This window comes from Gorilla gorilla, chromosome 10, assembly GCF_029281585.2.
Source record: "Gorilla gorilla gorilla isolate KB3781 chromosome 10, NHGRI_mGorGor1-v2.1_pri, whole genome shotgun sequence".
NCBI lineage: Eukaryota > Metazoa > Chordata > Mammalia > Primates > Hominidae > Gorilla > Gorilla gorilla.
Window position 1 is genome coordinate 22,988,367 of NC_073234.2, and position 127,398 is coordinate 23,115,764.

At 36.8% G+C, this 127,398-nt stretch overlaps 2 protein-coding genes across 9 annotated transcripts; both read right to left on the reverse strand.

The window, feature by feature from the left end:
• Positions 1–13,199: 13,199 nt before the first annotated feature.
• On the reverse strand, positions 13,200–105,013 carry CD163L1 (CD163 molecule like 1). Of its 8 annotated transcripts, none has more exons than XR_008670506.1 (20): positions 104,910–105,013; positions 99,593–99,943; positions 98,679–98,999; positions 73,070–73,390; positions 70,075–70,395; positions 64,816–65,136; positions 62,637–62,957; positions 45,412–45,732; positions 42,147–42,461; positions 41,728–42,042; positions 41,278–41,370; positions 40,889–41,203; positions 39,767–40,087; positions 35,755–36,063; positions 35,323–35,355; positions 34,468–34,578; positions 33,617–33,712; positions 27,625–27,716; positions 23,763–23,869; positions 21,343–21,513 (listed from the first exon to the last, which is right to left on the reverse strand). XR_008670506.1 is itself a non-coding variant. In XM_055358589.2 (19 exons), exons 1-18 carry the CDS (start codon positions 104,956–104,958, stop codon positions 23,787–23,789), a joined length of 4,317 nt encoding a protein of 1,438 aa, XP_055214564.1. In that variant the 5' UTR covers positions 104,959–105,013; the 3' UTR covers positions 13,200–13,514; positions 23,763–23,786. The 8 variants fall into 8 exon arrangements, 6 of the variants coding, with proteins under 6 accessions (XP_055214564.1, XP_055214565.1, XP_055214563.1 ...); XR_008670505.1 differs by having other exon boundaries at positions 27,618–27,716; XM_055358589.2 differs by lacking the exons at positions 21,343–21,513; positions 27,625–27,716 and adding an exon at positions 13,200–13,514.
• LOC109029260 (M-phase phosphoprotein 8-like) lies at positions 104,166–106,641 on the reverse strand. Its single transcript, XM_055358594.2, has one exon. It carries the CDS (start codon positions 106,284–106,286, stop codon positions 105,585–105,587), a length of 702 nt encoding a protein of 233 aa, XP_055214569.1. The 5' UTR covers positions 106,287–106,641; the 3' UTR covers positions 104,166–105,584.
• Positions 106,642–127,398: the final 20,757 nt, after the last annotated feature.

Sequence of the window (127,398 nt, forward strand, 5' to 3'; positions counted from 1 at the left end):
AAGGCAAGAAATAACTAAGATCAGAGCAGAACTGAAGGAGATAGAGACTCAAAAAACCCTTAAAAAATCAGTGAATCCAGGAGCTGGTTTTTTGAAAAGATCAACAAAATTGATAGACCACTAGCAAGACTAATAAAGAAGAAAACAGAGAAGTATCAAATAGACGCCATAAAAAATGACAAAGGGGATATCACCACCAATCCCACAGAAATACAAACTACCATCAGAGAATACTATAAACACCTCTATGCAAATAAACTAGAAAATCTAGAAGAAATGGATAAATTCCTGGACACATACACCCTCCCAAGACTAAACCAGGAAGAAGTTGAATCTCTGAATAGACCAATAACAGGCTCTGAAATTGAGGCAATAATTAATAGCTTACCATCCAAAAAAAGTCCAGGACCAGATGGATTCACAGCTGAATTCTACCAGAGGTACAAGGACGAACTGGTACCATTCCTTCCAAAACTATTCCAATCAATAGAAAAAGAGGGAATCCTCCCTAACTCATTTTATGAGGCCAGCATCATCCTGATACCAAAGCCTGGCAGAGACACAACAAAAAAAGAGAATTTTAGACCAATATCCTTGATGAACATTGATGCAAAAATCCTCAATAAAATACTGGAAAACTGAATCCAGCAGCACATCAAAAAGCTTATCCACCATGATCAAGTGGGCTTCATCCCTGGGATGCAAAGCTGGTCCAACATACGAAAATCAATAAACATAATCCAGCATATAAACAGAACCAAAGACAAAAACCACATGATCATCTCAATAGATGCAGAAAAGGCCCTTGACAAAATTCAACAACCCTTCATGCTAAAAACTCTCAGTAAATTAGGTACTGATGGGACGTATCTCAAAATAATAAGAGCTATCTATGACAAACCCACAGCCAATATCATACTGAATGGGCAAAAACCGGAAACATTCCCTTTGAAAACTGGCACAAGACAGGGATGCCCTCTCTCACCACTCCTATTCAACATAGTGTTGGAAGTTCCAGCCAGGGATATCAGGCAGGAGAAGGAAATAAAGGGCATTCAATTAGGAAAAGAGGAAGTCAAATTGTCCCTGTTTGCAGATGACATGATTGTGTATCTAGAAAACCCCATTGTCTCAGCCCAAAATCTCCTTAAGCTGATAAGCAACTTCAGCAAAGTCTCAGGATACAAAATCAATATGCAAAAATCACAAGCATTCTTATACACCAATAACAGACAAACAGAGAGCCAAATCATGAGTGAACTCCCATTCACAATTGCTTCAAAGAGAATAAAATACCTAGGAATCCAACTTACAAGGTATGTGAAGGACCTCTTCAAGGAGAACTACAAACCACTGCTCAATGAAATAAAAGAGGACACAAAGAAATGGAAGAACATTCCATGCTCATGGGTAGGAAGAATCAATATCATGAAAATGGCCATACTGCCCAAGGTAATTTATAGATTCAATGCCATCCCCATCAAGCTACCAATGACTTTCTTCACAGAATTGGAAAAAACTACTTTAAAGTTCATATGGAACCAAAAAAGAGCCTGCATCACCAAGTCAATCCTAAGCCAAAAGAACAAAGCTGGAGGCATCACGCTACCTGACTTCAAACTATACTACAAAGCTGCAGTAACCAAAACAGCATGGTACTGGTACCAAAACAGATATATAGACCAATGGAACAGAACAGAGCCCTCAGAAATAATGCCGCATATCTACAACTATCTGATCTTTGACAAACCTGAGAAAAACAAGCAATGGGGAAAGGATTCCCTATTTAATAAATGGTGCTGGGAAAACTGGCTAGCCATATGTAGAAAGTTGAAACTGGATCCCTTCCTTACAGCTTATACAAAAATTAATTCAAGATGGATTAAATACTTACATGTTAGACTTAAAACCATAAAAACCATAAAAACCTAAACCCTAGAAGAGAACCTAGGCAATACCATTCAGGACATAGGCATGGGCAAGGACTTCATGTTTAAAACACCAAAAGCAATGGCAACAAAAGGCAAAATTGACAAATGGGATCTAATTAAACTAAACAGCTTCTGCACAGCAAAAGAAACCACCATCAGAGTGAACAGGCAACCTACAGAATGGGAGAAAATTTTTGCAACCTACTCATCTGACAAAGGGTTAATATCCAGAATCAACAATTAACTCAAACAAATTTACAAGAAAAAAACAAACAACCCCATCAAAAAGTGGGCAAAGGATATGAACAGACACTTCTCAAAAGAAGACATTTATGCAGCCAAAAAACACATGAAAAAATGCTCATCATCACTGGCCATCAGAGAAATGCAAATCAAAACCACAATGAGATACCATCTCACACCAGTTAGAATGGCAATCATTAAAAAGTCAGGAAACAACAGGTGCTGGACAGGATGTGGAGAAATAGGCACGCTTTTACACTGTTGGTGGGACTGTAAACTAGTTCAACCATTGTGGAAGACAGTGTGGCGATTCCTCAGGGATCTAGAACTAGAAATACCATTTGACCCAGCCATCCCATTACTGGGTATATACCCAAAGGATTATAAATCATGCTGCTATAAAGACACATGCACACGTATGTTTATTGCGGCACTATTCACAATAGCAAAGACTTGGAACCAACCCAAATGTCCAACAATGATAGACTGGATTAAGAAAATGTGGCACATATACACCATGGAATACTATGCAGCCATAAAAAAGGACGAGTTCATGTCCTTTGTAGGGACATGGATGAAGCTGGAAACCATCATTCTCAGCAAACTATTGCAAGGACAAAAAACCAAACACCACATGTTCTCACTCATAGGTGGGAATTGAACAATGAGAACACATGGACACAGGAAGGGGAACATCACACACTGGGGACTGTTGTGGGGTGGGGGGAGCGGGGAGGGATAGCATTAGGAGATATACCTAATGCTAAATGATGAGTTAATGGGTGCAGCACACCAATGTGGCACATGTATACACATGTAACTAACCTGCACATTGTGCACATGTACCCTAAACCTTAAAGTATAATAATAATAATAATTAAAAAAGGAAAAGAGGACACAAACAAATGGAAAAACATTCCATGCTCATGCATAGGAAGAATCAATATCGTGAAAATGGCCAGACCTTCTAAAGTAATGCTATTCCCATCAAGCTACTATTGACTTTCTTCACAGAATTAGAAAAAAACTACTTTAAAGTTCATATGGAACCAAAAGAGGGCCCGTATAGCCAAGACAACCCTAAGCAAAAAGAGCAAAGCTGGAGGCATCATGCTACCTGACTTCAAACTATGCTACAAGGCTACAGTAACCAAAATAGCATGGTACTGGTACCAAAACAGATATATAGACCAATGGAACAGGAGAGAGGCCTCAGAAATAATACCACACATCTAGAACCATCTGATCTTCCACAAACCTGACAAAAACAAGTAATGGGGAAAGGATTCACTATTTAATAATGATGTTGGGAAAACTGGCTAGCCATATGCAGAAACAAAAACTGGACCCCTTCCTTACACCTTAAACAAAAATTATCTCAGGATGGATTAAAGACTTAAATGTAAGACCTAAAACCATAAAAACCCTAGAAGGAAACCTAGGCAATACCATTCAGGACATAAGCACGGGCAAAGACTTCATGACTAAAACACCAGAAGCAATGGCAACAAAAGCCAAAATTGACAAATGGGATCTAATTAAACTAAAGAGCTTTTGCACAGCAAAAGAAACTACCATCAGAGTGAACAGGCAACCTACAGAATGGGAGAAAATTTTTGCAATCTATCCATCTGACAAAGGGCCAATATCCAGAATCTACGAGGAACTTAAACAAGTTTATGAGAGAAACACAAACAATCCCATCAAAAAGTGGGCAAAGGATATTAGCAGACACTTCTCAAAACAAGACATTTATGCAGCCAACAAACATACCAAAAAAAGATCATCACTGGTCATTAGAGAAATGCAAATCAAAACCACAATGAGATACCATCCCACGCCAGTTAGAATGGTGATCATTAAAAAGTCAAGAAACAAGAGATGCTGGAGTGGATGTGGAGAAATAGGAACGCTTTTACACTGTTATTAGGAGTGTAAATTAGTTCAACCACTGTAGAAGACAGTGTGGCAATTCCTCAAGGATCTAGAACCAGAAATACCATTTGACCCAGCAATCCCATTATTGGGTGTATACCCAAAGGATTATAAATCATTCTACTATAAAGTCACATACACACATATGTTTATTGCAGCACTATTCACAATAGCAAAGACTTCGAGCCAACCCAAATGTCCATCAATGATAGACTGGATAAAGAAAACGTGGCACATATACACCACGGAATAGTATGCAGCCATAAAAAAGAATGAGTTCATGTGCTTTGCAGGGACATGGATGAAGCTGGAAACCCTCATTCTCAGCGAACTAACACAGGAACAGAAAACTGAACACCGCATGTTCTCACTCACAACTGGGAGTTGAACAATGAGAACACATGGACACAGGGAGGGGAATGTCACACACTGGGGCTTGTCAGAGGAAGAAGGGCAAGGGGAGGAATAGCACTAGAAGAAACACTGAATGTAGATGATGGATGATGGGTGTAGCAAACCACCATGGCACATGTATAACTATGTAACAAACCTGCACATTCTGCACATGTATCCCAGAACTTAAAGTATCATTTTTAAAAATAAATAAATAAAAAGAAAAATAAACTGTTCCCTTCATGTTGACACATGTTTTGGGGAGATAGTTTCATGATACACAGGAGATATTCCTGACATGAATAAGCAGGTTAAGACAGGGAATGCCAGGAATTTTAGAGAAAAAAACTTGAAGTCTTTATTCAGGAAAATATGCTTTCCTTGGTGCTTCAACTTAGATAACACTTTGCTGAGTAAGATTGGCTCTAGGGCTGAGAAGTCTAGGGAAACAGGCCCTTCCCTTTGTACACAGATGTGGTTCTTTTGCAGTGAGATGCTTACTCTGAATATCTGTCTAGTAACCTACCTTCCTCCTGGTCTACCCTGCTGATCTAGTGTTTTAGGCTCAATAGACCTGTGGTGGAAGGGAAACTGCCTGAGATTTATCATTCCTATATGGCACATATGGGATGAGGCTTAGCCAATTTCCACCCAGATCTTCAGCACTCCCATTGTGTCTGAAGTTGTGATTTCATCACTTTAATCACCTAGGAGATGGCAGAGCTGGGCAGAGAATTCCATGTCCTCTCTCACATCCCAATGGCGGTGGTTGAACCAGGAGCCAGTTTATTCCCAAATGGTGTTCCTTGGCTCTATGCTGTGTTTGCTGTGCTTTTTGTATTTTTTCTTTTTGCCATGTTATCTCCCTTTTTACTTGAGATAGACCAGCACATAAAGAAATGTAAGTGTCATGGTGGGCCTGAGGGCACAGGGAAATATAGTGAGATAATAAACGTATGAAGAGAGGGCAAGATACCTATTATAATGTGAGAAACAAGAAAATAATGCTTGCTCTTCTCTGGTCTCCAAGGCTCAATGACCCAGGACTTAGAGTTCTTAGAAATTATAATCTTATATACAATTTAAATACTTGGAGGACACAGAACAAAACTAGACTAAGAAGTCCATTCCTAGTATCCCTGTGGAGCATAAGAAAGTATCTTGGGCCCTGACTGAACCAATAGTAATACCCACTATAAAGATATGGGACACTGTTTGGAATCTGGGGATATTTGAGAGAGTTTTCAGATGATAGTCTCTGATGCAGTATGCTTTGTCTTAGTCTTGATCAGATGCAGGTATTCTCTGCATAACACTGTGCATAAGGACAAAAAAAACAGTGAGATAAAGATGGACCATCTAGAAAGGCCAGGTAAGTATCCTTTGCCCTTCACCTCTGGGTTATTTTGGCCATAAGCTGGCAACTCTAGTCAGTTCCATAGTCTATGTGCCAGATAGCTAACCCCATGCTCAATTCTGGTCTCAGTGAAACAGTCTCTTCAAAGTGTGTGCATGACCTCTCTTCCTCTAAGCTTAGCCTAAGACCACTGAGACTTCTCTCTAGAGAGAATATTTTTCAGGCAAAGGTTTGATTCTGAGCCCCCTTAACTCTTGCTGGTTGAAAAGTTTCTTTTGCCATTTATACTTGTGATATTTCTCTTCCTACTAGGGAGGTTGCCTCTTATGTGACTCAGTGACTTAGATATCATTTTTTCATGCTAGACAATGAAAAGAAAGGTGGCTTGTCTCCAGGAAGTGGTTATAAATTTGCTTTTGTGATAGGATAAGGGCAGAGGGACTTTGTAGGTATGAGATCATCATACAAACAGCCTGAGGAGACTGAAAGTCCACTTTTTTGGGTGACATTACGACCATGTGTTAATCATAATTCCTGCAGGTTGTGTATATTATGGAACCTGCCTCTCCAGTCAAGGTCAGCTCTAATTTCCTTTTTTGCTGTCTTTTTGGCTCCCTCATAAGATCACAGAGAGGGAACACGCTAAATTCCAGGGTTCTTTGTGCCCGCTGCTGCACAACTTTTTATGGATATGTCCTATAGATACCCTGAACAGGTTTCCCTCATACAAAATGAAAATGCCTAGTCTGTAAAAGGTTCTTGTGTTGCTTTGAGATAAGTAAAACAGGGTGAAAATACATTTCTGTCTGAGTACATATTTGGATTTGGGAACATTTTTGCTTATTAACTCAAGGGAAGAATGGTACCACATTTTTGGGTTGTCGCCTCCCCACCATAATAAAAGTATATGATGATTTCAATTGTAGACCATCAGAATGTCTCTCCAAACACTGCAATTACATAAATTAGAATATACAATTTATAGTGAGAATATATAATTTAATACTTATAGTTGGAAAAGTGTATTACCGCAAAGTTCACATGAAGTCACTGTAACTCCCAGTTGTTTGTACAAATGTCTTTAATTCCTCACTTCAATTCATGTACCACTTCCTCACCTGCTATTGTTCCTGAGACTGTTGTTTGCCCTTAGAACCCATAGGCAGAAGAACAATACTCCAAGAGATGATTTCAAAGGGGTCAAATGGGTGGCTTTGTCTGAAGCTTCCAGCAATGGGTGAGAGGAGTATCTCCCCCATGGAAGGGTAGAGAGACCCAGGCTTATTATCAAGGGCTTCTTGTAAATGACCAAGAGCATTTCAGAGAGTTCAGAATCTGAACCGGCTCATATCTCTCTTATACGTCAACTTCCACTTTTCTGCAAGTTGGTGTATGAGACAGAAGCCTACTCAGAATCTGAATATGCCTCCCACAACCCCATTCCCATTCACTGACGCATACAAGTTATGCTATTATGACCACATTTTCCAAATTCAAATGTTAGTTCTTTGGACCATCAAATGACTTTTGTGCTAATTCAGTATGTGTCCAAAGTGTGGGAAGTTGCTAAAATATGGACATATTTTTGACATTTTCCTACCTTATGGTGACCATTGCTCCTAGTATAATAGATTAATTTTCTTTACTTAAGTTTCTTGGGTTGGATGAGAAGAACATTAGTCCAGATTTTAAAAATAAAGTCACAGAACATTAGCTCTAGAAGCAGTAGAGCTGATGTAGAAAATATCCATTTATTTTCTGTTTGTTATGTAAGATAAAAGTTGTGGGACATTTGACGACTTTCAGAGTTCAGGTAACATTCATTTATGGACAATCTATACAGGTTGGGATTATCTGCATAGATATGGGAATCAGGACATAATTGCAAAGAAAGAGTTGACCTGTCATTGAGGAACAAATGTTCTGGAACTGTGGTTTCCTCTTTTCCATTTTTTTGTGTATTCAGCTTGAGAAATAATAATCTCTTGTAACAAATATTTTCCAGACTATGGGTCAAGAGTTACATAGTCCTGTCCTAACATGATAGCTCTAAGTGTTTTATGATGTACAGAAATTTTTACAATCTGTATCTCTTGCATTGTTTCTGCTGTCTAAAATGTGTGCAGCCATTCTGCTAGGTCACAGATATAACCAAGCAATTTTCTTGTTGTTTCAGGCTGTCCTCTGGAGTCACCAAGGAGAGGAGTTCTGGGAGGGAAGAAAAATGGGATGGGAAACGACCCATTACTATTTGTGAAAGTGACAAAAGAACCCAGGGATTCTGAGGCTGAAATCTATACCCCTGGGCCTTCAGTTTGAGAGTCATTTAGCCTATATGGAATTACCTGTAACATTACATTCCAGAGAGACGAGAAATTCTGAGACCCTTATTATCGATGTTTATATTGAAAAAATGGTAATAAATATTTTGAGACTCTCAGAAAAGTTCAGTGTTACCAAGAAATTTGTTGAACTTCTAACTTCTTCCACACAACTGATTTTAGTCAGTTCAAATCTCACACTATATGACTCAGCAAACTCTGAATCCCAGGCCACAGCTGAGTCCTTCCTCTCTCCCCACTCAAGATGGTCACACAGAAATATCACCCAGACATTCTAAAATGTGTAGGGAACAGGCCCCCCAAAATCTGGCCATAAACTGGCCCCACAACTGGCCATAAACAAAATCTCTGCAGCACTGTGACATGTTCATGATGGCCATGACACCCACACTGGAAGGTTGTGGGTTTACTGGAATGAGGGCAGGGAACACCTGACCCACCCAGGGTGGAAAACCACTTAAAGGCATTCTTAAACCACAAACAATAGCATGAACATCTGTGCCTTAAGGACATGCTCCTGCTGCAGATAACTAGCCAAACCCATCCCTTTATTTTGGCCCATCCCTTTGTTTCCCATAAGGAATACTTTTAGTTAATCTATAATCTATAGAAACAATGCTTATCACAGGCTTGCTGTTAATAAATACGTGGGCAAATCTCTGTTCGAGGCTCTCAGCTCTGAAGGCTGTGAGACCCCTGATTTCCCACTCCACACCTCTATATTTCTTGTGTGTGTCTTTAATTCCTCTAGCACCACTGGGTTAGGGTCTCCCCAACTGAGCTGGTCTCAGCAAAAATGTTCTATACAGGTTGCATTTTCCTCCAGCCTTGGAGAGGAGCATGACACTTACCCAAGGAAACAGTGGTGCAGTGGCACAATCACGGCTCACTGCAGCCTGGACCTCCCCAGCTCAAGCAATCCCCCTGTCTCTGCCTTTCAAGTAGCTGGGACTACAGGCAAGTGGAGAAAGATGCATGGGGAAGAAATTGCTACAGTTTTTATTTTCTACCCAAAGCTTCATGGACTCCAAAATATTATTTATTTAGTGTCAAATGAAAGTACTTCTTCTCTTTCCTCTCCCACATCAGGTTTTCTTTTCACGTAAATCTCATCCCATCTCTCTTATCTTCACCAATTTATACCTGTTTACCTGCTCTTCCTCTTTGTTCACCTCTCTCAACCACATGCAATATCTTTTGTCATTATGGGTCAATAAGACAGCCAAGTGGAAACCTCTAGTTAGATACATTAGAGGATATTAGGGATGGGGAAAGAGAGAGGTGGAGGAAGAGAGAGAGAGAGAAGGAGACAGAAAGAAAGAGGAGGAGAGAGATATCTGAACTGGAGTTATGGAATAGGTTGTTTTGAGATGAAAGGAACTCTTGTCAGTAGAAATGTTAAAGTCTGGTGCTACCTGTCAGAACAGTTATGGGAGGAATTTCAGGATGGAATGGGAAGTTAAAACGATTTGCGAAAGTCTCTTCACTGTCTCATAATTATAACAATTTGTGACAAAGAATGGTTGAAATCTCAATCTCAATGCCATTCTTACATTGCTACAAAGAAATACCTGAGGTTGGGTAATTTATAAAGAAAAGAGATTTAATTACCTCATGGTTCTGCAGGATGTACAGGAAGCATAGTGCTGGGCATCTTATTGGCTTCTGATGAGGCCTCAGGAAGCTTATAATCATGGTGGAAGGCAAAGGGAGAGCCAGCATATCATACAGAGAAAGCAAAAGCAAAAGAGAGAGCAGGGAGGTGCCACAAACTTTTAAACAACCAGATCTTGTGAGAACTCACTATCCCGAGGATAGCAGCAAGCCATGAGGGATATATCCCCATGACCCAAACACCTCCCACCAGGCCCCAACTTCAATATTGGGGATTACATTCCAACATGATACTTGGGTGGGACAAATATCCAAACCATATCATTTCACCTCTTGCCCCCCAAATCTTATGTCCTCACATTGCCAGATTTGCTCATGCCCTCCCAATAGTCCTCTAGAGTCTTAACTCATTCCAATATTAACTCAAAAGTCCCAAGTCCAACTTCAAAGTCTCATCTGGAGATAAGTTACTTCTACATATGAACCTATGAAATCAAACCCACTTTATTGACTTCCAAGATGCAATGGGGTACACATTGGGTAAACATTCCCATTCCAAAGGGAGAAATGGTCCAAAAGAAAGGAGCAACAGGCCCCTAGCAAGTCTGAAACCCCAGCAGAGCAATCATTAAGCCTTTTTTTTTGTTTTTTTTTTTTGAGACAGGGTCTTGTTCTGTCACTTGGGCTGTAGTGCAGTGGGTTATCGTGGCTCACTGCAGCCTTGACCTCCTGGAGTCAAGTGATCCTCTCACCTCAGCCTCCCTAGGAGCTGGGACTACAGACATGTGTCACCTCACTTGGCTAATTTTTTATTTTTTTGCACAGATGTTGCCCAGGCTGGTCTCTAACTCCTCCTCTTTGTTCACCTCTCTCAACTACATGCAATCTGCCTGCTTCAGCCTCCCAAAGTGCAGGAATTACAGGCATGAGCCACCATACCTAGCTCAGTCATTAAACCTTAAATGTCCAAAATAATCTGCTTTAACTTCATGTACCACATCCTGGGCACACTGGTACAAGGGGTAGGCTTCCAAGGCCTTGGGCAGCTCTGCCCCTTTGGCTTTTTCATGCTGAGATTGAAAACTGCTGGTGGATCTACCATTCTTGGGTCTGGAAGGTGATAGCCCCCTTCCCACAACTGCACTCAGCAGTGCCCCAGTGGGGAGTCTGTGTGGGACATCCAACCCCACATTTCCCCTTGGTATTGCCCTAGAGTTCTCTGTGAGTGTTCCACCCTTGCAGCAGGTTTCTGCCTGGGCACCCAGGCTTTCTCATAAATACTCTGAAATCTAGGCTGAGGCTGCCAATCCTTCTTCACTCTTGGATTCTGTGTACTCACACGCTTAAAACCACATGGAAGGCACCAAGGCAAATGGCTTGTGCTCTCTGAAGTTGCTGCTACAACTGTATCTGGGTCCCTTTGAACTGAGGCTGCAGCTGGAGCAGATGTGAGGAGCAGTGTCCCCAGGCTGCACAGGGCAGTAGGCCCTGGGCCTGGCCCCTGAAACCATTCTTTCCTCTTAGGTTTCTGGGCTTGTGATGGGAGGGGCTGCTTCTTAGATCTCTGAAATGCCTTCAGGGCCTCTTTTTCACTGTCTTGGCTATCAGCACTTGACTCCCTTCTTGTTATGCAAGTATCTCTAGAAAGTGGTTGCTCCACAGCCCATTTGAATTTCTCTACTGATAATGCTTTTTTTTTTGCTCTACCACATGGCTAGGCTACAAATTATCTGAACTTTTATGCTTTGCTTCTCTTTTAAATATAAATTACAACATTAAGTCATTTCTTTGCTCCTGTAGCTGAATATAGGCTGGTAGAAGCAGCCAGGTCACATCTTGAATGCTTCACTGCTTAGAAATTTCTTCCACCAGATGCCTTAAGTCATCACTTAAGTTGAAACTTCCATAGATCCCTAGGGCATGAACAGAAAGCAGCCAAGCTCTTTGCTAAGGTATAATGTGAGTCACCTTTACTCCAGTTTCCATTAAGTTCCTCAGTTTCATTTGAGACTTCCCCAGCCTGGACTTCTCTGTTCATATCACTATCAGCACTTTGGTCACAACCATTTAACCAGTCTCTAAGAAGTTGCAAACTTTCCCACATCTTCCTATCTTCTTCTGAGTCCTCGCAACTCTTCCAGCCTCTGCCTATTACCAAGTTCTAAAGTTGTTTCCATAATTTCAAGCACCTTTATAGCAATGCCCCACTCCACAGCACCAGTTTTCTGTGTTAGGCTGTTCTTGTGTTGCTACAATGAAATACAGAGGCTGGGTAATTTATAAAGAAAAGAAGTTTAATTGACTCACAGTTTTGCAGACTGTACAGGCAGCATGGTGCTGGCATCTGTTTGGATGCCTTCTGATGACGCCTCAGGAAGCTTACAACCATGGTGGAAGGCAAAGGGGGTAGAGTGGCTTATCACATGGCAAGGGCAGGAGTGAAAGAGAGAGCAGGGACGTGCCACACTTTTAAAGAACCATATATTGGGAGAACTCGTTCACTATTACAAGGACGGCACCAAGACATGAAGGATCTGTGCCTATGACCCAAATACCTCCCACTAGGCCCAATCTCCAACTTCGGGGCCTACATTTTAACATAAGATTTGGGTGGAACAAATATCCAAACCATATGACCAATTTACTCTGATATTTGTAAAACTGTATGTATATTAAGAAGATATTCAATACAGCCATGGGATGTTAGTCTCTTGTGTCTGCATGGGTTTCCTTGGGGTGTGTATTACTTTGTGTGATTTTAGATCATCATCATCTTTTATTTTTGTAGATGCCCCCAAAATTGCTGGGGGCCACATTTATTCTTTTTTATTCCATTTTATTTTTTATTTCTCCCCTTTTCTATGATTTTATTAATTTGTATTGATTCTTTTTATTACTCTGATTCTCTAAAACATTTTAAAATCATTTTTCCTACTTTCTTTATCTTTTGGCTTGTGTGTGTCTTTCCTATTACTGCTTGTTTCTTAAGTCTTGGGTTACTTCTTACTGAGTATAATTTCTTTTACTCTTTTTTTTCTCTGTCTGCCCAATACATTTCCTGCCAATGTTGTTTCATTCTTTGTGTTTCACTATTTGGAATGAGAGACTGCAACTCTTAAGGCTCTATTGTTCGATTCACCAAAATGTAATTCTTTCCAGTGTTAAACAAATTCAAGGAGACCAAGAGCTCTAAAATCAGACAACAAACAAAGAGACACCTAGGTATTTTAAGCAGGAAGTGGTTTACTACAGGGAATAATTATGCTTACAAAACCCTCATCAGGAAGTTTTAAAACCCCCAGGAAACCACTGCTAAAGGGCAACATGCTGTAATATCTAGGCTAGCAGTTTTCAGGACAAGTGCAAAGATCCTTGCGAAACCGTATCTTCCATGAACAAGTCTCCCTGGTGGAAGCGAGCCCAGATTCTTCCTGCTAGGGACTGTGGGAAATAAAGTTCTTGGCCCCGCAAACCTAGTCATTTAGGGAGAACATAAAAGGAGGCAGGAATGATGAGGAATTAATAAGCAGTAATGTGGCTCAGTGGCCTATTCAGTGCAAAGGGATGCTCTCTGCTTACCTGCAGCAGAAAAACTGATCACACTGTAGGATTTCCCTAGTTCCTTTGACCGCTGCTCTTCATGGTGAGTTTTCAACTTGCTGGGTCAGGAGGGCTTAACATCACCCACATATCAAGATTCTATTTTTAAAGAAATTAATTGTAAGTGCAGAAATTTTTCTCTCTGTTGTCTACAATTGCAATAGCTTTCAGTTCATTTCTCTAAAATTGTGTTTACTTAAGTTTACATATCTTTGTTTGTGGGGCACCAACATTTTAATTTCCTTACCAGGAAATCATTGCTCTTCAAAGATCCTCTTGGGCTAATGAATACCTGATGTATTTATTTAAAAATATTCTTTGTAACCCAATCTCTGGGATGTTAAAAGTCAGCCTAATAGTTTTCTTCATTGACAATGGGTGGTTACTTTCCTTATATCTTTATAACCAGTTTATCTTTGTTAATTTCTAAGGTAAAAAGGAATGGTCTTGGCCGGGCGCGGTGGCTCACGCTTGTAATCCCAGCACTTTGGGAGGCCGAGGCAGGCGGATCACGAGGTCAGGAGATCGAGACCATGTTGAAACCCCGTCTCTACTAAAAATACAAAAAAATTAGCCTGGTGTGGTGGCGGGCGCCTGTAGTCCTGGCTACTCGGAGAGGCTGAGGCAGGAGAATGGCGTGAACCTGGGAGGCGGAGCTTGCAGTGAACCAAGTTCATGCGCCACTGCACTCCAGCCTGGGTGACAGAGCGAGACTCCGTCTCAAAAAAAAAAAAAAAAAAAGAAATGGTCTCTTATGCTAAGGATGCCATGGAATAAAACAACCAGAAACTTCTCAATTGCCATTCCCTTGATAAAATAATAACAAATATAAAATTAAAAACTGGTTGCATTGAACTATTATTGAGTTTCCACATGAGCTTCACATGTCATTCAAATGTCCACAAACCCACATTTTTCTTCTTTAAATATTTACTACTTTGCATCATTAAATTAACATATTTTCAAACCTCATTGTTAAAGAAAAGGCAAATATTTGTAGTTTTTAAAGTATCCCCTTCACTCATGACTATTAGAAATGTGTTTTTTTCTTATATTTGTCTGTAATACCAGGAGGTGTAAATAGGCTATACTAAAATTAATAAAAATATTGAGCAGAGTTCCACATAAGCAGGCTCTACCATTCATTAGGGAGTGTCAATCATCTGCAACCACTCTGTGCAAGGGGAAAGAGCATGGATTGTTCAGGGAAGTGGCACACATCACAACTGTTCATTGGTGAGACCCAGTCACATGATCATAACTAGTTGTAATGAATGTTGAGAAATATAGCTAATGCACAGACCTAGCTAAAAATCTTATTGATTGTAAGAAGAGAATGGAATATGGTTTACCACTTATGACCCTATTAATAAGGAAGAGGAGAATGGGTGACAGTAGATTTCTTAGTCCATGTGTCTATTCCAGCCCATCCATTAGTGGATGATCCTATGGTTAGAACATAGCATGCCATTTAGTATATAGCTATTGAGTCAAACTGCCTGGGTTTGAATCCAGGCTCTTCATTTATAAGCTTTGTTACCTTCCGCAAGTTACCTTTCTGAGCCTCAGTTTTTACTTTATTAACTGAAAAAAAAATGAGAATCTTAATAGTACTTACTTCACAGAGTTATTGGGCTTTCATGTGAAGTAAAATACATTAAGCACTTAAAACAAGGCTTTACATATAGTACATAGTTAATAAATATTCATTACTTAGGTTAGAGGAAAGCTGGAAGGCCCTCACAAAGCAGTAATAAGTCCTTGTTATGTTTTTATTTTTTCAAAATAAATGTTTTTCAAAAACTGAGGACTTTGGAATACTTTTAGATTTACAAAAGAGTTGAAAAATAGTATGGCCAGGTGCGATGGCTTACCTCTATAATCTCAGCACTTTGGGAGGTCAAGCTCAAGGTTGTGAGCTCCCTCCTCTGAGACTTAAGGGGAAAAATTACAATGAGGTAGACGGTGAATCTGGATTTCTGTCCAAACCACACTGGTTAGCTAAACTGGGATGGACTTGATTCTGAGTTGAGAAATTGTGGAGAATTCAAGCATGAATGTCTCTACGGAAATATGTTTAGAGACTGATAAGCTTGTGGAAATCCAGAAATGGCAGGTAGAGCACATCAGAAATTACTTTCTTATCTTTAATCAAATGACATTTACTAAATCCTTAATTATATATTGATTTTTAAATTATATCCTAGGTTGTCTGTTAAATATTGCAGAAGTAGTTCAGATGTGATTGACACTGACTCTTTTGAAATTACTCACATTTCAAATTCTCAAATTGAGTTATACTTTCCTCAACTAGGAAATATAAATAACTAACGGAAACCTTCTTGGATGCTTGCTGGGAGATTTGGATGACTTAATGCATAGTAGTTAGTAATTTCTCAATAAAAAGATTGTTTTTGAAAGATGAAGTTAAATTATTCTAGTAATGGTCAATGGTTAAGCAAAAAATTATTTCTTTCAGGAATTGCAAGTAATAAAACATGACTGGAATAACAAACCAGAGGGAAAGGTGGGAGAATGAAAAGATGTATAAGGGTCATATCCTACAAGTGTCGTGGCCACACCAAACGATCTGACTCATGTGGAGCGAGCGGGCAGATACATTTCTTTGTAAGTGTATCCTCAGCCACTTGTACTATGCTTTGGGCATTTTAATTACTCTACAAATGTTGACTGAATAAATTATTTTTCAGAAATGTTTTTCTGGAGTAATGGGAACAATACACTAAGCTGGGGGAAGACAGGATGTTTTCAAAGTAGTTAGGATGTCCTAGACTTTCTCACAGAAAGTATCTCATTGATCTCATTGAGGAGTGATAGTATATCTTATACTCTTCAAAATATCTTATACATGAAACTGACATAGCTTGGGAACAATTACCCATACCCCCTCTTCCCTTTGCCTTTATTGCTAACATTCTCTCCTGATGCAAAAAATGCAGGACCCGGGAATAAACTAAATATTTCCCTTCTCTCCTCTGAGCTCCCAGAAGCAGAGTTTATGCCAAAATATGAGGAGCTACGGAGAAAGTCACTAGAGAGGTGTGCAAACTCATTTCTTGAGCAAATAAATGTATGGTCCTAAATTTAGCTATCTTCATTTGCTAAAACATGCTCCTTTGTTGCAGAAGCAGTTCCAGAAGCTGGGTTGTAGTCAGAGAATATTAGCAGCTCCAGGTGCCAAGTTGGAGTCACAGAGATTTCCTAGACCTAAGATGTGAATCTTAAATCACCCCTCACATCTAAAGCTACTTTTCATGAACTGGAGCTCTGTGAATCCCAGGAAACAATGTAACTTTAGAGAGCATCTTTAGTGTGTGACTTTTCTAGTCCCAAACGCAATGTGCAAATAGCTAAGGAATTCTGGGGTTGCCAGTTCTTACAGTTACGTGGTTGGTTATTTCCTTTAACTTACTTGTGATATTCATCTATCCATCCATTTACCACATCTTCGTGTCTCTGCTTTTCTGTTCCTGTCTCTTTCTGTCCTCTTTCCTCAACTTATAAATGTCAATTCATATTTATATCATAGTACAGTTACTCTATTAGTAATACATACTTAGGTGTGAAAACTACTTCCTGGGAGATAACAATCAGATGTTGTGAAGTTACTATTATAAGCTTTTCAGCTGTTTTTATTTCCAGTCAATTCTAGATGTTTTGATAATTACCCAAACAGATGTTAGAAATGATGTTTGTTCATTTTAATTTTGACATAATTTTAAAGGTACCAAAAATTGCCAAAATATCAAAAGAACTACTCTTCCTCTTTATCCATTTAGCATTTACTCCATTCCCTTTACCCCTTTCTCCTGAGCTGCAGATTATCATACCCTTTACCTGAAATTCATCAATATGTATTTTATAAGAACAAAAAGATCATTTTATGTAACCTAGTACAATTATCAAACAAAAATATAATATTATATTATGCAAAGTTCACATTCAAATATTGCCAATTGTTTCAATAATATTATTTGTAATTTTTCTTCTTATCCAGGATTCAGTCAAGGATCATGCATTGAACTTAATTGTCATGTCTCTTTATAAAGTCTTCTTTGATCTAATGAATTTAGAATATTATAGATAAATGGATATATAGATGGATAGATATACATCAATACATATAGATATATATAGATAATACATATAAATGTGTGTAATATGTGTGTGTGCATGCATGTGTATGTATGTCTATTTTTCCATCTTTCTGCTGAGATGAGTATGTCTTAGCTTGAGCATCCATAACAAAATACCACAGACTGGTAGCTTAAACCACAGGAATTTATTTCTCACAGTTCTAGAGGTTGGAAAGTCCAAGATCAAGGTGCCAGCTGATTTGGTTTCTGGTAAGGGCTTTCTTTCTGGCTTGCAGACAGCCATCTTTTCACTGTGGTCTCACATGGTGAAGAGAGAGCACTCTGATGTCTCTTCCTCTTCTTATTAGGCAGCAGCCCTGTCAGATTAGGGATTCCCACCCTATGATCCCATTTAACCTACATTACCTCCTTAAGGCCCTATCTCCAAATATAGCCACAGCAGAGGTTAGGGATTCAACATATGAATTTTGGAGGGACAAATTTAATATATATCAGACTACAAACAACACTTCAGAAACAATTAGATCACTTAGAATTCAGATATTGCTTTCTAAATTTTATTTCTCTCTAAAATAAACCAGGGCTCCTTGGAAAGGTGCCTGATTCTAGGGCTGGGGAAGAGAAAGTACAAGGTAAGCCTGAAAACTGTAATTGTCCCATAAGTTAAGGAAGTCAAGAATGATGTAAATGGGTCTAAAGGACATAGGAACTAATGTGAGGAACTAATATGCTGGCCAAATATGAGATGGCTTATGCATCAACATAAATAATGTTAGCAATAGGCTATAATCATTCAATGAAATAAGAATTTGTTAATTTATATTGAATAAAGGAAATAAAGTAAATGGGGAAGAAGAAAAAGCTCTTACTGACAGTAGAATTTCAACAAATAAAGTAAAAATCATGAATGGATTTAAAAATAACTTTTGGCAATCATCATATTAACAATTGATGGTATATGAATGTTAACTCTGGTAAGTGAGAGATGACAGAATGAACAGATTGACAAATCCTGTCTCCCAAAAGGAACTATAAAACTAAACAAAACAGTCAAAACTGACCATTTTAGAACTCTGGAAACTGACCAAAGGCAAAAAATAGTTTGAGAACTATTTATTCATGAAAAATGACCCAACTTAGAGTAAGAACAGTGGAAATCTTTGGCTTTAGTGCTGGGGTTGCTCTCATCTCCCCACATCTCCAAAAATAGAAACAACCAGTGGACTAGGAAGATATTAACAGGGAGATCTGGTAAATGAGACAGCAATAGATGAGCCAGATAGGATTCCACACAGCCCTGACTGACTGAAGACCACACACACATGCAGAAGAAGAGACAAAAGAGACTCTATAGAGAAATTTGAAACAAGGGCAGACTTCAAAAGTACTTGAACTTAGAATATGTTCCCTGACACACAGAGATCTATTGGCAGAGGATGAAGCTTTACTGGTTCTGTGTGTTCGGGTGCAATATTTAACCAATTATTGGCTGATCACTAAGCTAGACAGATAGAGGGATGACCTGTTTTAAAACCAGGTTTGAAAATAAAAACAAGAATAAAAAACTCAGCAGAGACATCAGAGGCTGCATAGTATGGAGGACTTAAGAGTCCATAGATGTAGTCCAGGCAAGTTAACAGACAAGTAGATCAAAAAACAAACAGCAACAACAACTGCCCTGGGGAAGAGAGATTAGAAACCAGAATTACTGCAGTATATTATCTAAAATGTACAGCTCTAAACAAACAAAAAAGAGATAAGAAAGAAACAGGGAAGTGATCTATACATACCAAAAAAACCCAAAAGCAATCAATGAAATCTAGCTCGGAGGAGGTCCCGGTACTGGACTGAATAGAGAAAGACTTCAAAGCAGCTATTTAAATAAGTTTGAAAAACTAAAGAAAATCATATTTAAAGAATTAAAGAAAAATCTAACGACAATGGCTTAACAAAGAAGAAGAAATAAAATCTGTAAAAAGAAATCAATAGGAATTCTTGAGTCGTAACATGAAATAAATGAAATGATAAGTTTATAAAAAGGCTAAATAGTAACTTTAAAATTCCAGAAGAGAAAAAAATCGGTAAATTTGTAGTTTAATATAAATGATCCATCTTAAGAACTTGGAAAAAAATACTGCAGAAAAATTAACAGAGCTTGTATATCAGCACGAGGCATAGAAGAATAGAGAAAGAGGTAGAAAAATATTTGAAAAAAATAACAGTTGAAAATGTCTCAGATTTGCATATTAATTTGAAAATCCAAATAATCCAATGAAACTTAAGGAAGACAAACACAAAGAAATCCTTATCTAGATACCATCAAGCTGTTGAAAGACAGGGACGAGGAGAAAATCTTGGAAGCAGTAAGGGAAAAATGATTCATCACGTACAAGAAAACAACAATATGATTAATGTTGCATTTAATGGAAGTTTAAAAAATAATGTAATAAGAATGAATAATCTTTATTTTATGTAGGTGAATAATTTCATGCATGTATACACAAGAGAGAGGACAGACAAAAGAGTGACAGAAACATTCCAAAATGTTAACAGTGCTTATTTCAGAATGATAGACTTTTTCATATTTATTATTGTTCTTTCAATATTTTTTAACATGTATTTATGTTATAATAAAAACTTAAACTTTCTAAACATAGAAATAGGGATAGCTCTTTATTCTAGTGTAGGTATCTGTAATAATTTTACTGCAGTACAGCAATATTAATGAAATATATATTAATTGGCTAGGATTAAATTGTAATCGTTAAACTCTCTACTACATTTCCTCATAATATATACTGCAAACATATTGCAAACAGAGGCCGCAGTATTTGAAGTACAATCTAAAATCTTGCTAACTCTTGAGAAGAAGCCTTCAAAACAAGCTTTTCTTGGCATGGGACTAATTATCCTTTCTTACCAGATTTGTGAACTAAAGTCTCCTGATTTTTAGGATTTCCAACTCTTTGAGAGCAGAGACCCTAAATGAATAAAGCTTATTTAGGGTCTTAAAGATTTAAAAATGTCTTTTCTAATAACCTAGGCTTCTTTTTTTTGTTTGTTTTACATCTCTTGTAACAGCTCCATGAAGCCTACTGATTTTTAAAAAATTATTTTACTATTGTGGTAGATACTTGTTACTATAATATATGTGTTATAATTCCTATAGGAACAACAATATGTTCAAAATCTGAGGAAGCCAAGTTAGAAGCAAGGGCAAGTGAGCAAAGCTGTCATGAATAAATCTATCAGGGATAAAAATAAAGACAACTATTCTGACATTCAATTTTGAAAATGCTTTCTACATTCAAATATCTATGGAATTACATTAATTTGAACTACAAGAACAGCCATAAGTCAGCCTCAAATAATGTTTTTCATTGTTCAGCAGAAGTAGGAGTAGGATACGTATGGAGTGGTTTTTCAGTTAGTGATTGTCTGAGTTTGGGCTGCTGTAAGAGAATACTATAAACTGGGTGGCATATAAACAACAGAATTTTTTTCCCTCACAGTTTTGGAAGTTATAAGCCTGAGATCAGGGTGCCAGCATGATTCAGATCTGATGAGGGCTCCCTGCCAAGTTGTAGACTGCTGACTTCCCACTGTACACTCACATAAGGGAAGGACAGTGACAGAGCCTCTGAGGTTCCATTATTACGGGCACTAATCCCATTCATGAGGGCTTCACCCTCACGACATGATTACCTCCCCAAAGCTCCACTTCCTAATACCATTACGTTGGCAGTTAGGATTTCAACATACAAATTTTTTTTTGTGGGGGGCAAAGGAAAACACAAACATTCAGTCCATTTAACAGTGATATACATAATTCAATTTTTATTATCACCAGTCTTTATCAATTTAGCTGTTCTCCTATTGTTCAAGAAATGTTATTTGGACAAGTTTTCCATAGGGCAACTTGACTTCCTCTTTATTCATTTAAAAGTTGTTGTCTCCTTCAAAGATATTTAGAGGTTGATCTGAAATTATAAAACAAGAGGCAGCAAGTTACTATTCTTCTAAATAAGAATGCTAGCCTACATGAGGTTAAAGTTAAGACACGTGTGTGTGTGCACACACAAACACACACACAACCCACAAAGAATTGATCGATTAGGACAGATTTAGTAGGTGCTGTGTATTAATATTTCTTTTTTGTGCATATGCAGATATTATGCAATTTTCTTTCTGCTCCCACAGTCTAGAATTCTGAGTCTCAGAATGTAATAATTTACTTATCAAAGAAAAAGAGTGTTAAATAACACCAAAATTAAAAAGGAAGGTATGATTACATATGGTTTTGGTTTTTGGAACACCTCTGGAAATTAATCTTTCAAAAGTTTTTAGTATGGATTCTGCTAAGTCAGAATTGATGATTAATGAGGTTTAGACAGAACAAAAGTAGGTTTTTTTGTATCATAGAATAATAGACTTGCTCAGTGTTATGAGCTGAATTGGGTCCCCCCAAATTCATATGTTCAAGTCTTAACCCCTAGTTCCTCAGGATGTGATTGTATTTGAAGATTGGACCTTCAAAGAGGTAATTAAGGTAAAATGAGGTCACATGGGTGAGCCCTAATCCAGTATGACTGGTGTCCTTACAAGAAGAAATTAGATCACAGACAACACAGACCAAGGGATGACCATCTGAGGGCATAACAAGAAGATGACTGCCTGCAAGGGAAGGAAGGAGGCCTCAGAAGAAATCAAACCTCCCAATATCTTGATCATGGACTTCTGGCATCCAGAACTGTGAGAAAACAAATTTCCATTGTTTAAGCTGCCCAGTCTGTGGTATTTTCTTTTGGCAGCCCTAGAAAACTAATACACTAAGCACAATAATAACTGCTGAGGGAAAATCTTTTCTAATATAGAACCCTAATTTCAAGTACTTTAAAAACAACACATAGTATTCATTGGCAAACAAAAATTGTGCTAATATAAATTAGTATTTATTAAAATTGGTTTAGAATAATACAGACTCAATCATTTGTTCCTTATATCATGCAGATGAAAACACATAAGATACACTTTAGGATACATTTTAATTTAAGTTTTTCAATGAATTTTTCCAAATAGAGAAATTATCAATAGCATATAAAGAGGAAAAAGGCTTCAATCATAAATATAAGTCTTGGTATTAGAAGAGTTGCCATTAAATTATGTTGGAGCTAGTTATTATCTAAATGGTTTTTGTGTACTTTGCCTCTGGTTTTTCTAACTTTTTTTGTTATTATGGTAATAATATATTTTTGAGAAAAAACGGAGAAACTCAAGCCCATTCACTTGGATCACTGGGTCAAATTTGAAATAGTTTTGTGTTGGTGATGTCTAGATATTCCATAATAAAAATCAGCAGATGTGACTTATCTTTGCTCCCTGGCATTTATTCCCATAACAAATTTAGAATTATCTTTGGGCTACACAGAAATGCTGTTTTCGGAATTGCTAGCTCATTCATGCTGGGAATTAAAAAGTGTTTTCAACATTATTTAGAAAGCACAGTGCTTTCTAGTCCTTTGACTTCATTGAGTTCAATTTTTCTCTCCATCATATTTGGACCATCCACTCTAACTGAGAGAAAGCACTGTTCTTTTTGTGCTGGATTTTCTAGTTGACTTTGATTTTAGTTATTTGTCCTGGCACCAGTAAGTGTTTTAGAACTGCCTCAATGCAACATTATTATATAACGAGTGCTTGTTTTTCTAAACCTTTAGAGAATGATTTCACTGCTATTATGTTAATGTTTTCTCATCAGACAAAGCCACCTACATTTAATAAATATAAAGCATGTATCATCTGTCAGGCACTGGCGATTAAAGCAATAAGGAGTGATATTAATGCACGGAATCTAGTCTGTACTTAAGAGAATAAATGTGAACATCCTACTCTGTGTAACAAAAATGAACAGAAATCCTAGGAATGGAGGTTATCAATGAGCAGTATGTGAAGCTGAGATCTAATCAACCTCTTCCTTAGTGACAGACTATCTGCAGCATCAGCCAATGCTCAAAACCAATTCTGATAAACTCTGTAAATTTTCTATAGGAACAACTTTCTCATCAACCTCTCTCTTTTCCAGAGGTTAACATAGAATATTTGAAATACTGGGGATATGAACCAGTGACATAATATATGGTAATATAAATATTGGAAAAAATGTGTTTAATTCTGCAACAGTGGGAGATTAAATTACTAGTTTTAGTAGGAACAATACTTCTCAACTTACCTGGTGAGCCCTGGAAGTCTAAAGTCATTTTGTGGCTTCAGAGGCAGGAAGAACTCCCAACAGCGATGTGTCGCTAGCATCTTCACAACCATGGTTGGGGGTGTCATCTGAAAGAAAGGCAAAATCTGTATTATTGAATAGTAGAAAACCTCTCTGCAGAGGGAAGAGCTGTTAAGTGCAGTGTTTGATCAGCTGGGAAAGTATAATAGAGCAAGAGGTGACTATTACATAAATTAAGAGCACGCTTAGTTACCGTTTTGAAGTAAAACAATGATCATATTTAAAAGGATAAACCATTAAGTGTTACCAAAACAAATAATACAACTTTTTATCAGATTATCAGATTTGCTTCCAGTGTTTTAAAAGCCTAGAATTGTGATATTTATATTTTGATTTTAAAAATGGGACAAGTAAAACTCAATGGTAAGCATCATTGTCTGAAGATAGGAGAGTACTAAAAATTATATTTAGGGAATTGTTCCATTTTTGGCAGGATTGAGAGAAATAAAGAATTGTTGTCTGTGGATAGAGAAATGTAGATAACTAAATTTCAAGAAGGTTGAATATGACTGCATCTTTTAAGAGTAATTATTTGAACTTTTAGTTTCCCATGAAGCCTGTAAGAAGCTTGGGAGTCATTACTCCCAATCGCATAACAAGAAAAAAGGTGAACAAACTGAAAATCAACAACTCTTCTTAGGTCCATCAAAGAACTGATGTCATAGGGCAAACCACTACCACCAAAATTGGAGAGACAGACAGGCAGAGACAGAGAATTGCAACTTATAGAGCAGAAACCCCTGTGGAAATCAGTAATGGGGTAGGGAAATCTAAACTGTAATTGACAAATTGCTGTAGGCTCAGAGTGGAAAAGTTTCAGTGTTAAAAACTCCAGTGGAACTACATTTTTGTTTTACCTTTAGAAGCCCTACCAAGTTATCACAGTGAAGACTGGAGCAAAATCATTCTGTGCTTTCTATCAGGAGGAGGGGAAAGTAGTCATTTTGAAGTACATATAAAATATTGTGTTCTTCTTAATGAAGAACACTTCAGTAGGGTTCCTATAAAATACCAGGGAATACAATGGTTAAAATTGCACATCAAAGATCTTATTTAAGAACTCACTAGGGAGCCCCAAAGACAACAGGGGAGACTAAAACAAGGGCACCAGAAGAAATATTAGCCTCTGACACCTACAGCTACAGCAAACAATAAATGCAGCTTAATCCCTCGCCAGATAAATATAAAACCTTACACCAACACTCTCTTTACCTCAATTCTTTGTGTCCACTATATATCATGTCTGACTTTCTACAAAATAATTACAAGGCACACTGAAAGACAAAAAACAGAGTCTGAAGAGACAGCAAGCATCAGACCAGACTCAGATGTGAGAGAGATGTTGAAATGATCACACCAGAACTTTAAAACAACTAGGATTAATGTGTTATGGGATCTAAAGGAAAAAGAGGACAACCTGCAAGAACATATGAGCAATGTAGGCACAGAGATGGAAGTTCAAAGAAAGAATTAAAAATGCGAGACATCAACAACACTGTAATAGAAATGAAGCATGTCTTTTAAGGGCTCATCAATGGACTGGACACAGCTGAGGAAAAAAAAAATCAGTGAGCTTGAAGAAACATTAATGGAAACTTCAAAAACTTAAATGCAAAGAGAAAAGAATAAAAAAGACAGAACAGAATATCCAAAAATTGTGAAAGAACTACAAAAGATGTAACAGACATACAATAGGAATGCTAGAAGGAGAAAAAGGTGAGAAACAAGCAGAAAAATATTTGAAGCAATAATGACAGGATTTCTCACAACTAATGACAGAAACCAAAGCACTTATCCAGGCAGCACAAAGAACACCAAGCAGAATAAATGCCAAAAAAAACCAAAACAAACAAACAAAAAACCCCGGAATTTAGGCATTCATATTCCAACTGCAGAAAATCAAAGACAAATAAAAAATATTAAAAGAAGCCAGAGGAAAAAAATTGTCTATAGAGGAGCAAGATAAGAATTACATTGAACTTCTCTTCAAAAACTATGCTAGCAAAAAGAGTGAGTATAACATTTAGCGTGAAAAAAAGAACCATCAACTTAGAATTCTGTATTCAGGGGAAAGTATCCTTCAAAAGTGAATGAGAAATAAAAGATTTTCTCAGACAAATAAAAATTGAGGTTATTTGTTGCCATTACAGTCACCTTGCAAAAAATTATACAAGAAATTCTTCAGAAAGAAAGAAAATGATATAGTTCGGAAGCTCTGATCTACGAAAAGAAAAGGGAAGCATTAGAGAAGAAATAAATACAGGTAAAATAAAACTCTTTAAAAAATTTTTACTCTTATTTGATCTAACAGATAAATTTGCTCATCTTCATTCCTGAAAGTTATTTTTTCTGGATATAGAATTCTGGATTGACAGTTCTTTTCATTTAGCACTTTAAAGACTTTGTTTAATTGTTTCCTGACCCCTTTAGAAATCTGTATTCATTTTAATTGTTGTTCCTCTAAACACAATGTGTCATTTTTGTCTCCTTGCTTTTGATATTTTTCCTTTGTGTTTGATTTTCAGTAATTTGAGCATGATGTGTCTGGGAATGTATATATTTAGTTTGGTGTTTGCTAAGCTTCTTAAATCTATGAATTCATGTCTTTCAACAAATTTGTGAAGTTTTCAGCCAATATTTCTTTAAAAAAAATTCCTGCACCATGTCTAACTTCTCTTCTTTCCTAACACTCCAATGATATGTACATCTTTTTTTTTTTTTTTCAGATGGAGTTTCGCTCTTGTCACCCAGGCTGGAGTGCAATGGTGCGATTTCGGCTCACTGCAAACTCTGCCTTCCAAGTTCAAGCAATTCTCCTGCCTCAGCCTCCCAAGTAAGTGGGATTACAGGTGCCCACTAACACACCCATCTAATTTTTGTATTTTTAGTAGAGATGAGGTTTCACCATGTTAGCCAGGCTGGTCTCAAACACCTGACCTCAGGTGATCCACCCACCTCGGCTTCCCAAAGTGCTGGGATTACAGGCATGAGCCACCACACACCACCAGTATGTATATCTTTTGATATATTCCCATGGATTCCTCTCTTCCCATTTTTAAGGTATCTTTTTCCTCTCTATTTTATTGAATAATTTCCATTGGTCTATCTTGAAGTTCACTGATTTTTTTCTGTTATCTCCTTTCTGTTGTTGAGGCAATGCAGTGATTTTTTGAAAAATTTTCAGATACTGATATTTTTAATTTTTGAATTTCCATGGGATTGCTTCTTTCCTGAAAAGATTTCTCCATTAGTTTCTGGAAAGTTTGGCTTTGCCTCATAGAATATGGCTATAATAGCTTTCATGCTGTTACAGTCTTTGTATGATAATCCAACCTCTGTTTAATGTAGATTGGCAACTGCTGGTTGTCTATTCCATGAGAATTGATTAGATACTCCTGGTTGTTTGTATGTTGGATAATTTTGGTTCGTATGTTGGATATTTTGAATATTTTGTTGTAAGACTTCTGAGTCTTACAAAAGTTTTGTTAAAACACTTTGGAGAAAGTGGGTTTTTGGTTATGGTTTTGCTTTGTTTTGTTTTGTTTTGTCTTGATTTAGCAAGTGATCAACCCAGTTAGGTTCAGATTGCAAGTTCTGTCTTACCATCTCTGGTGGTTTATTTAGTGTCAATTCAGTTCTCAAAGACTTTGCTATTCTGTTTGGGTATGCTTTTTGTATGTACCAATATGAGTTGTTCTGGGATTTGAGTAGTATATATATATTTTCATTCATTTCTCAAAGACTTTGCTGTGCTTCATTGTGTATGTTCTGCATAATTGCAGCTAAAAGGTAAACCTGGTACTTGTATTGCTTCAAGACCTCTTCTCCAGATCCTCCCTCTATGCGATTTCCTCTATGTTCTCTAGCTTCCAGTGGCTTCTTTTTCTATTTTCTCTGGCAAGAAAATAAATGGGTTATCTCACAGTTTTATTTTCTCATACTGCAGTAAAGGTTCACATGACTAGGAAGTAATAAGAGAAAAGAGAATGAGGATTTTCCCCAAACTATTTGCATAACAGGGGTCATTCTTTTATGCTCTGCTATTCAGAGAAATAAGTCTTCTCTCAAACTTAGTTGCCTGTGCCACATTGGCTGTAGCAGGGCAGATATGCTTTTGAAACTGGACTAGGGCTAGGGTGAAGACAGCAAACTAAAAAATAGGAAGATTCCCCGTATTCCCTGGATTTCCCTTCCCCTGTCCTCTGGCCAGAAAGATGGGCTTTTTTAGGAGTCCAGGAAGAAAAAAACACAAACAGAAAATTTACCATCACGATCACAATAGTCTTTCCTCAGTTTGACATTTCTTTTCAATGTGTTATTTACTTTTCAGAGTCCCAAGATTTTTTTTAAGTGTACGATTTGGTGAAATGAAATACATTCAGTTTTTTGTGCAACCGTTACCACCATCTATCTCCAAAATTCTTTTTATCTTGCAAAATGAAACTCTATACTAATTAAAGAATAACTCCCCATTCTCCCTCCTCCAGCCCCTGGAAACTACCATTCTACTTTCTGTTTATATGAATTTGATTGCTCTATGTACCTCTTATAAAGTGAATCATGTAGTATTTATCTTTTTCCGGCTGACTTGTTTCACTTAGCATAATATCCCTAAAGTTCATCTACATTCCATTGTATATATACACATACATGTAAAATGGAATATTTATATATATAAGGTACATTTGTATATTATATATACTATATATTATTTTTATATATTATATATTACTTATATAAATTATACATATATAACATATATAATATATCATATGTATTATTTTTATATTATATATTACTTATATGTTATAGATTATATATTTAATATATTACTTATATATTATAGATTATATAGTAATTATACTATATAATTATATTAAATTATATAAAATAAAATATGAAATCTAATATAATATAAATATATTAAATATATATTATATAACATAATTACAATTATAGATAATTATATAGTATGTTATTTATATTATATATCATATATAATTATGTGTTATTACATTATTCTAATAATTTATTCTGTAAGATAGTATATATTAATTAATATATTAAATTAATAGTTATTGCATAACTATGTATTAATATATAATATATTATATTAATATAATGTAATTTATATCATATCATATTAATATAATATAAATTTATATCTTATTATAATATAGTATAAATATAAATATATAATATATAAAATTATATAATTCTAATATAATATATGATTTATATTAATATAATTATACTATAACATATAATATTAATATATAATAATATATAACATAATGGTAAAAGTAGATCTACCATTTGATCCAGCAATCCTCCTACTGGGTGTCTACCCAGAGGAAAAGAAGTCATTTTATGAAAAAGACATTTGCACATGCATTTTTATAACCGCACAATTTGCAATTGCAAAACCAGCCCAATCAACAAGTGGATAAAGAAAATGTGGTATATATATGCCATGGAATACTACTCAGCCGTGAACAGGAAATAAATAAAGAAATTAAGAAAATTAAGAGATTTTTTTAAAAAATGGAAATGAAAACACAACATACTGAAATATATGGGATACAGCAAAAAACAAAAATATACACGAAATAACAGTACTAAGAGGGACGTTTATAGCAGTAAACACCCACATCAAAGAGTAGATAGAGACCAGCCCGACCAACATAGTGAAACCCCATGTCTACTAAAAATACAAAAAAAATTAGCCAGGCATGGTGTCATGTGCCTGTAATCCTAGCTGCTCTGGAGTTTGAGGCAGGAGATTTGCTTGAACCCAGGAGGCGGAGGTCGCAGTTAGCCGAGATTGTACCCCTGCACTCTAGCATGGGTGGCAGAGTGAGACTCCATCTTAAAAAGGAAAAAAAACAAGTAGAAAGACTACAAATAAAGAGGCTAATGGTGCACCTCAAGGAACAAAAAAAGAAAGAACAAACCAAACCCCAAATTAGTAGATAAAAAGAAATAATAATAATAATCAGAGAAATAAATTAAATTGAGACTTAAAATCTACAAAGGAGCAACAAGATTAAAAAGGTGATTTTTTGGAAAGATAAACCAAATTGATAAACCTTTAGCTGGACTAAGTAAAAAGAGAGAAAACTCAAATAAATAAAATCAGAAATGAAAAGGTAGACATAACAATTAAGACCACAGAAATACAAAGAATCATTTAAAAATATTATGAACAACTATAGACCAACAATTTGGAAAACTTAGAAGAAACTGATATATTTCTAGTCATATACAAACCTACCAACACCGTGCCATGAAAAAATAGAAAAGTTCAACAAATCAATAACAAGTCATGAGATCAAAGCCATAATAATAATAAGAAAAAAAAAAAACCTCTCACTAAAGAAAACCCCAGGACCTGATGCTTCACTGCTGAATTCTACCAACCATTTAAAGAAGAACTAATGCTAATTTTATTCAAACTCTTAATGAAATTGAAGAGGAGAGAACACTTCTAAACTCATTTTATAGGGCCAGCATTACCCTGATACCAAAACCAGAAAATGAAACAACAAAGAAAGAAGACTCCAGGCCAATGTCACTGATGAACAAAAATGTAAAAATCCTCACCAAAATACTAGCAGACTAAATTCAACAACAGATTAAAAGATTTTTCACCACAATCAAGTGAAATTCATTCCAGGGATGCAAAGATTGTTCAACATGAGCAAATCAATAAAAAAGTGATATATCACATTAACAGAATCAAGAACAAAACCCATATGATCATGCCAATAGATGCTAAAAAATCATTCATAAAATTCAACATCGTTTTATAATGAAAAGCCTCAACATACTGGGTATAGAAGGATCATACTTCAACATAATAAAGGCTATGTATGACAAATCCACAGCTAATATGATACTCAATGGGGAAAAATAGAAAACATTTCCTCCAAAATGTGCAACAAGGCAAAGATGTCCATTTTCTTCACATTTGTTCAACATAATACTGGAAGTCCCAGCCAGAGCAATTAGGCAAGAGAAAGACATATGGGGCATCCTAGTTGGAAAGAAAGAGGTCAAGTTAGCCTTCTTTGCAGACAATATGGTTTCATAGTTAGAAAAATCTAAAGACTCCACCAGAAAACTGTGAGAACTAATAAATACATTCAGTAAAGTTACAGAATACAAAATCAACATATAAAAATCAGTAGCATTTATATAACCCAATAGCAAATAACCTGAAAAAGAAATCAAAAAGCAATCCAATTTGCAATAGCTATAAAGAATATAAAATACTTAGGAATCAATTTAACCAAGAAGTGAAAGATGTATACAAAGAAAACTATAAAACACTGATGAAAGAAATAGAAGAGGACAAAAAAAAAGAAGTATATTTCATGCTCATAGATGGAAAGAATTAATATTGTTAAATACCCAAAGCAATTTACAGATTCAACGCAATCTCTTTGAAAACACTAATGACATTTTTCACAGAAATAGAGATAACAATCATAAATTTTAGATGGAACAACAGAAGGCCCCCAATAGCCAAAGCTATTCTGAGCAAAAGAACATAGTTGGAGGCATCGCATTACCTGACTTCAAAATATACTACAAAATTATAGTAACCAAATCAGCATGGTACTAAAACAGACACATAAACCAGTGGAACAGAATAGAGAACCCAGATATAAATCCATGCATTTATAGCCAAGCCACTCTCTGCAAATACACCAAGGACACACATTGGGAAAAGACAGTCTCTTCAATAAATGGCACTGGGAAAACTGGATAACCACATGCACAAGAATGAAACTAGACTCTATCTCATACCATATAAAACACCAAATAAAAACAGATTGAATAACTAAATGTAAGACCTGAAACTATGAAACAACTAGAAGAAAACACTGGGAAACACTCCAGGATATTGGTCTGGGCAAAGATTTTTGGGTAAGACCTCAAAAGCACAGGCCACCAAAGCAAAAATATAGACAAACGGGATTATATCAATCAAAAATCTTCTGCACAGCAAAGGAAACAATCAACAAAGGGAAGAGACAACCCACAGAGTGGGAGAAATATTTTTAAACTATCCAACTAATAACGGGTTAATAATCTAAATATATAGAGCTCAGACAACTCAATAGAAAAAAACCAACTAATCTGATTTTAAAAAATGGGTGAAAGAACTGAATAGACATTTCTCAAAAGAAGACATACAAATGGCCAATATGTAAATAAATGCTCAACAACACTAATAATCAGAGAAACATAACTCAAAAAGAAAATAAGATATCATCATACCTCAGGCAGAATGGCTTTTATCAAAAAGACAGGAAATAATGGATGCTGGCAAGGATATGAAGAAAGGAGAACCCTCATACACCATTGACAGGAATATAAATTAGTATAGTCATTATGGAAAACTGTATGGATTTGCCTCAAAAAACTAAAGATAGTATTACTATACGATTCAGCAATTCCACTTCTGGGTATATATCCAAAAGAAAGAAAATTATATATCAAAGTGATAGCTGCACCATGTTTATTGCAGCACTATTTATAATAGCCAAAATATGGAAGCAGCCTAAGTGTCCCTCGATGAATGAATGGGTAAGAATATGTGGTATATATACGCACACATTTTTAGCCATAAAAAATGAAATCATGTTATATGTAGTAACATGGTGGAACTAGAGGTCATTATGTTAAGTGAAATAAGCCAAGCACAGAAAGACAAGTATCCATGTTCTCATTCATATGTGGGAGCTAAAAATGTTGATACCATTAAGATAGAGTGTAGATTGGTGGTTATCAGAGGCCAGAAAGGGTAGGGGAAAGGAAGGATAAAGAGAGGTTGATTGAGTACAAATATACAATTGTAAGAAATAAAACCTAGTGTTTGATAAATCAATAAGGTGACTATAATTTACAATAATCTATACATATTTCAAAATAGCTAGAAGAGAATAATTCAGATGTTTCTGGTATAATAAAAAGACAAATATGTGAAGTGACAGATATCCCAATTTTACTAATTTGATCTTTACAAATTATATGAATGTACTAAATTATCACATGTACCTAGAAACTATGTACATCAATACAAAAATAAAGTTTAAAAACAATGTTAATTAAAATAACAATGAGATGCCACTTATCAAATACTAAATTAGCAACATTATAAAAGATGAAACTATTTAGTGATTATTCAGTAAAATACATTCTCATTTATAACTCAGAGGAGTAAAATTTGTTATAGCTATTAGAAAGTCACTTTGCCAGATGGTGTTCATTGTATTGTCACAGTAATTCCATTATAAGTTATTTCCAAAACAGATTTAGTTTTATGCACTGTTTTGTCCACACTGTATATCATAATAAAATTACTTTAAAAATAATTATAAATGTACAAATATAGATAAGATTCAAGGAACTTAGCCACCATATTAAAATAGAATGTAATGAAATTGGAAAACAATTATTGTTTATTGGGTTTGTAATGAAACTGTGGACAAGGTATTTGACTGATTATTAGAAGAAACAATACTTTTTATTTTAGTCTTCTCTGCTTGGTGCCTCTGCCATGAACTAAATATGACACTGACGATGAAATAAGTGAGAATGTATATTCCAGTTTTCTTAACTTTGAGTCATATTTTATTTTATCTATTCCCCGTTTGTTTCCCTTTCGCGTATTTTGTATAAGAGGCTGAGACACATCTCCATCGAGTGGGAGTTCCTAAATATCAGCGGTATTTCCTCATATTCCCACCCTCTCCATGGAGTGCGGCCCCTGGAGTTGCACAGACCTGAGGTTCTTGTCCCATGTGGGTCCTCTCTCTTGAGGCAGGTCTCCATCTCATGGAATAAATTCTCCTCGAGAGAACCCCTCCTTCTGGTTGAAACTGAGAATGGATGCTTCATGGTTAGGATTCAAATTCAAATGGCCTATCCCTTATATTAGGACACTTAATGCTAAGGTTTGACACATATTAATCCCTCTGAGCTAAAATCCAATGGCTCTTTCAGCACCTACCCCTGCTAGTGAATTTTTTACATTTTTAAAATGTATCCTCCTTTTTCTCCCTTGATATTCTTCCACTTTTATTACCAAGTTCTTTACATAGTATTTACTATGTGCTGGCCATTTTTCATACAGATGATTAATTTATTTAACTATCTTAACCTGACGAGGTAAGACTATTATTATCTTTACAAATTAGGAAATTGGAGTTTGGAAAGGTAGTTTCTAGCCAAAGGCCACACAGCTAGTAAATTATATAAGTGGTGTTCAAACCCAGGAAACTCTTGTGCTTAATCCTCCACCATGCTTCTACATTTTCTATTGGCTATTTCTGCAGTCTAGATTCTGAACCAAAACATACAATTACCTTCCTTCTATCAGCTAAGATATTTGCCTATCTGACTCATCGTCTGTATGGCAAGCTACAGCTTCTAAAAGATTACATTTGTGTAAATGGAAATTGTGGATTGGCTGATTCTTGATCATTCCACATGTTTCTGCATTTGGCCTGGCACTTTCCAATCCATCTCACTCAAAGTGGCAAGTGCATTTCTTCCATTCTGCAAGAATCCCCCATCCTGTGTGCCCTTGGTGGCAGGTAACTCACATTTTATGCAGTCCTAGTGGGGATCTCACCTCTGAGGGGCAGATGTTTTTGTTTCTGAACTCGGCACCACGTGAGAAATAGAATAAACAGAACCAGGAGAAGGAGCCCAAAGATACTAGATAAAATAAGTGCTAAATGACCTGTATAGAAATTAAGCATTGATAAGTATTAAACTAGTAGATATCAATTGTGGGTTTATACATTGTAAAAAAAACTGGTTCCCTAGTTGCTGAGAAGAATAATGGCTATGCATTTCAACATATTCATGAACAGTACGTAATCTTTGAGAGCTATTTTAGATGAAAACTATCTTGGAACAACTGAATCCAAATCTTTCCATAATTCTATTGCCCTAAATTACTTCCAATTTTATGCAAAAGATTTGATAACTAAACCTTTCCTCTTGCATTGCATTCACTACTAAAACACCAGAATCAGAAAATACTAGGGCTTGAGCTGAGCTGTTTCTTTCTTTCTTTTTTTTTTTTTTTTGAGATGGAGTCTCATTCTGTCACCCAGGCTGAGTGTACTGGCACGATCTCGGCTCACTGCAATCTCTGCCTCCTGGGTTTAAGTGATTCTCCTGAAGCTTGAGCTGTTTCTGCCAGTCTCATAAAGAGTATTTGAGAATCTAGAAAGATAACTCTATCTATGAGGGTACCATGAGAGTCTTATCCTTCTCTGCATGTAAAAAGGATTTTTCTAGAGAGAAGGACTGCATAGCAAAGCAGTCACAGAGCTATTGATACCACTGGCTGCGACCCACAGACTCATATTTCTGCAGTCCCCAGTCTTCTTCGATTATCATAGCAGTTTCTGCCCTCCCTTGACCTTCCATGTAGCCTTAGGTATTTGTGTCAGCACTGATAGGCAGAAGACTATACCTGAGGAGGCATTCAGTGATTTCAGCGACTGTCCTGAGAGAGAGAGAGAGAGAGAGAGAGAGAGACGTAAAAATGAATGCAAAGGAACTGGGTATTTCTTTTTATATCTCCTGTGATTATCGGATGTCATTTAAATATCCTTTTAACATCTCCTGTGAATATTGGATGTCATTTAAAATATCAGTCAGAATCCTCTTGCTTCAAAGTCTAAGGCCAAATCCAGCTTTCTTCCCTCAAAATTATGGGGGCTATTTTAGATAACGGTGGAACATTATCTTATTTAGTTGTGGAAAAACGTTAGTTTAACATAGCCTTTCATTCTTCAACAAGAAATCCTAGTATCTTCAGCTCATCTCTCTGAGTGAGCCTGTTTCCCAGTGTTCTCTACCATTAGTGGGAGGCTCAGTTTGAGTGCAGCCTTTTCACACTTACCAGAGCACCTCACGCCAGCATCTTCCTTGTGTCCACAGTCACTCTGTCCCCAGGGTTTGGCATGACAGTCCCATAGAAATGACTCATTTCCTTTGCACCTCATGTCATCCAACCAGATGGTTCCAGTTCCCTGGCCAAACGAAGCGTCCCTCAGGGCAGCCAGAGCAGAGCCACAGCCCAGCTGCTGACACACCACTTCCGCCTCGGCCAGGTCCCAGGAGTCATCACACACTGTGCCCCAGGAGCCTGCGTGCCAGATCTCCACTCTCCCAGAGCACTCGGTGTCTCCTCCACGCACTCTTATTCTATCTACAAAGGCACAAAACATGGCTGTCTTTACTCCTGAAGGAGGTTGTGGGAGAATGCTGAGGTAGAAAAACTTGAAAGTAGCAAATGTGCTTGATGAATATGGGTGTGGTAAGGAAGGCAGAATTTCAATGTTACATAGATTAGACAAGAACCTGTGAAGTGAATAAGCCCCTATACATGACTGTGGTTTGTCCTAGTCACACTCAAGGGGTGAAACATCTCCAGCGAGGCCAAACCAGATATTCATTTTCTACTCTAGATGTTTGAAAACAAAACATATTGATTTCATTTTCCAAACTTCAGTGTCCTATCTGACCCAAACATCCTATCTTGCCCCTCTCATTTTCACAATTTCTCCAAATATAACTAATGTTCATTTGGCTCAAGTTTGATCTATATAAGACCATTGCTGCTTCTGTGCCCTCCAATTATCAGTCCTTTCTTGCCTTCACTTTACTCCCTGTAAGTATGTATACTAAAATCATGACTACAAACACTCTCTTTCCCAAATGAACAATGCTTTGGCACTAGTGACCTCTCGTCACATGGCTGTGTACAAATGCAGGATAAGCCCAACTCTCTACCTCCTTTAAGCCGGTTCCTGAAATACTGAGTTTCACTGCAGATAATTATAACTGGGGTCATTTTAAACTTGCTGCCAAAAAAGTCTGCAGGATCCTCAATATTTTAGAATGATCTTATCATTTTTATGTTTCATTCTTTATTATTTTGTTAAATGTTTTTTCATATTCTAAGCCTCTGCCTTACCTCTGCCCACCAACCACATGAAGACCAAAAGAGAATCTCGGGATTTCTCTATTGGATTTTAGTTCCCGTAATAGTATAGGAAAAGTTACAGTTTCAGTAGATAATTAACTTTTAGGTAATTTGGCTTCTATTCAAAAGGGTTTTTTTGATCTAAACGTCTCATCCCCCGGTCTGATAAGTCATCCCCAAGTCCTCAAACCTGATAACTTTCACATGCACCCTTTAAAAAATTTCCTTTCTCCTTGTCATAAGAGCCCCTCTCCAGTTACCATGTTAACTCTTTTCTCTCTCTCATAGCCAAACATCTTGAGTTTATTTTTTCTCGTCATTTTTGTAAATCTCCTGCTCATTAATAAATACTTTTAGACTAGCTTCTACCTCCTACCAAAACAGAGTGCATCATTGAATGGCCTATATAATAACAAATTCAGAGTATGGTTTTTAATCCTACTTCTTTGCTATGGTTTGGCTGTATCCCCACCCAAATCTCAAACTGTAGCTCCCATAATTCCCACATGTTGTGGGGGGGACCTGGTGGGAGGTAATTGAATCATAGGGGTGGGTCTTTCCTGTGCTGTTCTTGTGATAGTGAATAAGTCTCACAAGATCTGATGGTTTTATACATGGGAGTTCCCCTGCACATGCTCTTTTGCCTGCCACCATGTAAGACGTGACTTTGCTCCTCCTTTGCCTTCAGCCATGATTGTGAGGCCTCATTAGCCATATGGAACTGTGAGTCCATTAAGCCTCTTTCCTTTATAAATTACCCAGTCTCTGGAATTTCTTTATTAGCAGCATGAGAACTGACTAATACATTCTTTCATCCTTTCACAAAATTGACTCAAGAAAATGAGAATAAGCCAATAGTCCTGGACATTCTTTTTAAGTATTAACAAATTACTACCCAAAATAGCTATAGTTATTCTCTTTCAAATATTGAAACACAATGATTTTATTCCATATACTATTAAAGATCATAAAAGCTGGCAGAATTCATCCTAGTTTATATTTCAACAAATCTCCAATGCTAATATCAACAAATATAAAAAGAGCGCTAAATAAGATATACTGCATAGTATCATTCATATACATATAGATGCAAATTTTTAATATAAAATATTGATAAATTAAAACTTAAGATAGTTGAAATCCAAAATTTCAGGTAATATAATTGATCAAATAGGAAAATAGATTTTGGGAAGAAAATATTGAGAAATATGCTTAAAATAATTTTCTATATATTTAAGGATATTTAATGTGATGTTACTTAAAATGGAAAAATAACTTGAATTTTCTACATGTCCAATGACAGGGATTTGGTGCATCAGATTATTGTATATCATATGGTAAAAAATATATATGCTTTAGCTTGAGAAAATATTGCTAAATCAAAAGAGCAGGCAGCACAAATATGCAAGTATAACATTTTGCAATAAATATATATGAATATATAATATATATTATATATATATTATTATATATACGATTTATATATATATGAATATATATAAATATATAAAATATATACACACATATGATACTCAAGAGTGTAATATCAGCTAATATATCATCAACTGATCATGGTATTATAGGTGATATCTGTGTTTTTTTCCAAGATTTCTGGGTTTTTTTCAAATTTTTTGTTTGGGGAATGATATTATTCTGTGATAAAATTACAATAGTAAAAAGAAGCAAAATGCTTAAAAATATGAACCACAAATAGACAATATTCATAAATAATGTCCATATCCACTACTAACCAAACCCATGCAAATTATGTTGATTTAGGTGAAATTTTAATTTGGGAAGGTATGTGTATGTCTGTGTATATGTTTCTCTCTGTGTGTAACATTGGTGGGAAGGGTGAAATAAAATCAATGCTCTCATACTGGGGATAAGAATGAAAACTAATACATAGGCTTTCTGCTGGAGCAATTAACTAGTACATATAAAGAATCATAAAAATGTTCACTCATTTTACCCACTCATTTTGGGACTAGAAATATAACCTTCAGATATAATCAGAGATTCACCGAAAATGAATAAGGATGCTTATAATGGCATTATTTATACTAGTTTGACATTGAGAAATAGCCTTAATACCAATAATCACATGGTTATTTATGTTCACATGATAAAATATTGCATGCCATTTGAAGGCTATTCATTGAAATTAGAATATATTTACAGTATACGTTTACATATAAAAGTAGGATACAGATATCCTAAATATAGTGTAACACTACATTACATGCATATATATCATACTATATATACATATACATATATAGTATCTATATTTCATATACACAATCATAACTTTAAGTTTTTGTACAAAAGGAAGACTAATAGTTAATGTTTCTGAATATTAGTAATGGTTATTTTTGATAATCAGATTAAACGTGGAATGCATTTTATTATTTATAATTGTACAATTTCTAAAATCTCTACAATAAACATATTAAATTTTAATCAAATAAGACAATTTACAAGTGTCTTATAAATAATCAACTAACTTCCCATAGTAAAATGTTCTGCAGGAAAAAATAGAGCTGTTTAATCTCCATAATTAATTCATATTTCCTCAAAAGTTCTGAGCTTTCTAGAATTTCTAAGACAGTATACATATTATATTTTTCATTTTTTAAAACACTGTAATTTTTTATGTGTTGTTATCCTTTTATGTGCTTTCATCCAGCTTCTCACAAGGAGCTTAAAGGAATCAAAAGAGACAATATACATTTTTAAATACCCTGTAAAATACTAAACCAAAATAATAAAATTTCAATATAGAACAGATGCGATAAATCAGCATTTATTGTCATGCACTTTTCAGTGAGTCTGCCATGTGCTCCTGAATGGAAAGATTTGCTATTTATGGTAAGTTATATTTCACAGGGCTTCAGTGACAGCTGGTGTTTAGAAAGATACCCACCTTCACATGTGATCCAGGTCTCTTCTGCTGGGCTGGAGATTCTTCGCTCCCATGGGGCAGACAGGCACTGCCATATGGAGATATGTGTTTTAGGACACTGAATGTCATCCACCCACATGAAACCAGAGCCTGTCTTAGATAAAGGGGCGAGGCTGACAACTCCATTCTCCCCACAGCCCAGCTGCCTGCACACAATGCCTGCTATGGCTGTGGTGATGTTCCTCCTGCCGATGCTGCCCCAGGTCCCATTATAGAAGACTTCCAATCTCCCAGCACAGCTCTCTGTTTCAGTTTCACTATAGAGCCTCAAGGCTGTGAATTCTACAGAGAAATACAAAACTTAGTATTAAATATTTCCTTTGGAGTTGGAAAATCCCTCCCCAAGGAATCCATTTTTCCCATGGAAATAATACATTAGGGCTCACAATACAATTTCATAAATCACTCTAACATATTAACAGCATAAATCTGATGGAAACTAAGGGTCTTGTAAGATTTCAGGATGAGTGTGGGTTTCCCAAGAATAGTATTTGAGCTTTAAATTTGCATCAACTTAAGTTAAAATGCAACCTTCTACATTCTACTCTCGAACATAAATTCAATTCAGAAAATAATCAGGAGGTTAACCCCATTTGCAGGGGTGTCCAAGGGAGAGGATACAGTTATGGGTTCTTAGTTTCTGCTTCTGGTCAGGCTAGTAAAGCCCCTTCCTCATCCCTCTTTCCTCCTGCCACTAGAGACAGAAACTAATAACCATGGCTTCAGGCTACTAAAAGCCTAAAATAAAACAAAACAGAACAACAAAATAAGGCAGATTGGACACGGTTGACAGTGTGTTCTCAGAGCCAGAGTGGATGTCATGTAAGGTCCCTTTCTTGGGGTCTAACCTTCTCTGACAGTAAGACCAATCTTTTATTCTTCTCAGTTATGAATGATACCCAGACAAATGTAATATGACAAGGGTATTAAGAAATCAGTATAAGAGAATAGGATTAAAACCAAGTGGATTTTTTGTTTGTATTCCTAGGCCATACACTTTTCACTACACTTTACAATTGTGTTGTGTGTGTGCAAGTGTGTGCACGTGTGTGTAGAGGAGGGTGAAAAGGTAGCAGCACAGACCTGAGCAGATGACCCCTGCGTCCTCCTTGTGCCTGCAGTCGTGCTGCCCCCAGCCGCGGGAAGGGCACTGCCACAAGTGGGACTCCGTTCCTGTGCAGTTCAGGTCATCCAGCCAGATGGGCCCTGACCCCTCCCCAAAGGGAGCAGAGACCGTGGCATTGAGGGCCACTCCACAGCCCAGCTTTCGACACACCACATGGGCATCGCTCAGGTCCCAGCCATCATCACAGATGGTGCCCCAGAAGCCGTTGTGATAGATCTCTACTCTCCCGGCACAGCGGCTGTCCCCATCCACTAGGCGGAGCCGTTTGTCCTCTTAGAGGAGAAAGTCCAGTTAATAGGTCACATTCTTTAGAGTTGCAGTGTTTCCTAAAACTGATTCTGCTTACCTGAGCAGATCAAAGCACTGCCCTCTGGAACTGCAGACAAATATGGGTCAGATACATTTGCGAGGCATGGAAACAGTGGCTGGGTCAGGCTTCCTGGTGGAGGGTGCAGGAAGTGGGGCAAAAATAAGACCAAAATACGTGGAAAAGGTTGAAGAGTTCTGTAACAACATGGAATCTGCAATTGTGGTAAGGACTTTTCAAACCCTGCCGTCTATTGAAATCATTTTTATTAATGATGTCTACTCGTAAATCCCAAACACAGAGGTGTTAACTTCCCCTTAGGAATGGTCCTAGTTATCATTATTTCTTACATGTTACTCTTTGACTGTCATGCCTATCCTCCCTCCACCTGCACCCCCATTTTCTTACTCATCTTTCCTTTAATCCCAACTCCCTCTACCATGTCTGGGCTATACTGACAGTAGTTAACCATAAGCACTATTCTCTTACCTGTGCAGATCACAGAGACAGTATTTCCATGGATACAGGGAGGTGCTCCAAGAACTGTCATTTGACAGTTATCCAGAAGTGACTCATTCCCTAAGCAATGAAACCTGTGTCCCCACACACGAACACTTCTTTCTCCAATATATTTTCCTCCTGTGGTTGAGAGAGCAGTCCCACAGCTGAGCTGTCTGCATACAACACGGGCATCCTCTGGGTCCCAGTGGGTGTCACACAGTGAGCCCCAGTGTCCAAGCACGTTGATCTCCACTTGCCCGTCACACTGGGATTTGCCATTCACAAGTCGGACATCTGTATATCCTAGGAGGAGACAAGGCCATAGAAGAGACATCATGACTTACCAGCTCCAGCCCCATACTCCCCATCTCTAGCCCCAGCCAATTAAGATTATTTAAAAATCTCACGGGAACAGACAACTCCAACTTCTCTGCTGTGGATACAAGTGTCTTCCGGATGTTGAACAATGGGGCATAATGCAAGGTGAGTTTCACTCCCTTCACACTGGAACTTTTCGGCCCAAGTTAGACCATTCCCTTTTCCAAAGTGATCTCCCACAGAAAGAGATATGGCATCTCCACAATTTAATTCTCTGCACAGCACATTGGCAGCATGAAGAGAGAAATCAGAATCACAGACAGAGCGCCATGTGTCTGCATGTTTCACTTCAACACGTCCAGAGCAGGGCATATCAGCTCCAACCAGCCTGGGCTGCCTGTGGGCTATAAAATAATATTTCAAAGGTTAGTTTTTAGGGTTTTCCAATATCTATCCATGTCTCCAGTCTCCATATCTAACCCCAGAGCAATTTTTCTCCATTCATCATTAGAACATCCCATTCGTAGGGGCTCAGAGGATGAGATTAGCAGTACAGACTTAAATTCATAGATCTGGATTACATACCTATTTTCTATGTCTTGGTGACCCACCAATCCTAGATTTAGAACTCATCAGAAGGAAATGAATTGCACAATTTGTTTACATTAAAAAAATACTAAGTAACCTCAGCATTAAACAACACATGTGAAGATTTGTAGGGTGTAATATAAGAATAGAAAGACTTCTACTTACTGGTTAGATCCCAGCAATCCATCTAAATGAGTAATTTATAAACAACAAAAAAATACTGCCCATTATTATGACTCTATTCTTTGCAGCAAAACTACTTATATTAGTAATGTACGTTATCTGTCTCCAACCCAGGCATTTTTCCAAACTCCTGACTCATTTATCCAATTTCTACTTAGCATTTCCATTTGGATTTCTTATAGATATCTCAATGTGAATTCTTTGGAGTCCTTTCAAACATCTATCTAAGGCTGCAGACTTCCATATTTCTATTGATGGAACTCCACCATTCCAGACATTCAAATATTTTGAAATAATTCTTGACTTCCATCACATAGTATATCTCGCCTTTCAGAAAGTTTTGTTTTCTGTATTTTCAAAGTATGCCCATAATCCCAAAACTCACCCCTTCAACCCTAGCGCCTTGATTGAGCCACCATCATTACTTGCCTGAGTTACTATAATAGATTCCTACAGATTCCCTGTTTCTATAATTATTCCTCTATAGTTCATCTTTTAAAAAAAATAAAAATCCAGAGAGGTTATTTAAAATGATGTATCAGGTTAAATCAGTATTCTGCCCCGAATCCTCCCATGACTCCATATTTCACTCAGAGTAAAAACCTAAACTCCTACAAAGACCTGCTTGTCCCTGAGTGACCTTCCCCTGCTCATTTACCCCTTTTGGTGCCAGGTCCTGATGTTTTACTTATTGCTCTTCAGCTGCATTGGATTCCTTTCTCTTCTTCAAACATATCAGGCATAATCTTGCCCCAAGGCTTTTGAACTGGCTGTATCTCTATTTGTATTTTCCTTCTGCGTATATGCATATAACTGACTCTCCCGTGACCTTCGAGTCTTTGTCTACGTTTCACCTTTTCAGTAAGGCCTACCCCAATCATTTTATTTGGAATTTCATTGTGTCACATAAACACTCTGGATTCTATTTTCTAGTTCTATTTTTTCCTATAGCCTCTAACATCAGCTAATAGCATATATTTTACTTCATCACAGAAAGTGATGTTCTTTTGAACAGCACTACTCTAGAATCTCCTATCAATAAAAAAAATTGAGTAACTCCCCTGAAGATTATATTCCTTTTTAGTCATCACCTTATTTATTTCTTCCCCTTAAAATACAGCTTTTTAGAAATAGTCTATGCCTATTATCCCAACATCTTTACCTCCCATTTCCTTCTCAACTTGAAATGATCTCCTTTTTCTAATGTGACATAACTACTTTTATTAAATTTATTCATGACTTCTCTGTTGCTAAGCTTAGTGGAAATTGTTCAGTTTCATCTATATTGGCCTCTTAGGGCTTTTTTGGAATCGATGTCCCCATCTTTTTGAAACTTCTTCCCTTGGCTTTAGCGATGTGACATTCTGCAACCACTGTTCCTCAGTATGCTTTTCCAACTTCTTTTATGTCAATAAACTATTAAATATTATTGTTCCTCAGGGCTAAGAGCTCCTCTTTCTTGAATCTAGGCTTTAAAAATTCTCAATTTACATTTTATTCCTAGATTTAGTTTCCATCTACATATGTAGCACTCTAATAGTTATATCTCCATTCAATACAAGTCTTCTGATCATCTAAATCTCATATCCAGTTTCCTCCAACCCTCTTCATTTGATGACTGCTTTACTATTACCTCATATTTCACACATACAAAATTGGACTCATCATCCCACCCTCTCTAAACTGCTCCTCTTCCAAGATTATCTTTCCAGATGATGACACTGCAGTGCACCCATCTGCTTAGTCTAGAAACCTTTACCTTTATTTCCACATTCAGTGTATTCAGTTCTGCTGGTTTCAGCTACTAAATATTTCTGAAATTTGGAAGCTTTTCACCAGCTCCACAGTGAGCATCCTAATCAAAATTCCATATCTTCCCTAGAATTATTCAACAACATGACTCCCGGCATCCAATAGCCTCCTCTCTCCAATGCACACACAGACACACACACAAACACACACACACACACCCCACACTGCAGCCACAGTGCTGTCTTTGAAATGCAAGTTGTATCATGCTTACAACCTTCAATGATTTATCATTCACTTTAGAATAAAGTTCAGAATTCCTATTCCATAAATAACCTTTCCCTTGCCTACATATCAAGACTTTATTATAAGTTTTCCCCCTTGTTCACTTGGATCTAATACCTCTTCTTTCAACCATCTTTTAGTTCCTGGAATAACACAAGCTTATTCCCAGGTGTGTTACTCGAATAAAATACTACTGTTTAAATTAATCTTCCCAACACTTCTTCATATGATTAAATCTTACCTGTCCTTCACATCTTTCCTTAACTATCACTTCACAGAAATATTCTCCAAATCTGCAAGTAAGTAATATCTTCTAATTATGCCTTCTCATTTCATCTTGTGCTTCTACTTCACACAATTTTAAATAAACAGTTACTTAATTATATATTTTTATTATATACCTGTCTTCTAGATAGAGGGTAGGATTACTTTTATCTAGTTCATTTACTTTTGACCTAATACTGTTAAATAGCCACTTCATAAACACGTATTAAATAAGTGCAAAAATAAATAATTAAATACATATGTTTATCTTTGTCCAGAAATTACCTGAGCAGATCAAACTTGCTTCCATATTTAAATGACACGCAGTCTGTTTCCACTCCCATCGTATACAATCCCAGAGAGAGGCTTCCCCTCCAGTGCAGCCAGAATTCGACATTAAGATGTGTAATGTTCTTTCTGTGAAATGAGGCTCTCTGGAGACCCTGATTGCAGACCCACATTCAAGTTGCCTGCAAACAACTTCAGCAATGTTCATTCCCCAGCCATTAGCACACAGAATTCCCACGGCACCCTGGACTTTCACCTCAACTTTTCCAGCACACCTGCTGCTTCCACCCACAAGCCTCAGCTCCATATCCGATGCATCTGAAACCGAATACCACAATGATTTTAGAGAAGCACTCTATGTGAGACATTAAAGATTCTTATCCATTCATGTACACTAACATAGACCAGTGGCCAAAAGTTGAGAGACTGTTTAGGTCCCGGCTTCACCAGTGTTTAATTTTATTTTTTACTTTCCTTCAAACTTAATTTTCCTTTTTATTGGATAAAAAATAAAATAACAAAAGTACACCAAGGTATGTTTCAATCCATGAACATTTCTGGCTTATAAAGCAAGGATATAGTTTTACTCACAAAATCTTATCAGAGACTTAGGATAAAAAATAGTGTTACTTAATGGCCCTAATTCTTGCCTGAATATTTGAAGAATTACATATTACATGTTAGATACTAAAGAGAATGTTAGGAAGAGGTGATATAATTTAATGAAAAGTCAAGGAAAAACTGCATAGGGCTGTGATATTACCAAATCCAGAAAAATGGAGAAACTTGCCTATTAGTGATGCCAAATGAAGTAATTCTAAAAAGAAATTGGAGCTCGGGAAAAGAAAACACAAAATTCACTGTATGTGAGAAGAGGAGTAGGTAAGTTTTTTTTTTTTTAATGAAAAATGTTCATCATCACTAATGATCAGGAAAATGCAAATCAAAACCACAATGCAATACCACCTTACTCCTGCAAGAATGGCCATAACCAAAAAATCAAAAAAGAATAGATGTTTTCATGGATGCAGTGGAAAGGGAACACTTCTACACTGCTGGTGGGAATGTAACTAGTACAACCGCTATGAAAAACAGTGGAGATTCTTTAAAGAACTAAAAGCAGAGCTACCATTTGATCCAGCAATCCCACTACTAGGTATCTACCCAGAGGAAAATAAGTCATTATCTGAAAAAGATACTTGCACACGCATGTTTATAGCAGCATAAATCGCAATTGCAAAAATATGGAACCAGCCCAAATGCCCATCAATCAACAAGTGGATAAAGAAACTGTGGTGTGTGTGTGTGTGTGTGTGTGTATACACATATACATACATATATGTGTGTATATATATACACATGAATGAATACTACTCAGCCATAAAGAGGAATGAATTAATGGCATTCACAGCAACATGGATGGAATTGAAGACTATTATTCTAAGTGAAGTAACTCAGGAATGGAAAACCAAATATTGTATGTTCTCACGCATAAGTGGGGGGCTAAGCTATGATGATGCAAAGACATAAGAGGTCTCAGGGGAAAGGGTACGAGGGGTCTGAGGAAGAAAAGACTACAAATTGGGTTCAGTGTATACTGCTTGGGTGATGAGTGCATCAAAATCTCACAAATCAAAACTAAAGAACTTACTCATGTAACTATTACCATCTGTTCCCTAAAAACCTATGGAAATAAAAAACTTTTTAAAAAAGAGGAAACGAAGAATTAAATCAGAAATTAATTCTGAGCCTAATTGAAAGAGTCAGCTTTTGAAGGAAATTTTGACGTAAAATGAAATGAATCTCATTCTAGAAAGGTTACTTTATCTTTTTAGGGCAGTTTGGTAGCTTTGAGTGTGCTGTGGCACACTCTGTGAAACACAAATAATATTGCCTACTAATTTGAGAATATATCTAATTATATAACAATGTAATACTTCTTTATCTAATTAAAAACTATAAATGGTATCAGCTTCTTTTCTATTGTTTTAGTTAAAAATAAAAATTCACATTATTAAATGTCTGTGTGATATCATACTATTTTTCTACTTTATATACTAAATTATATTAATAGGTTTATTAACTGCCTAATGTTGACAGATCTGACATGTCAGAAAATCAACTCTGACTTTGTCTGACCAGATCAAACCTGACCAAGTTACTTCCTATTGGCCTTGAGAAGAAGAAAAATATAATTAACGTGGTCTAGAGGACCTGGAATGTCTGTCCTTTCCTATCACTTCAGTCCCACTTCCTGCCACTTATAAAACAGCTGAATGAAATTTTACTACATTGGTTATTTTGATATAATCTTGTGTAGATATGAGATGATTCTCTAAATAAAACTCCCATTCAGCAGAAAAATAGAGTTGCAATGTATTTCCATTTTAAGCCTATTTGTTACTCTGTGTCTTTGGAGCTCAGTGACAGGGTTTGTGAAACATGAATCAAGATCTGTTTGTAATTGGCAGGAGTTTCAAAACAATAATCATGTGAGGGTGGTAGATCAGTCTTAGCAACTTTACCATAAAAGTAAAAAGAAATTTTTTTAAATGGGGCTTATTTTAGATACTGACGTTTAGAGAGCTATAATTTTGTGTGTGGTGGTGGGGAGGGTGGGGAGAATAAAAATGTATATCTTGTAGGAATCTCTATCAAAATTGAGATTCCCTGAAAAGGTGTCTAGAAACAGATGAACTTTCTTCATTAAATGAACTACTTTAAATATAAGGGAAAAACATATTTCACTGCTTTGTAGCAACATATTCCACTCTGAGAGAGAGTCTTAGGTGGAAAAACAGTTGATGTAGGTGATTCAGCATAAAAAGGTGACATCATATTGACTTTTAGGCTTTTCTGAATTAAAAAAATATATATTTATATGTAATTGTTTTATATACATAATTATATATTTATATATAATGGTTTTATATAGAATTGCTTATACATAATTGTTTTATATATAATTATTTTAAATATATATATACACACACATATATATATATAATTCTCAATATGTAAAACAATTATTACCAATAAGAAAGTCTGTAGTTTACAAGACAGATACAAGCACAGAGAAGAAAGGTGTAGGTAGTTTCTATGGATTGGAGTTGGGTCCCGTGTTCAGGAACCCTCAACTCTCTTATTGAAAGACACACTGATATTCATGATTATGGAGAGAAGAACTTTCCCTTAAAAGAGAATAGCTCAAGGGGGAGGCTTCAAGATGGCTACTAGAGGCACCCAACACTCACCACCAAAAACGATCAAAACAGCAAGTAGATAATTTCACAATGAATAGTGTCTAAGATAGAACACTGGAATCCAGCAGGGAAGTGATAGGGAACAGATCCTTCTGAGGCACAGAGAGAGAAAGAAGTGAAGCAACTGTCTGGCTAGGATTGACTGGAAGCCTGGTATGGATCCCCACTGTAGAAAAAGAATAAATGAGAGATTCCTAGCAGTCCACATTCCCACTGTGGGCCCTTGCAATCCTAGCCATGGGAGAGCCCCTCAGCTTCTGAGGGCTCTGAGACTAGTACAGGGAGCTGCCTAGAGTTTGCACAATAGCGTTGTTCCAGAGGGGGAGTTTGTGCTGGGTCCTACATCCCAATCCCCAACCCCAAGACCCAAGTAACTCCAGCATGGCACCATTTTGAGAGTCCAGCTCCCACAAGATTGCATCCTGTCCTGGGCCCCAGTAAGCCCTACATCTCTACATGTCTAGAGCCCCACTGATAACCTCCCTTATCCATCTGGAGGGCTGCAGTGGTGCCATGCTGGCTGGACTGGCAGTGTGTCTAGGTCCCCAGCCATCTATTCCACACAGTGTCTGATGTACTGAGAAATGGATAGTTCACAGAGGAGTGTTCCCCCATGATAAAGAGAGCTGAAGCATCTCCCCAGAGCCTGAGAGCCACCTGTCTGGGGTCACTATCACTGATAGCAACCCCACTTCCTCGCAGCAGCAGGGACACTGTGCACTTTCATGAGCCTTCAGTGAGCCTGAAAATGGCTTGCCAGGATGCCATACAAGGACCTACATGGAGGTTTGCCCCACCTGCTACCACCTAAGCATGCCACCCAAGGGCCTAGAAATTGCCCTATTCCACTCACCATAGTCTGTCCCTGTGTGCAACATCAGTAGCCTTGAGGACAGACCTGCACTGCTGGGTGCCACCACTACCTCCAGCACCCACCTACACGTGCCACCTGGGGGCCTGGAGAATTGCCTGCCCAGCACTGCTAGCACCAGTGTATACCGGCTGGGAACCTGACAGTTGGCCTGACACCACTACTGCCATTGGTGACACCATGCATGTTACCTAGGGGCCTGAGAACTTTCCCACCTGCCTAACCCAATGCTGCCACTGCTGGTAGATAAGCAAGCCACCTGGAAGCCCAAGAATTGACCCACCTAGATCAACTCACATTGGTGCTTGCATATGCCACCTAGGGTCCCATGGACAGGCATGGTCAGCCTGCTGCTACCACCACCACTGAGGCTCAAGGACTGGCTTGTCTGGTGTCCTTATTCCTAGCAAAGCTTCACAACAGCCTTAACTAATAGCCACAGTCTAAGCCAAAGAGGAAATCCCAGACACTCTTCACACTGATTATCACTGAAGAAGTCATGGAGATTACACTATAGCATGCACCCAGGATCAAAGATAAACTGCCCTACCCAACCAACACTATAGCTATATCTACAACAAAAAGTTTTCCTCTATGAAAGCCAACCCCAAAATATGAAAGCAACGATTTTATACCAGATGCACAGATATCAATGTAAGGACACAAGAAACATAAAAAGGCAAGGAAACACGACACCTTCAAAGGAACACAATAATTTCTCCAGCAACACATTTCAGCAAAAAGAAAATGGATGAACTGCCTGAAAATAATTTTAAATAATGTTATTAAAGAATTTCAGTGAAACACACAAAAAAATTCAGATAAATAATACAAATAAATTAGAAAAACAATTTAGGATATTAATGAGAAATTCAACAAAGAGAAATCATAAAAAAGAAACAAACAGAAATCATGGAACTAAATAATTCAATGAAAAACATAAAAAAATACAATCAAATAAAGCAGAAGAAAGAATTGCAGAACTTGAAGATAAATCTTTGAAATAACCTAGTAAAAAAAAAAGAAAGAAATTTTTTTCAATTAAAAATCCTTTGCAACACATGGGACACCATAAGGTGACCAAATACTTGGATTCTGGGTGTTCCAGAAGGAGAAGAGATGGATAATGGCATAGAAAACTTATTTAATAAAATAATAGCGGAAACTTTCCAGGTTTTAAAAGATACTTAGATATCCAGATACAAGAAGCTGAAAGATCTCCAAATTGATACACCTCCTCCCACAAAATGTATTCTCCAAGGCACATTATACTCAAACTGTGAAAAGCCCAAGATAAAAAAATAATTTTAAATACAAGAAAAAGATGGCCACTCATGTGTGCAAGGAAACCCAGATCAGATGAATGGGGATTTCCCAGCAGAAATCTTACAGGCCAGGAAAGAAAGGTATGGTGTATTCAAAGTGCTAAAAGAAAAAAATGCCAGCCTAAAATATAATACCCAGCAAAGTTACCCTTCAAAAATGAAGGAGATATAAGGTCTTTCCCAGATAAGCAAAAAATGAGGAAATTCATCACCACTAGATTGGTCATACAAGAAACACTTAAGGAAATCTATATCTGGAAGTGTATATCATCATGAAAGCACATGAAAGTATAAAGCTCACTAAGCAGACAAATGAGAAAAAAAGGACCCAAATGTTACCACCATAGAAAACCACTAAACAGCAATAATAAATAATGAGAGAAGAAAATAAAGGATATATAAAACAACAAAAAACAGTGAATATAATGACAGAAATAAGTCCGTACCTATCAACAATAACCTTGAATGTAAATGAATTAAATTGTCCACTTAAAAGATATAGATTGGCTGAATGGATTAAAAAAAACAATGACTCAAATATATGCTTCCTAGAAGAAACTGAGTTCAACTGTGAAAATAGACATAGACTGAAAGTGAAGGGATGGAAAAAGATATTCCATGTAAGTGAAAACCAACAGCAAGTAGAAAAGTAGAAACAGCTATATTTATATCAGATAAAGTGAACTTTAAGTTAAAAACTGTAAAAAAAAAAAAAAAGACAATCATCATATAAAGATAAATTGATCAATTTATTAAGAGGCTATAACAATTCTAAATACATATACACCCAACAATGAAGCACTCAGACATATAAAGCAAATATTATTAGACCTGAAGGGAGAGAGTGACTCAATTACAATAATAGTTGGCACTTCAACTATTCATCTCAATATTGAACATATCATCTAGACAGAAAACCAATAAAGAAACATCAGATAGAAACTAGACTTTAGACCAAATATACCTAATGGACATTTACAGACTATTTCACTCAACAGCTGTAGAATATACATTCTTTAAATCAGCACATAAAACGTTTTCCAGAATAGACCATATTCAAGGCCACAAAACGAATCTCAACAAATTTTTAAAAATTAAAATTATATAAAGTATCTTATCAGACCACAGTGGAATAAAATTGGAAATCAACGACAAGATAAATTTTGGAAACTGTAAAAATACATGGAAATTAAATATGTTCCTGAATGATCATTGAGTTAATTAAGAAATTAAGAAGGAAATGAAAATATTTCTTGAAACAAATGAAAATAGAAACACAACATACCAAAGCCTATGGGATACACCAATAGCACAGTTAAGAAGGCATTTATAATAAAAAAAGCAAAAAAGTAGAAAGATTTCAAATAAACAATCTAATGATGTATCACAACACACTAGAAAAGCAAGACCAAACCAAACCCAAAATGTGTAGGAGGAAAGAAGTAATATAGATCAGAGCAGAATTAAACAAAATAGAGCCTAAAAACCAGTACAATCAATGAAACAAAAAGCTGACTTTTTGAAAAGATCAAACTTTTGCTAAAAGAAGAGCGAAGATTCAAATAAAAATCACAAACAAAAAGAGAAACATTACAACTGATACCACAGAAATACAAAAGATTATAAGAGACAAATATGAACAACGATACATTCACAAACTGGTAAATCTAGAAGAAAGGATAAATTCCTGTACACATACGATCTGCCCAAGATTAATCAAGGAAGAAATAGGAATCCTGAACAGATCAATCATGAGTAATGAGATTAAATCAATAATGAAAAGTCTCCAGACAAAGGAAACCCCAGGACTAGATGGCTTTACTGCTGACTTCTATCAAACTAATAAAGAAAATCTAACATCAATTCTTTTCAAACTATTCCAAAAAAATCAAAGAGGAGGGCATTCTTCCTAACTCATCCTATGAGGCCAGTATTACCCTGATACCAAAACCAGAAAAGGAAGCAACAGAAAGAGAAAAATACAGGCCAATATCCTTGATGAACATAGATATAAAAACCCTCAACAAAATACCAGCAAGCCAAATCCGTCAACATATCAAAAAAAAAAAAAAAAAAAGTATAGTCAAGTGGGATTTAGTCCAGGCATGCAAGGATGATTGAACATATGCAAATCAATAAAAGTGATACATTATATCAACAGAATGAATGACAAAAACCATATGATCCCCTCAATAAATGTAGCAAAAGCATTTGATAAAATTCAACACCCCTTCATAATAAAAACTCTCAACAAACTAGGCATAGAAGGAACATACCTCAACATGAGAAAGGCCATATAGGACAAGCCTACAACTAACAATATAATGAATGGGGAAAAGTTTAAAGCCTTACCTATAAGAACTGGAAAAAGACAAGGATGCCCACTTTCACCACTGTTATTTAACATAGTACTGGAAGTCCTAGCCAGAGCAATCAGACAAGACAAAGAAATAAAAGCCATCCAAATCAGAAAAGAGAAAGTCAAACTGTCCATCTTTGCAAATGACATAATTGAATATTTAGAAAAACCTTAAGACTCCATAAAAATCTCTTAGAACTAATAAACAAATTCAGCAAAGTTACAGCATACAAAATCAACATACAAAAGTGAGTAGCATTTCTATACACCAATAACAAACTACTGAGAAAGACACCAAGAAGGCAATCTCATTTGCAAGAGCCACAAGAAAGAATAAAATAAAATATCTAGGAATACATTTAACCAAGGAGGTGAAAGACTTCTATGATGAAAATTACAAAACATTGATGAATGCAATTAAGGAAGACACAAACAAATGAAATGAAGAGACGTCTCATGCTTTTTGATTGGAAGAATTAATATTATTAAAATGATCATACTACATGATATAGTTTGGATGTTTGCCCCTCCAAATCTCATGTTGAAATTTGATTCTCAGTGTCAGAGGTGAGGTCTAACGGGCAGTGTTTGCCTCCTGGTGGTGGATTGCTCATAATTGACTTGGGGCCATCTTTTTGATAATGAGTGAGTTGTTGCTCTATTAGTTCTCTTGATATCTGGCTGTTAAAAAGAGCCTGGTACCTCCTCTTCTCTCATCATGTGATGCTGGCTCCCCTTCCCCTTTTGCCATGCTACCTGAGGACCTCACCAGAGGCAGATGCTGATGCCATGCTTGTTCAGTATTCAGACTGTGAGCCAAATAAACCTCTTTTCTTTATAAATTACCCAGCCTCGAGTATTCCTTTATAGCAATGCAAATGTACTAAGACACTACCCAGAACCTGAATAACCATAGCAACCCCAAGCAAGAAGAATAAATCTTGAGGCACATCATACTATCTACCTTCAAAATACACTACAAAGCTACAGTAACCAAAACAGCCTGCTATTGGTATGAAACAGACACATGGACAAATTAAACAGAATAGAGAACCTAGAAATAAGTCCATGTATTTGTAGCTGACTGATTTTTGACAAAGGCACCAAGAACATACATTGAGAGAAGGATCCCTCTTCAACAAATGATGCTGGGAAGACTGGATATCCACATGAAGAACGAAACCATACCCCTCTCTCACCATACATAAAAATCAAAGGAAAATGGATTAAATACTTAAATGTAACACATCAACCTATAAAACTACTAGAAGAAAACATTGGGAAAATACTCCAAGACATTGGTGGGCAAATATTTTATAGCTAACATTTCAAAAACACAGGCATCAAAACGAAAAGGAGACAAACTTTTAGACAAACTAAAAAGCTTCTACACAGCAAAGGAAACAATTAACAGAGTGAAAAGACATCCTGTTGAATAGGAGAAAGTATGTGCAAACAAACTCTTCATCTAACAGAGTGCTAATATCCAGAATATTTTAAAACTTGAATAACTCGACAGGAAAACAAAACAAATAACCCCATTACAAAGTGGGCAGGCTGGACATGGTGGCTCAAGCCTATAATCCCAGCATTTTGGGAGGCCAAGGAGGGCAGATCACTTGAGCCCGGGAGATTGAGACCAGCCTGGGCAACACGGTGAAACCCCATCTCTACAAAAAACTACAAAAATTGGCAGGGTGTGATGGTGCATGCCAGTGGTCCTAGCTACTTGGGGGACTGAGGTGGGAGGATTGCTTGAGCCCTGGAGGTCGAGGCTGCAGTGAGCTGAGATTGTGCCACTCCACCCCAGCCTAGACAACAGAGTGAGATCCAGTCTCAAAAAAAAAAAAAAAAAAACAAAAGGTGGGGGAGGTGGGGGCAAAGGATAGGAATAGACATTTCTCAAAATAAGATAACAATATGGAGATTTCTCAAAAAACTAAAAATAGAACTTAATCATATGACCCAGAAATCCTATTTATCCAAAGGAAAGGAAATCAGTACACCAAAGGAATACCTCCATGTTGTTGCAAATCATTGAATCTCATTCTTTTTTGTCTGAATAGTACTCCTTTGTGTATATGTACCACATTTTCCTTAACCATTCATCTGTTGATGGACACTTAGATTGCTTCCAAATCTTAGCAATTGTAAACAGTGCTGCAACAAACATAGGAGTGCAGATATCTCTTTGATACGTTGATTTCCTTTTTGGGGGTATATACCCAGCAATGGGATTGCTGAATCACATGGTAGCCCAATTTTTAGTTTTGTGAGGAACCTCCAAACTGTTCCCCACAGTGGTTGTACTAATTTACATTCTCACCAACAGTGTTCAAGGGTTCCCTTTTCTCCACATCCTCACCAACATTTGTTATTGCCTGTCTTTTGGACATAAACCATTTAACTGGGGTAATATGATATCTCATTGTATTTTTGATTTGCACTTCTCTGATGATCAATGATGTTAAGCACTTTTTCATATGCCTATTATGTTAAGTGAAACAAGCCAGGTACAGGAAGGCAAACATCGCATGCTCTCACTTATTTCTGGGATCTAAAAATCAAAACAATTGAACTCATGGACATAGAGAGTAGAAGGATGTTTATCAGAGGCTGGGAAGGGTAATGGGGGGCTGGAGAGAAGATGGCAATGGTGAATGTTTAAAAAAAAACAGAAAAAATGAATAACACCTACTATTGATAGCACAATAGGGTGACTATAGTCAATAATAACTTAATTGTATATTTTTAAATAAGTTAAAGAATGTAATTGGATTGCTTGTAACACAAAGGATAAATGCTTGAGGGGATGGAAACCCCATTCTCCTCAGTGTGCTTATTTCACATTGCACACCTGTATCAGAATGTCTCGTGTACTCCATAAATATATATACCTAGCATGTACCCACAGACATTTTTAAAAATAATTTTAAAAATTAAAAAACAAAGGAATAAATGTACCCCCATGTTTGTTGCAGCACTATTCACAATAGCCATGATATGAAATCAACTTAAGTGTCCATCAAAGGATGAATGAATAATTAAACATTTTATATATATATATATACACACACACACAATGGAATACTATTCAGTCCTAAAAAAGAATGAAATCTTACTATTTGCAGCAACAGGGATGGCTTGGATGACATTATGTTATGCAGAATAAGCCAGGCACAGAAAGACAAATATCACAAGTTCTCACTCATATATGGGAGCTAAAAAAGTCATCTCATGGAGACAGAGAGTAAATGATAGTTACCAGAGGCTGGGAAGGGTGTGCGTGTGGTGGGCGGGCAGGATGAAGACAGGTAGGTTAATAGGTACAAACATACAGTTAAACAGAAGGAATAAATTCTAGTGTTCAGTAGCACAGTAGGGTGACTATAGTTAAAAAACAATATATTGTATATTTTTAAATAGCTAGAAGAGAAGATTTGAAATGTTATCAACACAAAGAAATGATAAATATTTGAGGAGAAGGATATCCTAAATACCCTGAGTTGATCATTTACACTCATGCAGCATTCCATGCTTGAGTTAAAATGTCACATGTACCCCATAAATAGGTATACACATTATAGATCAGTAAAAATAATAAGAGAATAGTGCATTGGAAGAACAAGCTTCCAGAAAACAACAGGTAAAATTCAAATTGGAAGATCTTCTCTGAAGAAAGATTGTGATAATTTGTAAATCATAACTCTATGTCTACCTACATTAAAAGGGGAATAGAATTCATTCCATGCTTGAGTTAAAATGTCACATGTACCCCATAAATACGTACACACATTATAGATCAGTAAAAATAATAAGAGAATAGTGAATTGGAAGAACAAGCTTCCAGAAAACAACAGGTAAAATTCAAATTGGAAGATCTTCTCTGAAGAAAGATTGTGATAATTTGTAAATGATAACTCTATGTCTACCTACATTAAAAGGGAGAATAGAATTATGAAAATTTAAAAGGAAAATTTCAAGTCTATATCAGAGCTTAATGATTCTTTAAAATATAATTTAATATCTTATTCATTCATCTTAGAAAAGAATGTATAGACTAAGGAATAAATATGTTGAAAACAAGGAAGCCCAAAGACCAATGATGTATCTGAGTCAGGGAGTCCAACTCTTTTAAAATTGTACTACATGGGTGGTTGTACATCAAATTTTTCTTTGCACCATTTTAAAGTTGTCTAATAAAAACTTTGGTCTTAGAGAAGGAATCTACAAGGCAGTTCTTGACATCTTTAAAATTATATAAAGGATGGCCAAATAGAAACAACTCCGGTCTTCAGCTCCCAGTGTGATCAACACAGAAGACAGGTAATTTCTGCATTTCCAACTGAGCCTCCGCTGTTGATACCCAGGTAAACGGGGTCTGGAGTGGACCTCCAGCAAACTCCAACAGGCTTGCAGCTGAGGGGCCTGACTGTTAGAAGGAAAACTAACAAACAGAAAGGAATAGTATCAACATCAACAAAAAGGATAACCACACCAAAACCTCATCTGTAGGTCACTAACATCGAAGACCAAAGGTAGATAAAACTGCAAAGATGGGGAGAAACCAGAGCAGCAAAGTAGAAAATTCTAAAAACCAGAGTGCCTCTTCTCCTCCAAAGGATCGCACCTCCCCACCAGCAACAGAACAAAGCTGGACAGAGAATGACTTTGATGAGCTGACAGAAGTAGGCTTCAGAAGGTCTGTAAAAACAAACTTCTCCGAGCTAAAGGGGCATGTTCTAACCCATGGCAAGAAAGCTTAAAAACCTTGAAAAAAGGTTAGACGAATGGCTAACTAGAATAAACAGGGCAGAGAAGACCTTAAATAACCTGACGGAGCTGAAAACCATGGCACGAGAACTTTGTGATACACGCACAAGCTTCAGTAGCCAATTCAATCAAGTGGAAGAAAGGATATCAGTGATTGAAGACTTGGATAAAGACTCAAGACCCGTCAGTGTGCTGTATTCAGGAGACCCATCACCTTCAGGGACACACATAGGCTGAAAATAAAGGGATGGAGGAAGATCTACCAAACAATTGGAATGCAAAAAAGAGCAGGGGTTGTAATCCTAGTCTCTGATAAAACAGACTTTAAACCAATGAAGATCAAAAGAGACAAAGAAGGCCATTACATAATGGTAAAGGGATCAATTCAACAAGAAGAGCTAACTATCCTAAATATATATGCACGCAATACAGGAGCACTCAGATTTAAAAAGCAAGTCCTTAGAGACCTACAAAGAGACTTACACTCCCACACAATATTAATGGGAGACTTTAACACCCCACTGTGAATATTAGACAGATCAATGAGACAGAAAGTTAACAAGGATATCCAGGACTTGAACTCAACTCTGCACCAAGAGGACCTAATAGACATCTACAGAACTCTCCACAGCAAATCAACAGAATATATATTCTTCTCAGCATTAGATCACACTTATTCTAAAATTGACCACATAATTGGAAGTAAAGCACTCCTCAGCAAATGTAAAAGAACAGAAATCACAACAAACAGTCTCTCAGACCACAGCGCAATCAAATTAGAACTCAGAATTAAGAAACTCACACAAAACCACACAACTACATGGAAACTGAACAACCTGCTCCTGAATGATTACTGGATAAATAACGAAATGAAGGCAGAAATAAAGATGTTCTTTGAAACCAACGAGAACAAAGACACAATATGCCAGAATCTCTGGGACACATTTAAAGCAGTGTGTAGAGGGAAATTTATAGCACTAAATGCCCACAAGAGAAAGCAGGAAAGATCTAAAATCAACACCCTAATATCACAGTTAAAAGAACTAGAGAAGCAAGAGCAAACAAATTCAAAAGCTAGCAGAAGGCAAGAAATAACCAAGATCAGAGCAGAACTGAAGGAGATAGAGACACAAAAAAACCTTCAAAGAATCAACGAATCCAGAAGCTGGTTTTTCAAAACGATCAACAAAATTGATAGACCACTAGCAAAACTAATAAAGAAGTAGAGAAGAATCAAATAGATGCAATAGAAAATGACAAAGGGGATATCACCACCAATCCCACAGAAATACAAACTACCATCAGAGAACACTATAAACACCTCTACGCAAATAAACTATAAAATCTAGAAGAAGTGGATAAATTCCTGGACACATACACCCTCCCAAGACATAAACCAGGAAGAAGTTGAATCTCTGAATAGACCAATAACTGGCTCTGAAATTGAGCCAATAATTAATAGCCTAACAACCAAAAAAAGTCCAGGACCAGATGGATTCAGAGCCAAATTCTACCAGAGGTAAAAAGAGGGGCTGGTACCATTCCTTCCGAAACTAATCTAATCAACAGAAAAAAAAGGAATCCTCCCTAACTCATTTTATGAGGCCAACATCATCCTGATACCAAAGCTTGGCAGAGGCAAAACAAAAAGAGGGAATTTTAAACCAATAACCCTAATGAACATCGATGCAAAAATCCTCAATAAAATACTGGCAAACCGAATCCAGCAGCACATCAAAAAGCCTATCCACCACGGTCAAGTTGGCTTCATCCCTGGGATGCCAGGCTGGTTCAACATATGCAAATCAACAAACATAATCCATTACATAAACAGAACCAATGACAAAAACCACATGATTATCTCAATAGATGCAGAAAAGGCCTCAGACAAAATTTAACACTGCTTCATGCTAAAAACTCTCAATAAACTAGGTATTGATGGAACGTATCTCAAAATAATAAGAGCTATTTATGACAAACCCACAGCCAATATCATACTGAATGGGCAAAAGCTGGAAGAATTCCCTTTGAAAACTGGCACAAGACAAGAATGCCCTCTCTTACCACTCCTATTCAACATAGTGTTGGAAGTTCTGGCCAGGGCACTCAGGCAAGAGAAGGAAATAAAGGGTATTCAGTTAGGAAAAGAGAAGTCAAATTGTCCCTGTTTGCAGATGACATGATTGTATATTTAGAAAACCCCATCGTCTCAGCCCAAAATCTCCTTAAACTGATAAGGAACTTCAGCAAAGTCTCAGGATACAAAATCAATGTTCAAAAACCACAAGCATTCCTATACACAAATAACAGACAAACAGAGCCAAATCATGAGCGAACTCCCATTCACATTTGCTACAAAGAGAATAAAATACCTAGGAATCCAACTTACAAGGGATGTGAAGGACTTCTTCAAGGAGAACTACAAACCACTGCTCAACGAAATAAAAGAGGACACAAACAAATGGAAGAACATTCCATGCTCATGGATCGGAAGAATCAATATCATGAAAATGGCCATACTGCCCAAGGTAATTTATGGATTCAGTGCCTTCCCCATCAAGCTACCAATGACTTTCTTCACAGAATTGGAAAAAACTACTTTAAAGTTCGTATGGAACCAAAAAAAAAAAAACAAAAAACAAAAAAACAAAAAAAAAAATCACATAGCCAAGACAATCCTAAGTAAAAAGAACAAAGCTGGAGGCATCATGCTACCTGACTTCAAACTATACTACAAGGCTATAGTAACCAAAACAGCATGGTACCGGTACCAAAACAGAGATATAGACAAATGGAACAGAACAGAGCCCTCAGAAATAATGTCACATAGCTACAACTATCTGATCTTTGACAAACCTGACAAAAACAAGAAATGGGGAAAGGATTCCCTATTTAATAAACGGTGCTGGGAAAACTGGCTAGCCATATGTAGAAAGCTGAAACTGGATCCCTTCCTTACACCTTACACAAAAATTAATTCAAGATGAATTAAAGACGTCAATGTTAGACCTAAAAGCATAAAAACCCTAGAAGAAAACCTAGGCAATACCATTCAGGACATAAGCATGGGCAAGGACTTCATGACTAAAACACCAAAAGCAATGGCAACAAAAGCCAAAATTGACAAATGGGATCTAATTAAACTAAAGAGCTTCTGCACAGCAAAAGAAACTATCATCAGAGTCAACAGGCAACCTACAGAATGGGAGAAAATTTTTACAATCTACCCATCTGACAAAGAGCTAATATCCAGAATCTACAAAGAATTTAAACAAATTTACAAGAAAAAAACAAACAACCCCATCAAAAAGTAGGCAAAGGATATGAACAGACACTTCTCAAAAGAAGCCATCTATGCATCCAACAGACACATGAGAAAATGCTCATCATCACTGGCCATCCGAGAAATGCAAATCAAAACCACAATGAGATACCATCTCATGCCAGTTAGAATGGCAATAATTAAAAAGTCAGGAAACAGCGGATGCTGGAGAGGATGTGGAGAAATGGGAACGTTTTTACACTGTTGGTGGGAGTGTAAATTCGTTCAACCATTGTGGAAGACAGTGTGGCAAATCCTCAAGGATCTAGAACTAGAAATACCATTTGACCCAGCCATCCCATTACTGGGTATATACCCAAAGGATTATAAATCATGCTGCTATAAAGATACATGTACACATATGTTTATTGCGGCACTATTCACAGTAGCAAAGACTTGGAACCAACCCAGATGTCCATCAATGATAGACTGGATTAAGAAAATGTGGCACATATACACCATGGAATACTATGCAGCCATAAAAAAGGATGAGTTCATGTCCTTTGCAGGGACATGCATGAAGCTGGAAACCATCATTCTGAGCAAACTGTCACAAGGACAGAAAACCAAACACCCCATGTTCTCACTCATAGGTGGGAAGTGAACAATGAGAACACTTGGACACAGGGCGGGGAACATCACCCACTGGGGCCTGTCGGTTGGTGGGGGACTGGGGGAGGGATAGCATTAGGAGAAATACCTAATGTAAATGACGAGTTGATGGGTGCAGCAAACCAACATGGCACATGTATACCTATGTAACAAACCTGCATGTTGTGCACATGTACCCTAGAACTTAAAGTATAATAATAAAAAAAATTATATAAACCATAAACCCAGACCTCTGGATGAAGTTTATTTGTTCTAATGCTATTGGATTTATCTTACATAAATAAGTCTTTCAGGTAACAATGAGTATTTGAGTCATCTTGGGTACCAATTTTTGAGAGACTGGGTGATTCAACACAAGGGTTTATTTATTTAAATAAATAACTGAATTCTCATTATTTTTTCCTAAACTATTTGACTATGGATAACGTCTTTTTGTAGAATTGTATTGACTAGTGGTTTGATGAAACTAACTTTGGGAAAATTTGGGTAGATATCAGAAAATGAAGTTTCATTTCTTCAGAAAACAGTTTTGATCCCATAGAAAGATATTAAAAATGAATGAGAATATGAGGTATGGTTAGCTCTAAAAAAGTGAGAAATGAGCACTCGGTCATAAATGTACTGATTAAGAAAAAACAAGGTATGTTAGAGAACCCAGGCAGTTTCTTTTAAGGAAGCCCTGGTTTGGGTATCTTACCAGAACAGATCACTCCAACATCTTCACTGTGACTGCAGTCATTATTTCCCCACCCACTGTTCCTGCATGACCAGAGATCTGACTCATCTCCATCACAGGAAACATCATCGAGCCAAATTTTTCCATATCCTGTAGAAGCGTTTCCCAGACCCATGCCAATGATAGAAGATGGGCAGTCCAGCTGGCTACACACCACAGCTGCAGCTTTACTGTTCCAGCCGTCATCACACACTGTGCCCCACCGTCCTTGAAAGTACACCTCCAGTCTTCCCGAGCAGCGGTTGCTGCCGCCCACCAGCCTCAGGCCCCATGTTGCATTACCTGCACCAAGAACAATGAAGCAAGTAGTTAATGGGTGTGATGGTTTATTTTATATGTCAACTTGGCTGGGCTATGATACCCAGTTATTTGGTCAAACACCAGTCTAGATGGTGCTGTGAAGGTATTTTTTCAGATGTGATTAACCTTTAAATTAGCAGACTTTGAGTATAGCCAATTATCCTCCATAACGTGGGTGGGCCTCATCCAATCAGTTGAAGACCTTAAAAGAAAAGACTGAAGTCCCCCAAGAAAGAAGGAATTCTACCTCCGCACTTTCTTGAGATTCAAGACTGCAACATCAGCTCTTCTCTGCAGTCTGCTGGCCTCCTCTTCAGATTTTGGACTTGCAAGCCCCCATAATTGCTTATAAAATTGATGAACCAATTCCTTAAAATAAATCTCTGTCTCTCTCTCTACATACATATATATGCACACACACACACACACACACACACAGAGAGAGAGAGAAGAGAGGCTCACGTTCTATTGGTTTTTTTTTCCTGGAGAACCCTGAATAACGCAGATTTTGGTACTAATAGTGGTTCTAGAGGAACAAAATCTTAAGGATGAGTTTTATGAATTGATGCTGTAATTCATAAATTGATTCTAGAATTGGTTCTCTAATCTGATAAAAATTTAATGACACTAATGATTCTATATCCAGTAGTAAAGAGGGCGCTGATAATCCATGGCATGATGTGGCAATAGATATATACAAAATCTCATCATTACATATTCCTAATCAAATACTTACAGTAGGCAAAGTTCTGAGTGAACATATATTTGATAACCTAGGACATTTTTGTCAAACTTACAAGCATAATTAGATTGGCTGGCTGCTCCCCATTGCACTGGACAAAGTGGGAAAAGAAAAGGATGAGCTTAGAGATTCAAATTCCCAGCTGAACTGCAATATGACCTACAAGTTTTGATGTCTTCCCGGAAAGAAACTCGTGTCTCTTATAGCCACAGAACTGAGATTACTGAAAACCTTCACCTGGTAAGGTACTGAATTCTCAACCTCACAAGATGTCTGCTGTCTAAGTGAGGGATTTAATTGGGATGGAATAGAATTCTGAAAATTAGGATGGGGCCATAGGGGAAGACCTGATGAGGTTGGGAACATTGAAACCCTAAATTCTACTGTTTCTCCTTTAACAGTAGAGACAACCATCCACCTCTGTATGAGAATATTAATCCTACTTTGCTTGAAGAAATTGAATCTCTCCTGAGATAACTGCCTTGAAAGGCACTCCTGATTCTCCTCAGCACCCATCCCATCAGCCCTCTTTACATCTAGACTCAAGTCCCAGCAGGCTCCAAAATGTGAGGTACAAAGTGTCTTATGTGGAAGTGCACACAAACAACCATGATTTTTCCAATTTACACAGACAGAAATCAGAATATATGTGGGAATGAATATTAAGGATGTGAGATAATGCTGGAAGGAACATAAAGTTGGGTCAGGGTGAATTTACTGATATGAGCCCTAAGCAGAGATTCTAGATTTAATGATGCAGCTAAGGGTTAGAAAGGCTCTAATAGTTTGTTGGACTGGTTGGGTGAAACATGTATCCAAAGGTGGCCTACACTTAATGAAGTTGAAAGGCCAAACCGCTTCTGTATATGGTAGGGGAAGGGATCCAAAGGGTCATAGTCAGGGTTGTCTACTAATTTCTTACTTTACCTGTATAAGTGGAAGAGTTCCAGGTGAAGTGAACTGAAGTCTAATTTAAAGACAAGAGTCATGGCCCCTCAATCAATTCCCACATGTAAGCCAGTTTATAGACCCAGAAGCCCTTCCTATGAGGAATACTATTTCTCTTATCAGGAAATAATAAACAAGAACAAGTCTTACCTGAGCAGGTTACAATCACATCCTCTCTGTGTACACAATTATGCTTTCCCCATCCACTGTGTTCACAGTCCCAGATATTTGACTCATTTCCAATGCAAGAAACGTCATCCAGCCAAATAGGTCCTGATGCTTCTTTAAAATAGGTCATACCAAACACATGCACAGGCTTTCCACATCCCAGTTGTTTACACACAACAGCTGCATTCCTTGTGCTCCATCTGTCATGACACACAGTCCCCCACTCTCCTTGGTATTTCACCTCCAATCTCCCATAACAGGGGCTATGAGCCCCGACAAGCCTTAGGTCCAGATCTGCCTTATCTGCAAGCAAGACAAAACCACATATTTGAGATCAAATGAGAGAGTCTTTTCAGAAGACTGAAAAGACTCTAAATTCATAACTATAAGGCTTTGCCTAACAGGTGATATATTAGGCACACTTTTGGATGAAAAGTTTGGTTTTCTTTCTTCTGACAATTTTTTATTCAATTTTTGGAGAGAAGGTGTCTCTAAAGCATGAAACAACCACAGCAAATTTACTGAAGTAAAGCCTGGGGAATGTTATGAAGCCTCCAAGAATGACGGATTTGGATAAGATGAGCAACGTGGAAGCATGCAGAGAAGTTCTTTGAGGTATGGATACATTCAGGAGATAGCACTGGCAGGTTTCTGCAGTGGAGTCCAGCATTAGCACCAAAGCTTATCCCCTCATAGTTGTCATTTTAGTTTGTCCACTCATGTTTTATAAGATAAAGGGAGGCATATGTACATGAAACTGCCCTTTCATAAAATAAATTCCTTTTTAATTCTTAATTTTTCCACTGTTCAAAGCACTTGAGAAACATTGAGAAAATTTGAGAATTTTATTTCCTTTCTTCCTTCCTTCCTTCTTTCCTTCCTTCCTCCCTCCCTCTTTTCTTTTCCTTTTCTTCTTTCTCTTTCTTTTTTCTTCCTTTCTCTGTCTTCTTTCATTCTTCTTTCTCTCTCTTCTTTCCTCTCTTTCTTCCTTTTTCTTCTTTCCTTTTCTTTCTCTCTTTCCTCTTTCTCTTTCTTTTCTTTCTTCTCTCTCTTCTTTCATTCTCTCTTTTCTTTCTTTCTCTGACTTCTTTCTTTCTTTTTCTTTCTTTTCCTTCCTTCCTTCCCCTCCCCCATTCTTCTTCTTCCTCTTCCTCTTCCTCCCTTTCCCTTCTTTCCTTCCTTCCTTCTTCCTCTTCCTCCCTTTCCCTCCCTCCCTCTCTTTCTCTTTCTTTCTTTCTTTCTTTCTTTCTTTCTTTCTTTCTTTCCTTTCTTTCTTTCTCTCTCTCTCTTTCTTTCTTTCTTTCTTTTTCTTTCCTTTCGTTCTTTTCTGTCCAGGGTCTTGCTCTGTCACCCAGGCTAGAGTGCTGTGGCACAATCTTGGTTCACCACAACCTCTGCCTTCAGGGTTTAAGTGATCCTCCCACCTCAGCCTCCCGAGTAGCTGGGATTACAGGTTCACACCACCACAGCCAGCTATTTTTTGTATTTTTAGTATAGACAGGGTTTCACCATGTTGCCCAGGCTGGTCTAGAACCCCTGACCTCCTTTCAGCCTCCCAAAGTGCCAGGGTTACAGGCGTCAGCCACCGTGCCCAGTCAAGAAATATTTTACTATGCAGGTACTATTACGATATAGGAAAGATATAATATTTTATAATGGGTCACTTTAAAAATTCTAAAAGCCTTCCAATTTCTTTACTTGCTATCCAGTATGACAACTCTTCCATGTGTATATAATAATCTTACATTCTACTCAACCTAGTATGTGTGTGTGTGTATTTTAAAACATAACATTTAATGATTGCATAGGATACCATCATATAGAGATACAGAGATTCTGTAAGTTATTTAATCAAGACACAATTCTTGGTTACCTATGTTATGGTTAATTTTTCATTTTCACAAATTACACTGCTACGGACATCCTTACACATAAAGTTTTGAGTATGTCACCAAGTGCTTCCACGATATAATGGAAACCAACGTATTCAATGTAGGTTAAATGTGTGGGGGTATGAACAGATATATGATGTATGTATATATAATATGTATCATTTCCAGATATACTAAATAAAAATTCATAGAAACAAAGCAAAGAAAAACTTTTAATTCCTGATGCAAGCAAATATATAAATGAAGTAGTGTATCCTGTTCTAGTATAGGATAACTGGATAGTATAATGATATAATTTCTGCACAAATCAAACCAATTTATATTTATATTGTATTTTAATAGACTGGGTTTTGCTATGTTGCCCAGGCTGGAGTGGAGTGGCTATTTACAGGTGCAATCATAGCACCTTACAGTCTCTATCTCCTGGGCTCAAGTGATATTCCTGCCTCAGCCTACTGAGTTGCTGGGACAACAGGCATGTGCCACCATGCCCAACCAATTCATAGGTTTAATATTACCTTAAAAACAATTCCAATTTCAATCCATATTTAGAAGAACAAAAAGGAAAAAGTAGCAAGGAATTTTATGAAAAATAAGAATACTTAGGGAATATATATCTCAGTAGGTATTAGCCTATAGAAAGCTACAGTAGTTAAAATGTGATGGTTCTAGAAATAGAAGAGGGGGATTATGTATTTTATAAAGGGACTCTACAAAATACACAGAGTTCTTACACATTATGAAGACAAAGACATCACACAGCAGAAAAATGGCCAAAGAAGCAGAAATGCTAACACATAAACAAATACAAATAAGTTGCTAATAAAGAATTAGGAAAAAGCTCTCATTTGTTATCAAGGAAGTAAGATTTTCGAACATTGACTTTGGAGTTAAATCAGTTCATATCTGAACTCCAGCTTCACTACTGCTCTGATAGCTGAGTGACCTGGGTGAGTTACTTTCCCTCAGTACCTCTATTTCCTCACTGTAAAATAGAGATAGAATAGTAACCCCCTTCTTGGGATTCCATGAAGATTCCATGAACCCATATATGTAAACTAATAGAACACTGCCTGGCACACCATAAATATTCAATAAATGTTAATTAATATTATTATATTTTAAAAATCAGATTAACAGTTATTCTAAAATATGAAAATATTCAGTGTTAATATGATATAGTGGAATAATAGGGAACTGAAATTGAATAGAAGAAAAAAACACAATTTATAGATGATAATTTGTTAATATGTATCCAAGACTTTAAAAAAAGATGCATATGGTTTTACATGACAATTTCATTTTTAAGTATTTGGCAAACTATATAATCAAGTGTGAAAAACGTATTTCTCAGTATATCAAATAAAATCATATTTTTAACAGTAAAAATTTGAAAACCTTTTAAAACTTAACATTATGAGATAGTTAAATAAATTATAGTACATTTATGCAATATAGTAAGTAGCCTTTAACATTAAGATAGATTAGTAATGGCCATGTGGAATATGTCTGTGGTATATTGTTCAGCACAAAGGGTACACACATACACACACACAATCCAGAAACATAAACAACAAAAAAATCACAAAAGATTTGAATGAATGGTAGCGTTGCATGTGGATTTAAAAAATTATTTTTTTTTGTATTTTGACCTTTTCACTGGGTTTATAATTTGAAAAAGTAGTTTCCAAAAAGCAAAAAGTAATTTTTATAATGTTTTATATCGATCTATAAGAAAGAGAAAAGTAAAATAAAATTAAAGTGTACAAAAGAATTGATAGTTAACTTTGTCTACCAAATTGATCACACTAAATGTGAACAGAATAGATAGATAAATAGATTCATAAAACAAATTCCACTCTGCAATTTCTGGATACCATTATATATTATACTAACCTGACATTCTTGAATATAAGATATATGTAAGGTGTACATTCAAGAATGTCAGGTTAGTATAATATTAATAGTGAAAAATTATCCAACAGCCTAAACACCAAGAATAGAGATCAGGCTAAATTTACTGTACACATATGATAGAATAACATAAAGTTTTTTAATTTTAATTTTTAAGTAATTAGTTTAAGGGTGTGGGAAAATGCAAATGCTATAGCAAGTGAGAAACAAGACACAAAATAAGGAGTTGCATTATTTATATTTCTATCTTTCCATCCACATATAAGGTATTTGTGTGTGTGTGTGTGTGTTTCATTTACAAGAACATCATTCTTCATTTATCCTATATCTATCATCTATCAGGCTTTTAGGATATCAATAAATAACAAGACTATCAGGTATACCCTCATGTAAATAGCATCGTTGGAAATGGTTATGTAGGCTCACAATACTCCCCGGACACCTGTGCGCCCTCCCACTTAGGACTCTCTAGATATTCCTTTTTTTCCCTTCATAAAGTGCCACAGAGAATAATGCTGTCTCGATTTTATTTATTTATTTCATTTTTTTTTTAACAAGATGAGGTCTCACTCTGTTGCCCAGGCTGGAGTGCAGTGACCCAATCACGGCTCACTGCAGCCTTGAATTTCTGGGGTCAAGCAATCCTCCCGCCTTAGTCTACTGAGTAGCTAGGACCACAGGTATGCACCACCACACCCAGCTAATTTTTAAATTTTTTGCAGACGGAGTCTTGCTATATTACCCAAGTTGATTGTGAATCTTGGCCTCAAGTGATCTTCCTGTGGTAGTCTCCCAAAGTGTTGGGGTTACAGGCGTGAGCCACTGCACCTAGCTTTGTTTTTTAAATATCTAACCTGTTTTTTCTGTTTAAAAGGTCTTGGAAATGTTTTATACTTAAAATATTTCATAAGTATTATACACATAGATTTTCTTTGTTTTCAATTCTACTAATGACATTCTAGATGCTTACAGAATTATACATCGTATCAACATATGCATATAAATATATCTATATCAGCTATTTGGATTTGTATATATTCCTAATTCTCTATAATAAGCCTTAATTTATAATCAGAAATAAACAATGTATATTATTAAATAAAAAAGTTAAAAAGCAGCAGAAAAGCTGTTAAGAAAACTGTAAATTAGTACAACTCATTAGTTTTCTATGAAGAGAGGTTGCCCAGTTATTTTAGAGATACAGATTATACTCATGCAGTGGTAGCAGCTGCATCTGATTTCAGGGGAGACTGCTAGTGTGAAGAAACTCTCTTTTTACAACGTGCATTTGAAAAGTTCTTTGTGCAGCTTAAGAGTATTTTGGGTTTTTTTTTAAGGTCCAGAAAACCTTTTCTTCAAGCTATTGTTTCTAACCTCCCAACAAATTATTTCTAAAAATTCAAATGTGTACACTCTCATGATCTTTGAACCTTACCAGAACAAATTACTCCAGCATCTGATCTTCGGAAGCATGTTCGCTTTGCTTTTCCATCATATGTGCAGTCCCAGAGAGCTGACTCATTCCCAGTGCAAGATATGCTGTTTATCCAAATGTCTCTAGCTTCATTACTAGGTTTAGCACGACGACTGCCAAAGACGCTGAACGGACATCCTAGCTGCTTACAAACCACAAGGGCTTGTTCATTCTTCCAGTTCTGGTCACATATTGTCCACCACTGTTCATGGATTCTCACCTCTACTCTCCCTGAACAATTGTTACTTCCATCTGCTAGTCGCAGTTCCAAATCTGCTCCATCTAGGATGAAGTCACAGAGAAACGTCTGAATTGGGTTTGGGACAATATCATCAGCGTCCCTCTCCTCCAACCCCCCCAATGTGAAGATTAGATGTATCCTTCACATACTGAGAAAAGTAAAGACTGGAAATCATTTTGTTTTAAAATTTTAAAGACTGAAATTTTAAAGATTTTAAAGATTGAAATTTTAAAGATTGTTTTCATAAAGACTTGTCAGTCTTTATGAAAACAATCTTCTTTTAAATATGAAAATTGAAATTATAATCCTAAGAACCTTGCTTTAGCCTTACTAAAATTTAAGAAACTAAACATTGCAATAAAAAGCCGTATAATCCTATATATCATTAATTACATTAATTTTCAAAATATTAGAGTGGTTATTTTTAACACCGTAAAATAAAATAGTGTTAGGAAATACTTGCATTTCAGTAACTTCAGAAAGAAAAGGGACAAAAAGAATGCGCAATTAGCAAAAAGTCTCTCTTGGATTTAAATAGAAATATGTTCTTTCTCATACTGTTTTCTATGAAGAAGCAAGCCTTTGCTTATTAAACATATTTGTCATAGGAAATGAAATTTGTTCAGTGGTTATTTTTGAAGAAACTGTGTGTTTTTGCTCCATCAGCATATACATCACGTTACTTCTTTGTGTTCCTGTGACTCTGCTTTTTCATGCATACAAATAAATATATTAAATAACCCCAAGAAAGTAAAAATGTGGAGAACTTTTCTTGAAATAATTGAGGAAAGGAGATATAATTTCTATGTCTCATCTCCTCCCATTATTCAAGCTTTTCATACATCATTACAAAAATATAATTTGCTATCTAGTGAGAAATCTGGTTCACATTGAATAGGTTAGTCTTTGGAGATTTGGAGGTTTATTTTCCTATAAATAATGTAGGTCATAATGATGATAATAATCATACCCATACCTATTGAGAACTTCCTGTTTGCCAGGCACATTTTAGGTATTTTCTCTGCACTATTTTATTTAATGCTGTTATCCTAGTCATGATATAAGAAATCTGCAACTTGGAGATTGATTTATGCAGGGTCACATAATTATCAAGTGACAGATTTTAAACTGTGAAACTGTGAACTGTTTTTGTTTGGGAAAATAAAAATCCTCTGACTACAGGGCTGAAGAGAAGGCCAATGTATCTAACTACCCATTTTCCTGTGGGTTGGCCATACACATATGTTTTCACTGTTGGGACGGTTTTCCAACCTTATTTTCACATCTGCATCATTCTTCATGGCCCTTCCTTACTCTTCCAGAGGCAAATAGTTCCAGAAGTTCCAGACTTTGAATAGCAACTGGTCTGACAGTTAAGGATGTTATATCAAGTCAGAAGTACACAGTTATGAATTCACTTCATTGTAAGAAAATTTATCAAAATGATTAAGATTCTCTGTTTCCTCCCCCCCTTCTCTCATCTCTCTCATCTTCTCATGTCTCCCTCTTTTCTCTCCTAACTTTCCTCTACCTCTCTTTTCTGTTATGTGGAGAAAAATTTTTCTTATAAAATGATGGATTGATTAAATATACTATGGGAAACTCTTTTGAATGGTGAAAGTGGTTGGTCCCCAGATAAAACTTGCAAGCAAACTAGTATAAACAGAAAGAAAAGGATTAAAAGATGTTCTGAATATATTATCTTTCCCAAAAGTCCTATGAGGATGGCATAAATCCTGTGGCTAAGGTACAGCTAAACCCATAAACCTCTTTGTCTACATATGTTTTTCTATGTATATCGTTCCCTGCGGCATACTCTAGACTTAAGAAAAACTCTTATTAAAAGATGTGACCTGATCTCAAATTCTATAGGAAATAAGATTAAGGCATCCTGTGTAAGGCTGGTAACGTAAGGTCAGTAATAATTTACGAAAGAAGCCTCTTCCATCATGACAAACTGACTCTCAGAGGAAAATAGTTGGCTCTACATCTAGGGATTCTCCTTTCGTAAGAATATTAGAAGGTGTGGGTTTAATCTTATTAAGAGAGTGAACAGGTTTCACTACATCTTTGAACATAAAATACTACTGTGAGAGAAATATGAAGGATATTTTAATCCCTGATATACAAAACTGTAAATAAACAGCGAGGGGTAACTTGCTTGTAGTTGAAAGTTGCAAACTAGAAAACAAATGACTGCAGACAAAAATTTTACTAGTATAAGGTACAAAGTAATTAGCAAAGTCATAAATTTTTAGATAGGTACTCTTTGGAAATAGTTTATTTTAATGAAAGGAAGTGCTAAAACAAACTCAGTTATAACCTAGAAAAATATAGTTGTGTCTATGAATATGCAAAGTGATTACACATTTTAAAATTATACTGAATATTAATATAAGCCATACACTTGTATAGATTAATAGCAATTTTGACTAGATTGGACATTTTGTTGCACCAATTAGAATTAAGTAAAATGGTGTGTTGGGGGCGGGTGAAAACCTTATTCCCATGAGGCTTACAATGTAATATGCTACATAAAATGCAGACATGTTCCCTAAGGAAACACTGAAAGTATGAATTCTTACACATCACAATTGGTTGTAACTTCTTCACAATTCTTACACATCACAATTGGTTGTAACTTTTTCAGGGTTTGGTCCTAGTTCTCCAAAAAAGAAATTTTATCTGATGTAATCATGCGGATGTAAGTCTTACCTGAGCAGATCACAGACACATCGTTTTGATGAAGACAGTCAAAATTGACGGTTCCGGAATGTCTGCAGTCCCAAAGGAAAGATTCATTACCGGAGCAGGAGACACCATCAAGCCATACAACATCAGACCCTGACTGCAAATGAGGCAAGCCAGCGAAGTGAAGTGCGGTTCCACATCCCAACTGCTTGCATACGACATCGGCTGCAGCATTGTTCCACTTATGGTGGCATACGGTCCCCCACCTTCCTTGGATTTTCAGCTCTACTCTCCCCATACAGCGGTTAGTTCCACCTACAAGCCTTAGTTCAAGATCACTACTATCTGAAACAGAGATATAAACACAAAGCCCAGGTGAAGTTTTGATCAGAAACTTCAGATTCCAGATCCTGCTATCCAAATAAACACAAATATATAATAAATTGAGATTCAATGAATGTCTAACTCTTGCTTTTTAAAATTCTTGTACAAGTACAAGTTTAATGTAATAGAATCTATCCCAGGAAAGGATCATACTATGATGTTAACAATCCACCAGAATCTCTGGCATTTGGGGAATAAAGCACAACAGAGAGTAGAAATGCCCTTTCTGATTGTGAATCACAATCAATCAAAGGTCAAGAATGCATGTAAATTTATTGTCAAAACATGAGCCTTTTCTGGCTCTGAGTCTAGCCAGCAAACATTTTAGAGCTTATAACTGTGTATAAGCAGTGGCAATAAAATATCATTGTCATCACTGTGATCCTCTTTTTCCTATTTCAAAAATTTTTCTTCCTTTAAATGAACATTTAACTCCAACTTCTTGCAATATAACTTCCAATTATTCATCTTACAGGAATTTACTCTTGAATGAAATGGAACAAATGAAACAAATGAAAAACAAAACTTCTAAAGGTGAAAGCAAGTGTGACCAGCCATAAATTATGGGCTTGTTATATTATTAAAATGCTTTGTTGATTTAATTCAAAGTCTCAGCCTTTCCTTATTTCCTTATTTCTTTACATCACTTAGCAAAATTGACCACTACGTATATGTACCATATGTAGTGGTCAATTTTACTAAGTGATATAAAGAAATAAGGAAATAAGGAAAAGCTGAGAATTTGTATATATATATATATACACACACACATATATATATATACACACACATATATATAGTGATCAATTTTGCTAAGTGATATAAAGAAATATGGAAATAAGGAAAGCCTGAGAATTTGAAGATATGTGTATATATACACACACACATCCATACACACACACACACACACACAAAAAATCACCTCACCATATCCACAGGGGTGTGGTTCCCAGACTCCCATGGATATTAAAATCTGCAGATGCTCAAGTCCCTTAGTTGGCCTTCTATATCTGCTGGTTTCACACCCACAGATTCAACTAAATGCAAAGTTTCAATCAGCGGTTGGTTGACTCCATGGATATGAAACCCACAGATTCTAAAGGCCAACTGTGTGTGTACATATATATTTTTACACTTAGCAAAACTGACCCCTACATATATATATATATATATATATATATATATATATCTCATATATATGCCTAGGTCTTCCAAGAATCCAAAAATACATTGTCTGTCTGTCTCTCTCTCTCCAATTGCTTGTTTTGTCCCCGTATCTCTCAGTTAAATGAATGAGATTTTTTTTACAGATTATTTACCTTTATTTAATAAATTAACAAAGTAGAAGTACTGGTTTTTGTATGCATTTGTGTGTGTACAGTTCTTTGAGTTGTAATACAGGTATTAATTTGTGTAACTATTACCACAGTAAGAATATAGAACTTTGTTACCCCATTCACTCATTGAAAGACAGTTAGTCACAGTGTATTATTATTTTAATATATTGCTAGATTCAAGAAATAGAATGTTACATTAGCAATATTTTTAAACTATTTCCACTTTTGTATTTTTATTGATACATATCAGTTGTATGTATTTTGGGGATACATGTGATATTCTGATACCTATATACAGTGTCAAATATTCAAATTAGAGTAATTTGGATATCCATCACCTCAAAAATTTGTATTTTATTTGTGGCAAGAACGCTCCAAATTTTCTCTTCTAACTATTTAGATGTTCTTTTCTTAATCTAATAATTGATTCAGGAAATAGATTCCCAGAAATAATGTGTAACCTTGGATCTAGGCATACTCCAAGTGATTCACAATTGGGCACGCCAGCTCTTTGAGTCAAAACACTGCCTCTGCTTTTGTTATTTTGAGCTGAGATTCTGTTCTTTGCAAAAGCCTTTCCCTGCTTCAGTTTTGTACTTGTACTTTTTTGACTACCATGTCTAGGAAAGAGCATAGGATAAAAAGGGAGATAGCCGACGCCCAACATGGTTTGTTTTCCGTTTTCTCTCCTTGGTGCCCAACATCCAACCAGTCATCCAAGGGAAAAAAAGAAGAAATAAAGAAGAATCATACTTCTCATTGCTATTGCATGTGTATATGACTTCTATGGAAGGTGAGATCATTGAGGCCATACAGTAAGTTTATAAACCTACAGATGGAATTAGCATTTTTCCAAGAAGAGATTATCACAGTGTTATGTATTTTAAAAGAGACAGTCAATAGATAAGGAATATTAATTCAAAATGTGTTTTTTTAAGTAAGCATAAGAAAGGAAGCCATGTGTCATTTGTAAATATATTTAAGTGTATTCAAAATCTCCTCATAAAGTAAGTTTTATTTTTGTACACTAATTTATGTAAAATCTGCCTAAATGTAGCACACAAAGTTCAGAACCCACCAAAGGAGACCCTCAATAACAGCAGTTCCCAACCTTTTTGGCACCGAAGACTGCTTCTGTGGAAGAAAATTTTTCCACGGGGGTCGGGGGGATTGGAGGGGACAGCGATGGTTTCAGGATGAAACTGTTCTGCCTCAGATAATCAGGCATTAGATTCTCATAGGGAGTGAGCAACCTAGACCCCCCAAATGCACAGTTCACAATAGGGTTTGCGCTCCTGTGAGAATCTAATGCCAGCCCTGATCTGAGAGGAGGTGGAGCTCTATCAGTAATGCTCTCTTGCCCGCCTCTCACCGCCCACTGCGTGGCCCAATTCCTAACATACCGTGACCGGTACCAGTTTACAGCCCGGGGGTTGGAGACCCCTGTTGTAAAGGGTACATTTCGAGAAATAAGGACTAGAACAGACTAGCCTTTGTAGAAACTGAAGCCAAGATTTAATCTCTGTGACTGAATTAAGGTTATCTGAGATTGCCTTCTGCCAAAAACATAAGATTATCCTACACCTCCAATTGGCTTTATAATCTTTCATGAATTGTGCATCTTACTCTCTCAGAAATAAAAAAACTATGGAGAAGATAACATGATTAAAAGCCAAGAGGAAAAAAAGACACAATCAACAGGAGGTGTGAATTACCAGAAATAGACTGTAAATTACCATCCTTAATATATGTACGACAAAATAAAAGGCAAGACTGAAAATTTTGGCAGAAAAATAAATATAAAAACTATAAAAATAAACCAAATGAAGGTTCTAGAACTGGAAAATACAGTAATTAAATTAGTAACACAATAGATTAACAAAATTCATCAAAGAAAAAAGTATTAGCATACTGTAAAATACAAGCATAAAAAGACAAAATCACAGGAAATGCAGGAAAAAAAGGTTTCAAGAGGAACAAAGTAGGGAATAAGAAGACAAATATTTGTGTAATTGGAGTTCCAGAGAGTAAAAAGATAGAGAATTCAGCAGAAGAAATATTTGAAAATATAATAGTTAAAGGCCAGGCACAGTGGCTCATGCCTGTAATCTCAGCACTTTGGGAGACCAAGGCGGGCAGATCAGTTGAGGTCAGGCGTTCGAGACCAGCCTGGCCAACATACAAAAATCAGCTGGGCATGGTGGTGTGCACCTAAACCCAGCTACTCGGGAGGCTGAGGCAGGAGGATTGCTTGAATCCAGGAGGCAGAGGTTGCAGTGAGCCAAGATCACACCACCACACTCCAGCCTGAGTGACAGAGCGAGAGTCCATATCCAAAAAAAAAAAAAAAAAAAAGGCCAGGCGTGGTGGCTCACGTCTGTCATCCCAGCACTTTGGGAGGCTGAGGCGGGAGGATCACGAGGTCAGGAGAGCGACGAGACCATCCTGGCTAATACGATGAAACCCCGTCTCCACTAAAAATACAAAAATTAGCTGGGCATGATGGCATGTGCCTGTAGTCCCAGCTACTCAGGAGGCTGAGGCAGGAGAATCGCTTGAACCCAGGAGGCAGAGGTTGCAGTGAGCCGAGATCACACCACTGCACTCCAGCCTAGGCGACAGAGCGAGACTCCGTCTCAAAAAAATAAAAGATAAAAATAAAAATAAAAATATATATATAATAAAAAATAGTTAAGAATTTGCCAAAAATTGAGACTCTTCAAATATAGCCAAAATTCAAGCATCGCCATAAACTACAAGTGCAGGAACACAAAGAAAATGACATCTAAGCACATAATGGTAAAATAGCTGGAAACTAAAGAGAGAAAAAAGAAAACAAAACTTTAAAAGCACACAGAGACTAAGGTGGATGTCCTTCAGAGAAAATTAAATAAAAACAACAATTCTCCCTTTTCAAGAGAAAAGGGAAAGTCACAAAACATGGAACAATACTTTCCAGACATTAAAAGGAAAACAGAATAGCCTAAAATTCTGAGATAATGCTTAAAGATGATATTGCTAGTTTCCTTTTTAAAGAATAAATAATTATGACAAATTTGAACATAGATTTTCTTTTTAAAATTTCCATTTGTTCAAAGTCTTACTAAAACAAATAACTCCAGTACCCAAATTATGATTACCATTATTATTCCCCTGATATGGTTTGGATGTTTTGTCCCCTCCGAATCTGAGGTTGAAATGTGATTCCCCAGTATTCAAAGTGGGGCCTGTGGGAGGTGTTTTGGTCATGGAGGAGGATCTCTCATGAATGGCTTTGTGCCCTCCCTGCAGTAATGAGTTCATAGGGGAGCTGGTTGTTTAGAGAACCTGGCACCTGGCACCCCCCCCACCACCTTGCTCCCTTCTCTCTTGCTTCCTCTTTCCATGTGATATGCTGACTTCCCCTTGGCCTTCTGCCATGATTGTAAGGTTTCTGAGCCCCTCACCAGAAGCAGTTGCTGGTTCCATGATTCATGTACAGCCTGCAGAACCATGAACCAAACAAACCACTTTTCTTTATAAATTATCCAGTCTCCGGTATTCGTTCATAGCAATGCAAATGGACTAACACATCCCCCAACCATAGTGTTTGCATACCCATAGAGCTGATTTATCTCCAGAGCAGGATGTATGAAACATCTATATATTCTTGGATTAAGCACTAACATTAGGATGAAAATTTGTGTTGACTATAAAGTGTTAACCCAGTTAATTACAAACAACTATTAGCATCCCAGTTCTGATGACACACAGTTCCCCACTGATCCTGGACAGTGACATTTCCCACTTCTTCACATTGGTTACTTCCATTCACTATCTTTAACAATTCCTTTCTATCTTCAAAATAGACAAAAGTCTGGGTCATAAGTGAGACCAAGGAGACAAAGTCTTCCTGGATTTGAAAACATCATTTATCTACTTATTTCTATAGGACATTCCTTTTTGAATCAACGGACTCATGGCTTTAATGCTAAAATATTGTCCTCACAATTCATTTTACTAGGAACAACTGTTCATTTCTAGAACAAAAGGAATTCAATATATGATGTATTCCCTCACTTAAGGTCACATAAATCTTTTGGCTGAAACTTTTAAGATTTGTTGTATATTAGAGGAAAATAGACCCCCAGGAAATGGGTTTGAAGATGTATCTGTGGTACACTCTCATATGCTGTATTACGCAGGACACCAAAATTACATAAGCAATTAAAGAATCTTCCATAATACAATCCTTGGTCAAAAGAGAAAAATAGAATTGAAATAATCTTCCCATAAAGAACCATTTGAAATGGAACATAAAATTTCCATGGAATAAAAGTTGACAATTTGTATATGCATAATAAAAACATTTTAGAAACATGCAAATTCTAATCACAATGATATGGTTGTAATCTTAAAGGAGAGGATAAATCATAGTTAAAAAATATTGCACACTACCTGGAGAGTATAAAAAGAGGAAGATCACAGGAAAAAAAAAATGTGCATTACCAGTAAGATGTCAACACAGAGGCAAGCCAAAAGAACATAAGCCAGATGGCAGAAAGACCTCATATCTCCCACAGAAAGACCTCATATCTCCCACAGAAAGAATTTTAACAACCATTTATGAGTGAAAATATTTTTATGGGATCCTAGAAGTAAACATAAGAAGTCCAAGCACCTGGCCGGGCGCAGTGGCTCACACCTGTAATCCAAGCACTTTGGGAGGCCGAGGCGGGTAGATCATGAGGTCAGGAGTTCAAGACCAGCCTGGCCAAGATGGTGAAACCCCGTCTCTACTAAAAATACAAAAAATTAGCCAGGCATGGTGGCAGGTGCCTATAATCCCAGCCACTCAGGAGGCTGAGGCAGGAGAATCGCTTGAACTTGGAGGGTGGAGGTTGCAGCGAGCCGAGATCATGCCACTGCACTCCTGAGTGACAGAATGAGACTCCATCTCAAAAAAAAAAAAAAAAAAAAGAGGTTCAAGCACCTTGGTGGAGCAAAATATAAATGAAAATAGACACATTAAAGAGGATAAGGACAGTTTCACTTTCCCTGTATCACTCTTCTAAGTGGCACAGCTATGGCCAAGAGAGACTCCCTTAGTACATGATTTCTCCCATGGGAGAAGGTGGAAATGAAGTGAGTGCCTGGCTTTCCTAGCCTTATGGAACATTTCCCAAGAGGCCCATTTCTGTCTCATCTCACCTAGAACACTGAAAAGATTAGCACAGCGGAATAATCTGGGGACCATCAGGAGAAAAGAAAATGGGTGGAGGCTTACAGCAACCAGTGGATGCTAGTAATTAGACACACATCCTACCAACCAGCTCATTATCTCTACCAAGAAACCTGCTCACATGCCATGTAGGATGCCTCACCTGTGGATCCCTCTGCTAGCTAATATTTACCCCCATCAAGCTATGCATCTCGCTCCTGGGCAGTGCCCCACATTTCCCCACAGAATGTGTGTGAGGTTCCACAGATGACTTGTGTGGTCTTCCCCAGATGGTGCATGTAAGCCTCTGCAAGCAGCACATGCAAGATCCTCAGACGGTGTGTGTATCTTTTGCAGACAGCACACAGATGTCAGCAGCTGACTTGATTCTGCTGAATAGGGAGGAGGTGTACAACCTTGAACACTTCTGGGCACTTGCCTAAGAAAAATAAATGGAAATCTCTCAGTACTCAGCCTGGCTTTGCAGGATTGAGAGAAGATACACAGTCCCCAGATTTCCACACTAGCAGGGAACAAAAGGAGTGGATTAAGTACACCCATAAAAAAGGTCTGAGAGACCCCCTAGAATCTCTAGCCAGGCTGAGTGGTGAAGGTTCATTTTTTCCAAAGCATCAGTAAAGACTAGAGGAAATGACTTATTCAAATGGAAAAACAGAAACACCAAGGCTTCAAAAAACACAATGAATGAAGGAAATATGGCACTACCAAAGGAACAAAATAAAGTTCCAGTGGCTGACCCCAAAGAAAGTAAGATCTAAAAACAGCCTGACAAAGAATTAAGAATGATCTTCTTAAAGAAACTCAATGGACTACAAGAGAACATAAATAGGCAACTAAATAAAATCAGGAAAATAATGTATGAACAAAATGAGAAGTTCAGTAAAGAGATAGAAACAATTGAAAACGATGAAACAGAAATTTTGGAGTAAAAAAAATACAATGACACCTGAAAAATTCAATACAGAGCTTCAGCAAATTACCTGATTGAGCAGAAGAAAGAACCAATGAACTGAAAGACAGATAACTTGAAATTAATCAGTCAGAAGAACAAAAAGGAGGAGAAATAGTGAAGTAAGCCTACAAGACCTATATGACACTATCAAATGAACCAATATATGCATTATAGAAATTACAGAGAAGAGAAAAAGAAAAACAACAGAAATTTAAAAAATAATAACTAAAAATTTCTCAAATCTTAGTAGGAAAATGAGCATCCCAAACCAATAATCCCAAGGAACTCCAAATAGACTGAACATAAAGAGAGCTTCACTGTTATACATAAGCAAATTGTCAAAAGTCAATGACAAAGAGAAAATGTTGAAAGCAGCAAGAGAAAACTAGCCACATGCAAAGAAATTCCCATAGAGCTATCAGTGAATTTTCTCAACAGAACCTTGCAACCTAAGAGAGAGTGGGATGAAATAGTGAATGTACTGGAACAAAAAAAGAACCCTGCCAATCAAGAATATTATACTTGGTAAAGCTTAATTTCAGAAATGGAGAGATAAAGACCTTCCTAAACAAACAAAAACTGAGAAAGTTTATCACCACATCTTCCTTAAAAGAAGTGCTAAATAACGTAATTTCAATTGAAATAAAAGATTGCTAATTAGCAACATGAAAAATACGTAAGTATAAAGCTAGTAAAAAATAGCCATATTCAGAATACTGTAACACTGTAATGATGATGTGTAAACAACTTTTAACACAATTGTAAAACTTAAAAGCATTAAGCAACTACAGTTACAGTAATTTGTTACTGGATAAAAAATATAAAGATATGTATATTCTGACATGAACAATATAATCAATAAAATAAAATATAAGAGATCTGCATTTCATGGGAGTTAAGTTGTTATCAACTTAAAAATAGTTATAACTCTAATATGCGTCATGTAAGCTTTGTGGTAAACATAAAAGAAAAAAACTAGTAGACACACCAAAGATAAAGAGAAAGGAATCAAAGAATACTACTACAAAAGAATAATCACATCACAAAAGAAGACTTTAAGAGGGGGAAAAATAGAAAGACTATATACTTTAAGTTCTGGGATACATGTGCAGAACATGCAGGTTTGTTACACAGAAATACATGTGCCATGGTGGTTTGGGGCACCCATCAATCAGTCATCTACATAAAGTATTTCTTCTAACGCTATCACTCCCCTACCCCCCCAACCCCCAACAGGCCCTGGTGTGTGATGTTTCCCTCCCAGTGTCCATGTGTTCTCACTGTTTGACTCCAACTTATAAGTGAGAACATGCGGTGTTTGGTTTTCTGTTCTTGTGTTAGCTTGCTGAGAATGATGGTTTCCAGCTTCATCCATGTCCCTGCAAAGGACATAAACTCACCCTTTTTTTGGCTACATAGTATTCCATGGTGTATACGTGCCACGTTTTCTTTATCCAGTCTATCATTGATGGGCATTTAAGTTGGTTCCAAGTCTTTGCTATTGTGAACAGTGCCACAATAAACATGCAAGTGCATGTATCTTTATAGTAGAATGATTTATAATCCTTTGGGTATATACCCAGTAATGGGATTGTTGGGTAAAATGGTATTTATGGTTCTAGATCCTTGAGGAAATGCTACACTGTCTTCCACAATGGTTGAACTAATTTACACTCCCATCAACAGTGTAAAAGCATTCCTATTTCTCCACATTGCCTCCAGCATCTGTTGTTTCCTGACTTTTTAATGATCAACATTCTAACTAGCGTGAAATGTATCTCATTGTGGTTTTGGTTTGCATTTCTCAGATGACCAGTGATGATGAGCTTTTTTTCATATGTTTGTTGGCCACATAAATGTCTTCTTTTGAGAAGTGTCTGTTCATATCCTTCACCCACTTTTTGATGGGCTGGTTTGCTTTTGATTTCCTTGACTTCCTTGTAGATTCTGGATATTAGCCCTTTGTCAGAAGGATAGGTTGCAAAAATTTTCTCTCATTTTGTAGGTTGACTATTCACTCTGATGATAGTTTTCTTTTGCTGTGCAGAAGCTCCTTAGTTTAATTAGATCCCATTTGTCAATTCTGGCTTTTGTTGCCATTGCTTTTGGTGTTTTAGTCATGAAGTCTTTGCCCATGCCTTTGTCCTGAATGGTATTGCCTAGGTTTTCTTCTAGGGCTTTTATGGTTTTAGGTCTTATGTTTAAGTCTTTAATCCATCTTGAGTTAATTTTTGTATAAGGTGTAAGGAAGGGTTCCAGTTTCAGTTTTCTGCATATGGCTATCCAGTTTCCCAATGCCATTTATTAAACGAGAAATCCTTTCCCCATTGCTTGTTTTTGTCAGGTTTGTCAAGGATCAGATGGTTGTAGGTGTGTGGCATTATTTCTGAGGCCTCTGTTCTGTTCCATTGGTCTATATATCTGTTTTGGTATGAGTACCATGCTGTTTCGGTTACTGTAGCCTTGAGGTATAGTTTAAAGTCAGATAGCATGATGCCTCCAGCTTTGTTCTTTTTGCTTAGGACTGTCTTGGCCAAACAGGCTCTTTTTCGGTTCCATGTGCAATTCGAAGTAGTTTTTTCTAGTACTGTGAAGAAAGGCAATGGTAGCTTGATGGGGATAGCATTGAATCTATAAATTACTTTGGGTAGTGTGGCCATTTTCATGATATTGATCCTCCCTATTTATGAGCATGGAATGTTTTTCCATGTTTGTGTCCTCTCTTATTTCCTTGAGCAGTGGTTTGTAGTTCTCCTTGAAGAGGTCCTTCACGTCCCTTGTAAGTTGTATTCCTAGGTATTTTATTCTCTTAGTAGCAATTGTGAATGGGAGTTCACTCATGATTTGGCTCTCTGTTTGTCTATTATTGGTGTATAGGAATGCTTGTGATTTTTGCACATTGATTTCCTATCCTGAGACTTTGCTGAAGTTGCTTATCAGCTTAAGGAGATTTTGGGCTAAGACGATGGGGTTTTCTAACTATACAATCATGTCATGTGCAGAGACTATTTGACTTCCTCTCCTTCTATTTGAATACCTTTATTTCTTTCTCTTGCCTGATTGCCCTGGCCAGAACTTCCAACATTATGTTGAATAGGAGTGGTGAGACAGGGCATCCTTGTCTTGTGCTGGTTTTCAAAGGGGATGCTTCCAGCTTTTGCCCATTCAGTATGATATTGGCTATGGGTTTGTCATAAATAGCTCTTATGATTTTGAAATACATTCCATCAATACCTAGTTTATTGAGAGTTTTTACCATGAAGGGATGTTGAATTTTATTGAAGGTCTTTTCTGCATCTATTGAGATAATCATGTGGTTTTTGTCATTGGTTCTGTTTATGTGATGGATTACATTTATTGATTTGCATATGTTGAATCAGCCTTGCATCCTAGGGATGAAGACGACTTGATCATGGTGGATAAGCTTTTTGATGTGCTGCTGGATTTAGTTTGCCGGTATTTTATTGAGGATTTTCACATCGATGTTCATCAGGGATATTGGCCTGCAGTTTTTTGTTGTTATTGTGTCTCAAAACAGTGTAAGATAATTAACAAAACAGCATCAATAGGTCCTTACCTATCAATAACTGCTTTAAATGTAAATTGATTAAATTCTCTAATGAAAAAACAGAGTGTAGAGGTAAAAAATGGCAAATAAGAGGCAGAACAAATGGACTTAACACACTTTTACAGGAAATTTTACCCAACAACTGCAGAATATGCATTCTATTCATCAGCACATGGAATATTCTCTAAAATAGACTATATGTTATGCCACAAAACAAGTCTCCACACATTTAAGAAAACCAAAATTACATGAAGTACACTCTCACACCACAATGGAAGAAAATTGGAAATCAACCCCAAAAGAAACCCTCAAAACAATGCAAATACATGGAAATTACATAATCTGCTCCTGAATGAGCATTGGGTCAACAATGAAATCATGATGGAAATTTAAAAATTCTTTGAACTGAATGATAATAGTCACACAACCTATAAAAACCTCTGGAATACAACAAAGGTGGTGCTAAGAGCAAAGTTCATAGCCTTAAATGCCTGCATCAGAAGGTCTGAAAGAGTATAAATAGACAATCTAAGGGCACACCTAAAGGAACTAGAGAAACAATAACAAACCAAACCGAAATCCTGCAGAAGAAAATTATACCAAAGATCAGAGCAGAACTAAATGAAATTGAAAAACAACAACAAAAAAGATGAATGAAACAAAAAGCTGGGTCTTTGAAAAGATAAATAAAATTGATAAACAACTAGTGAGATTAACCAAGATAAAAGAGAAGATCCAAATAAGCTCAAATAGAAACAAAATAAGAAATATTACAACCAATATCACAGAAATACAAACAATCATTCAAGGCTACCATGAGCATCCTTAAATGCATAAACTAGAAAACCAATAGGAGATAGGTAAATTTCTGGAAATATACAATTCTTCTAGATTAAACCAGGAAGAAATAGAAACTCTGAACAGACCAATAGCAAGCAGTGATACTGAAATGGTAATTTTTAAAAATGAGAACAAAAAAAGTCCAGAACCAGATGGATTCACAGCTGAAATCTATCAGATATTCAAAGAAGAATTGATACCAATCCTATTGACACTATTCCACAAGATTGAGAGAGAATTCTCCGTAAATCATCCTGTGAAGCCAGTATCACCCTAATACCAAAACCAGGAAAGGACATAACAATAAAAGAAAATTGCCTGATAAATCTAGATGCAAAAATCCTTAACAAAACACTAGCTAACTGAATCCAACAACATATCAGAAAGATAATCCACCATGATCAAGTGGGTTTCATACCAGGGATGAGGGATGGTTAAACAAACACAAGTCAATGAATGTGGTACACCACATAAACAGAATTAAAAGTGAAAATCACATGATCAACAGATGCAGAAAAAGCATTTGACAAAATCCAGCATCACTTTGTGATTAAAACCATCAGCAAAATCAGCATAGAAGGGATATAACTTAAGGTAATAAAAGCCATCTATGGCAAACCCACAGCCAACATTCTACTGAACTGGGGAAACATTGAAAGCATTCCCCCCTGAGAACTGGAACAAGACAAGGATGCCCACTTTCACCACTTCTATTGAACATAGTACTGAAAGCCTTAGCCAGAAAAATCAGACAAGAGAAAGAAATACAGAGCATCCAAATTAGTAAAGAGAAAGTCAAGCTGTTGTTGCTTGTTGATATGATCATATACCTAGAAAACCCTAAAGACCTCCACCAAAAAGCTCCTAGAACTGATAAAAGAATTCAGCAAAGTTACAGGATACAAAATTAATGTATACAAATCAGTAGCTCTGCATACAACAGCAGTGACCAAGTTGAGAATCAAATCAAGAACTCAACTATTTTTACAATAGCTGCAAAAAAAAATTTATTATACTGCCAAAGGCAATCTAAAAATTCAATGAAATTCCCACCAAAATATCTTCATCATTCTTCACAGAACTAGAAAAAACAATCCTAGAAATCATATGGAACCAAAAAAGAGCATGTATAGCCAAAGCAAGACTAAGCAAAAAGAACAAATCTGGAGGTATCACATAACCTCACTTCAAACTATAAGGCAATAGTCACCAAGACAGCATGGTACTAGTATAAAAATAGGAACATAGATCAGTGGAATGGAAAAGAGTACCCAGAAATAAAGCCAAATATTTACAGCCAACTGATCTTTAACAAAGTAAACAAAAACATAAAGTGGGGAAAGGACACCCTATTCAACAAATGGTACTGGGATAATTGGCAAGCCACATGTAAAAGAGTGAAAACGGATCCTCATCTCTCACTCTATACAAAAATCAATTCAAGATGGATCAAAGACTTAAATCTAAGACCCGAAACTGTAAAAATTCTAAAAGATAACATCGGAAAAACCCTTCTAGATGTTGGCTTAGGCAAAGACTTCATGACCAAGAACACAAAAGCAGATGCAACATAAAAAAAGATAAATAGATGAGACTTAATTAAATAAAAAAGCTTCTGCACAGCAAAAGAAACAATCAGTAGAGCAAACAGAAAACCCACAGAGTTGAAGAAAATCTTCACAATCTACACATCCGACAAAAGACTAATATACAGGATCTACAAGGAACTCAAACAAATTAGCAAGAAAAAAAACAAACAATACTATCAAAAAGTGGGCTAAGGAAACAAATAGACAATTCTCAAAAGAAAAAATACAAATGACCAACAAAGATGAAAAAACTCTCAACATCACTCATGATCAGAGAACTGCAAGTAAAAGCCACAATGCAATACCATCTTACTCCTGCAAGAATGGCCATAATCAAAAAATAATAGATGGTTTCAATGTGGTGAAAAGGGAAAACTTTTACACTGCTGGTGAGAATATAAACTAGTACAACCTCTATGAAAAACGGTGTGGAAATTCCTTAAAGAACTAAAAGTAAAACTATCATTAGACCCAACAATCCCACTACTGGGTCTCTACCGAGAGGAAAAGAAGTCATTATCTGAAAAAGGTATTTGCACATGCATGTTTATAGCAGCACAATTGGCAATTGCACAAACATGGCAACAGCCCAAATGCCCATCAATCAATGACTGGGTAAAGAAATTGTGGTATATATATACATACATATATATATACACGTGTATATATGTGTATATATGTATATATACATATATACGTGTATATACGTATATATGTGTATATATACATATATACATACATATACATGTATGTATATATGTATATATACACATACATACATTTGGAAGAAAATGTATATATGTGTATATATGTATATATACATATATACATATATATGTGTATATATGTATATATACATATATACATATATATGTGTATATATGTATATATGTGTATATATGTATATATATGTGTATATATGTATATATGTGTATATATACGTATATACGTACATATGTATATATACGTATATACGTACATATGTATATATACGTATATACGTACATATGTATATATACGTATATACGTATATATGTATGTATACACACATATATACGTATATATGTATATATGTGTGTGTGTGTATATATATATATATATATATATATATTTTCTAAGTGAAGTAACTCAGGAATGGAAAACCAAACACCGTATGTTCTCACTCATAAGTGGGAGCTAAGCTATGAAGATGCAAAGGCATAAGAATGATATAATGGAGAATAGAGCAGCAGATCCTGACAAGGAGGGTTCTACTACCACAGTGCTCAAGCTCTGCTAAGGGAAAAACTGCCTCCTCAAGTGGGTCCCTGAACTCCATGACTCCTGACTGGGAGAGAACTCCTAACAGGGATTGACAGACACCTCATGCAGGAGAGCTCTGGCTGGCATCAGGCCGGTGCCCTCTGGGACAAAGCTTCTAGAGGAAAGAGCAGGCAGCAATATTTGCTGTTCTGCACACTCTGCTGGTGATAACCAAGCAAACAGGGTCTGGAGTGGAGCCCAAGCAAACTGCAGCAGACCTGGAGAAGAGGGGCATGACTGATAGAAGAAAAACTAACAAACAAAAAGCAATAACATCAACATCAACAAAAGAATGTCCACACAGAAACCCCATGCAAAGGTCTTCAGCCACAAAGATCTAAGGTAGATAAACCCACGAAGATGAGGAACAACCAGCACATAAATGCTGAAAATTCCCAAAACCGGAATATCTCTTTTCTTCCAAATGATCGCAACTCCTCTCCAGCAAGGGCACAAAACTAGAGAGAATGAGTCTGATGAACTGACAGAAGGAGGCTTCAGAAGGTGGGTAATAAGAAACTCCTCTGAGCTAAAGGAACATGTTCTAACCCAATGCAAGGAAGCTAAGAACCTTGAAAAAAGGTTAAAGAACTACTAACTAGAATAATCAGTTTAGAGAAGAACATAATATGCTTTTCATACATATATGAAAAAAGGTTATTTCATATATATCTCTCACATATATTCATATATATCTCATATCATATAACTATCTCATATATATTCATATATACATGTATATATGTGTATATATGTATATGAATATATATAAATATATATACATATGTGTGTGTATATATATATATACACACAGGTGCACCCAATACAGGAGCACCAGATTCACAAAACCAGTTCTTTAAGACCTACAAACAGACTTGGACTTTGACACAATAATAGTGGGAGACTTTAACACCCCACATCCAATATTAGAAAGATCAACGAGACAGAAATTTAACAAGGATATTCAAGAGTTCAACTCAGCTCTGGACCAAGCAAACCTAATAGATATCTACAAAACTCTCCACAGCAAATCAACAGAATATACATTTTTCTTAGCACCACATAGCACTTATTCTAAGCTCGACCTCATAATTGGAAATAAACACTCCTCAGCAAATGTAAAAGAACAGAAATCATAACAAACAGTCTCTCAGGCCACTGTGCAATCAAATTAGAACTCCAGAATTAAGAAGCACACTCAAAACCACACAACTACATGGAAGCTGAACAACGTGCTTCTGAATGACTACTAAGTAAATAACAAAACTAAGGCAGAAATAATGAAGTTCATTGAAACCAATGAGAACAAAGAGACAATGTACCAGAATCTCTGGGACACAGCTAACACAGTGGTAAGAGGGAAATGTATAGCATTAAATGCCCACATCAGAAAGCAGGGAAGATCTAAAATTGACACCCTAACATCACAATTAAAAGAACTAGAGAAGGAGAGCATACAAATTTAGAAGCTAGCAAAAGTCAAGAAATAACTAAGATAAGAGCAAAACTGAAAGAGATAGAGACAGAAAAAAACCTTCAAAAAAACAATCAACCCAGGAGCTGGTTTTTTGAAAAGATTAACAAAATAGATAAACCACTAGCCAGACTAATAAGAAAGGAGAGAAGAATCAAATAGACACAATAAAAAATCATAAAGGGGATATCACCACTGATCCCACAGAAATACAAACTACCGTCAGAGAACACTATATCCACCTCTACACAAATAAGCTAGAAAACCTAAAATATTTGGATAAATTCCTGGACACATACCCCCTCCCAAGACTAAACAAGGAAGAAGTTGAATTCCTGAATAGACCAATAACAAGTTCTGAAAATGAGGCCCTAATTAATAGCTTACCAACCCAAAAAAGCCCAGGACCAGATGGATTCACAGCCGAACTCTGCCAGAGGTACAAAGAGGATTTGGTACCATTCCTTCTGAAACTATTACAAACAATAGAAAAAAAGGGACTCCTCCCTAACTCAATTTTATGAGGCCAGCCTTATCCTGATTCCAAAACCTGGGAGAGACATGACAAAAAAGGAAATTTCAGGTCAATATCCCTGATGAATATCAATGCAAAAATCCTCAATAAAATACTGGCAAACTGAATCCAGCAGCACATCAAAGCTTATCCACCACGATCAAATTGGCTTCATCCCTGGGATGCCAGGCTGGTTCAACATACACAAATCAATAAACATAATCCATCACATAAACAGAACCAGTGACAGAAACCACATTAGTATCTCAATAGATGCAGAAAAGGTCTTCAATAAAATTCAACATCCCTTCATGGTAAAAAAAAAAAAAAAACTCTCAATAAACTAGGTATTGATGGAAGACATCTCAAAATAATAAGAGCTATTTATGACAAACCCATAGCCAATATCATACTGAATGGGCAAAAACTGGAAGCATCCCCTTTGAAAACCAGCACAAGACAAGGATGCCCTCTCTCACCACTCCTATTCAACATAGTGTTGGAAGTTCTGGCCAGGGCAATCAGGCAAGAGAAGGAAATAAAGGGTATTCAAATAGGAAGAGAGGAAGTCAAATGGTCTTTGTTTGCAGATGACATGATTGTATATTTAGAAAACCCCATCGTATCAGTCCAAAAACTCCTGAAGCTGATAAGCAACTTCAGCAGTCTCAGGATACAAAATCAATGTGCAAAAATCACAAGCATTCCTATACACCAATAATAGACAAACAGAGAGCCAAATCATGAGTGAACTCCCATTCACAATTGCTACAAAAATAATAAAATACCTAGGAATACAACTTACAAGGGACATGAAGGACCTCTTCAAGGAGAACTACAAACTGCTGCTCAAAGAAATCAGAGAGGACACAAACAAATGGAAAAACATTCAATGCTCATGGATAAAAAGATTCAATACTGTGAAAATGGTCATACTGCCCAAAGTAATTTATAGATTCAATGCCATTCCTATCAAGCTACCATTGACTTTCTTTACAGAACTAGAAAAAACTACTTTAAAATTCATATGGAACCAAAAAAGAGCCCATATAGCCAAGACAATTCTAAGCAAAAAGAACAAAGCTGAAGGTATCATGCTACCTAACTTCAAAACTACACTACAAGGTAGTAAACAAACCAGCATGGTACTGGTGCCAAAACAGAAATAAAGACCAGTGGAACAGAACAGGGGCCTCAGAAAGAACACCACACATCTACAACCATCTGATCCTTGATAAACATGACAAAAACAAGCAATGGGGAAAGGATTCCCTGTTTAACAAATGATGCTGGGAAAACTGGCTAGCCATATGCAGAAAACTGAAACTGGAACCCTTCCTTACACTTTATACAAAAATTAACTCAAGATGGATTAAAGACTTAAATGTAAGACCTAAAATCATACAAACCCTAGAAGAAAACCTAGGCAATACCATTCGGGATATAGGCATGGGCAAAGACTTTATGACTAAAACACCAAAAGCAATGGCAACAAAAGCCAAAATTGACAAATAGGATTTAATTAAACTACAGAGGTTTTGCTCTGCAAAAGAAGTGAACAGAGTGAACAGGCAACCTACAGAATGGGAGAAAATTTTTGCAATCTGTCCATCTGACAAAGGGCTAATATCCAGAATCTATAAGGAACTTAAACAAGTTTACAAGAAAAAAAACAACCCCATCAAAAAGTGGGCAAAGGATGTGAACAGACATTATGTTGGCCACATAAATGTCTTCAACAAACATTTGAAAAAAAGCTCATCATCACTGGTCATTAAAGAAATGCAAACCAAAACCACAATGAGATACATCTCACACCAGTTAGAATGGCGATCATTAAAAACTCTGGAAACAACAGATGCTGGTGAGGATGTGGAGATGTAAATTAGTTCAACCATTGTGGAAGACTGTGGTGATTCCTCAAGGGTTTAGAACTAGAAATACCATTTGACCCATCAATCCCATTACTGGGTAAATACCCAAAGATTATAAATCATTCTATTATAAAAACATATGCACACATATGTTTATTGCAGTACTATTTACAAAAGCAAAGACTTGGAACCAACCCAAATGCCCATCAATGATAGACTGGATAAAGGAAATGTGGCACATATACACCATGGAATACTATGCAGCCATAAAAAAGAATGAGTTCATGTTCTTTGCAGGGACATGGACGAAGCTGGAAACCATCATTCTCAGCAAATTAACACAAGAACAGAAAATCAAACACCACATGTTCTCACTCATAAGTGGGAGTTGAACAATGAGAACAGATGAATGCACAGAGGGGAACATCAGACACTTGGGCATGTCTGGGAATGGGGGGCAAGGGGAGGGAGAGCATTAGGACAAATACCTAATGCATGTGGGGCTTAAAACCTAGATAACAGGTTGATAGGTCAGCCAATCACCATGGCACATGTATATCTATGTAACAAATCTGCATGTTCAGCACATATATCCCAGAACTTAAAGTAAAAATAAATAAATAAATAAATAATAAAAAGGACTTTGGGGACTTGGGAGAAAGGGTGGGAGGTGGGTAAGGGATAAAAACTACACATTGGATACAGTGTACACTGCTCAGGTGATGGGTGCACCAAAATCTGAGAAATCACTACTAAAGAACTTATTCCTGTAACCAAATACCACCTGTTCCCCCACAACCAGGTTGATAGGTGCAGCAAACCGCCCTGGCACATGTATACCCATGTAACAAACTTGCACGTTCTGTACATGTATACCAGAACTTAAAGTAAAAAATAAATAAATAAATAGACAGAGTGGTTGAATGGATTAAGAAAAAACATGGTCCAAATATATGCTGCTTACAAGGGACTCACTTCTTTAGTTTTAGGACACACATAGGCTGAAAATAGAGATGGAAAAATATATTTCATGTAAATGGCAACCAAAAGTGAGCCAGATCACCTATGCTTATATCTGACAAAACAGATTTAAGTCCAAAATTGTAAAAAGAGACAAAGAAGTCCATTATATAATGATAAAGGGGTTAATTCATCAAGAGGATATAACAAGAAAAAATATATATGAGCCCCTGTCAAAGCACCTAAACATATAAAGCAAATATTAAGAGATTGAAAGAGAGAAATAGTAATACATAATAGTAGGGATTTTAATACTCCACTTTCAAAAATGGACAGATAATTCAAACAGAAAATCAATAAGGAAATAGCGGACTTGAACAACACTATAGACTAAAGGAACCTAACAGACATATATGTAACATTCCATCTAAAGTAGCAGAATATAGCTTCTTTTAAAGGGCATCAAATATATATTCACTTTCAATGTTCTTTAGATGGCATGTCTTCATATCGTTTGCCCAGTAGATTCTGAAAACCAGAAGTCATTGATAAAAATCATGGAAAGATATCCCATGTTTATGGATTAAAATAATTAATATTGTTAAAATGTTCATTCTACCTCAAAAGACCTACAGATACTGTATTGCACGCTTAAAAGCAGCTACGAAGGTAGATACTATGTTAAATGTTCTTACCATCAAAAAATTAATAATAAAATGAGTGGGAAGAAACTTTGGGAGGTGATGCATATTCTTATGGCCTTGATGGTGGCAATGGGCTCATGGATTTACAGTTTTTCTCAAACTCATCAGGTTGTGTATATTAAATATGTACAGCTTTTTACATGTCCAACAAACTCATTTAAGGGCTTTAATAAAATGATAAAGGCAGGTCAGATAGCAAGAATTTGACAATGTCATACTTGCAAATGTGATTCTTGTTCAGTGGACCTAACAATCCATTCCCCTCATGTAGGTATCCTTCCAAGTTATAGAGGTTTCAGATTGTCTGTATTTAATGGTACTGGTCAATGATTAATTATAACTTACTTCCCTTGCTTCTTTTGCTCTTAGTTAAGTCTCATCAAACATATTACACAATTATACAATAAATTTCCTATGAAGAGTGTATATTCTGACCAATTTTCAAAAACATTCTGGCCTACTTGGTAGTTATATTGCTAATTGCAAAACAATAATTTGAAGCTTTGTTTATATGTCATTCTATTATAAATTTAGTAACAGATAAATCCTGCTGAATCAGATAATTTCTGGTTGCCCTTGGCAAAACTGGGTTTCTATAACTGAAAAATCTGTAACTGAAGCCAAACAACTTTAAATAAAACTATAAAATCCTAGCTGTTTTGATTGCCAAGATATCCCCTTTATGGTTTTAACTATCATCCAGAAACTAAAATATGGAGTGAAATTAGAGAATATATTTTATTTAGCTACATAACATAGTCAATTGTACTGATAAAAAAATTTTTTTAAAGTCAATGGAATCTATTTAGTATGAAATATACATTCACTTTCAGTGTTCTTTAGACGGCATGTATTCATATCATTTGCCCAGTAGATTATTAGTCCCTTGAGGATAAAATATGTAACACATACCTTTTTCTTATTTTTCACAGAATCAGTCATTGTGTCTAGTACACAACAAGAAAAAGCCCTAGAAAAATCATCTCTTTGTCACTTATCACTTATCTCTTTAGTTCCTTTCTCCACTCAGAGTAGTATTCTCCCACTGTAAGCCAGTATTTTGATATGATTTACCAGCTTCTGGACTAAAGCCCCGTTCCTCACTTCTTCATTCTCCCATTCAGCTGTACTGTATCAAACCTAGACTTGACTTCCCTTTGTTCTCTTTTGTTTCTATACCTATAAACCATGCTCGTCATTACTACTTGCTTTCAACTGCCTGTAATTTTGGCAAGAATTTGATACTCTACTTTGCACTTTTGGGGACATTTGTGGTTACTTAAACATAGTGAAAATATAAAACTAACTTTTGCTAATTCTGCTGCTGATGTTCCTTTCACAGATCCCAGGTAGCTGGAAGAAATAAATAAATTACGTTTGCAGATTTAAGTAATCCAATCAAACTAGTCTATAGGCATCAATACCAAAGTAAAAATATAAATAAATTATTTAATCCGAGTTTCTTCTACAAAAACTGACTTTTAAAAATGTAATTATATATACAATATTGTGTTATGTGCCAAAATTGTTGAACATAATCAGAAGATATGTGTAGCAAAGTTTAATAAACAAGAAAAAACTATGTAAAATAAAGGGTATTATCTCAAATTTGAAATTGTAACTGAATACTTTTATCTTCCCCATTTCGTCATAAAGTTTTTCAAACCATGTAACGATTAAAACATATTTTAGGTTAAATAATAGAATTCTTAGGGGCTATTATGACATTTAAAAATAAAAATAAAATGTCCACCTCAGTAGGCATTACTGGAATAATCAAAAATGTTTTAAGAATTTCCTGGGATTTGTCTTTATAGAAAATTTGTAAACCACAAAAACATATCTGTCCAGATTCCTCTAAAATCTCCCAAGATTTTATCAATTGCAAAGGCCTCAAGCACTACTGATATGCTGATACTAAATTTATATCTCTAATTCATACATTTCTTCTGAGAATTTCCAGTGGGAATATCCACCTACATATCTTCCAAGTCCCTCAAAAATGTTCTAACACTCTTAGCATCTTTCTTTTAAATGGTACTACTAGCTACAAGGCTGTACCCATAAGAAATTTGGGAAAAATTCTTACCCTTCTTTCTTTCTCACCTCTTTTTTCACTTCTCTTGGTACTATCAAAGCTGCTGTGTAAATATAACTCCAATCCATCCACTTATCTCTATCTTAACTATTTTAGCCCTAGTCAAACCACTATCATGTCTTACCTGACCTCCTTCAGGGTCTTCTTAACTTCTGTCTCTGCATCCAAGCTTGGCTCTCAAAAGCTATTCTTCATTCAGTTAGTCCACATGATATTTTAATAATCAAATTTTATCATGGTAATTATCTGCATAAAACCCTTCAAAGAATACCCTTGCCTATTAAAATAAAGTCTAAAACTCTTGCCATAGCTCCCCAGTCTGAGTACCAGCCCTCAGCTTCATCAACTATCACTCAACCTTCCTCATTAAGTTATAGCTACTCCAGTGTTTTCTCTACCCTTGGAGGCCACCAAGTCCTTTCTTACTTCAGGAGAATTGGGTTTCTCCTTTTGAAATACTGTTTATTGAAAAACTGCTTTTAACACCTCAGATTTCAGTAAAGTCAATTCTAAAGACTTACATTAAGTGAGTCATCCTATTAAATAATCTGATACTAATTTGTATCTTTATTTCAAAACATTTAGTGGAGTTTACAAACCTGTAGATGTTTGTAGAAGAAAAAATAGAAGAAATTAGAAGACTTTACAGAAGGTTCTAAGTACTCTTCCTGACTTTGAACTACTCCAAGACTTTAAGTTCTTTCAGATTATTATTCACTTGTTGTAAGAACTCTGTCAGCCAGTAAGAGACAGATCACTTAGAAATTAAAGAACTTTGTATCTTCCTGAAATTCCAAACATAAAAAAATGATAGGAATTGGATTTTAAGAATAAGAACAAAGATTTATCATATTTTCTATGCCTCCTCCACTTCTCCGAGTTTCTAATAAATTAACCAGTTAAAACATAAACATGTATAGATCACCTAAAATTGCTGAAAACTGTGCTAATTGTTAGGAATACATAAGTTTAAAATAATTCCCATCCCTCTGGTATTAGCATATTTGAGAGAAGGCGGGAAATTAAATAACTAAAATGTTATTAACACATGAAGAATGAGGACAGAGTGCCGTCATAGCATATGAATAGGATATGTTTATATTTGGGGAAGGCTTCCCTGAGGAAATGCTCTTTAAGATGATGTTAATGGATAACCAAATTTAGCTAAGAGAAATGAAGGAGGAAGAGTTTTTTTCTACCTAGAGGAACAGAATGTCTCAATGTTCTGAAGTGGGTCGGAAAATATCACGTACATGAAAGAACGCAGCAGACATCAAGCAGAAAAGAGGAGAGAGTAGCAACATCTCGTAGATAATAAGAAATTTCCTATATTACTTTAAAGTCAACTAAACGTGCTGCAAAAAACATCACTTCAGCTGCAGTGTGGAAAATGGATTTGAAGGTGTTTGAAATGACTGCAGAGAGGCCCACTGGGGAGAGGTCGTTGCTTTCCGTAGTGACTTCTTAGATGTGGTAAGTGATTGTTGCTTGGTTTATATTGATAGTAATGAAAATGGTGAAAAGAAGCCACATTCTTCAGCCGGGTGTGGTGGCTCATGGCTGTAATCCCTGCACTTTGGGAGGCTGAGGCGGGCAGATCACAAGATCAGGAGATCAAGACCAGCCTGGCCAATATGGTGAAACACCACCTCTATTAAAAATACTTTAGCCGGGCGTGGTTGCGGGTGCCTGCAGTTCCAGATACTCAGGAGGCTGAGGCAGAAGAATAGCTCGAACCCAGGAGGTGGAGGTTGCAGTGAGCCGAGATCATGCCACTGCACTCCAGCCTGGGCAACAGCCTGGGTGACAGAATGAGACTCCATCCAGAAAAAAAAAAAGATGAAGAAGGCACATTTTAAAATATTTAAATAGTATAATCATTTCCATCTGGTGATGTAATCAATATAGTGTGCTAACAGAGAAATGAAGGACTTAAAAGTGATCCCCTAGTTGAACAACGAGAACGCATAGACACAGGGCAGGGAACATCACACACCAGGGCCCGTTGGGGGGTGGGGGTCTGGGGGAGGGATAACATTAGGAGAAATACCTATGCATATGACGAGTTGATGGGTGCAGCAAACCAACATGGCACATGTATACCTATGTAACAAACCTGCACGTTGTGCACTTGTACCCTAGAACTTAAAGTATAAAAAAAAAAGTGATCCCTTATTTCTGACTTGAATAATGAAGTGGGTAATAATGCTATTTACTGAGCTTAGGAAGATTAGATGATGAGTAAACAGGGATAATAAGCTTACTTCTGGAAACATTAAGGTTCAGGTACATTTTGGACCCTTCGTAGCACACAGATATATGTATCTAGAGCTCTTAGGAGGTGTCTGGTGTGGAATTTTAGTTGAAGCTAGGAAAGTAAATTGCCAAAGGAAAGAGGGCAGCGTGAGATTAGGGACTTAGTCCTGATGAAATCTAAGTTTTGGTAGCTGGAAAGAATCAGTAAAGTGGGGAAACTAGACTAAGAATGAGTGACCTCAGAGAAAGAAGGGAAAAATATGATATCGTGTCAAGAAGTTATTTGAAAAAGGTTTTTAGAAAAAAGATTTGATCGGCCTATGGAATACTGCTGAGTGATCAGAAATATTAAAACTCAAAATGTGCTTTAGATTTGTTAGGAAGAGCAGTTTTAGGAAGAGTGTTTAGGAAAACTCCAGAATGGAGCAATTTCAGCGTAACAAAAATGTGTTATAACCAGAGAAAATTCTTCTCCAGAGAATGATTGACCGTTTTCTTTCCATACATACTGTTTCTAAACAAATTGTTCCTTTCTTCTACATGATGTCTTGGGTTCTTACCATAACAAGCTAATGTGACATCCTCATTGTGACTGCAGTCATGATTTCCCCATCCACGATGTCTGCAATTCCAGAGTGCCAACTCATTCCCCTGGCATAAAATGTCATCCAGCCAAATGGGGCGCAATACAGCAGGGCTATTAACAACTCCAGAAGAAATAAAAGAAGATGGACATCCTAGTTGCCTGCACACCACGGCAGCAGTATTCAAGTTCCACCCATCATCACATATAGTCCCCCACCTTTCTTGGAATTTCACCTCCACTCTCCCTGAACAGGAGTTGTTTCCATCCACTAGCCTCAAACCCAGATTGGCTTCACCTACGAGAAAGACAAGCAGACATATGAAAAACTGATTCAACTTTGAGCCTGAAATAAAATCAAAAGGATACGTAGAAGATAGCCCTGTTATGAATGAAGTTACCAAAAATAAAAAAAAAATAACTGAAAATACTTATAGGAGGGGTATGTGAGGCTTTTTTCTAAACACAAATACACAAACAAAAAAAATCATAGGTGAAAAAATCAATCATTAGCATGATATTCTTTATCATTTTGCTTTAATTTTATACCTCATTTTTCAGAAAATATTTGTTCTGTTAGTGTACCTGGTATATGAAAAAAGGCACTTAAATCAAAGCTATCCCTGCTCCCAAACTTCTTCATTTCTTTCTAAACTCAATTATAGTTATGATAAAGATATTACATTGGTAACTGTAATGCATTCTCTCTCTCTCTCCATTTCTTTCTAAACTCAGTTATAGTTATAAAAAGAAAAGCAATTAGACATTACTTTGGAAATAAGGGAAGGGTAGAATATATAAAATATTTCCTACACCTCCCAGAGGGACACTATTAAAGTCATAATAGAAACCCCTACCTTCCAGCAGATGATTCCTGAGGGTAGGTCTTACCTTGCCTTCCTACTCTAGTTAGACTCTTACCATAACAGTTCACACCAACATCTTCTCCATGATAACAGTTATGGCTTCCCCATTCCCGGTGTTGACATTCCCAGAGAGCTGACTCATTTCCATAACAGGAAACATCATCAAGCCAAATTTTTCCATGTCTAGTCACGGCTTGTCCAAAACGAAACATGGCGAAAGAAAATGGACATCCAAGCTGTTTGCACACGACAGTTGAGGCAGTAGTGTTCCACCCATCATCACACACAGTTCCCCACTGTCCCTGGAATTTCACCTCCACTGTCCCAGAGCAGGGACCGTCTCCATTGACCAGCCTCAACTCCAAATCTGTTCCATCTGCAAGAAAGACAGAAACATACATTAGAGATGGCAAAGATTAGAAGGCAGAAATAATATAAGTAGGTGAGATGGATGATGATCATTTAGCTTAAATGTTGTTATTAGAACTTATAGTAGAGAGAAAATAAAAATGAGAAAATTTGAAGTAAGAAGCTTTAATTTTTCATGATAGGGAACTAGAGACCACATTGCAGCATAGTTTTGCTTTGCATTGTAATGTGAAAATTAAAAGAAGGGAAAGAATTTTTCCTTTCTATGCAATTCCCACCAATATAAACCACAGAAAAGGTAAGGTTTGCTGTTGCGCAGGCAGAATGAAAGAAAGTCCCTTGGCTAGTCAGTTTCAAAATAATCTGTATCTGAGGAGTCCACCTCACATTTTTGAAGGAGATGTTTTATATACTTAATAATTGAAAACATCTTGTAAGGTTGACATAATAATTTTCTACTCAATAAAATCTACAGCATTAAATACTTTTGAGTATTTATATCCTCAGATGTTTTAAATACATTCTACAATAGGCCTTGCAGGAGGAGAAGACCTAGTCGTCCATGATTGTAATATGCTATTCCACCTTCTCTAATCAACAGCTATGTGGATCACAGGTAGACAACCACTTCAGAAAAGGTCAGTCCTTCAGATGACCATTGACTACTCATATTCCCATCTTAAAAATTTGAAATAAGTAAAATGGATTTTAAAAAATCCTAGGTGAAAAAATCAACTTAAAACAAGTGAAGTTAATATTAACCCAAATCTACTTGTAAGCCAAAATTTTGAGGAACAGACAATAAAAATTTAAATGGGAAACCAATGTGAAGGGAGAAAATTTTAAAGCAACCATGACTTTTCAACGTGAAACTTTATGGTGAATTCTGTGCATATGATGATGATGAGAGGGTGTGTTAGTAAGAAGAGCAAGTGAGCCAAAGGGACAAAGAGAAGCAATAAGGAGGAAGAAAAAGATGAAAAAAGAGAAAGAAAAAGAAAGAGAGAGGAAGAGACAGAAAGAGAGAGAGAGACAGAGACAGAGAGAGAAACAGGGAGAGAGAGTACAATAGAAAAGGCTTCCCAGTTCTGAGTTTCAGTACACAATGGCTCAGTGAGAATACACTTTTCACAAAAGATAACAATATTCTTTCTGAAAGTGGATTGTGAGTTAACCATAAGTCTTCATTCAGTGTGGTCTTGCCTATACTATACTCATAACTAGAAATTTTGGTTTCCTTATATTTCTCTTTCTCAGTTCCTAGTGCTGCTACTGTTTCCTATTTCTTTTTATATGAACATTTTTCTTTTTAGTTGAAATGTGTGTGAGGGGCATTCTAATGCCTGTGCTCGTATCATGTAACTCTAAGTCTAATGAAAGCTCTTAAAAATGTAGTTGATACACACACACACAGAGATATATTCTAATATGATTGATATTTGCCATTTCTATTTTTTCAATATACTGATTAAGGTGTTTTTTTCAACGTGTACATTAGAATTTCTACTAATTTTTAGACATACCAAATTTCTACCAAGGTGTGATAAAAATTATTAAAGAAAACTTGATAAATTAAGAACTTCTATTCTTCAAAATACACTCTATAAAAAGTGAAAAGTCACAAATGTGAAGAATATATTAGCAACATATATTATGACTATGGACTAGTATCTAGATTATATTTTTTAAATATATATATTTAGAAAAATAAGCAAAATGGGCAAATGAGTTGAACAGATATTTCACAGAAGAAAACAAAAGGCATGACCATTAAATACACGGAGAAATGCCTAAACTTATTAGTCTTTAGGAAACTGAAAATTAAGATAAAAAGATATAGCTTTATACTCTCTTGATTGGCAAAAATTTAGAACTCTGAATATTTAAAATATGAGTGAGGATATGAGTCATATCCTCATACATATATTTGAAAATATATATACATTGCTAGCAGAATTCATCCTATCTGGTAAAGTTGAAAACATGCACATCCCAGAACCTGCTAATTCTACTCCTACCTATAGACCGTAGTAAACTCCCATGAATCTGCACCAGAGACATATTTATAGCAGAACATTTGACAATAGTAATGAAAAATCCAAATAACTATTGACAGGATAATAGACAAATTCACTGGGAATATTTATTTATACAAGATAATATATTTTACTTAACGAAAACTTAAATAATTATAGCCATTGCAACAGCAGAGATGAAGCTTAGAAATATAATATTGAAAGATAAAAGCAAATCCCAGAACACTAAATGCAGTTTGATATGTTATAAAGCTTAAAATAAGCAAAAATAAACAATACATTATTTCTGCATCTATATCTATCATATTATTAGAAAGTATTGTATTATTAAAAAGTAAGGTAGTGAGAAATGCACAATTCAGGATAGACATTACCTCTGGTGGGGCTGGAAGGTAGGTGGAAGAGAAGAGGAAAACATACGTAGAAAAAAATGGTTGATAAAAATCCAGTTTCCTGGTTGAGGGATGGATTTATGTGTGCCATTACATTATGCTTAATGATTTGTATATATGTTATAAAATGGCCATTTTTGTCTAATCAAATATAACATTAAACAGCCAGAAATTTAAAGCATTTTAAAAAGCAAATACATTAATCAAAAATATTTGTAACTGCACAAGAACCAATACTATTTTGGAGTATACAAAGATATTGTAATATTATCTATGATTAAACAGAAATAAGAAAATTGCACAAATAAAGTAAGCATTCAATTAAAATAATCATTTCAATTCCATGATTAAATCTCAACAGCATTTAAAATGTTAATTTAGCCCAGATGCCATGGCTCATGTCTGTAATCTCAACACTTTGAAAGGCAGAGGTGGGAGGACTGCTTGAGGCCAGGAGTTCCAGATCGGCCTGGACAACATAGTGAGACCCTACCTGTAAAAAAATTTTTTTAATTAGCTGGGTATAGTGGCACACATCTGTAGCTGCACTCCAGCCTGGCTGACAGAGTGAAACTCTGTCTCTTTAAAAAAAAGAATCCACTTTAATAACAATAAAATTTTATTTAAACTACAAATTTGGCACTAATGAAAAATATAGAAAATAATGAAAAACCTTAAAAATGACAATTTCTGTGTCAGATCTATGAAATGTAATATATTTGAAAAATTATTGAAATACAAAGCAATTAAATAACTTCAATAATCACTCATAAGGTCTTATTAAAATCTATTTGGGTATATCCAAATGACAGAAAACTACACAGCCAATAAAACAAGGTATCATAAGTGGTATGTGATAAAATAAAAATGTTAAAGAACTATATAGGTAATAACCAATATATAAAATATAATGAAATAATTTTCTTGAAACATTATTATAAAAAATGCCACAAATTGGTATTTTAAACAATAGTGTTTTTCTCTGGATGTTAATATATTAACAAATATATATTTTTATTTTATTTATTATACTTTTATTTTTATTATTTAATAGTATTACTTTTATTTTTATTTTAATAGTATTACTTTTTTATTTTAATAGTATTCAAAAGTATTTACTTTTAAATACTATTTAAATAGTAAATATTTATTTAAATAAGTATTTAAATAAATAAATATTAAATAGTATTTAAATAGTATTTAAAAGTATTACTTTTTATTTTTATTTTAATAGTATTACTTTTATTTTATTAATGAATATTATTTTTATTATTAATATACTTTTATATTTATTAAGTTCTAGGGTACATGTGCACAACGTGTAAGTTTGTTACATATGTATACATGTGCCGTGTTGGTGTGTTGCACCCATTAACTTATCATTTACATTAGGTATTTCTCCTAATGCTATCCCTCCCCGCTCCCCCCACCCCATGACAGGCCCTGATGTGTGATGTTCCCCACCCTGTGTCCAAGTGATCTCATTGTTCAATTCCCACCTACGAGTGAGAACATGCGGTGTTTGGTTTTCTGCCCTTGTGATAGTCTGCTCAGAATGATGGTTTCCAGCTTCATCCATGTCCCTACAAAGGGCATGAACTCATCCTTTTTTTTTTTTTTTTTTGACACTGTATATTTATTTGAAAACCGGAAAATACAGGTTTGTGGCTTCAGGGAATCACCCTTGTATACTGTGGTACATGATCACTGATCATTAAATCCTCTTCACACAAAAGAATTTTGCGTCCTCAGTCAACCATATAATAATTCACAAAATATCAAATTCAAAACCCAACACCAGTTTTCCAACCCTCTTTTAGGAATTTTATTATTAAAAAAAAAAAGAAAATTCTAAGAAAGTTTTCCACCCATAGTCTTAACCAACCATGACTATTTTACTTCTCCATGTTCCCCCTTCTGGTCCTTGTACTTTTACATGCATAATCTTTTTTAAAATTCATTTTTGCTTACATTACGCACATATTTTTACATGACTGTGTTCACATTTATGTAGGGTTTTTCTTCTCCACTGCATTTTCTAAGTTGTTCAATTTTGCTGTAGCACTAATGAAGATAATACTCCCATAATTAACTACGTATGCACAGCTTTTCCTTCTTTAAAATGATTTCCTTAAAATAAATTCCCAAAACTGGAAATAATGGATGAAAAAAATGATGTTTTTTATAGCCCTTGATAAATACTGCATATATAAATACTCTCATAATTTGGAAAATATATCCATTTTGCAAAGCCATATAAAAATAATTTTTATAATGGGACAAATTCTCTATTAAATACATTTTTATAAGCATTAAAATACTGGTTAATGTGGTTTGTGTCCTATTATTTAATAGCGGTATACTCAAGACAACAGGGGAAATGACCAAGCAGGATGTGAAAAGCTAATAAAATAAGCTGATGAAGCTATAAACCTGAGTATACAATGCTCCATATATCATCTGAGTACCTCTAAAAACCATCCTGATTTTTGCTCACAAATTAGCCTTTAATTTTCTAGTCAAAATCATTATAAGAGAAACAAACCAGAGACTAAGAGATAAGCTGCAGTGTCCAAAAGCTGGAGGATCTTCATTTATGACCGCCCATGGTCATAAACACTTTCTTATAGCCTGACTGTTTCCCTTTCCTTGCTTGTGAAATGTCTTGGCCACTCAACACGGGTTTTCTGCTGCCTCCCGTGGCCCTTACCTCCTCGGCTGAGTCCATGGACCAGAGGCCTCTCTCTTCCCCGCTCAACCTCCAGCCCTTTGGCGTTTGGACAGATATAGGCATCAGCTTCTCTAACTCTGCAGCACTTTTGCCTCTGTCTTGATTCCTCTGCTTTTTAGGCACAGTTTTCCTCTCTAAGAAAGCGTTCTTGTTCTCTCGCTTCCTGCTCTCTCTAGTGTCCTCAACCTTTCTCGTGGTCTTCTTTTCCTCCTGCCTCTGACATCGGTATCCTCCTCAGCACTCATGGCACTGTCTAGGGGCTTCTCAAAGCCATGCTCCAGCCCCGTGTCCTGCCCTGCTCTCTCTCTTGCACTTTTAGTGTTTTGTTTCTCTTCTCTGCTGTCGGAATGTAGCCCTTCACTGTCATCCTCCGGAAAGGGGGAATCATTAAGTACACTTGATTCAGATTCCACCTGGGATTCGACAAATTTTCTTTTTTTGTTTTTCTATTTTCTTTGGGATCTTCTCTTGTTTTCGTCTTTAAATCTCTTATTTCACCCTTTTTAACTTTAATTCCTTTGTTTCTTTTACTTCATCTTTTTTGGGCTTTTTGGACTCCTTTAGTTCTTCTTTGGCTTCAGAAATTCTTTTCTTTGTCCTTAAATCAAAAACTAAACTTTCCAAGGAGCTCTCCAGGTCTGGTTTGGACTTGTCTTTTAGCTTCCCGGCCTTTGCTTTTTTCTTTTTCAGATCATCTGGGCTTTTCTCCTCTCTCTGCCTTAATTTTTTCTTTTTCTTCTTTGGGGAAGTATCTTCTTTTGTCTTACTTTGCTGACCGCTATCAGAGTTCGCCTCAAATATGTCATTATTTAAGGATAGTCTCTGAATATCCTTCCTGACTGCTTTGGCTTTGTTCTCTGCAATTTTCTTCCTAAATTCAAGAAGCACTTCTTTACAGTCCTCCAGGTGAGTCTCGGGCTCCCAGGTATCGTCACCCGATGTATAGCCTTTCCAGCGAACTTTGTAAAGAATTTTACCCCCCTCGGTCTTTATGTCCAGGATCTTCTCCACCTCGAACACATCCTCTCCGTCCTCCTCACTGTCGCCAAAGGCCTCCGCTCCTCTCGCGGCTGCGTCATTATCCCCGCCCACTACTCCAACTCCTTCTTCGACTTCGGCCAACTCCTCAGTGCTGTCGGCAGCTGACACAGGAGCTGCGGTCACACTCGCTCCCTCCGCAACCTGCTCCATCCTAGCAGCTCCGCAAACCGCCGAGGAAAACCCGCTGCGACACACACCCCAGCAGCTCCTCGCGTTCCGCGCTCCGCCCTACTCCACACCAGCGGCGTAACGGAAGCCGACCAATGGCGGGCTTGGACCCGCCGCGCCAGCGTGGCCACGTCCCGCTCAGGCTCCACCGCCCGCTCTTGGCTCCGGGTAGCCGACCGGGGCGGACACTTAACACCCACGTCGGCCGCGGCCGGCCCTCCGCGCAGGCAGCCCTGGAGGCGGCCCCGCGAAGCTCAGGAGCGCCCCTGCGACTGGGAGGGCGGACTGCGCAGTGCCGCGCCCGGGCAGGGACCTGGAGCCGCCGCCGCCCATCGGCCCTGCCGCCTCCCCCCACCCCCGCACGGGAAGCGGAAGTGGGCGCGAGACGGCGGCGCGCCCAGCCCGGCCAGCTCCCGCGCCCAGCCGAGCCCCTGAACTCAACCTTTTGTATGGCTGCATAGTATTCCATGGTGTGTAACACATACATATTTTTAATTGTATTTAATTCTTTGATTTCTGTATCTTGTAAGTTTTTATTAATCGATTTTTCTATTTGCAAAAATACAATATCCATATTTTTTCAATGAGACATTTTACGTTTGGAAACTATCTTTATCTTTTTTTTTTTTTTTTGAGATGGAGTCTTGCTCTGTCGCCCAGGCTGGAGTGTAGCGGCACAATCTCGGCTCACTACAACCTCCACCTCCTGGATTCAAGCAATTCTTCCACTTCAGCCCCCCAAGTAGCTGGGGTTACAGGTGCACACCACCACACCCGGCTAATTTTTGTATTTTTAATAGAGATGTGGTTTCACTGTGTTGGCCAGGCTGGTCTCGAACTCCTGACCTCAGGTGATCTCCCCACCTTGGCCTCCCAAAGTGCTGAGATTACAGGCCTGAGCCACTGTGCCCGGCCGGATTTGGAAATTCTCTTTATCTGAAGGAGAAAAATGTCAACGAAAAATTTAATATGAAATGCATAAAAATAATTTGGACACCTTTATTTACAGGGTATAGCTATTGAAGGTCCAACATTATTTTTACATGTTCTATTTCCCTCAAAATATGCACTTAGGGTAGTGAGTAGGGGAAAGGTAGAATAGAGGATTGTAAGCCCAAAAGTTATCCATCAGAACTCACTAAAACTGCTGATGAGAAAGCAGGAATTCAGGAGCAGGATGCAAGTTACCACAGCAGAGAAAAGGTTCTGATGACAGCAGCATCTTCCAAAATCTGGAGAAACAAAATATAGCAGGGTAGAATTTCATGTCTTTCTAAGAAATGTTAGATGACCTCAATGACTTAAATCCAAAATAAAATAGAAGGAGTAAGATGAATTATTCTTCCACCTGTCAAGGATACCGCACAAGAAAATCCTTTTCCCAGGAAAAGCCACAGGACTAGCTCCTGTTTGTGATGGAAAGGCACCAAATGGTTTGTAACAGGGCAGATATTTTAGCACGTGATTCATTGAAAAATTGCATTCTGTGTCCAAATATATTTTGTGGCTGTTTGGGGTAATTGATTAGCATTTTGGGTTATTGAGTAATTTTTACTTCTCAAGTCTTTGACCCTCTCCTCATTTTTACTGTTTTTCCTCCTAACGTTATCCCCCTACTTTGTTCATTCATTTGCTCCTTTATTGAGTATGACATATGTACCCGATCTTGTGCTTCGTTATGGGAATAGAGGAATGAATAAGTGTTCTTGCCTGCATTCCATTCAGTGGCTTGTGACTGGAATGTACAAGCAAATCAACATTTGGAGGTCACTATAATAACTGCTGATTGAGCTCATGATTATTTACCAAAGCTATCCACTTTTCTTCAGGGTCACTATTCTATTATTCCTACAGAATCTTGCCACTTCCTCACTTCTCCCTATCTTTTCAGTCATGCTCAGTTCTGCATCTAATAAAGTTTATGCTACACGTGTGGGGAAAGAATGAACTGAGATAGGCAGGAGCAATACACAAGCGAAGGAGTTGAGAATTTATTCTGAGAGTTATTTGGAGACTACAAAGAATTGAATCAGTGTAATAAATAAAATTTACATTATAGAAAGATTATTTTAAAGGCAGATGGGATGATTAATTCATAGGGGTAAATAAATGTATAAGAAATACTTTAAAATAATATTTATCATCCTGTTTACTTGAGGGGTATGTAACAGCTGTAACTGTTAGAGAACTATCTTAAATAGTATTTTCATTAGTATCTTATGGAAAAGATGAAGTCAGAGTTAAACTGAGCATGTGTAATCCCAGACAACAAAAAACAAAAACCCTAAGAGGACAGAAGGAACAGTACCCATCGGGGAAAGGCCCATGCTGCTTGGGCTACGCAAAAGCAGAGACAGAAGGCGCAACCTGCTTTGGTGGACATCTTTAGTTTTTCAAATGATGCTTTGAAACTAAAATGGATCCCGGGCACTTCTCTAAGAAGAAGTAATCCCAAGTGAATTTGGCAACAGTCAGTAATAACCATAGAGGAGACTTTATTATTACAATTATCAGCAGTCACATCCATCATTCTTGGAAAATGTACCCAAATCAAGAGAAAACCCTCCCTATAGAACCAAACAGGGAGAAATAAGTGTGGAATGGGCAATTAGTGTCCCAATTTCCTTCTTTTCCATCTTGTCCAAAACACTTTAAGTTGGTCTTCTTTTTTCTCTTATTTCTTTTGTTCCTAATAAGAATATTTAGTTCCATCAAACCTCATGTGTAGGATTATCCTAGGAGGCCATTTCATCTTCCTAAATCCTTCCAGGAAACTCTGAGTGCCCATTTGTAAGAATGGTTAGAGCTAAAGATGAACTATAAAGAAAAAAGAATAATAAGCTCTGACACCAGCACAATCAAGATCTGATGAACGTGAACAAATAGTGCAGTAGGAAAGTCTTGAGAAGGAGAACTATTAAAGTATAATTGCCAGAACTTGTGACCCTCTATATATCTAATACCATCTCACCAATTCAAGACCTTCATCTTTCCCATTCCTTTTCTAATTAGACACATGGCAGACAGCATGTTGAAAGTTAAATAATATTACCTTTTAAGTAACACACATGAATTATGAAGAACTGTAATTCATTAAGATGAGCCTTGCTAGATAGAAGGCAGCCAAGCTTCTCAAACTGTAGAAACCCTTTTTCAAAAAGGAGGCTTTGAAAAATGTCAGAACTTCTGCTGGCTTTCTAGAAATGTGCTGGTCTTTAGTCATAAGCAAAGTAGTTACAAAATATTAAGTTGACTTGTAGTAATTGCACTGAGGAATGGCACAGAGACATAATGCCAACAGAAGTAGCACTGCATTTTCAAAAGCCTCAATCCTATTTAGGAGTTATAAGTCCCAAATACAGCAAAAACCTCCCTTCGTGATTCTTTATTTCCACAAAATGTCTATGAAGTGCAAGTGGGAAGGTTACTACTAATTTCAGATGTGCTGTGAAAGACTTCTTAGTCATGTATTCCTTTCTTAGTCCTTACTCTTTAGGGTCCATCAAAGACTTGTTCTTTGTTTTTTATCATAATGTCTTCTTATTTATTTGCTTTATTAAAATTTATAGCAGAAAGATCAAGGGCTCAGACTTAGCTGGTCCTGAATTTAAATTACACTTGAGATTCTACTATATGACCTTACATAAGTCAGTTAGTCCTTATAAGTCTTCATTTTCCATCTACCAATGGAGACAATAATATCTATAAAATAGGTTACATGTGTGAATTAAATTGAGATGACCTAAAGCATTTACTGTAGTACCTGGCACTTGATAACAATAAGTTTCTAATTTATCCCTTCTTTCTATTTCCACAACTTCATATCCTTGTGTGACTTCTAATCTCCAGTCTTTATAATACATTTTCTGTTTACTTTATTAATGTTTTCCTCCTTTCTTGGATTTCAATTTTGCCTCCAATATTGCTGCTACTCTAAGTTCCACAAAACTTTCAATTTTTTTATATTTCTCATGTCCTGTTTTCTTTTTACCTTACTACATAATATTTATATCTGTCTGTTGTTACACATATTCTTAGTATACCCACCATCTCCCAAATGGCAGAGCAAAATAAAAGCAAACCCTTACCAATATGCCACGAGTTTTGAGGCAGCATCATTATGGGTCTATCTCTTCCTGAGTCCTGATTTAACTCCTGGGTCCTCTTATATATAATCTCAGAACTGTACTCATGAGGTGAAAACAGATCTGCTATTTGGAAATGACAATACTGTAAAATTGAGTTCATAGTTCTCCAAAGGGGAAGTCATTATAAAAGCTGAGGTTGTTTTTTCTTTGCTACTTCCTTATCACGTTAGGATACGGAAAACAAAGGAAGTTAAATAATATGCCTGGAAAGTCTCACAGAATAAAGGGAACTGTAAATTGCCACTCTAAATTTTCAAAAAGACTCATGTTTCACATTTAAAAATTTTTGTTCCATAAATGGGATCTTGTCAGTACAGTTTTATAGATATTTATCTAAAAGATAAAATATATCATCAGGTTTGTTTACTTTAGCATACATATTTCAACCAGTTATGCTAAAAGGATCAGAAGAGGTTACATTGCTGAAAACTGGCTAGTCTACGAAAGCTTTGCTGATGAAACATGAGCACAGATAAACATATTTGAAAAAATTTCATGTCTATAAAAATGTTTAACAAAATGGAGTCCTTTAAAATTGGTTTTTTATTGTTAATGATTATGTGAAAGAAAATAAAGCTTAGTCATCAAATGAGTTTGGAAAACATTCATTTAAATGATTTCAGCCATTAGGCAGAAAACCATGAGTGGCTTCTGAGCTCATAGTGATTGTTCTGTGTTCGGATGGGCCTGTGTGTCCTGCCCTGCTTCTTTGGGAAAATTGCTTTTTCCCTTCCTTGATATGTTAAGAATGGTAGATCACATCTTTTCACATGCCCACATCTCCCCGATTACAGTGACAAGTTCAAGGAAAAGCCAATGACCCAAGTGAGCCCATCAGAGTGTTTGCCAGGATTTTTCGTCCTATACTTCCATGTCGAGTAGGCCTCTTAGTAAAAAAGAAGCTAATATATACAGAAATTAAAATGAGATATAAAATATCTAAATACTTTAGATAAATAAGTCCTTATAAATCCCCACTGATAAATTCAAGAACTTTATTTTTTCTTGTCCCTTTTCAACTTAGATACCTGACAAGCCTTTATATAACAGAGGCTAAATAAAATTCTGCTGCAATTAATGCCAAATGTATTTTGAAGTCCAATTAAACATCGGAGCTTGCTAGATATGAGCGAGATGTGCCTCTGAAATGATAAAGTGCCATTCTCAAAATATAGTCTCTTTCTTACTTCTCAGAACTGAGGTAGGTGCCCAAAGTCAGAAGAAATCAGGAGGAAAACAGGGAGAATTTTTTCTTGGAAAGCTTGAGATGAAATGTCTTTGGGGAAGTGTAATTCACTAACTAGGATAAGTCACATGATGGAAGAATGGAAGACACAAAAAGAGGATGCTGAAACTTGTTTTAGTATATTATTTCTCAGCCATGCTGAGAAAAATTTCCTGAAAAATTTAAAATACAGTATGACCGGAAATGCTTTCATGCTAACAGAATCCATAGCAAACTAACTGCTGATAAAATGATCTCACAGAAGTGGGAACTGAAAATAGAAAACAATGAAAACCTGATTATTGCTATTCTTTGATCGAATAAGTGTCTCCACAATATCTTTGCTACTGTTTTGAGTTTCTCCCATTTCTAGACACCCAAGTTCTCTCACTCTCAAATATTTCGTAGCAGGTTCTAATCTAAATGAGTCCCTTTCTTGCCTTTACGATAAAAAAGCATAAGGGATGTGATAACTATCTCTTTGGGGAAATAGCTGGATATTCTGCTTCAAGATCTTACACAGGGCTATTATCACATTGTAAACTGGGGCTGTGGTCTCACCTGGAAGCTTGACTGAGGAAGGATCTGCTCCCGTGGCCACTGCTATTCCATGGACTGAATTGTGTCTCCTCAAAATTTGTAGATTAAAGCAATAACCCCCCAGTGTGACTATGTTTCAAGACAGGGCCTTTAAGGAGGTAATTAAGGTTACTTGAGATTATAAGGGTGAGGCCCTAATCCAATAGGATTGATGTCCTTACAAGAAGGGACACCAGAGCTTGTTCTCTCTGTTTCCACAAATGTGCAGAAGAAAGGCCATGTGAGGACACAGACAAAAAGTGGATGTCTAAAAGCCAGCAAGAGAGCCCTCACTAGAAACCAAATTTCCTGGTACCTTGATAATGAACTTCTAGCCTCCAGAAATGTGAAAAATAAATTTCTGTCATTTTTAAGTGACTCAGTCTACAGTACTTTGTTATGTTGATCCAAGCAGACAAATGCAGATGTTGGTATTGAGAAGTGAGATGCTTCTGTAACAGATAACCTAAAAATGTGGAAGTGCCTTTGGAACTGGGTAGTGAATAGAGGCTAGAAAAGTTTTCAGGTGCATGCCTGAGAAAGCCTAAATTGCCTTGAAGGGACTGTTAATAAAAACATGAATGCTAAAAGCAATTCTGATGAAGTCTTCCATGGAAGTGAGGAACATGTTATTGGAAACTGCAGAAAAGATGATTTTTGTTTTAAAGTGGCAAAGAACTTGTCTGAATTGTGTCTTAGTGTTTTGTAAAGTGTAGGACTTGTGAATTACAACTTTGGATTTTTAAAAGGGAAGATATATAAGCAAAGTGTTAAAAGCACAGCCTAGGTTTTCCTAATTGCTCATGGTAAAAGGCTAGAGGGGAAAGATAAATTGACAGCATTGTTAAGCAAAAAACAAAAACAAAAGCAACCCAGAAATTGAAGATTTGGAAAAATCTCGGCCTATTTATATAGCAAAAAAATGATAAAATATGTTCTGGAGAGAACATCAATGGTGTGGCGCCTCAATCACTCCATAGAGAAATTAACCATGACTTTTTCATCCACCTTAGCAGGAGCCATGAATAGAGATGGGATTATATCAGCAGAGACCCTGCCAGTTTGGACCAAAGAGAATAGAAATGGGTTGAAATAAATCATGGAAAGCTTTCTGACTTCTGAGATTCCGTAGGATGAAATAATAGAGATATTCAGCTGTGAACATGCTTTATCCTTCAAGGAAAGGGATAAATGACCTTGAACGTGATTCAGAGGTCATCAGTGCTGTAACTCCCACTATAGGCCCAGAGGAAAGGCTGTTTTGTCCTCAGTTTCAGAGGGTGGGACCATCTCCTCAGTTTGAGTAGACCAGGCTGCCTCCATCCAGTGCCTGAGGAGTGGAGCAGCCACAAAAAGTTTTAACAGTCTGCTACTTACAGCTGTGGTGGTGACAGTGCCACCCCAGTGGGCCTGGAGGGCAGAGGATTCAGCCAAAGATAATTATTGTTGAATCTTAAGATCTAATGGAATTTGCCACTCCTCCTTTTTGGAATGAGAATGTCTGTCTTATGCCTGTCCCACTACTGTTTTTTGGATGCACATAACTTGTCTGGCTTCACAGGTTCACAACTGGAAAGGAATTTTGCCTCAGGATGAATCATAACTTGAGTCTCACCCATACCTGATTTAAATGAGACTTTGCACTTTAGACTTTAGAATTGATGCTGGAAAGGGTTAAGACTTTATGTGTTGTTGGAATGGGATTAATATATTTATCACGTGAGAATAACATGAATTTGGGAGTGGAGGGTAGAATGTTATGGAATGAATTTTGTCCCCCACAAAATCCACAGGTTGAAGCCCTAATGTGACTATATTTGAAGATAGGGCCTTTAGGGAAGTAATTAACATTACATAAAGTTATAAGAGTGAAGTCCTAATCCAGGATTACTATCCTTATAAGAACAAAACAAGACACAGAGAACTCTCTTCACACATGCAAAGAGGAAAGGCCATGTGAGGACACAGAGAGAAGGTGGCTGTTTGCAAGCCAGGAAGAGAGCCCTCACCAGAAACCAAATTTGCTGGCACCTTGAACATGGACTTCTAGCCTCCGGAACTGTGAGAGAATAAATTTCTGTAGCTGAAGCCACCCAGTCTGTGGTATTTTGTTATGACAGCCAGAGCAGACTAATACAGTCCCTAATATGGTTGCTGGCAGAATGTTGTACTGAGGGGTTCAGTTTCTTGCCAAATTGGACTGAGGCTGCCCTGAGTTTCTTACCAGGAGGACATCACCCATAGAACAGAAAGTGTGTAAAATCTTGCAGAAAGAGAGAGAAAGAGAGAGAAATATGGAGTCACAGTCCTTTCTAACCTAATCTTGAAATTGATATCTCAGCACTCTTGCCATATTCTATTCATTAGAAGCAAGTTACTAGATCCAGCCCACACACAAGGGGAGCAGATTACACTGGACGTGAATACATGAAGGCAGCCATAATTTGGAACAATTTTGGAAGAAATCTACAAGAAGTGAACAAAAAATAGACCAGAGAAACCAAAAGCTGTAGGACAATATGCAGCAGACTTATAATTGGAATGCTAGGAGAAAAATGATGACAGAATGGGGCAGAAGAAAGACTTAGAGAAATAATGGTTAGGAATAATGACAGACACCAAACCACAGTACGATGTACTTAAAGAACACCAAGTAAGAAAAGAATAACACACACACTCACATACTCTCGACCTAGGTATAACATATTTAAACCTGCACAGGCATGAGAGAGAGAGAGAGAGAGATACAGAGAGAAAGAGACAGAGAGACAGACAGAGAGAGAGGCAGCCAAAGGAAAAAAAGCACATTATGTATATACATATAGAGAGACAGAAAAAAATTACAGACGACCTCTTGTCAAAATCTTGCATGCATGAAGACAATGAAGATGATATCTACTAAGTGCTAAAAGAAAGAAAATAACCTGTCCATCAAGAATACTCTGCACAGTGACTATATATTTCAAAACTGAAGGAGAAATTTAAAAAACCCTTAAACAAAGCTTGAGAGACATCATTACTAGCAGACCTATATTAGGCTTAGTGATTTACTTCCAAAGCATGGAGTATGGAAGATGGTAAATAACTTTACAGCGGAGAAATCTAGCAAATACCACTTCAAACAAATGATCAACAGTCACATCCCCAGAGATAACGTGTATCTCATGTATGCCCTGATATTGTGTGATGAGTAGGGCACTGCTGTGGTGTTCTATCCCAAACCCCATTACTCCAGTCTATTCATGAGTAAAACATGAGGCAAACCCAAGGTGAGGGACGTGCTAAAAAACACCTGACCAGTACTCTTCAAAACTGTTAAGGTCATAAGAAATAAGAAAAGACTGAGAAACTGGCATAGACCAGAGGACACTACAAAGACAGGACAACAAAATGCAATGTGATATCCTGGATTGGATCCTGAAACAGAAAAGAGACATTAATTTAAAAAAATCCTGGTGACACTTTTAAAAATCTGGAGTTTATTTAACGGTAATTGGATTTGTTTTCCAGGGCTGCCATAGCACAGTACCACTAACTGGGTGGCTTAAAGCAATAGCAATTTATTTCTTTTACAGTTCTGGAAATGACAAGAATGAAATCAAGGTGTCAGCAGGCCATGTCCCTACAAAGATTCTAAGGGAGGATCCTTCCTTGCCTCTTCCTAGCTTTTGCTTGTTGCTGGCAATCATGAGCGTTCCTTGGTTTGAAGATTCATCACTCCAGTCTCTGCCTCCACCATCACATAGCATCCTTCCTGTGTGTTTCTAAGTCCAAATTTTCCTCTTTTCGTAAGGACACATCATTGGATTAGGGCTTACTCTAATCCAGTATAGCCTCATTTTAACTGATTACATTTGCAGAGACCCTATTTTGGATTGAGGCCACATTCATAGATACAAGGGATTAGGACCTGAACATATCTTCTGTGGGGACACAATTCAATCCACAACAATAATGTACCAATGCTGGTTTCATAGTTTTGACAAATGTTCCATGATGATAGTAGATGACAATTATTAGATTAGGGGAAATTGAAAATGGATGAGCAGTAAATGGAAACTCTTTATTATCTTCACAACTTTTCTGTAAATCTAAATTATTCCAATATAAAAAGTTTATTTAAAAGAGAAGTGAGAAGTGTATCTTTTAAAAGTATGCTTATAAAATATTTGAGGAAATATGGTGAAAGAAGGAACATGAGCAAGCTACCCTAAATCTTCAAATGCAAACATAATCTATCTGTATAATTTATGATGTTATTATAAATCACAGCTATATATTTATAAATATATGTATATAAGTTTCTTAAATTATAATATAGTCTTTCTTTAGATTTATTTATTAGGAGTTTTTATAGTCCACTATGATCCCCAAAATAATAAATTGCAGTGGTGGTGACAAATTCCTTTTTTCTTCCCTATAGATTATGTGGTCTCCTTATAGATACTATAGCAGAAATTCAGAAGAAGCAATAATATGGTAAGGAAAAAGTAAGGAATTCTAGGCCAGAAATATTTTTTAAAATTTTGGCTTTAAAACTTTTCTTTCTAACTAGAAAACCTTTAGAGAAAACTAGAACACAGATGCAAACAAGGTTTTAGACGACAAAAAATATTTACAACCACTCTAGGGCTACCTATTTGTCAGATAACCATGAGATCATGCTAGGCAGGAAGGGCAAGACCATGGAGGGTATGACTAGGTAGGAGGACATAGCATTTGCTTTTGGTCTGAGAGGACAGTGGCAGGTTACAGAAAACAGACAGAGCTATAAGAACCCAGAAAGCCCCATGGGCCAAGAAGGAGAGCTTATATTTACAGATTGAGCTGGTGAGGTCACAGAGTCAACAGCAGCACCAAGCAGAAGACATGATACTGTGTCATCAAAGTAACGCCAACACCTGTATCTATGACTCACCCAATCCTAAATAAATGCATTTGCCCAGAGTGACGAGGCAACTAATGTAAATGCATGAAGTGGGTTGAGATCGGAATGTGGTAAAATGGCAGGGGCACGTCCTGTTGAAAGGAAGAAGAGGTTACTCACCTCCAATTCACCGTTGTCATGTTGAAATGATGGCCCAATGTTTTCAGACCTCCTGATTTTCAAGAGAAACAGAAATCTGCATTACATTAGTAATAATCCGGTTTAAAATTGGAAGAAAAAAGATACATTTATAATGATAACAAATGCACAAACTTACTTAGGAGCCAATTAAACAAGAAATGTTAGGACTGTTATATTACAACGTACAATAGAGAGAGAGAGAGATTATTAATAATGAATGAATTGTATTGGGTTGACAACAGAAGGAGAGAATTCTGTAAAGGAGTCATTAAGAAAAGTAATCTAATAATTATTAAGGTGGCAAAGACAAACATTTTTATTTCTAAAGTACATCATTTTCCAAAGAACGTGATTTTTTTAACTAGGTGACTGAAGTGGCCAAGTGATATAGACATTAAAAATAAGAAAAATTGAGACTAGACAGAGACAAAGGCAAACCTTGAGAGGACAATTTTGCTCATATAGATTTGTTTCTTATCTGTATCGAGGTGGCCCTTATTCTAGGCTTGCCCTTGTTTCCTCAAAGTAAACAGGTTACCTACAAAGACTAACAGTTTCACAAATTTATGCTTAAGTGGGTATAAGACAATGAAAATTGAAATGTCTTGGCTCCATATAAACTGTATTTTGTTTTGAAAAGCAATATAACATGATGGTGAGGAATGTGGCCGCCTGAGCCAGAGCACCTGGGTTCAAATTTCAGCTCTGTCATTACTAGCTGCATGCTTTTAAGCAAGTCATTTAACTTCCCTGTATTTTAGCTTCCCCAAATCTAAAATGGGTAAAAAAAAGTACCTACCTCATAAAGTTATTGTGAGTATTAAGTTTTTAATTCATATAAAGCATTGAAACAGTCCCTAGCACATAGTGAGCACCGTGTAAATGTTAACTCTTATTATATGGAGTGGAGATTTCACCATAAAGAGGAAATATTGAGCAACAAAAGAAGGGGAGAGAACGTTACTACTAATATTCTGTCAGACAATAATGGAAATTCTGAAAGCACCACAACAATATTTTTTAACCATCCAGGAATGTATTAATAGGAACTATTTTAACAATTAATGTCTGATATATAATTTTGGTAAAAATAAATCTAAAATATAGGTAAAGACTCTATTTATATTAAATATTACTTTGAAGCATGTACATAAAGATTTATATTAATTAGTATATAGGCAGAGTTCCTCAGTATATATACTCTAAAAAGATGTATACATATGTTCATATTTGCACACACATATATATAGTACCTGGCATATGATTGGATGCATAGTGTATGGAATACAATTGGGTATTTAATACATAATACCTGACAAATAGTAGGTGCTCAAAAAGTTTTGTTGAATAAATGACTAAGTAATTTAGTTAATTTATGTCAAATATATATTTGAAATTGAGAAGAAGTGCAAAAATACAGAAAGTGTGCCAAATGGCATGTTTCCACAAGAGAGTTGCTTTGTAGACTTAAATGTCAGAGAAGGGTGTTTGTAATACCTGGATACTAAGAAAGGATTAAAAATCAATTTTCACCTTTCATCTGGATGTCAGCAAGACAGCACAATAGAGCTTTCCAACGCTGGCTCCCTATAGAAACATTTGAATAACTATTCATGCACAAAAATACACTCACAAAAGCTAAGAAAACCAGGTGACAGATTATAGAACATAGTGTAGCACAGCAATAAGAAAAGATGTATTGGAGAGGAAGGACAGTTTTACATTACCAACATCCTCTGCCCCAACCCCAGAAAGCATGATGTGGAGACAGATACCCTCCCTGTGAGGGAAGGAAAGGGAAGTAAGCATCAGATTTTGCCTAGAACTTCAACACTGAGCCTGCCCTAGCAAAACCCAACACTGGGCAGGCCCAAGGCCCCAGACTCCAGGGTAGCAACCATGGGCTGGGTTCCAGGCCCACAATGGTGCCAGGCCAGATCCTACAGCTCTAGGCTCCAACCATGCTTGTTGGACTCAGTCTTGGGTCCTGCCATACCACCAGACCTACCCCAGTGGCCTCAGGCTCCAGACTGCCTTGGTACCAGGCTGACCCCAGCAGTCCTGGGCTTCAGATATACCCCAGTGCCAGGCCATTCCCCAAAGACTCAGACTCCCAGCCTTTTCATGCAGCCCTAGACATCAAGCTAGCATCCATGGACCAAGTCTCCAGATTGACACCTGCAGTTACAGGATTGAGGCCCATCTAGCATCAAGCCAATGCCTGTGGCCCCAGGATCTATACTTACTCCCATGGACCCAATCAGAAGGTACACCCAAGTAGATCGAGGCTCCAGGCCCAACCCCGTGGACCCTGACACCAGGCTCACCCACCTTCTGGCCAAGGTCCCAGGCCTACCTGCATGAAGACTTCAGTAGCATGCTTTTCTGCGAACCATGCCAAATGGGCTGTCCATAATTTCTGGATGGGCTGAGTGATAGAGGGCTTTCCAATACAAAGCATATCTCCAAAGACTGCAATAAGTCCCTACCTTTTTAAATGCACAGACGCCAACATAGCCACGAGGATCAGGCAAACACGGCATCGCCAAGAAACAACATAAAGCACCAGTAAAAACTAATATAGTTTGGATATGGTTGTTTGTCTCCACCAAGTCTCATGTTGGCATTTGATCCCCAGTGTTGGGGCTGCAGCCTAATACGAAGTGTTTGGGTCACGGCAGCAGATCCCTCTTGAATAGATGAATGCTCTCCCTGGGGTAGTGGTTAAGTAATTTCTTACTCTATGAGTTCCTGTGAGAGCTAGTTGTTAAAAATAACCTGACACCTCGACCCTATCTCTTGCTTTCCATCTTGTCAAGTTTTCTTGGCACACATTGGCATCCCCTTCTCTTTCTGCCATGAGTAAAAGCAACCTGAGGCCCTTACAAGATGCTCACTGTTGGATTCTCCAGACATGAGAATTGTTAGCCAAACAAATGTTTATCTTTATAAATTACTCAGTCTCAGGTATGTCTTTATAGCAACACAAAACAGACTAAGACACCAACTGTAAAGAAATGAATATATGAACTGTCTAACAATGAATTCTAAACAATTGTTTTAAAGAAGCTTGGTGAACAAGATAATACAGAGAAGAAATTCAATATAATTCGGAAAACAATTAATTACCAAAATAAAAAAAAATTAACAGAAAGGTTAAAATTCTAAAAAAGAAAAAAATCTAATAAAAATTCTGGACCTAATAAATACAATGAAGCAATAAAAATGCAATAGAGAGCCTCTACCACAGAATTGATCCAGCAGAAGAAAGTATAATATATGTGAACTCAAAACCAGTCAGAGGAGAAAAAGAAATAAAAAGAAATGACAAAAACTTATGAAACTTATGAGATAGTATCGAATGAGTAAATATACAAATTAAATGATTACAAAAAGGAGAAGAAAGAGACAAAAGGCCAGAAAACATATTTTAGAAAATAAATATCCAGGTATAGGGAAGACAAAGGTCTCCAATCAGATTTAATGCAAACAAGACTCCAAGAAGACATATTATTACAATCACACTGTCAAAAGTCAAAGACAAAGAGAGAATCCTAAAAGCAGAAAGAGAAAAGAAGCATACCAAATGCAAGGGAGATCCAATAAGAAGAGCAGTGGACTTCTCAGAAGAAAATACAAAGCAGGAGTGTGTGAGATGATATATTCAAAGTGCCAAAGGAAAAAAACAAACAAGAATATTTTACCCAGAAAATCTGTCTTTTGAAAATGAAAAAGAGGTAGACTTTTCCAGAAAATGAAAGCTAAGGGAGCTCATGACCACTATACTTGTCTTAAAAAAATACTAATGGAAGTTCTTCAAGCTGAAAAAAAGGGAAGCTAATTAGCAACATGAAGACATGAAAGTGTAAAACTTACTAATAAAAAGTAAGTACATAGTCAAATTCAGAATACTCTAATACTATAACAATGATGAAATTTTTATATCTTTTATATCTTTAGTACGTAATTTTTTTTTTTTTTTTTTTTTTGAGACGGAGTCTTGGCCTTTCACCCAGGCTGGAGTGCAGTGGCGCTATCTCGGCTCACTGCAAGCTGCGCCTCCCGGGTTCATGCCATTCTCCTGCCTCAGCCTCCTGAGTAGCTGGGACTACAAGCGCCCGCCACTGCGCCCGGCTAATTTTTTGTATTTTTAGTAGAGACGGGGTTTCACTGTGTTAGCCAGGATGGTCTCGATCTCCTGACCTCGTGATCTGCCCACCTCGGCCTCCCAAAGTGCTGGGATTACAGGCGTGAGCCACTGCGCCCGGCTATAAATTTTTTATATCTTTAGTATGATAGTTGAAAGACAAAATGAATAAAATAATAATAGTTCCAATAATTTGTTAAGAGGTACACAATGTAAAAAGATGTAAACTATGACATCAAAAACATAAAATGTATTGAGCAGCAGAAAATCTTGTTTTTTATGCAATCAAAGTTACATTGTTGTCAGCTTAAAAATATCCTATTATAACTATTAGGTATTTTATATAAGCCTCATGGTAATTACAAAGCAAAAACCCATAGTAGATACCCCCCCAAAAAAAGTAACAAATCAGAACCAATGCAGTGGTACATGACTGTAGTTCCAGTTACTTGGGAGGCCAAGGCAGGAGGGTCACTTGAGTCTAGAAGCTTGAGGCTATAGTGTACTATAATCACGCCTGTAAATAGCTACTGCACTCCAGCCTGGGCAACATAGTGAGACCCCCTCTCTATTTTTAAAAAGAGTAAATCAAAGCATACCGCTGGAGACAATCATCTAATGACAAACGAAGACAGCAAGCAAGAAAGTAACAAAAGATCTACAAAACAACCAGCAAATAATTAACAAAATGGCAGTAGTAAGATCTTACTTATTAATAATTACTTTGAATGTAAATGGATTAAATTTTATAATCAAAAGACAGGCTGAATAGATTAAAAAACAGGACTCAGCTATACACTGACTACGAGCAACTGACTTTAAAATTAAGGACACACATAGAATGAGAGTGAAATGCTGGGAAAAGTTAATCCATGCAAATGGAAACTAAAACAGGGCAGAGGTAGCTATACTTATATCAGACACAATAAACTTTAAATTAAAAACTAAAAGGGGCAGGCGTGGTGGCTCATGCCCATAATCCTAACACTTTGGGAGGCTGAGGCGGGTGGATCACCTCAGGTCAGGAGTTTGAGGCCAGCCTGGTCAACATGGCGAAATTCCGTCTCTACTAAAAATACAAAAATTAGCCAGGCGCAGTGGAGGGCACTTGTAATCCCAGCCACTAGGGAGGCTGAGGCAGGAGAATCGCTTGAACCCAGGAGGCAGAAGTTGCAGTGAGTGGAGATTGTGCCACTGCACTCCAGCCTGGGCGACAGAGCCAGACTCTGGCTCAAAAAACAAAAAACAAAAAAAAAAAAAGGAAAAGGAAAAAGAAACTTTAAAAGGAAAAAAAAAAGAAGGTCATTATATAATGCTAAAGGGGTCAATTCATCAAGAGGATATAACAATTGTAAATCTATATGCATCTGACATAGGAGAACCTAAACATATAAAGTAAATATTAATAGATCTGAAGGGAGAGATAGAATATAATACAGTAAATAATAGGGGACTTAAATATTCAACTTTCAGCAATTGTCAAATTATTCAAACAGAAAATCAATAAGGGAACATCAGATTAAACTACACTTAATAGACATATACAAAGCATTCTATCTAACAGCAGCAGAATAAATATTTTTATCAAGCACACATGGAACATTCTCCAGTATTGATCACATGTTAGGTCACAAAACAAGTCTAAACAAATTTAGCAAGACTAAAATTACATCAAGTCTCTTTTCCAAACATAATACTATTAAATAGAAATCAGTAACAAAAACATTGAAAAAATTCACAAATATATGGAAATTAATCGAATGTTTCTGAACAACAAATGGGTCAAAGAAGAAATTAAAAGGTAAATCAAAAAGTATTTAGAGACAAATGAAAATGGAAATAACATATCAAAGCTTATAGGATGCAACAAATGTAGTTCTACGAGGGAAGTTTACAGCATTAAACATTTACATAAAAAAAAATCTCCAATAAGCAACCTAATGCTATAACTCAAGGAACTAGAAAAAGAAAAACAAACTAACCCTAAAGCTAAGTACAAAAAGGAAAGAATAAATAACAGAGCAGAAGTAAACCAAACAGACTAGAAAAGCAAAACAAAAGACTGAAAAAACAGTTGGTTTTTAAAAAGATAAACAAATTTGACAAACATTTACCTAGACTAAGAAGAAAAGAGAGAGCACTCAAATAAATAAAATCAGGTATGAAAAAGGAGACATTACAACTGATGTCCCATAAATACTAAGGACCACAAGAGACTACTATAACCAATTACATACCAAAAAATTGGACAACCTAGAAGAAACGAATGCATTCATAGATATGTACAACCCAATCAAGGCTGAATCAAGAAGAAATAGAAAAACTGAACAGACTAATAACGAATAAGAAAATTGAATTAATAATAAAATATCTTCTATCAATGAAAATTCCAGAACCAGAGGGCTTCATGGTGAAATACTGCCAAACATTTAAAGAAGAAGAAAACTAACACCGCTTCTCTTCAGACTCTTCCAAAAAGTGGAAGTGGAGGGAAATTTTTCAAACCCATTTTACAATGTCAGCCATTACCCTGATGCAAAGCAAAACAAAAAACAAAAAACAAACAAAAAAAAAACCCTATAAGAAAAGAAAATTACAGGCCAATATCTCTGATGAACATAGATGCAAATATCCTCAACAAAATACTAGCACACTGAATACAACACATTAATAGGATCATTCACGATGATTAAATGGGGTTTATCCCTGGGATGCAAGGATGGTTGAACATATCATGTCAACAAATGTGATACATGATAATAACAGAATGAAAGACAAAAACTATATGATCATCTCAATAGATGCAGTAAAATCATTTGACAAACAATATTTTTTCATGAGAAGAACTATTAGTAAATTAGATATTAAAAAACGTACTTCAACACAATAAAGGCCACATATGAAAACCCTACATATAACATCATCGTGTTTTCAATGGTAAAAAGTTTAAAGTTTTCCCTCTAAGATCAGGAATACAAGGATGTTCACTCTCACCACATTTATTCAAGATAGTCATGGAAGTCTAGCCAGAGCAATGAGACAAGAGAAATAAATAGCATCCAAATAGAAAAAAAGTAAAACTGTTTCTGTTTGCCGATGACATTATCTTACATATAGAACATCCTAAAAAGGGCCAGGCGCAGTGGCTCACGCTGTAATCTCAGCACTTTGGGAAGCCGAGACGGGAGGATTGCTTGAGGCCAGGAGTTCAAAACTAGCCTGGGCAACATGGTGAAACCCTGTCTCAGCTAAAATTACAAAAATTAGCTGGGTGTGGTGGCGCCTGCCTGTAATCCCAGCTACTCCAGAGGCTGAGGCATGAGAATCGCTTGAGCCTGGGAGGTGGAGGTTGCAGTGAGCTGAGATCTCACCACTGCACTCCAACCGGGGCAACAGAGTGAGACTCTATCTCAAAAAAAACAAAAATCCACCAAAAACTATTCAAATTGATAAATTCAGTCAACTTGTAGAGTACAAAATTCGTACGCAAAAATCAGTAACATTTCTCAGCACAAGCAACAAACTATTTGAAAAAGAAATTGGCCGGGTGTGGTGGCTCACGCCTGTAATCCCAGCACTTTGGGAGGCTGAGGCGGGCAGATGACGAGGTCAGGAGTTTGAGACTAGCCTGACCAACATGGCGAAACCCCATCTCTACTAAAAATACAAAAATTAGCCGGGCGTAGTGGCGTGTACCTGTAATCCCAGCTACTCAGGAGGCTGAGGCAAGAGAACTGATTGAACCTGGGAGGCGGAGGTTGCAGTAAGCCAAGATCACGCCACTGCACTCCAGCCTGGGCAACAGAATGAGACTCTGTCTCAAAAAAAAAAAAAAAAAAGAAAGAAAAAGAAATTAAGAAACCAACCCCATTCACAATGCCATAAACAAAATAATGAAGAGTAACTTTAATCAAGGACGTGAAAAATCTATATATGGAAAACAATAACATTGATGAAAAAATTGTAGACAACTTAAATAAATGCAGAGTTATCAAGTGTTCATAGATTGGAAGAACTAATATCGTTAAAGCATCCATATTACCCAGAGCAATCTTCAGACTCAATGTGATCCCATCAAAATTTCACAGAAACAGAAACAATTCTAAAATTTGAATGGAACCACAAAAGACCTCCAATAGCCAAAGCAATCATGAGCAAAAATAAAAAAGCTAAAGGCATCATAGTACCTAACATCAAAATTGATCACAAAGCTATAGTGATTAAAACAGAGTGGTTCTGGCATAAAAACAGACACGTTGGTCAGAGGAACAGGACAGAGAGCCAAGAAATATGGTCAGTTTACTTTTTATAAAGGTGCCAAGAACACACAATGGAGAAAGAATAGTCTCTGTATTAAATAGTGTTGGGGAACCTGGCTATCCACAAGAATCATGAAATGTGACCCTTACCTAACACCATATACAAAAATAAACTCAAAATGGATTAAAGACTGTAATGGTTGGAGGTGGAGATATGGCCAAACAGAACCCTCCAGCAATTGTGCCCCTGCAGGAACACTAAATTGAACAAATATCCAAGCAAGAAAGCACATTTATAAGAACAAACAAAACAGAACAAACAGGTGAGAGGTCATGGTACCTGGTTTTAACATAATAACAAGGAAAGAGACACTGAAGAAGGTAGAAAGGACAGTCCTGCGTTGTCTACACTACCCAACCCCAGCCTCAGGCAACACGGCATGGAGAGAAAATCTGTGTGCTTAGGGGAAGAAGAGTTAAGTGAGTGTGAGACTTTGCATTGCAGCTCAGTGCCACCCTCTCACAGTGGAACTCAACACCAGGCAGCATTCTGCCAGTGCCCATTTGGACCAGCACTGGGCCAGAGGGGAATCCTTCATCCCAGTGGAAGAAAACTGAGTCCCAGGCAGCTTCACCACTGGCTGACTACAATGGCCTGGGACCTCTAATAAATTCAAGTGGCAGTCAGGCCACAGTGATGGCAGTCTTTGGGCAAGCCTTGGTGCTGTACTGGTCTTGGAGGCAGTGGGCTTGGAATATGACAGTGTGACACCAGCTGTGGTGGCCATGGGAGTGCCTGCATCACCTCTCCCTCAATTCCAGACAGTGCAGTATGTGGAGAGACTCCTTCCACTTCGGGGAAGAAGATGGAGGAATATGGAGGACTTTGGCAACTCAGGTACCTGTTGAGCCACAGTAAAATAAAGCACCAGGCAGATTCTTGACGATCTCAGTTCCAAGACTTTCCTCCTGAATAGCATTTCTAGGCCCACCCCAGGCCAAAAGGGAATCCACTGTTCTCGTGGGACAGACCCAGCCCTAGCAGAATTCCCCAGCTGCTGACTAAAGGTAGCGGTGGGTCTTAAATAAACATCAGTGGTAGCCAGGTAGTAGTGTCCGCAGACTTTGGGTAAGCCCAAGTACTGTGTCGGTCTGGAAGGCCATTAGCCTCAGGTGTGACTCAGTGTGGTGCCAGCTGTGGTGGCCATGAGAGTGCCTGAATCATGCCTTTCACAGCTCCAGACAGCCCAGCATAGAAAGAGACTCCTGCTTGGGGAAAACTGAAGGAAGAGAGCAAGAGAATCCACCTGGGAACCCAGGGAACTCTCTTTTATCTTCCCCAAGTCCACCAAGGCTGTGTATCTGAGTCTGCAAAAATTGTAGCATTCTGAGGCTTAGGGTGCCCCCTAGTGCTGAGAGGCTGCCATGACCACAGGCTTAGGTAACAACACTCAAACCCATTTGAATTCTCTCTCTTTTTTTTGTTTAACTTTTATTTTAAGTTCAGGGGTTCATGTGCAGGTTTGTTACATAGATAAAGCTGTGTCATGGGGGCTTGTTGTACAGCTTATTTTATCACCCAATAGCCTACCCTTAATACCCAGGTATTAAGCCTAGTACCCATTAGTTATTTTTCCTGATCCTCTCCCTCTTCCCACCTTCTACCTT

Bases quoted from the DNA above. Each gene is read 5' to 3' on its own strand.
- CD163L1 (XM_055358589.2), bottom strand. From the start codon at position 104,958: ATGAAGATCCTCCAGCTTTTGGACACTGCAGCTTATCTCTTAGTCTCT. The intron at 65,137-70,074 runs GTAAGGTTCAAA...TCTTGCTTGCAG, and splicing joins TGCTGGAGTAATTTGTTCTG to ATAAGGCAGATCTGGACCTA. The intron at 45,733-62,636 runs GTAAGATACCCA...ATTCGGTTTCAG, and splicing joins TGTTGGAGTGATCTGTTCTG to ATGCATCGGATATGGAGCTG.
- LOC109029260 (XM_055358594.2), bottom strand. From the start codon at position 106,286: ATGGAGCAGGTTGCGGAGGGAGCGAGTGTGACCGCAGCTCCTGTGTCA.